Source organism: Plecotus auritus (assembly GCF_963455305.1).
Source record: "Plecotus auritus genome assembly, chromosome: X".
NCBI lineage: Eukaryota > Metazoa > Chordata > Mammalia > Chiroptera > Vespertilionidae > Plecotus > Plecotus auritus.
This window is the reverse complement of record NC_137784.1, coordinates 86,632,106-86,776,284: the sequence shown is the minus strand read 5'-3', so window position 1 is coordinate 86,776,284 and position 144,179 is coordinate 86,632,106. Positions and strand designations below refer to the sequence as shown.

Genomic DNA, 144,179 nt, shown 5'->3' with positions numbered 1-144,179 from the left:
TTTGTTTATGTCTTCCTCTATATCTTTTTTCAGAGTCCTGTAGTTTTCCACATATAGGTCTTTTACCTCCTTAGTTAAGTTTATTCCTAGGTTTCTTAATTTTTTTTGTGTGATGGTAAATGGGATTGCTTTTTTTGTCTCTCTTTCTGTAAGTTCATTATTTGAGTATAGAAATGCCATAGATTTCTTGGCATTAATTTTGTATTCAGCTACATTTCTGAATTCATTTATTAAGTTTAATGATTTTTTGATGGAGACTTTAGGGTTTTCTATGTACAGTATCATATCATCTACGAATAAGGACAGATTTACTTCTTCTTTTCCAATTTGGATGCCTTTTATTTCTTCTTCTTGTCTGATCACAATGGCTAGTACTTCCAGTACTATGTTGAACAGGAGTAGTGAGAGTGGGCCTCCCTGTCTTGTTCCTTTTCTTAGGGGAAATGGTTTTAGTTTTTGATCATTGAGTATGATGTTGGCTGTGGGTTTGCCAAGATTTGGAAACAGCCTAAGTGCCCATCAGCAGATGAGTGGATTTGAAAACTGTGGTACATCTACACAATGGAATACTATGATGGGGTAAAAAAGAAGGAGTTCTTACCTTTTGCAACAGCATGGATGGAACCAGAGAGCATTATGCTAAGTGAAATAAGCCAGTCAGAGAAAGATGAATATCACATGATCTCACTCATTTATGGAATATAATGAACAACATAAACTGATGAACAAAAACAGATCCAGATACAGAGAAACATCTATCAGACCAGCAAACCTCAACGGGAAGGTAGGGGAGGGTGGGGTAAGGGGGAGAGATCAACCAAAGGATTTGTATGCATGCATTTAAGCCTAACCAATGGTCAGAGACAACAAGGGGTGAGGGCATGAGTGGGGGGTAGAGGGGGGTGGGTAACGGGGGAATAAGAACCCATATGTAACACCTTAATCAATAAAGAAATTAAAAATAAATAAATAAATAAGTAATACCCTTTTGTTCACCTAAAAAAAAGAATAAAAATGGCGACAAACAAGTACCTATCAATAATAACTTTAAATGTAAATGGATTCAAAGCCCCAATCAAAAGACATAGGGTAGCTGAGTGAATAAGAAAACATGACCCATATATCTGCTGTCTACAGGAAACCCACCTCAGAACAAAGGATTCACACAGACTGATGGTGAAGGGATGGAAAAAGGTTTTTCAGGTAAATGGAAATTTGAAAAAAGCTGGGGTTGCAATATTTATATCTGACAAATATACCTCAAAGTGAAGGCTATAACAAGAGATAAGGAAGGCCACTTCATAATACTAAAGGAAGCAATTCAACAAGAAGATATAACTCTGGTAAACATATATGCACCCTATACAGGAGCACCCAAATACATAAAAAAAACTTCTGGAGGATATCAAGGGAGAGATTGAAAGCAATATAGTCATAGTAGGGGACTTCAATACCCCACTATCACCACTGGACAAATCCTCTAAACAAAAAATCAGCAAAGAAACATCAATCCTAAATGACTCACTAGATCAGATGGAATTAATTTATATCTTCAGAACATTTCACCCCAAAGCCACAGAATGTAATTTCTTCTCAAGTGCACATGGGTCATTTTCAAAGATAGACCACATATTGGGAAGTCTTTTAATATTTAAGAAGATATAAATCATGTCAAGCATCTTCTCAGATCTCAATGGCATAAAATTAGAAATCAACTACAATGAAAACAATAAAAAAATTAAACACCTGGAGGCTATGCAGCATGCTATTAAATAATGATTGGGTTACCAAAGAGATCAAAGACGAAATAAAAAGCATCATGGCAACAAATGACAATGAAAACAGAAAAATCCAAAATTTATGGGACATAGTGAAAGCAGTTCTGAGAGGGAAGTTCATAGCTCTACAGGTCTATTTCAAAATTAAAAAAAAAAATAAAATCAACAAGAAAAAAATGGTAATAAATTATCTAACCCTACAACTTAAAGAGTTAGAAAAAGAACGACAAGAAAAGCCCAGCGTAAGCAAAAGGGAGGAAATAATAAAGATAAGAGTGGTGATAAATGACATAGAGACCAAAACAGTACAAAAGATCAACAAAACCAAGAGCTGATTCTTTGAAGGATTAAACAAGATTGATGAACCTCCAGCCAGGCTCATAAAGAAACAAAGAGAGAGGACCCAAATAAACAAAATCAGAAATGAAAGAGATGAAATAAGAACCTATCACACAGAAATACAAATGATTATGAAAAAAAATACTATGAACAACTCTATTCCAACAAAATGGACAACCTAGACAAAATGGACATATTAGAAAAACAAAAGCTCCCAAAATTCAATCAAAAAGAATAAAAAACCTGACTAGGCCAATAACTACCAAAGAAATTGAAGCAGCAGAGAACCAAGATGGCGGCATAAGTAAACACCTATATTTGCTTCCTCTCACAACCACATCAAAATTACAACTAAAAGGCAGAACAACTACCACCCAGAACTGCAGGAAAGCTGGCTGAATGGAAGTTCCACAACTAGAGAGGTGAAGAAAGCTCATTGAGATTGGTAAGAGGTGCGGAGGCGCAGAAAATGCTGGCACCTGGATGTGCTGCTCTTTTAATCAGGAGGGAGATACAAGCTCCCACTTGCTCTGAACTCCAGTTCCAGGAGAAACTCTGGGGGACCCAGACACATATGGGGAGAAACTGGACTGTCTGGCATCAGGACAGGAACGGGAGGGTGGCTTTCTCACAGAGGTGCTCGCAGCTATCATTGTTCCTACAAGGGGGCACTGGATGCGGAGACCTGGGGGCCTCACAGGTGCAGGGCTGATTGGCAGCCACTGCTGTTTGCTCCACCCTGGTGATTCCCAGAGACCCCGCCCCACCCAATTTACAACCCCACCCAAGCTGTGCGCATTGTCTTTTGCATATGAACGGCCTGTCCTTTCTCTGCCTAAAACCTGTCAAACTGAAGCTGGGTCAGAGAGCCCCAGAGCTTCAAAAAGAAGGCCCAAGGCCCAGCAGCAGCAGCCGGCCTTGCTTCACAGCTGGGCCTCGTCTGGGCACTTCCAAACCCCATACAAAGAGGAGGAATCTGTAGATGTCTCCGTAGCTCCTGCTGGGCAGCCCCAGACAGTGGCTGACTTTGCACCTCCTTGGAGATCCAAGAGCCAGTGTACCCAGTGGTCAGTGTGAGAGCATACCGGATTACACCTCTTCATATCCATAGGAGACACACTCAAGGGGCAGACTCAGTGAGCACCAAAGCCCCACTGAAGCAGGTCCTGCCCCATCAGGGTGTCTACTGTGCAACAAATCTTCCAGTGTAGACACAGCTGGTCATCACAGCCAATTGGCCTGGAGGTCAATTCCTCCCAGTAATACCAACAGCAATCAAGGATTAACTACAACAAGACTGTGCAAACAGCCCACAAAGGGGTGCACTAAGAAAGTTCACCTCAGGTGACTGGGGAGACTGATCCACTGGGCCCTATAGGACACCTACCACACAAGGCCACTCTGTCAACTCAAGGAGACTTAGCAATTACCCAGTACATAGAAACAAACACAGGGAAGCAGCCAAAATGCAGAGATAATAAAACAAGTCTCAAATGAAAGAAATGGAGGAAAGCAAAATACTGGATATAGAGTTCAAAACCATGGTTATAAGGTTACTCAAGAATCTTCTAGAAACCTCCCAGGAATTTAGTGAGACCTTCAAGGATATGGAAAAGGACCAATCAGAAATTAAGCATACACTGACTGAAATAAAGAATAACATACAGAGATTTAACAGCAGACTAGAGGATCCCAAGAATCACGTCAAAGATTGGAAATACAAAGAAGCAAAAAACACCCAACTAGAAAAGCAAAAAGCAAAAAGAATCCAAAAATATGAAGATACTGTAAGGAGCCTCTGGGACAACTTCAAGCGTACCAACATCTGAAGTATGGTGGTGCCAGAAGAAGAGGGAAAGCAAGATATTGAAAACCTATTTGAAGGAATAATGACAGAAAACTACCCCTACCTGGTGAAAGATATAGACTTACAGGTTCAGGAAGTGCAGAGAACCCCAAACAAGAGGAATCCAAAGAGGACCACACCAAGGCACATCATAATTAAAATGCCAAGGGCAAAAGACAAAGAGAGTCTTAAAAGCAGCAAGAGAAAAACATTTAGTTACCTACAAGGGAGTACCCATATGACTGTCAGCTGATTTCTCAACAGAAACTATGCAGGCCAGACGGGAGTGGCAAGAAATATATAAAGTGATGAATAGCAAGAACCTACAACCAAGATTACTCTACCCAGCAAAGCTATCATTCAGAATTGAAGGTCAGATAAAGAGCTTCACAGACAAGAAAAAGCTAAAGGAGTTCATCACCACCAAACCAGTATTATATGAAATGTTGAAGGGTATTCTCTAAGAAGAGGAAGAAGAAAAAGGTAAAGATAAAAAAATTATGAACAACAAAGTGACAACAAATACATATCTATCAACAGTGAATCTAAAATCAAATTAGGGGGGGGAGAAAAATGGCGGCGGAATAGACAGACGTGTTCCGAGCCTTGTCCCGGAGCAGAAAGAAAGAACAGCTGAGGGTCGCACTAGGAGTGTTTGTTGGCAAGTTGGGGGACAGCTGAACTCCAGAAGAAGGTGGGAGACTGCTAGACGGGGTTCCCCTGACCTGGCAGCTCCCACTGCGGCTGGGTCCCCTCCCGGAGCTGCGGGCTTGGACGCGGAGTCGCCGCCATCTTGAACGGGAAAGTGGAGCTTATCGGAAGCCTGAGAATCCACAACTGCGGCACCCACGGAACAGCTGTGAGCCCCAGAACAACGCTCCCCAATTGGCGCAAATACACGGGTTCAGAGGAGCTCTACACTCCACCACGGAAAGGTCAGATTTCGCCTAGGATAAGGTGAGGTCTCTGGTCCCAGCGCGAGAGAGGAACGCGCGTTTTGCGGGAGCTGGAGGACCAGGGAAGTCTGTGCCTAGAAAAATCGGTGGCTGCTGGGGCTAGCGTGATCTGTGAATGTGGAAGGGGGTCCTCAGAGCTGCTAACAGAAGGGCTCTCTAAAAAGCAACCCATTTTGATCTGAAGTGCAGGGACACCCTAAGAATTTCAGGGGTGTGCTAGACTTACGCGCAGCCACGGAGTGCGCACACTTGGGCTTTTTCCTCTTGAAATTCTTGCTTCTGATTACTAAGCCCAATTCATAGGTTCACCCAGTTTGGGACACCCTGGGAGACTGCAGGGGAAAGTTGTTTTTCTGGAACCTGGGGATCGGAGCGGGGAGTGACCATCCGAGAGCCAGCTCTGAGGCAGCCCACTCCCACAAACCGGTAGTGAGTGCCACAGGGAAAGAAGGCTCTAACACTCCCTAGAGAGGCCATAGATAAACCCGGAAGTCAATCCAGAAACACTGCCACCCAGGGGCTGAATCACAAATTGACTCTTGTGTAACCAAAAATAAAGGAATACGAATTAAGACACACCACCTGCTTAAAATCAGGACTGGCTTACATCACTGAAGAGCAGTGAAACATAGGGAACTGCAATACTGTCCGGACTGAGAAACAGGCATGCCAAACAGAACAACAGAGGAAGTGAATGACCTTCACTACTCCACATTTTATTTTTATTTTTTAATTTTTAATTTTCATTTTTTGCATCTTTTACTCAAGAAACTAATTTTTTTCCTCACTTGATTTTACCTTTTTAATTATTATATTTTTATTTTCAATCCGTATTATTACTACTGCTATTTTATCTTTTTCCTTTTTTAAGTGTCATTTTATTTTCTCTTCATTTTGTTTTGGGATTAATGTTCTACATTCTATTTTTATCTTTCCTTTAGCATCATTTTACTCTATCTCAAATCTACCTTTATGCCATCTCTCTCTTCCTCACTTTTCCCTTTTCAGTGTCCTGTTTATCTTACCCCTTTCCTGCTTTAGATTTTCCCTATTCTTTCTGTTTACCCCCTTTTAAAATTTCACCCTACTTATATATCTAATCTCCAATCCCCTGCTCCAAGTCCATACACACCTCTCTCTTCGCTGTCTTAACTATCCAAAAAATTGTTCTTCTCTCTGTCCTTTTGTTGTTGTTCGTTCGAATGTAGATTATATCGAATTTTTATGCTTTTTTGTGAGATTGTTTTGCTTATTCTTCTTTTGTTTATTTTTTTGTTTGTTCTGTTTTCCCTTGCCTCACTCAATATTAGTTGGTGTTGTAGTTTGTATTAATCCCCAGGTACTTGTTGCTGGAATTTGCTGGGATAAGTGATTGTTCTATTGGAGTTTTATCCCCAATATATATAGTCTGTTTCCCTTTCTCTCTTAGTCTCTTTCTTGTCTCTCTTACTTTTTTTTCTTCTTTTTTCCCTTTTCCCAATTTCATTTTGCCCCCCCCTTTTTTCTTCTTCTTCTTTCTTTCTTTTTCCTCTTCTTCTTTCTCTACTATCCCCTGATTTGCCTTTCTCTGGTGGTCACCTTTATTGGAGGTTGTTAATATCGTGAATACATTTCTGTTCAGTGCCTTGTGTGTTGTACCTGGTAGTGCTGTATTTTGTGCCTTTAAATCAACGCAGGAGAGAGAGAACTACATAACCAGACACCCAGAGAAGAGAGACCATGGGGAGACAAAGACACAGCCCACATATGAAAGAAAAGCAGGCATCACCAGAAAAGGAAGAAAACGAAATGGAGGCAAGCAACCTTCCAGAAAAAGAATTCAGAGAAATGGTCATAAGGTGGCTGAAAAGAATGGAAGACAAATTTGACAATATGAGCAAGAACCAAGAGGAAATGAAGAAGAACCAAGAAGAAATGAAAAATGACATCGCTGCTGTAAAGAACTCAATAGAAAGCATCAAGAGTAGACTAGAAGAAGCAGAGGACCGCATCAGTGAGCTAGAAGACAAGATGGGAAAAAATACCCAAGTAGAGCAACTTTTAGAAAAAAAATTAAAAGGCAGGAGGAGAGCCTAAGGGAACTTTGGGACAACACGAAACAAAACAACATCTGCATAATAGGGGTCCCAGAAGGAAAGGAAGCTGAGCAAGGAATAGAAAACCTATTTGAAGAAATAATGACAGAAAATTTTCCTGATATAGAGAAGAAAAAACCCACACAAATCCAAGAAGCTCACAGAGTCCCAAGCAAAATGAAACCCAAAAGACCGACGCCAAGGCACATTATAATTAAATTGGCAAACACCAACGACAAAGTAAGAATCTTAAAAGCGGCCAGAGAGAGACAGAAAGTTACATACAAAGGAACCCCCATCAGACTAGCAACTGATTTCTCAACAGAAACTCATCAGGCCAGAAGGGAATGGAATGAAATATACAAAGTCATGCAAAGGAAGGGTCTGAATACAAGAATACTGTACCCAGCAAGGCTGTCAATCAAAATTGAAGGTGAAATCAGGAGCTTCACAGACAAAAAAGGACTAAGGGAATTTATTACCACCAAACCAGCAATGCAAGAAATGCTAAAGGGTATGCTGTAAAAAAAAAAAAAAAAAAAAAAAAAAGAAATAGGAAGCGAAGAAGGAACACAGGTGTAAAGAATAGGAATGGCGACAAATAAGTACCTATCAATAATAACTTTAAATGTAAACGGATTAAATGCCCCAATCAAAAGACATAGGGTAATGGATTGGATAAGAAAACATGACCCATATATCTGCTGTCTACAGGAAACCCACCTCAGAAAAAAAGACGCACACAGACTGAGGGTGAAGGGATGGAAAAAGGTTTTCCAGGCAAATGGAACTGAAAAAAAAGCTGGGGTAGCAATACTTATATCTGACAAATTAGATCTCAAACTGAAGGACATAACAAGAGATAAGGAAGGCCACTTCATAATACTAAAGGAAGCAATCCAACAAGAAGAAATAACTCTGGTAAACATATATGCACCCAATACAGGAGCACCCAAATACATAAAAAAACTCCTAGAGGATATCAAGGGAGAGATTGACAGCAATACAATCATAGTAGGAGACTTTAATACCCCACTATCACCATTGGACAAATCCTCTAAACAAAAAATCAGCAAAGAAACATCAATCCTAAATGACTCACTAGACCAGATGGAATTAATTGACATCTTCAGAACATTTCACCCCAAAGCCACAGAATATACATTCTTCTAAAGTGCACATGGGTCATTTTCAAAGATAGACCATATGTTGGGACATAGTCAAAGTCTCTTCAAATTCAAGAAGATAGAAATCATATCAGGCATCTTCTCAGACCACAGTGGCATAAAACTGGAAATCAACTACAATAAAAACAACCCAAAGAAATCAAACACATGGAGACTAAACAGCATGCTATTAAACCATGACTGGATTACCAGAGAGATCAAAGAAGAAATAAGAAACATCATGACAACAAATGACAATGAAAACACTACAATCCAAAATCTATGGGACACAGCGAAAGCAGTCTTGAGAGGGAAGTTCATAGCTCTACAAGCCTACTGCAAAAAACAAGAAACAGGGGTAATAAATTACCTAACCCAACAACTCAAAGAGTTAGAAAAAGAGCAACAAGAAAAGCCCAGTGTAAGCAGAAGGAAGGAAATAATAAAGATCAGAGCACAGATAAACGACATAGAGACCAAAGAAACAATACAAAAGATCAACAAAACCAAGAGCTGGTTCTTTGAAAGGATAAACAAGATTGATGAACCTCTAGCCAGGCTCACCAAGAAGCAAAGAGAGAGGACCCAAATAAACAAAATCAGAAATGAAAGAGGTGAAATAACAACAGATCCCGCCGAAATACAAAGGATTGTTTAAAAATACTACGAACAACTCTATTCCAACAAACTGGACAACCTGGAGGAAATGGACATATTCCTAGAAAAATATAACCTTCCAAAACTCAATCAGGAAGAATCTAAACAGCTCAATATGCCAGTAACTATGGAAGAAATTGAAGCAGTCATCAAAGAGCTTCCGGCAAACAAAAGCCCGGGGCCAGACGGCTTCACAGGAGAGTTTTACCAAACATTCAAGGAAGAACTAAAACCTATCCTCCTCAGACTATTCCAAAAAATTCAAGAGGAAGGAACACTTCCAAGCTCCTTCTATGAAGCCAGCATCACCCTAATACCAAAACCAGATAAAGACAACACAATGAAAGAGAATTACAGGCCAATATCCCTCATGAATGTAGATGCCAAAATCCTCAACAAAATTCTAGCAAATCGGATCCAGCAGTACATCAGAAAGATCATACACCATGACCAAGTAGGGTTTATCCCAGGAATGCAAGGATGGTTCAATATCCGAAAATCAATAAATGTGATACATCACATAAACAAATTGAAAGATAAAAATCACATAGTCATATCAATTGATGCAGAAAAAGCATTTGACAAAATCCAACACCCTTTCTTGATAAAAACTTTCAACAAGGTGGGAATAGAAGGATCATACCTCAACATAATAAAAGCTATATATGATAAACCCACAGCTAACATCATACTCAATGGGCAAAAACTAAAACCATTTTCCCTAAGAACAGGAACAAGACAAGGATGCCCACTCTCACCACTCCTGTTTGACATAGTACTGGAAGTATTAGCCATTGCAATTAGACAAGAAGAAGAAATAAAAGGCATCCAAATTGGAAAAGAAGAAGTAAAGCTGTCCTTATTTGCAGATGACATGATATTGTACATAAAAAACCCGAAAGACTCTATCAAAAAACTAACAGACTTAATAAATGAATTCGGCAATGTAGCAGGATACAAAATTAACGCCAAGAAATCTATGGCATTTCTATACACCAACAGTGAACTTACAGAAAGAGAGACTAAAAAAGCAATCCCATTTTCCATCGCACCAAAAAAATTAAGATACTTAGGAATAAACCTAACCAAGGAGGTAAAAGACCTATATGCAGAAAACTACAGGACACTGACAAAAGAGATAGAGGAAGATGTAAACAGATGGAAGAACATACCATGTTCATGGATTGGTAGAATCAACATCATCAAAATGTCCATACTACCCAAAGCAATCTATAGATTCAATGCACTCCCCATTAAAATACCAACAGCATATTTCACAGACCTAGAAAGAACTCTCCAAAAATTCATCTGGAATAAAAAAAGACCCCGAATAGCCACAGCAATCCTGAGAAAGAAGAATAAAGTAGGAGGGATCTCAATACCAGATTTCAAGCTGTATTACAAAGCCACTGTCCTCAAAACAGCCTGGTACTGGCACAAGAACAGACATATAGATCAATGGAATAGAATAGAGAATCCAGATATCGACCCAAACCAATATGCGCAATTAATATTTGACAAAGGAGGCATGAGCATACAATGGAGTCAAGACAGTCTCTTCAATAAATGGTGTTGGGAAAATTGGACAGATACATGCAAAAAAATGAAACTAGATCACCAACTTACACCATACACAAAAATAAACTCAAAATGGATACAGGACTTAAATATAAGACGGGAAACCATAAAAATACTAGAGGAATCCTCAGGCAGCAAAATCTCAGACATATGCCAAAAGAACTTTTTCAGTGATACTGCCCCTAGGGCAATGGAAGCCAAAGAGAAAATAAACAAATGGGACTACATCAAAATAAAAAGCTTTTGCACAGCAAAAGAAACCATCAACAAAACAACAAAAAACCCCACTGTATGGGAGAACATATTTGCAAATGGTATCACTGATAAAGGTTTAATTTCCAACATCTACAGGCAGCTTATACAACTCAATAAAAGGAAGATAAATGATCCAATAAAAAAATGGGCAACGGACCTAAATAGAATCTTTTCGAAAGGAGACAGAAGGAAGGCCAAGAGACACATGAAAACATGCTCAAAGTCACTTATTATCCGAGAGATGCAAATCAAAACGACAATGCGATACCATCTCACACCTGTCAGAATGGCTATCATCAACAAATCAACAAACGACAAGTGTTGGCGAGGATGCGGAGAAAAAGGAACCCTCGTGCACTGCTGGTGGGAATGCAGACTGGTGCAGCCACTGTGGAGAACAGTATGGAGTTTCCTCAAAAAACTTAAAATGGAACTCCCATTTGACCCAGTAATCCCACTCCTAGGAATATATCCTAGGAAACCAGAAACACCAATCAGAAAGGATATATGCACCCCTATGTTCATAGCAGCACAATTTACAATAGCTAAGATTTGGAAACAGCCTAGGTACCCGTCAGCAGATGACTGGATCAGAAAACTGTGGTACATCTACACAATGGAATAGTATGCTGCCATAAAAAAGAAGGAATTACTACCATTTGTAGACACCTGGATGGAATTAGAGAACATTATGCTAAGTGAAATAAGCCAGTCAATGAAAGAAAAATACCACATGATCTCACTCATTTAGGGATAATGAAAAACATTATAAACTGATGAACCAAAAGATAGTTACAGAGGCAGTAAAGCATCAAACAGAGTGTCTAATTACAGCGGTAAGGTTAGGGAGAGGTGGGGGAAATAAGAGATCAACTGAAGGACTTGTATGCATGCATATAAGAGTAACCAACGGATGCAAAACTTTGGGGGGTGAGGGCAGGTATGGGAGTGGGGTGGGGGGGGCAATGGTAAGATATGTACACATATAATACCTTAATAAAAAATTTGAAAAAAAAAATAAAATAAAAAATAAATAAAAATCAAATTAATAAAAAACCTGATGAACAGAACAAACTGGTGAATGTAGTAGAATCAGGGGCATGGAAAGGGAGCAGACTGACAATTCTCAGGGGGAAGGGGTTGTGAGGGGGCGGAAAGAGATTGGACAAAGAGCTTACACCTATGGACGAGGACAGTGTGGGGGGGAGAGGCCTGGAGTAGGGTGGGAACTGGGTGGAGGGGACCTATGGGGGAAAAAAAGAGGAACATCTGTAATAATCTGAACAATAAATATTTTTTTAAAAAGAAATTGAAGCAGCGATCAAAAATCTTCCAGCAAACAAAAGCACTGGTCTAGATGACTTTAAAGGGGAGTTCAACCAAGCATTCAAAGAACTAAAACCTATCCTATTCAGACTATTCCAAAAAATTCAAGAAGAAGGAACACTTCCAAGCTCTTTCTATGATGCCAGCATTACCCTAATCCCAAAACCAGATAAAGACAACACAAAAAACGAAAACTTGATGGCCAATATCCTTGATGAACATAGATGGCAAAATCCTCAACAAAATTCTAGCAAATCGGATTCAGCATTACATAAGATCATACACCATGACCAAGTGGGATTTATTCCGGGTTGCAAGAATTGTACAATATCCACAAATAAATAAGTGTGATACATCACATAAACAAACTGAGAGTCAAAAATCACATAATCATATCAATTGATGCAGAAAAAGCATTTGAGAAAATCCAACACCCTTTCTTGATAAAAACTCTCAGCAAAGTGGGAATGCAGGGATCATACCTCAACATAATAAAAGCCTTATATGACAAACCTACAGCCAACATCATACTCAATGGGCAAAAACTAAACTCATTTCCCCTGAGAACAGGAACAAGACAGGGATGCCCACTTTCACCACTCCTGTTCTATATAGTACTGGAAGTGATAGCCATAGTGATCATAAAAGAAGAATAAAAGGCATCCAAATTGGAAAAGAAGAAGTAAAACTGTCTTTATTTGCAAATGACTTGATACTATACATAGAAAACCCCAAAGACTCCATCAAAAAACTACTAGACCTAATAAACGAATTCAGCAATGTTGCAGGATACAAAATTAACACGGAGAAATCTATGGCCTTTTTATACACCAATAATTAACTCACAGAAAGAGAAATGAAAAAAAAAACCCACAATCCCATTTATCATCGCATCAAAAAAATTTAAAATACCTAGGAATAAACTTAACTAAGGACGTAAAAGACCTGTACTCTGAAAACTATAGGACATTGAAAAAAGACATAGAGGAAGACATAAACAAATGGAAGAACAAACCATGTTCGTGGATTGGTAGAATCCACATAATTAAAATGTCCATACTACCCAATGCAATCTACAGATTCAATGCAATCCCCATTAAAATACCAATGGCATATTTCAAAGATCTAGAACAAACTCTCCAAAAATTCATCTGGAATAAAAAAGGACCCTGAATAGCCACAGCAATCCTGAGAAAGAAGAACAAAGTTGGAGGGATCACAATACCAGATATCAAGCTATATTATCAAGCCACGGTTCTCAAAACTGCCTGGTACTGGCACAAGAACAGACATATAGACCAATGAAACAGAACAGGGAACCCAGAAATTGATCCAAGCCATTATGCTCAATTAATATTTGACAAAGGAGGCAGGAACATAAAATGGAGGCAAGACAGTCTTTTCAATAAATGGTGCTGGGAAATTTGGTCAGATACATGCAAAAAAAAATAAGAAAAGAAAAGAAAAAGAAACTAGATCACCAACTTACACCCTACACAAAAACAAACTCAAAATGGCTAAAGGACTTAAATGTAATATGGGAAACCATAAAAATCCTAAAAGACTCCATAGGCAGCAACATAGCAGACATATGTTGTAGCAATATCTTTACAGAAACAGCTCCTAGGGCAATGGAGACTAAGGAGAAAATAAACGAGTGGGACTACATCAAAATAAAAAACTTCTGCACAGCAAAAGAAACCATCAACAAAGCAACAAGGAAGCCCACTGCATGGGAGAACATATTTGCCAATGATATTTCCAATAAGGCTTTAATCTCCAAAATTTACAGAGGACTTATACAACTTAACAAAAGGAAGATAAAAGATCAAATTACAAAATGGGCAATGGATCTAAATAGACATTTTTTTGAAAGAAGAGATGCAGAAGGCCCAGAGACATATGAAAACATGCACAAAGTCACTAATCATCGGAGAGATGCAAATAAAAACAACAATGAGATACCATCTCACACCTGTCAGAATGGCTATCATCAACAAATTAACAACTGACAAGTGCTGGTGAGGATGTGGAGAAAAAGGAACCCTCCTGTGCTCCTAGTGGGAATGTAGACTGGTGCAGCCACTATAGAAGACTGTATGGAGTTTCCTCAAAAAGTGAAAAATGGAACTCCCATTTGACCCAGTAATCCCACTTCTAGGACTATATCCCAAGAAACCAGAAACACCAATCAGAAAAGATATATGCACCACTATGTTCCCTGCAGCACAATTTACAATAGCTAAGATTTGGAAACAGCCTAAATTCCCATCAGCAGATGAGTGGTTTAGAAAACTGTGGTACATCTACACAATGGAATACTATGCTGCTATAAAAAAGAAGGAATTCTTACCATTTGCAACAGCATGAATGGAACTGGAGAGCATTATGCTAAGTGAAATAAGGCAGTCGGAGAAAGGTAAATATCACATGATCTCACTCATATGTGGGATATAATGATCAACATAATTTTATGAACAAGAATAGATCCAGAGACAAATGGTAGGGGAGGGTTGGTTAGAGAGCAACCAAAGGACTTATATGCATGCATATTTATGTAACCAATGGACACAGACACTGGGGTGCTGGAGGCTTGCCCAGGATGGGAATGGCTGGGGGTGGGGGGTCAACTGGGGGAAAAGGAGACATATGTAAAACTTTAGACAATAAAAAAAGAATTGATATGTCCCCGTCTGACATTGGTTCCCATTTAAATTAATTCGAAGACAGTTTCCCGTGATGACAGCATTTTCAATGACTATTAGTAAATCACAAGGATAAACTCTAGACAGAGTAGCAATATTCCTACCTGAACCTGTTTTTGGACATTATCAGTTATATGTTGCTTTCTCTCGAGTTCAAAGAGTGTGTGATGTTAAATTTGTAAATACTTTATCACAAGGGAAATTAGTCAAGCACTCTGAAAGTGTTTTTACTCTTATTGTGGTATACAGGAAGACATTAGAATAAGTTTAATCAATTTATCAGTCATTTTTTTCAATGTTGTTTTTATATCATGTCTTTATTGTTGTTATATCATGTTGTTATTGTTTATTTATTAATCAATTTATATATTATTTTCATATACATTTTACTAATTTTCTTTCATCTCTGACATTTCTATTATAGAGAAAGGGCGAATAGTGATATTAAACTATTTCTTCTAATTAATTTCCTTTCAATGTGCACAAATGCATGCACCAGGCCACTAGTATTAGATAAGATATCTCCAAGGACTCAATGAAAACTGCAATAGAATTCCTTTACATTTGGGAGGGAAATGATGGCTTAGGCTTGGAGCAGTATTCTTCTACAATAGAGATTAGTTTAAGAAGTTCAAGTTCTTATTTGAACCGAGGTCTGGAAAACAAGAATTATGTAACAAATATTCCAGACTTTTCCAGATGGTGAAATACGATCACATGAACACTATTATCCAAATTTCATCTGCCACAAGGCTCCGCCTGCTCACAGAGGAAATTAATCCCTTTCCAAAGACTCTCCAGTTATTCCTCAGCAAGGAGAATGTGCTTGTAACAACATGTTACCTATGTGATTGTAACAAACTCACCCATGTCCTTATAATCCAGACTACTAGTCAAAGCACCTCATCACTGCCTCTACTGCTTATCCCCTTTGTGCAAATAGCACAGAGCTTCCATTCCTTGAGTTACTGAGAACTGAGTCATTCACTCAACTTTATATTAATTTTGTCACTTGGACCTTTAACAGCATTATTTGAGTCCAGAATCATAGAAGGTCCTTCATGAAAGTGGTTCCTTCAGCTTTTGGCTCTATTTTCCCCAATTGGCCTTGAATCCAAAGGACTAGCCAGAGCACCAACACTCTACTTTCCCCTCTATTCTTTGCAGCTCTCTTTTTTTTTTCTGTGCCACAGCAATAAACAACAGACAAAAACCTACTTTATCACTCCTTCTTCAACTCAAATCCCAAAGGCTCCACTCATATGGACTTATGCAAGTAGGTCAAGGAAGGGATAAGAGAAAGTATCACCTGATTTCTTTCAGACAGAGTTCTAGCACAAGCTTTAGCCCAGCCAAGATATTCTGTTACACATATAATAACAACATGGGCTATGTTTCTATTAGGGCCTGAGTGGGAACAAGAATAGCATGTCAGAGGAAGAAAACTGGTGTAAAAGGAATCACTAATTCAGTAAGAGAATTAAACCTTGAATGAATCAGTGGCTCCCTTTTTTTGTTCTTTTCTTACTGTTCTCCACTCTTTTTAGTTTTAATATTGAGTCAAACACCTTTTTCCTTCATCTTTATATCCAGAAGATGACATAAATTAATTAGTATTCATGGTTGAACAACCACAAGTTAAGATGATTTATGATGCTGAGTTTGGCAGGCCTCTTTGCCTTAATTCTATTTCATATCCAAAGCTAAAGCTTTCTGTTCCATAAATCAGTGGAATATTTTTCCTGGTAAAGTAGTCTTAATATGAAGACAATATCACTTTCACACTACAGTTACGGCAACAGTGAAGAAGTGCAGGAAGCCTGTTTTAATTAGTTCATTATGAAGATTTTCAAACTGTAAAATATAAACAAATAGTCAAACTATTACCCCATGTCTTAAAGGAGAAGAATTTAGACTTAAGTTTTTAGATATTGTTACCTATGAGGAAAATTATAATGAACCCCACCTCAACTGGTATGTTGTGAATTTCTAGACAAAAGTAGGAGGAAAGTTCTAGAAGCTGTGAGTGAGGACTCAGGAGATCTTAATGTCATAAGAAAAATTCTTAAATATCAAGAATTGCTGACAACATAGAGAAGAACCTGGAGTTGGTAAAATATTATAAGAGGTGGAAAGTGCAGGAAGGAAAAGCAAATGATTAGACTGAAGTAGAGCAGGGGTTCTCAATCAGGGGAGAAATTGCCCCCTAGGGGATGTTTGGCAATGTCTGCAGACATTTTAAAAACAATAAACTTTTAAATTTTAGTATAGTTTTAGAGTTACAAAAAAGTTGCAAACACGGTACAGAGACTTCTGAATATCTCTACTTAGTTTCCTCTATTGTTAACATTAGTATGATATATTATTACAACTAAAGAAACAATTTGACACCTTATTATTAACTAAAGTTTATACTTTATTCAGATTTCTTTAGTTGTTACCTAATGTCCTTTTTTGTTTGTTTCAGGATCCCATCAAGGAAACCATAATGCATTTAGTTGTCACATCTCCTTAGGCTTCTCTTGACTGTGACAGTTTCTCAGATTTTCTTTTTATGACCTTGACAGTTTTGAGGAATACAGGTCAGGTATTTTGTAGAATGTCCCTCAGTTGGAATTTATCTGATGTTATTCCCATAATTAAACTGGGGTTATGATTTTATTTAAGGGGAAGGATGATAGAGGTAAAGTGCCATTCTTATCACATCATATCTAAGGCTATCAACATGACTTATCACTGACGGTGTTAACGTTGACCACCTGTCCAAGATAGTGTTTGTGAAGATTTCTCCACTATGAAGTTATATCCCCAACCCTTTCAATACTCTACTCTTTGGAAGCAAGTCACTATGTGCAGCCCTCACTTACAATAGTTATGCTCCATCTCCTCAAGGGGGGAGAGTAACTACATAAAATATTTGGAATTCTGTATGGGATATTTGTCTTTTCTCCCATATTTATTCATTCATCATTTATTTACATTTTGTATAGACTCCAGCATACTTATTGCAGACATTTTAATTTTTGTAAGGGGACACTTATGGCACCTAGTGGTAGAGACCAGGGATGCTGGTACTATAATGCACATGACAGAGTCCCACAACAGAAGTTATCTGTTCCCAAATGTCAACAGCACCAAGGTTAAGAAACCCTGGTCTAGAGCCTTTGATGTTCTACTCTTTTAGGTGTTGCATATGGAAATGCAAATGTAATTTTATAATTGAAGTCAATTAATAAAGTTGAATTTTCAGAGACATTTGTTGGAATGCATAAAATGAATAATTCTTTTGGTGTTATCCTATATAATAAAGAGGTAATATGCAAATTGACCATCACTCCAACACACAAGATGGCCAACCCCAAGTGGTCAAAGATGGCCACCCCCATGTGGACACAAGATGGCCACCACAAGATGGCCGGCAGAGGAGGGCAGTTGGGAGGGATCAGGACTGCAGAAGAGGGCAGTTGGAGGGAATCAGCCCTGCAGGGGAGGGTAGTTGGGGGGCACCAGGCCAGAACGGGAGGGCAGTTGGGAGGGAGAAGGCCTGAAGGGGAGGGCAGTTGGGGGGGACCAGTCCTACAGGGGAGGGCAATTAGGGAGGACCAGTCCTACAGGAGAGGGCAGTTGTGGGGGACCAGGCTGGCAGGGGAGGGCAGTTTGGAGCAATTGGGTTGGCAGGGGAGCAGTTAAGCGTCAATCAGGCTGGCAGGGGAGTGATTAGGGGGTGATCAGGCTGGCAGGCAGAAGCAGTTAGGGGCAATCAGGCAGGTAGGCGAGCGGTTGGGAGCCAGCAGTCCTGGATTGTGCGAGGGATGTCTGACAGCCCGTTTAGGCCCTGTCCCACTGGGATCGGGCCTAAACGGGCAGTTGGACATCCCTTGAGGGATCCCAGATTGGAGAGGGTGCAGGCTGGGCTGAGGGACACACACACACACACACACACACACACACACACACACACACACACACCATGTACGAATTTCATGCACCGGGCCTCTAGTGTAAACATAATATAGGAGATTTAGATTCTCTAAGGCTGTGTATAAACAAAATGAGCTGGGAAGTTGAAGCAGCTACCAAGACTATTCAAATCCATTAGTATCCTCCACCTACCACCCTTTATTTAAAGAAAAAATTTGGCTCAATATGTACACATTGGTAGTCTGCATTGAATGAATTTAGTGAATATTTACTTAGCACCTGTGTATGAGTTTCAAGAATCAATAGAGGCTTTGAAATAAAACTGGAAGTGTGAAAGATGAGATTAAAAAGGAAATGCCATTTCCTTCATAGTCAGCCTCCTGTACATGCCACCTTTTCACTTCCTTGCCTTGAACTAGAACAGTGGTACTAAACCAAGTTCAATTTTGCACTCCCCCAAGACATTTGGCAACATCTGAGGATTTTTGGTGATATGTGCCACAACCTCAGGAGAGGAGTGTACTGGCATCTAGTGGGTAGAGACCAGGAATGCTGTTAAACATGCTACAGTACACAGTACAGCTCCCCAAATAAAGAAATGTCAAGCCCCAAATGCCAATAGTGACAAGTTTGAGAAACCCTGAACTAGAGGATAAGAAAATAATCTTTCAGGTTGATCAAATTAATTTCTCACAATCAGAGAGAGGTATAGTTGTCTTTGTATATCCCTTTTTAAATAGTGTGTGTGTGTGTGTGTGTGTGTGTGTGTGTGTGACTAAACCCTTTTTGGCCACATTACTGCTGGAGTTGAAAGACATTCCAGAGCATAGGTATACTTGAGTAAAATCAACCTCCTTATCCTAGCCTATAAAACCCTGAAAATCAGGCTCTCCATCCTTTCAGTCTTCTTTTCATGCCTCTCTGCCCTTGGCTCTCTTGATCTAACCAGCTGCACAAGACCCAAGCACAGACTTACTTTATGATCTTTGCACTTGATGATCTTTCCCCTAACTTGGGCATGACTGGCTCCCTTACATCATTCCCTTCTCAGCTCAATGTCACCTTCTCTGCACAGCATTTCCTAATCACCCTATCTAAAACACTTCTTCACACAAAACACACTCTTGATATCATAGTTTTCTGTTGTCTATAGCACTTCCCACTTTCTGAAGTTATCTTATTTGTCTTTCACATTAGCATACATGCTCCCTAGGAGCAAAGGCCATGTCTCTCTAGTCCAGCTTGTATCTGTGTGCCCTACACCCGGTCTGGCACAGAGTCACAGTTAAATAAATATTTGTTCAAAAAAAAAGAGAAGAAAATAAAAAAAAATGTATTTGTTGAATGATTGGACAAATGAATGAATTACTTTGGAATGAAGATTTAAATATTTTTGGAAATTCTGAATTTGCAGTAAATGTTTTGTGCTTCTTTAGCCTAAGGAAAAAATAAAATTGAGAAATAAAAATTTAAAACATGGAATGCTTAAAAAGAAACCATCAACAAAACAACAAGAAAGCCCACTGCATGGGAGAACATATTTGCCAATGGTATCATCGATAAGGGTTTAATCTCCAACATTTACAGGGAACTCATACAACTTAACAAAAGGAAGATAAACAAGCCAATCAAAAAATGGGCAAAGGACCTAAATAGACACTTTTCGAAAGAGGACATACAGAAGGCCAAGAGACACATGAAAACATGCTCAAAGTCACTAATCATTCGAGAGATGCAAATCAAAACGACAATGAGATACCATCTAACACCTGTCAGAATGGCAGTCATCAACAAATCAAGAAATGACAAGTGCTGGCGAGGATGCGGAGAAAAAGGAACCCTCGTACACTGCTGGTGGGAATGCAGACTGGTGCAGCCATTGTAGAGAACAGTATGGAGTTTCCTCAAAAAACTAAAAATGGAACTCCCATTTGACCCAGTGATCCCACTTTTAGGAATATATCCCAAGAAACTAGAAACACGAATCAGAAAGGATATATGCACCCCTATGTTCATTCAATTCACCATAGCTAATATTTGGAAACAGCCTAAGTGCCCATCAGCAGATGAGTAGATTAGAAAACTGTGGTACATCTACACAATGGAATACTACATTGCGGTAAAAAAGGAGTTCTTACCATTTGCAACAGCATGGATTGAACTGGAGAGCATTATACTAAGTGAAATATGCCAGTCAGAGAAAGATAAATATCACATGATCTCACTCATTTATGGAATATAATGAACAACATAAACTGATGAACAAAAACAGATCCAGAGACAGAGAAACATTGATCAGACCATCAAACCTCAACGGGAAGGTAGGGGAGGGTGGGGGTAAGGGGAAGAGGTCAACCAAAGGACTTGTATGCATGCATATAAGCCTAATCAATACACACAAACAACAGGGGGGTGAGGGCATGAGTGGCGGGGGTAAGGGGTGGGTAATGGGGGAATAAGGACACATATGTAACACCTTAATCAATAAAGAAATTAAAAATAAATAAATAAAATAAAGTTTGCTTTATCACTTAGGAACACACTACATACTATCTAAATTTTGTTAGATCATGAAATGGTTATATTTGTTATATTACATATAAATGAAGAATTTATTAAAGTAATTATGAATTTAGATTTAATATAAAATATTAAAATTTGCCTGGACGGTAGTGGCTCGGTGGTTGAGCATCCACCCATGAACTACGAGGTCATGGTTTGATTCCCAGTTTGGACACATCCCCAGGTTGCAGGCTCAATCCCCAGTGGGGAGCATGTGGGAGGCAGCCAATCAATGATTCTTTCTCATCATTGATGTTTCTATCTCTCTCCCTCTCCCCTCCTCTCTCTGAAATCAATAACAATATATTTTTTAAAAATATTAAAATTTTATTTCCAGATTTTCCCCATTTAATGTAAGCAGGAAACTCCCTGAGTACAGATGAAAACATCGATACCGAAGTTGAAGATTTTAGGATTTAAGGTCCTACACAGATGTAGAAAACATTCACTCTTACAAAATGAGCCACGGGTCTTCCTGGCTCCAACCCTTAAGAATATCACATTTTCTGAAATACTGTAAAGTTGCTTTCTGATATTGGTTGTTACAGGCCCTGAATATTTGCTGATACAGTTAAATGAAACAGCAGGAATGTCATAAAAGTGCAGACAGGAAATAAGGAAGGCAATGGTAGATGGGGTAGGTTGATTCTCAACTCCATGTATCCACTGGGTAAGAAGGAAGTTGCAACCTGGAGTGGACCTTTATATAGTAGTTTGAGCACATGAAGATAATTGACAAATGTATTGGAGAAGTTTGCTTTTTTTTTTCCTTAAAAAATTAGGTAAATGAGAAGAAATAATCTTTTCCTTCAAAATTTCTACTTGCTTTGTTAAACATGTTCCATATAAAATGTACAGATCATACTTTGCCTAGATATTCCCGATGTGTTTTTTATCCTAGAAATTCAGAGTATTTTAATAAATGTAGTTATATTAATTTTGCTTATGGTTAGATTGCTAAACTTCTGGGAAATTAATATGATGTAGGCAAGGTGGTAAAGTAGGATGAGCTTTTTGGCAAGAGTCAGGAGATCTGTGTTTCAGTCACCAGTTCTGAAATAAAAAGTTTCATAACCTTCGATAAATTACCCAACCTCTTGGGGAACCCCAATTTCCTCATTTGAAAATAAATGAATGATTGAATCCTAGATTAACTTTAAAGTTCTTTACAACTCCAAAATTCTATTTGAGAAGTTCATGTGTTATGCATTTTAAATTTAAAAAGCAAACTCTTTCTTTGTTTGCATGTATAGAAATTAAAATTGTTGCCTCAGCCCTAGCCAGTTTGGCTTAGTGGATAGAGCATTGGCCTGTGTAGTGAAGGGTCCAGGGTTTGATTCCAGTCAAGGCATGTGCCCGGGTTGCAGGCTCGATCCCCAGTAGGGGGCATGCAGGAATCAGCCGATCAATGATTCCCTCTCATCATCGATGTTTCTATCTCTCTCTCCCTCTCCCTTCCTCTCTGAAATCAATATATATATATTGATATCAATATATATATATATTAAAAAATGATAATAAAACTGTTGCCTCAGTTTAAACCTCTATCAACAGAATAAGTTAAAAGAGAAAAAATGGTTGAGGGACACAGACTTCCAAATTCTGAAGCCATGTTCCTCTTTGTGTACTGGCCAAGTGCCTAGGTACACTTGTGTAATGATCTGCCCTCTGCCCTGAGGTTTCTTAATCTACATTTTTCAATGTGTGTCCTATATGTTTGTTTATCAAAAAGAGCACAGCTGTCTCAGACAGGACAGAGTGTAATATCCTAGTCAATGGCTGAAACACTTTTCATCTCCTGAAATTTTCCAGTCTTAAATTTTATAACTTCTCTGACCTTAAATGAGGACACCTTGGCTTTCACTTAATCTGATAATGCATTTTATTATCTGAAGAAAGATACTGGATTTTGAAACTCCCCTCTCCCCCATCCTATATAATAAAGAGGTAATATGCAAATTGACCATTACTCCAATACACAAGATGGCTGCCCCCTTGTGGACACAGGATGGCCACCACAAGATGGCCAGCAGGGGAGGGCAGTTGTGGGTGATCAGGCCAGCAGGGGAGGGAAGTTGGGAGGAACCAAGCCTGCAGGGGAAGACAGGGACAACCAGGCCTGCAGAGGAAGGCAGTTGGGAGTGACCAGGCCTGCAGGGAAGGGTAGTTAGGGGTGACCAGGCCAGCAGGGGAGGGCATTTGGGGGCGACCAGGCCTGTAGGGGAAGACAGTGGTGACCAGGTCAGCAGGGGAGGGCAGTTAGGGGCAATCGGGCCAACAGGGGAGGACAGTTAGGGGCGACCAGGCCTGCAGGGGAGGGCAGTTAGGGGCGACAATGCTGGCAAGGGAGGGCAGTTGGGGGTGACCAGACCAGCAGGGGAGGGCAATTGAGGGCAACCAGGCCTGCAGGGGAGGACAGTTAGTCATGACCAGGCCAGCAGGGGAGGGCAGTTAGGGGCAATCGGGCTGGCAGGGGAGCAGTTGGGCATCGATCAGGCTGTCAGGGGAGTGGTTAGGGGTGATCAGGCAGGCAGGCAAGTGGTTGGGAGCCAGCAGTCCTGGATTGTGAGAGGGATGTCCCAGATTGGAGAGGGTGCAGGCTGGGCTCAGGGACACCCCCCATGCACGAATTTTGTGCACCAGGCCTCTAGTTCACTTATAAGGAAAAGTTATAATAAATTGTAAAGTGATTCTGCCCTGCCACCATAAGGGTTTCCCTGCAGTCTTCTAACACAGGACCCAGGGAGCTCTGGGTCATAATCATCACTAGGAGAGTACAATTGGAAAATTTAGACCCTGATGAGAGTAAGAGCATAAGATCTATCTGGGAAGGATTGTTACATTTAGGCACATCATAGCATGAACTTGTTGATAATCATGGTATTAAAATACAAAGCCAATAGAAAAGATGAAGCTGGTCATCTCAGATAAAAGTAGCTGACATGGTCTTTGTGTTAGTATTTATTTCCAATTTTGGAGGTTTGCTAATGTTTAAACACTGTACCAGATACAATAAAGGCCCTATCAAAATTTACTATTACAGAGCTTTATCATGTAGCTGATCTGATCTGCATTATCTAAAGATTCGTTTTTGACATTTTTTATAACCTAGGCTATTTCTTTTATGTTAATTTATAGGTGTACTTTGCATCATGCTTCCCTTGGGATTCTGTATTTAGTCTTTCTTTCAACCCCAGGTGAGCTTGTTTATTTCCCCAAAAGTGGCAGCTTTTGTAAACTGTTGGGAAAAGGGGTAAAGTATAGGGTGTGGGGAAGGGAGGTGTGATTGAAGTTGAAGGGACTTTTAAGGTAGTGTGCTCTGTTTAATTAAGCTGTCTTTCTCTGACATTTCCCCCAAGTAGAGTGTTAAAATAGTGTACTCATGCCAAAAAATCCCCAAACTCAAGTCCCAAACAAAAGAAACAACCTCTCTACCCTGAATTAAACAGTATTGTTTTTGTGTTGGTGACTTATTTGAAGAATCATTATATTTAATTTAAATATAACCTTTGTGATTCTATAGCAGATCAGTGAATGCACTTGTTTTCTTTTTGGGGCCTATTTATCAATGGGGCTATTACTACAAATTACTTGTTTTCTATTTCTTTTGAAAATCAGAGAAAAAAACTGTTTTGGTGATATGAGTCAATTATCTTGTATCATTTGATTCGGCAAGCCTACATGCAGGAGTTATTATAAGAAACTAATTTGAAAGAAATGCAAATGTATAATCAAGAATGTTCATAACAGCATCATTTGTAGTACTGGATAAATTTTGAAACTATCCTAAATGTCCCACAAACATTAGGGGGCTGGTTAAATAAATTATGTGACATCTATATACTAGAATATTATGCCTTCCTAAACATAGTTTTAAAATAATTTTTAATAACATTGGGGAGAGCTCATGTTACATGTCAAGGGGGAAAAAAGCACACAATACTATATATAGAGAACGGTTCCAATTTTGAGAAAAATATGCATAAGAAGAAACTACTAAAAAGTAGATCAAAATATTAATAGTGGTTCTCCAAGGGCAGCAGATCTGGATTAAAAAGTGCATTCTTTGGGTATTTTTTGTGTTTTCTATGTAATAGTTATTACTTTTAGAAAAATATGTTAAAAATTATCAAACATTTTATTTTATTTTAAAAAATTTATCTTTATTGTTGAAAGTATTACAGGTGATTACAGGTGTTCCCTCCCCCCCCCCACTAACCTCTCCACCCTGCTCCTGTTCTCTCCCCAGGCCTTCCCTGCACTGTTGTCTGTCCATGGGCTATGCATATAAATTCATTGGTTAATCTCTTCCCACTACCCCCTCTTCCTTCTGAAATACAGCAGGTCAGTCTGTTGTGTGATTCAATGTTTCTGGATCTTTTTTGTTCATCAGTTTATTTTGTTCATTAGATTCCACATATAAGTAAGATTAAACATTTTAATGAAAGCAAATTAAACAAGAACAAGACAGCATTGTTTGTCTATTGGATTGGCAAGATTTTTAAAGATTGATCATCTTCAGTGTTTTCAAGAATATGAGGAAAATAGCACTCAAGTAGGAGTGTAAATTGGATTGGCACTTTTTAAAGTATCTTTTAATTTTTTAAATGCTCATACTCTTCGACCCAGCATCATTTCCACTGATAGGGCTCCTCTATACAGCTGCTTGAACAAATTCACAAAGATATATGCATAGATGCCCAGCTGGTGTGGTTCAGTTGGTTGAATGTCTTCCCGTGCTTGCATCACAAAGTCCTTGGTTCATTCCCAGCCAGGGTATACATGCCCAGGTTGCCAGCTTGATCCCCATTAGAAGGTGTGCAGGATGCCCTAGGCTCTCAATTACAATAATTACATGCTGTTGTTCGTTGTGACCCAGCCGTTGTCAAACTACGGCCCGCGGGCCGGATCCGGCCCGTTCGGCTGTTCTATCTGGCCTGCGGAGCTGAAAGAGCGGAGGGTTCTCTTGCTCTCCCCTCCGCTCCTTTACTTTAAATTTATATTAGTTGACACAAACACTCCATCCATGCTTTTGTTCCGGCCCTCCGGTCCAGTTTAAGAACCCATTGTGGCCCTCGAGTCAAAAAGTTTGCCCACCCCTGGATTAAGCCCTAACCGGTTTGGCTCAGTGGATAGAGCGTTGGCCTGCAGACTGAAGGGTCCCACGTTTGATTCCGGTCAAGGGCATGTACCTTGGTTGTGGGCACATCCCCGGTAGAGGGTGTGCAGGAGGCAGCTGATTGATGTTTCTCTCTCATCGATGTTTCTAACTCTCTTTCCCTCTCCCTTCCTCTCTGTAAAAAATCAATAAAATATATTTTTTTAAAAAGAAGGTATGCAGGAGGCAGCCGATCAATGTTTCTCTCTTACTGATATTTCTATCTCTCTCTCCCTCTCCCTTCCTCTCTCTGAAATAAATAAAAACATATTGTACTTAAAAAGATATATGCATAGGGATATTAATTGAAGTATTGTGAAAAAATTAGGGAAAAATCCTGAATGTTCATCAATAAGGATATGACAAATATATTATGATATATCCATACTATGGAATACTGTATAACAGTAAAAAAATGAATTATAATTCTAAACATGGAATGATGTTTCTGATATCTTATTAAGTGGATAAAAACAATTTGTAGGGCAATATGTATATTCTTTTTTAAAAAAAATAAGTATATGTGACTGTATATGGGCACGGCAAACATTTGGGAAGATATATACCAGATTGTTCATAGTTGTTATCTCTGTAGAGTGGGATCAAAGATTCTCTTATTTATATACTTCCATTTCAACAAAGGAAATGAACATGCAGCTCTTTTGTAATAATAATAAAAAAATAATGAAGAACCCTGAACAGGTAGCTCAGTTGGTTAGAAAGTTGATCTGATATGCCAAGATTTCTGGTTCGATCCTGGGTCAGGGAACATACAACAATCAACCAATGAATGCATAAATAGGTGGAACAACAAACTGATGTTTCTCTAAAATAAATAAATAAATGTTTAAAAAATAATAAAGCACAGACAACAGGGGGTTGAGGGCATGAATGGGGGGTCGGGGGGGGGTAAGAGGGGTAATGGGGGGATAAGGACACATAGGTAACACCTTAATCAATAAAGAAATTAAAAATAATAATAATAATAAAGAGACAGTAGAAAAGTAGAGCTTACTGTGTGAAAGTTGCTTTGTAAATAATCTTTCAGGAATATATCAGTCCATGTATAGTGATTTACAGTTACAAAGAGTTTAGAGGCCTTTACATAGGACCTAATTTGCATCATGACTCACTGAAGAGACAGAATAGTCACAGGGAGGAAGTTATTAATAAGCTGATCCAGATTGCCATACCTAAATTTTGCCCAGTGGCAATAAAGTCAGAAATTTATAATTTCATAAATATTATTGAAAAGAGCTTATAGAAAGTTGAGGTTCGCCATAGATTCTGAAAGCTACCTGTATAGATTATATGGATTAGATACATCTCATAGCCAAAACTGACTTTCAATATCTATGAGTTTACCTTTAAGGTAGTATTTGCTTTAAATGTCTTGTCACAGGAGGGATTCCACCTGGGTCTAGTATAGATGCAAGATATTCCAAAATGAGACTTTGCTTCTCTTCTAGATGAGTTTATGTGATAATAAGATGTACATGTGAAACATTACTTATTCAGCCACATGCACATTTTTCTCTCAAATAATAGCATCTGCCTCATAGGCTTATTGTGAAGGTAAAATGAAATAATACATGTGAAGTGCTGGGGGTGGGGACAGTGTCTGACACATAGTAAGTACTCAACAACAACTGGTGTCCATTGTTATTCAAACACATTGCTAAAGATTTTCCATTTGGAAGACAATAACTTGGCCTGTACCAGGTGCCATATATGGTCCAAGTGAAGGAGATAGATTTATTACAGCATTTTAATTTGAAGAAGGATTATTTTGAATAAATGTTCATGGGTTGAGCAGAGTGAATATCTAGGTATAATGATGGGGTTTTTCCATTTCATAGAAGGCATTATCAAAGGGTATATTTAGAAGATTGAAGGGAATGGAGGTTAGCTTGGAGATTACAGAGTGATTTAATGAATGAAAGTGAAGGTGGTGGTGGTAGAACACTTCTTAAGGAATTTAGTCCTTGGCTTTAAAGAAAGTCAGTCAATAAACAGGAGAATCTGAAGAAAGACTGGTGTGGTGTAATGGAAGAATATGAATTTTGATTCTAGCTTATTTTTTTACCTATCTGTAAAATGAGGAGATTGGTAATTAGTAGCTACCATTTACTACACATTTGCCATAAACTGGGCATTTTATAAGCATGATTTCATTTAATCCTTTCTCAGAGAAGCCTTATGAATGAAATAATATTATCCCCAATATACAGATGAGGAAGCTGAGGCTCTGAAGAAGTTATGTAACATGGTTGAAGGTGGTCCAAGTTCAATGCCCAAATGGTTTCTAAAGATTTTCCATTTGCTACTCTGTCTCTATGTGGCTTCTGGATTTTAATAGCTAATGATTCTGAATAAGGGGCATTTGTAAATTTTGTTGTTATTTGACTTGTCTTTTAAGAATGAGAGATAAAATAGAATCTTCTTGTATGTGAAAGGGGAAGAAAACTAGAGATTTAAGGTGAGTTATGATATTGATTACCTTTTCCCCTAACCTAGGCTAGAAGCACTACAGAAAGTGGGTAAAAATATACCAAAGGTAAGTCCTTGCAGACTTGTTGACGACCACAGCCCATTTCATTTGCCTCATGGGTAATATGAATATTTTGTTGTTGTTTTCTCCTTTTTGGGAAGGTTGATAAAGCAATTTGCAAGGATACTGCAGATTTTATTTAGAGGGGATAGATAGGAGTTTGCTTTTTTTAAAATTGAATTTAGTGGGGTGCAATTTGTTAATAAAATCATACAGCTTTCAAGTGTACAACTCAATAAAACACTATCTTCATACTGCATTGTGTGCTCACCACCCAAAGTAAAGTCCTTTCACTTTTTAAAAGACAAAGAATGAGTTTGTGAGAAACACTGAAATCAAGTTCCATTAAAACCCTGCTGGGATTTTGACTTGGACTGCACTGACTTTATAGATTAACTAGAAGCCCAGCACGCGATTAAAATCGCACGAAGAGGTGCCCCGCCTCCTGCTGTGCGAGGAGGCACCCCGAGGGGGGCTGGGACCCGCACCTGACTCACGCAGCACCGGCCACCGTGGGAGTCAGGCCAGACTGGTGCCAGGGGAGGCCGGATTGGCACCTCGGGGGAGCCGGGACCCACGCCTGACTCACAGCTTCCCCCAGACCCTCTGCCTGTGTCCACCCTGGGGCCGCCCAAGCTGCCACACCAGCTCAGGCAGGCCCCCCTGCCTCTGTCTCCGTCTCTGCTCCAGGCCTCACCTGAACGCACAACTTCCTCCTATCTGGTCATGACCTGTTATGGAGTCCCGGTCTAATTTGCATATTACCTCTTTTTATATATAGATTTGGGAAGAAACTGATTCTTTATAATATTCGTGTTCCCATCCAGTCTTTCCATTTGTTTTGGTTTTTCAATTAATTAAAAAACTATAAAATGTACTTCAATCACAAGAAATGGTTGAAATGACAAAGAATCATTTCTCAAAAAAAAAAGAACATTTAGATATAACTACTATCCCTTTGACTATTTTTTAAAAGAGTAGCTTGGGTTATTACTTATGCTCACAGTGAGATCATCTTCTGTCTAGGTTTCTGATTTCACCAGTTGTTTCAGACACGCCATTGAAGACAATATTTGTCCTGGTTATTTGTCTGAAAAAAATAAAGTCTTATTAATGACAATACATAATTGGACTGTGAAAAAATTGTTATAAAATCGTGCTGCTTGTGATTTCCCCCACAAGAGGATATTATTACTTTACAAACCTGTGAAATATTTTTAACACACAAAGGCCTGTTCCCCAGTCAATGAAGAATTGTTGTTTTCTGACCTTCCATAAATAACTAATGCCAGCAGCCTGGCTATCTGTTTCAGTTTCTTATTACAGGAGAGTAAAATGTGCAAGACCTAAATATCAGTACCTGCTAGCAGAGCTGTCCTGCTCAATTCTGTTTGGCTTCAAACAGTTTAATTTTCATGCATTCATTGCTTTTTATGTTGTATTTTGAATTTGTCAATTTCGCTGTACAATTTTCTCTCTTCAATTTCCATGTTTTTCTTTTCTATTTCTAATTGCGTTGGTGATTCTGAGGAGGACTTATTACCGAGAAAGCCTGATATAGTGGCAAGCACCCTGGCTAGAAGTCATCAGATCTGTGGTAGGAAATCCAGGCTTTGCTACTAGTTAGTTGTGTGACTGGACAAGTCATTTGACCTGCATCTGGTTCTCCACCTGTAAAATAAGGATAATAATCCCCTGTCTTCCTAACTAGTAAACAATGGTGCAAATGTTCTCCCTAAAATGTCAGACAGCTGGCAGGGGAATGTTTTGCTCCTGGGTAGTAGTTCTGGAGGGTTTCTGGTGACAAGGAATTAAATAAGGTTTGTTTTGATCCTGAAAAATGAAAAAGGAAAAGCTATAAATACACTTGGTTTCCTTTTTGGCAATGTAGCTCTTCTTTCCTCTACATCCTGGGTGCAATTAACTGTAGAGGAAAAGGTGAGCTATGGTAGGTGATAAAAATAGCCAGAACTGTCAGCATTAATGAATAGCTTAAGTGATAAAGATATTGAAAATTCAAGTAAGTTTCTTGGTCTCAAAAATATACCTATATTATACACACATGCATATACATAGTGTGTTATGTGCCCATACATATAAACAAAAACACTGAGAGCTTCAGGCTCTTTCCTTGAAACCTTGTAGAATTAGAGGAACTGCAGTAAGCTGAGGACTCTGTGTTCAGAGGAAATTACCTAATTGAAAAGGTCTTGGCTAAGGGACTGGTGGTAAAGGAAATTGACAAAAGTATTCTTCAATTACAAGTTCTTTTTCATCTTGGTCCAACAGATTGATGTGTTACACCGGGTCTGTACTTTGTGTTTTAATTCCACAACTAGACACTAAGTTTGTTGAGGGCAGGGATCATTATTTCTTTGATTTCAATTGTGTAAACGGTTAACCTGACTATAGATGACAGTGCTCTCTGTATAGTAAGTTCTCCCTTAACTTCTAAGGAAAATGAGGTATAACAAAACCAATTTTACCCTAGGCTAATTGATACAAACAAGAGTTAAGTTCCTAAGGCACCTCATCAACTTTATAACGAAATGACGTTGAACAAACCACGTTATTCAAGAACATGCTCTACGCTATAGGTACCCAGCGAATTATATAGCTGACAAATGATTATTTCTGGTATTACAAGATCTTGTGAAATAAACATGACAATTAAACTTGTTTGAAGTCCTGAACTTTCTAGGTCAGTGGTTGGCAAACTGCGGCTCGCGAGCCACATGCGGTTCTTTGGCCCCTTAAGTGTGGCTCTTCCACAAAATATCAAGGCCTGGGTGAGTCTATTTTGAAGAAGTAGCGTTAGAAGAAGTTTAAGTTTAAAAAATTTGGCTCTCAAAAGAAATTTCAATCGTTGTACTGTTGATATTTGGCTCTGTTGACTAATGAGTTTGCCGACCACTGTTCTAGGTCAATCGTAAAAGGGAGTTACAGAACTGCCATAGCAATAATTATAGGCATGTTATATATAAGTGGGTGGGTCTGTTGGAAATTGGATGAGTGATCCCACTTCAGAGTAGTAATATACAAAAGCTATAACTCCATACTCTCTTAATTATAAACCTCCAACCACCTATAGCGTTACCTGGAATGCTTATTAAAAAATTCAAATTTTGCCCTGGCGGTGTGGCTCAGTGGTTGAGCATTCACCTATGAACCAAGAGGTCACTGGTTCGATTCCTGGTCAAAGCACATGCCCAGGTTGTGGGCTCAATCCCCAGTGTGGAGTGTGCAGGAGGCAGCTGATCAATGATTCTCTCTCATGATGTTTCTATCTTTCTCCCTTCCTCTCTAAAATCAATAAAACATATTAAAAATTCAAATTTCTCAGCCCCACTCATATCTGAATGCAACACATTGGGATTGCAGATACAGGCACCCATATTTTAACGAGCACCCCAGAGGATTCAGATGCAAATTAAAGTTTTAGAATGACTCTAGCTTGTAACCTGAGGCGGTGAGACACACATGAATGTTGTTACCTCTGGTAATTCTTTGGGAAAATGAAAATAGCAAGTGAAATGAAATGTCAATTACTAGCAGGAAGAGGAAGCTAGTCTTCTAGTCTGCATCAGGAAACTGGAAGAATAATGGCGCTTTCTTCTTCTTATTTTTATAATAAATTCTTGGCCGTTTGTCGTGGCTCATTTGCAATTATGATCTGTTCCTTTTGAAGTTCGGAGACAGTTTGCTGGAATTTTATTTTTAACAGCAATTTCTCAGATCTCTTAGGAACAGTATTTGTAGGACTGGCTCATAAGCAACGACCAGGTCCAGTGAGATATCAGAGCGCTAGTGACTTTTCCTTGCAGCACCGTGGATACGAAAGACATAAAGTGAAAACCCTACATCCTTGTGATATTTCATCAGCAGGAGGGAGGGGGCGGGGGTCTTAACGCAGTGAGAGGCGAGATAAATGGAAGATGCAGGCATTAGCTCAGGCTTGGAGGAGTAAGGTGTCTCTCTCTCTATAGGAAAGGTAGTGAATCCAAAGATTCATTCTTTTTAAAGGGCAGCTGGAAGATGACCTAAGAGGAACTTTGGGGCAGGTTCTGCACTTCGCTGAAACCAGACTGGCGCAGACCTTGAAAACACAAGGGGTAACGCGGCCAGCCAGCCCGGCAGAAGCGAGTCGGAAGCGGGAGCTAGAGACCCTGAGGCGAGCCTGCGGCGCGCCCTTAGCCTGTGCAGCATGTCGCAGCACCCCTCCCTCATGCTAGGTGCCCGCTCGGCCCCGCCTCTCCGGCTGACGTCCCGGGCGAGCAGAGGCAAAAGCGTGGGTGGGCCGAGCAGTGGGCTCCTGCCATTCGGCCGCCTCAGCCTCACCACCGCGCGCCCCGACTCCGCCCGCCCCTCCAGGCGCGTCTTTTTCCGGGCTCGCGCTGCGGCTCCTGGCTCCGCCTCCGCCGGTCGTTGGGGTGCGCGCGCGCCGCTGCGGCTTTTTCTCCGGCCTCCTCGGCGCGCCCCTCCTCGCCCCAGCGCCAGCGGACACGCCGCTCCTTTCCGCCAGCTCCCCGAGGGCCTGGCGCCTGCCGGCTGCGAGATCGCCGTGGGTAACTCCTTCGGTGAGTAACCCCTGCTGGTGAGGCTTAGGCCCGGCGCCACCTTCCGACACCTGAGCCCAGAGGCGGTTGAGCGAACGTTCCCGTTCCCGTTCCCGAAATCGGCTCCATTTCTTTTTGAGCCCCAGCGACTATCCACCCGCATCCCCCGGGGCCGGAGAGATCCCCGAGATTTCTACATCTTTCCCTTTACTGAAGTCTGGAGTCCTTGAGACCCTGGGCTGCCTCTTCTGCCGCTCACCATTCCCGGAGAGGGAGAGGCATCTTCCTGATCGGGGTACTATCTTTTGCCATGCCCTTTTCCAAAGGGGCACACCAAGAGCTTGCCAGGCTTTCCAACGACCTTTAGGGCGTCCCTAGACCTCAACTCCATTTTGTCCCCTCTGGCTCCCTCTATATATCCGAGGGTAAGCGGGTCTCTTACCTTAGAAGCATCTGCCCTTCTAATGTGAGGGATGCCCTGGCTTTCGCTATCCTCTTAGCTTCTGTATTGTTACATATGGTAGAAAACAGCTGGATTTTAGCAGAAGCATGCTCTTATTTTTTTCCCGTTCTTTCTATATTCTTGTCCTCAGTGGGTGCTATATATTTAGTATTAGCTTTATTCACTTCCTCTTCCTCTCATTCCAGTGCCCTACAGAAAGAACTGTGGCGGATGTCTATAGCACATAGAAAAATCGAGGAGAATATGATTCATTGCCTAACCCCCATCAAGGGGTTACATATTTTAAATAAGACGTCATTTCTCCTCTTCACTCCAGCATATCCTCCTTCAAAGGCATTTATTTTTCCTCCCTCTTGTAATGAATTTGCTCTATTCGCTCTTTGACCTTAAAAAATCAATCATCACTGCTGTGAGATGCAGAATAAGGGCAAAATGGCATTTAATGAATCCCTTTGAAAAAGTAAGCAGTCTGCTTTATGGTTTAATCAACTATTTCCCGGTAGTTACTTGTCACTATAGTTTTTCTTGTATTTTGCCTCTAAAATTAGTATTTTAAGTTTTTATTTACTGATTTTAGAAAGAGAAATAACGATTTGTTGTTTCACTTATACTAGTATATGCATTCATTTGTTGTTTCTTGTATGTGCCCTGACCAGGATGGAACCTTCAACCTTAGTGGATCAGACCACGCTCTAACCAACTGTGCTACTGGGCCAGGGCTTAACTGTTTTTGATACCTAAGGCTGCATGCAAATGGAGATTCAATTACAGTACCATCCATGAGCATATCAATCAAGATTTTAATAGTGAAAGCCTCTTCCTTTAATTGTAAAATAGTTCATATTTTCCATTGAAGCTGGTAAAGCAAGATATGTAAGAAGATTTCTGTAAGAATAAACCCCTTTCAGCCATTTAAGTGAAGGATGAAACATTAAACTGTTAGTATAGTACTTGCACCATGGAATAAAGTACGTTATTGTTCTGATGTCAGAGTAATTTGACAACTAAAAGTTCACAGACAGTGTATTGAAACACTAAAAAGCTTGAGTAAATTCAGTCCCCCCCACCCTTTTAAAAACCCTATTTAAAAAATAAGTAATTTAGCCCTGGCCTGGTAGCTCAGTTGGTTAGAGCATCGTCCTGATATACCAAGGTTTCGAGCTTGATCCCAAATTTATATATAAGTGGAACAACAAATAGATGTTTCTCTCTTCCTCTCCCTCTCCCCTCCCTCCCCTCACTTCCCATCTCTCTCTAAAAAAACAATGAAAAATGATTTACATTAAGATTTGTTTCTGTTTTTTTTTAATTGAATTTATTGGGGTGACATTGGTTAATTAAATTATTTAGGTTTCAGGTGTATAATTCTATAGCACATCATCTGTATATTGTATTGAGTGTTCACCACCCCAAGTCAAGTCTCCTTCCGTCACTATTTATCCTCCCATATCCTCTTCTACCTCTCCCACCCCCTTACCCTCTGCCAGTCACCATATTGTTGTCTATGCCCATGAGTCTTCCCTTTTTTTTCTTTAATTGTTTTGGGTAGGAGTGGAATGGGAGGAGAAAGGAGAGTCTTGCCATATTTAGTGAGAAATGAATTGAGATACTGGAGAGGCTCAGATTCAGTTCCAGTTCTAGCTAATTGTATAACCTTGAGCAAGCTACTTTACCTCTCCTAGTTTTTGTATTTGTAAAAGCGTCTTCATGGTTGACAGAGTGATCCATAAGTCCTCCAATTTGCATTCTTTGTTTATATACTATATATATGAACACATATATATGTCTGTCTGATGCCATTTGCATCAAGGTTGTGCCATATATAATTAGTTATACCAGTTGTTTAGAATGTTTTTCTCAAAGATCTGCATATACTAGTTCCAGTTTATATATACATAATTTTTAATCCATTCTTAGCAAATGATTATGCTATATTGGAAATCTCTAAACTGGGAAGCATTTTACAAAAAGTCAGGTATTGCTTATTTCTTTTTGTAAGTAAAATGTGCACAGTGTGCATAACACACTTATTTTCTATAATCCTCACCCAAGGATATGCTTATTGATGAGAGAGAGAGAGAGAGAGAGAGAGAGAGAGAGAGAGAGAGAGAGAGAGATCGGTTGCCTCCCATATGTGTCCTAACCAGGAATCAAGCCCAAAACCTAGGTATGTGCCCAGGAATCAGCCTTGAAACCTTTGAAACCTTTTTGGTGTACGGGACAACATTCCAAACAACTGAGCCACTGGGCCAGGTCCATACCACAGTTTTTTGTTTTTTTTTAATGTTCATGGCTTTTAGAAATTTGTAAGGAAATCTATAAATACTGCCTTGTAACTGTAATTGACTAAGAACTTTAAAAGAATATGCAGGCATCTCATTCATTCGTTCATTTAATTTACCTTGTTCCTTCATTTGTCACTTATTTTGTGCCAGTCACCAGGATATGGTTAAGACAAGCCCTACCCTATGAGTTTAATCTGGGATGATAGTGATAGAGGTGGGGGGTTGTGGAGAGATATATGTATAGACAGTTTATTTTTATGAACAACAATAACAGTCAAATCATGGACATAAAGTCCTGAGGATATTGAAGCTCTAGCAGGGGTCCTCAAACTTTTTAAACAGGGGGCCAGTTCACTGTCCCTCAGACGTTGGAGGGCCAGACTATAGTTTAAAAAAAAACTATGAACAAATTCCTATGCGCACTGCGGGCCCGGGACCAGTCGGCTGCTAAGCAGGACAGGCAGCGGCACCTGGCAGGCCGGATAAATGTCCTCGGCGGGCCGCATGTGGCCCGCGGGCCGTAGTTTGAGGACCCCTGCTCTACAGGGTAGGAAGAGGTGGGTGATTGTATTAATTGCAGCTTTTAGACTCTCTTCTTGGCATTCCTTTTTTTTTCTTTCTTCCTTAACTTTTAATTGCTGAGACTTTAGCAAAAATAAAAGCTCTTTCCCCCCACTCCTAGCACTCACTGGCTTGCCTTACTCTTTCTTTTTTAACTGTTTATTTTGAGATGTAGATACTTAAACACTTGTTAAGCAATGATACACTTTATCTAATGTACTCCAATGGTAACATCTTGCATCACTGTGGTACAATATTACAACAAAGGAAATTGAAATAGATGCATTCCATCCATCTGATTCAGAGCTCATCAGTTTTACATACATGCATTTTTGTGTGTGTATTTAGCTCTATGCAGTGTTATCACGTGGTTAAATTTGTGTAACTACCACCACAGTTAAGATACAGAACTGTTTCATCACCATTTTGTAGTCACAGCCATCTTTCTCCCTCCCTCCATGACTCCTGGCAACCACTAATTTGTTTTACATGCCTATACATTTGCCATTTCAAGAATGCTATATAAATGGCATCATACAGTATGTAACTTTTTGAGATTGGCTTTTTTTCCCCACTCAGCATAATGCCCTGGAGATTCCTGCAGGGAATGTGTCTTGTATTGATAGTTCCTTTTCATTTTTGAGTCGTAGTCCATGGTGTGGATGTACTAGTTTGTTTAAACATTCACCCTTTGAAGGACATCTGGCTATTTCCTGTGTTTTTTTTTTAACCTGTTATGAATAAAGCTCCTGTGAACAGTCATGTAGTACTTTTTATGTAAACATAAATTTTCATTTCTTTGGGATAGATGCCTAAGTGCACAATTGCTGGTTGTATGTTAGTTGCATGTTTAGTTAGAACTTCCAAACTGTTTGCCAGAATGGCTTACCATTTTACATTCCAACCAGCAACATATCAATACTCCTTATCCTTGCCAGCATTTGATGGTGTTACTATTTTATATTTTAGCCATTCTGATAAGTGTATAGTGATATCTTGTCATAGTTTTAATTTGCATTTCCCTTATGGCTAATGACGTTGAATATCTTTTCATGGGCTCTTTTGCCATCTCTGAATTCTCTTTAGTGAACTGTATGATCATGTCTTTTGTCAATTTTCCAGTTGGATATTCTTTTTATATTGTTGAGTCCTAAAAGTTCTTTATATATTCTAAATACTAGTCCTCTGTTGGATACCTGGTTTGCAAATAAATTCCCCCGGTCTATAGCCTGCCTTTTTATCATCTTCACAGGGATTTTCACAGTACAAAAGTATCTGATTTTGATGAGTCCCAGCTTACCAATTTTTCCTTTTATCTATCAGCCTTTGGGGTCAAGGGGTGCTATGTACTTCTGTTATTTAATTTATTCCTTGCTGTTCTCTCTAACACCCAATAATTTTCTAAGCAGTCTAAACATTTTTTTTTAATTTCACAATCCTGAAGTTCAAATATATCCTGTGAACAAGTGGTCTTGATTGTGTAGAGTGTGAATCCATACTCACACATGCTATATTAAAATGGCTGTATCCTTTTTAAGACTAACAATATAATTTCTGCCTTACAAGGCTGTCAAGTGAAATGTTAAAATTAATATTTTTAAATTAAATAGGCACAGGATGTGCCAAGGGAATTTTTGGTTTCGCTTTCTAAATTAAACATATTTTGGCAAAACTGTGTGGGTTTTTTTAAAATGAAGGTTTCTGGTAAATAACCCAAAGGGAAAAAAGTTGTGTTCTCACTTAAATGTACTTTGGATATTTATTCTGCATTTTGAGTAGTGAAGTTGCGAATCATGACCATGTACTTAGTAGATTTTTCTTTAATCGTTATCATAATAATGAATAAAAGACTATTGAATTTGTACGTCTCTAGACTGTATGTTTTCCTTTTGTAGTAGCTACTCAATGTTCATTTTAATTACCTTTTAAAATATTAGCTTGAAGGGGACTTGTAATTTTATATTTTGAAAATGTATGTGCTCATATGAGAAGTTACAGGAAAAGGTTAGTGATTAACTTTGAAAGTATTTGTTTCTGTAATGTGGTAATGAAATGATTACTTGTCCCTTCATGTCACCATATTTGCTCAAATAAGTGTACAGCTAGTGTAATGGATTGCTATTTCAAAAAGATCAACCATTGGTATAATGCAAGACTAGCCAAATGTTGCTCACCACCTGTTTTTGTAAAAACAAAAACAAACAAAACAACACACACACACACACACACACACACACACGAAACAAGAACAACAAAAAAGTCCAAAGTACAACTTCTGATATAACACACTCACATCATTTCACTTATGTATTGTCGCTGCATTTAAAATTTTAAAATAACAGTCTCAAAGTTGAAACAGAGAACTATGGCCCTAAAAGCCTTTTTAATACCTGGTCCTTACAGAAAAAGTTTGCCTAGGGACAAAACAACCTTGAAATTCATTGAGTCTTTATGTTATAAAGGAAATTTAACAAAATTTACCTATTATTTTTAGTACCTTTTAGTTATGTTTCCATGGGAAATTGTGGTTGGGAAGAGTGTATTCATTGTCTTTACTAAGTCCACAAGACACTGTTTGTTGTCCAAGAGCAACATTAAGGAATGGATGAAGAGGGTTGATTCTGTTGTCATGTGTGAGCTATTTTATTGTGAATGTAAATTCACAGGTATGGCAATTAGTGAGATTCAGAAAGAGGCCTATGTGGTCCTGATGTCCTTTGGTGATTTTGTTGTTGCCAGAGTGGTAATGAGAGAGTCAGGAATGGCACTGCTGTTATTTCTGCTCCCAGAACTGCTATGTGATTAAGGAATACATAGTAGTTTGAGCCTATCAAGCTGTTCTTAGACTGTTGGTTTATTGTTTAAAAAATAACATTCTTTTATAAATTAGAAGTTGAGACTTCTTATTTTTTTTAATCCTCACCTGAGGATGTTTTTATTGATTTTAGAGAGAGAGGAGGTGGGGGGGGGAAGAGAGAGAGAGAGAGAGAGAGAGAGAGAGAAAGAGAGAGAGAGAAAGAAACAGTGATAGATTGTACCCCAATCAGGGAGGGAACCTACAACCTTTTGATGTATGAGACAATGCTCCAACCAACTGAGCCACTTGGCCAGGGCAACACTTTAGTTCTTTTAAATGACCTATATATGTAATGCTGAAAATGGAAATCGAGTTAGGACATTTGATTATACATTTGGAAAGAAATTGATTCCTATCTCACATCATACACTAAAAATAAATTAAGAATGTATTTTAAAATATAAGCATATATTTGAAAAACGTCTGGAAAGCATAAGACAACCAAAACAAAGTTAAAAAGGCAGATGACAGACTGAGTTTCTACATATGCAGTAGAATATTTAATTGACTTTCACTTAACTGACTCACCACATTAAATGATGCTTTTCATTTTCTTTGTAAACTAAACTGTATAGTGATGGAGGGAGGGAAGGAGAAAGGGAGGGAGGGAGAGAGAGGGAGAGAGAGAGAGATGTGAGAGAGAGATACATTGATTGGTTGCCTCCCTTACGTGCCCCAACCTGGCCAGGATCAAACCTGCAACCCAGGTACTTGCCCTTGACTGGGAATTGAACCCATGACCCTTTGGTGCTCTGGTCGACATCCTAACCACTGAGCACCACCAGTCAGAGCAGGTTCATTTTTTAATACAAAACAAATTGTTTTTGAAAGAGTTGAAGAAAGCAAGTTATTACTGTCCAACTAGGGTAAGATGATAAAAGATTCATATAAAATAAATATAAAAATCTAAAAGTGTTCTTTACTCAGTGCTTTGCCAATGTGTTTTGGGTTCTTTGAAGTTATATGTTGTCTAAGAATCCTGTTTAAATTTCTTTAAACTCAGTGGGCCTGGAGTTAAATAAAAAGTTTTGTCTTCTTGGCCCTATATCAAAAGTTTGATGAATGAGTGTACATTTACTGCTGACAAAATGAAATCAAGATAAAATGAATTGTTTGTTGTATGCATTTTTATGATTATTCATCTTAATTGACCTTTTCAATTAACTAATCATCTGTTTCAAATAACATTATATTAAAAGGCTTCTACTTTATATCCATGATATGTAAAGAGCTCTAACAAATCAATAAGAAAAAAGACACCCATTTGAAAAAGTGGCAGAGGTTATGAATTGGCATTTCCCAGAAAAAAAAGATGAATAAAAAAGAAAGGATACTAAAATTCACTGTAGTAATTAGGGATATTGAAACCATTGTTAAAGACCAAAATTCAATACAGTAAATTTGAAGCTATGATCGACTTTATTAAGCAATTTATGAATCAAGCAACATCTCTTCTAGCAACTAGCCAGGTGTTCCGAGGGGTTGCACAAAATGGAAGATTTTTTATAGGAAGAATGATGTAGCAGGTATGTTATTAGTAAAATAAAATAAAAGATTATTTTTAGGCCAGGTCATTTCTTTTCTTTTCTTTTTTTTTTTTTTTGAAGGGAATGGCAAAGATTACTTTTTAAGATTTTTTATTGATTTTTTTAAGAGAGACAGGAAGGGAGAGGAAGAGAGAAACATCGATGTAAGAGCGAAGCATCAACTGTTTGCCTCCCACACAACCCTTACCGGTGATTGAGCTCACAATCCAGGCAGGTGCCCTGACCAGGAATGGAACTGGCAACCTTTCAGTACACAGGACAATGCCCAACCAGCCACACCACACTGACCAGGGTGGGGATGGCAAAGATTTTATCCTGGTATTGATCAGGAAATTTCAGACTAATTGGTTTGAGTTTCTACTCCTGGGAGAGACTGAAACTACAATTAGGTTAGTTATTAAGTTTTGGTTTGGTGATGGGGCTTAGCAACAGTGACTCCATTTTGGCTGCTGTTTCCTTTTCTTAAATACAATTTTCACCAAATCCATTGGCAAAAACTATAACATTCATTTTAGAAAGAACTGGACAGTGCTATACACTGTTAATGTATAGCACTGCCCAGCAAATTGTTAAACTTTTTGATAAAAAATACCAAAATCCTCTTATTTTTTTAAAATAAATCTTTATTGATCAGATTATTACAATTGTTCCTCTTTTTCCCCCCATAGCTCCCCTCCACCCAGTTCCCACCCCACCCTCTGCCCTTACCCCCCCCCACTGTCCTCATCCATAGGTGTATGATTTTTGTCCAGTCTCTTCCCACACCCCCCACACCCCCTTCCCCTCGAGAACTGTCAGTCCACTCCCTTTCTATGCCCCTGATTCTATTATATTCACCAGTTTATTCTGTTCATCAGGTTTTTTATTCACTTGATTTTTAGATTCACTTGTTGATAGATATGTATTTGTTGTTCATAATTTTTATCTTTACCTTTTTCTTCTTCTTCCTCTTCTTAAAGAATACCTTTCAGCATTTCATATAATACTGGTTTGGTGGTGATGAACTCCTTTAGCTTTTTCTTATCTGTGAAGCTCTTTATCTGACCTTCAATTCTGAATGATAGCTTTGCTGGGTAGAGTAATCTTGGTTGTAGGTTCTTGCTATTCATCACTTTGAATATTTCTTGCCACTCCCGTCTGGCCTGCATAGTTTCTGTTGAGAAATCAGCTGACAATCGTATGGGTGCTCCCTTGTAGGTAACTAACTGTTTTTCTCTTGCAGCTCTTAATATTCTCTCTGTCTTTTGCTCTTGGGATTTTAATTATGATGTGTCTTGGTGTGGTCCTCTTTGGATTCCTTTTGTTTGGGGTTCTGTGAGCTTCCTGGACTTGTAAGTCTATTTCTTTCACCAGGTGGGGGAAGTTTTCTGTCATTATTTTTTCTAAATGGTTTTCAATATTTTGCTCTCTCTCTTCTTCTGGCACCCCCATAATTCGGATGTTGGTACGCTTGAAGTTGTCCCAGAGGCTCATTACACTATCTTCATATTTTTGCTTTTCCAGTTGGGTGTTTACTTCTTTGTATTTCAAATCTTCGACTTGATTCTTGCAATCCTTTATTCTGCTGTTGGATCTCTGTATATTATTTTTTATTTCAGTCAGTGTATGCTTAATTTCTAGTTGGTCCTTTTTCATATCCTTGAGGGTCTCGCTAAATTTATCAGCCTTTTCTAGAAAATTCTTGAAAAACCTTATACTGTGGTTTTGAACTCTATATCCAGTCATTTGCTTTCCTCCATTTCTTTCATTTGTTACCTGTTTCTTTGTCTCCGCATTTTGGCTGCTTCCCTGAGTTGATAGAGTGGCTTTGTGTGCTAGGTGTCCTCTAGGGCCCAGTGGCTCAGCCTCCCCGGTTACGTGAGGTGGACACTCTTGGTGCACCCCTTTGTGGGCTGTGTGCAGTCTTGTTGTAGTTAAGCCTTGATTGTTGTTGGTATCACTGGGAGGAATTGACCTCCAGGCCATTTGGCTATGAGGATCAGCTGTATCTACGCTGGGAGAACTTCTGTGCTGGAGACACCCTTATGAGACAAGACTTGCAAAAGCCTGTGCGCTCAGCTTGGATGGGGCGGAATCTCAGGGCAGAGCAGAGAGCAGTGGCTTCCCGTCAGCCCTGCCCTAAGAGGCCCCTAGGTCTCAGTGTCCCACGGTAATCGCTACAACACCTCTGAAAGAAAGCTGCCCTCAAGTTTTGCCTGCTGCCAGACAGTCCAGTTTCTCCCTGTATGAGTCTGGGTCCCCAGAATCTTACCCTGAACTGGGGTTCAGAGCAGTCGGGAGCTTTTGTCTCCCTCCCGATTGAGAAAGCCAGCCGCGTACTCAGTTGCCAGCCCTCTGTGTGCACGCGCCTACATACCTCTGCCTTCTGCAGCTCCTCTGAGTCTGAGTGTGCTTTTCTCTTTCCTTCTAGTTGTAGAATTTCCACTCAGCCGATCTTCCTGTGGTTCTGGATGATGTCTGTTTTGTCTTTTAGTTGTAGTTTTGAAATTGTTGTGCGAGGCAGCAGTTTAGGTGTTTACCTATGCCGCCATCTTGGTTTCTCCAATCCTCTTATTTTTTAAATGTACATATATTTTTTTTTACCCAGCAATTCTGTTAGGAACCTATTCTAGGGAAATATTTACACATGTATATAAAGATATACATAAGATTTTACTGTAGTGAAACAGGTCATAACAGTGAAAACTTGGAAGTAACCTAAATATCCATTAATAGGGGAATGATTTAAATAATAATATGCTGTTATATGGAATACTCTAGAGCAGTGGTCGGCAAACCGCGGCTCGTGAGCCACATGTGGCTTGCAAGCCGTGGTTTGCTGCTCTGTTGACTAATGAGTTTGCCAACCACTGGACTAGACTAAATGTTACCGTGTAGTTGGAAGCTGTGAGGATTAGGCAATTATGGCATATTGTGTGCAAAGAGGTAAAGGGTAGTATATGACAGTGGTCGGCAAACTCATTAGTCAACAGAGCGGCAAACCGCGGCTCACGAGCTGCATGTGGGTCGCGAGCTGCGGTTTGCCGACCACTGCTTTAGAGCAGTGGTTCTCAACCTTTCTAATGCCACGACCCTTTAATACAGTTCCTCATGTTGTGGTGACCCCCAACCATAAAATTATTTTCGATGCTACTTCATAACTGTAATTTTGCTACTGTTAATGAATTGTAATGTAAATATCTGTGTTTTCTGATGGTCTTAGGCTCTACAGCAGCGGTTCTCAACCTGTGGGTCACGACCCACAGGTTGAGAACTGCTAGCAGGGTCGCCTAAGACCGTTGCTACTTCATAACTGTAATTTTGCTACTGTTATGAATTGTCATGTAAATATCTGTGTTTTCCGACGGTCTTAGGCTCTACAGCAGCAATTCTCAACCTGTGGGTCACGACCCACAGGTTGAGAACCGCTAGCAGGGTTGCCTAAATCCGTCGGAAAACACAGATATTTACATGACGATTCATAACAGTAGCAAAATTACAGTTATGAAGTAGCAACGAAAATAATTTTATGGTTGGGGGTCACCACAACATGAGGAACTGTATTAAAGGGTCGCGGCATTAGAAAGGTTGAGAACCACTGCTCTAGAGCTTTTAGAGGAAAGAAGCCCCTTGGACCTATCTAAACTGGCATAGGAGTTCCAAAGCATTGTTAAAAGGGTGTGGGGAAGGGAAAGAGTTATATAACAGTCTATATACTATTATTCCACTTATCTAAAAGAACACAAGACCTTACCATGTGTATGGGTAACACAAAGAGGTCTAGTTGATACGTAACACCAGTAATCTCTAGAGGAAAAGGGAGTAGTATTAGAGGAGCCATTTAGAGGTACTTTTATTTTTTATCCTGTACCATTCTACAGTGTATTTCTAAATTTATGAGTATGGTTTTTATAGTAACTATAGAGATTAATAATATCAAACTTTTACACACTGGAGGACACTTGCAATGTTGTTTCCTCATTGTATATTTCACAGTGACACTGTGCTAGAGGTGTAATACCTTGTACTTAATGAGCACTCAGGTATTTTTTAAAAATACTTTTCTCCCTTCAATAAAATACCATTTGTATTTTTAAAATTTTCTATGTTGAAAGTGTAAGTGTAAAGAAAAAGAAAAACACCTGATCCCAGTATATGCTTGTGCACACATGTTTGTGTACACACATGCATGGACACTTGCATGCCCATATATACACATATATATGGCATATACATGTGCAAACATGTATCATTCTACACAATGGGTTCTTGCTATACACCAGGAGTGGGGAACCTTTTTTCTCTTTTTTCTGCAAAGGGCCATTTGGATATTTATAACATCATTCGTAGGCCATACAGAATTATCAACTTAAAAATTAGCCTGTTATATTTAGTCAAACATTTAATTAACTCACTCCTAATTCCTTGGCAGGGCCAGACCAAATGATTTCACAGGCTTTATGCGGCCCATGGGCTGGACATTCCCCACCTTTATTGTACACAGTGATTTGTAACTTCTTTACTTTAACTTGACACTGTATAGTAAACATCTTTCATGATCGGTCACTCGGAATAAGTGAAAAAGACATCTTGGTGAGAAAAGAACAACATGGTGTCATGTAAATATAGTGTTCTATTCTAGTTAAAATAACTGGTCTCTAGAACAAACTATGTATATACACACACACGCACACACACACACACACACACACACACATACAGAGAGAGAGAGAGAGAAATATCTTACTTTACACTGAAAACTTTGATACTTTTAATACTTTTCCATGGATTCAATAGTCTTTTATAAAGAGTCTACCATGTAGACAGTGATGTTAATATGAAGGCTAGTTAGCAACTCATGCTTTTATTATGGCATTTGAAACAGTATCTCTGATCTCTAAGGCTATGCTTCTTGGCTTTTTGGAATTGATGTCACAGCATGAGGATTTTTCTCTCAGGCACTGTCAAATTAGCTGATTTTATGCGGAAGTCACTATAGAGGGTCCCTATTTCTGACTTGATTAATGAGGGGGCATGTGAGATGTAGTTTATTAGAGAGATGTGGTAAACATTAATGGTGGATTCTAGTGGTTATGAAGTTAATGCAGTGTAAGGTATGGTGAAATACCTGTTTCTCTTCCATGTTCTGTTTATTACCTATGTGCTTAAAGTATTTTTATACTATAAAAAAGTAATGATAAGGTTTTGAAGGACCACTGCCCTGGAGGTTCCTGAGTGATGAGTCATCAAAGAAAACCTGGAGAAATGGGCAGAGCTGCTACCACTGAAATAGTGATCAGTCATTATGTTCAGAATAAAGGTTTGTCTTGCTATATGAAAATAGAGCATTCTTATGAAACTATTCCTAAGCTCAAATGGTATAAAGTGAAGAAGCAGTTGCCTTAGGACACATCTTGCTAACAGATGCACAGAATAAATTGAGCTAAAGCACAGATGCTCACCCAGTTCAAAGTTTTGATGGCTTTAGGCTGAGATGCTGAGTATAGGTCTCAGGAAGGAGCTGGGTGGGGCTGTTCTTGCTGTTGGGGGTGCATGTTGCCTCTGTAAGAGCTCACTGCCAAACAAACACTGAACACTATTTTTGCACTTCACCTTTTTCATAAAAGCAAAAATATTCATATTTCATTCACTTAGCAAAATAGGTATTAATGTACCTCTTTTGTAAAAGCGAATTGGCATAAAGTGAACTTTCTAAAAGTGGGAGGCACTTGCATGTTAGTCATTTCTGCTTCTCAAATAATCCGTAAGCTGAAAACTTCCCTCAGGAAACAGGAACTTGGTGAATGAGCGTAAAATTCAGTTGTAGCTTTAAAAGGAGAAGAGAAGATAGAAGTAGCACTAATATTTCATGGGATGAATCCAAGTGAAAAGATGCTATGTTCCACATGAACACTGAAGATACTAAGTTGAGAAGTAGCTTAAAAGAGTAGTTGACAAATCATAACTTAATTGAGAGGTAAAATTGGGCAGAATTAACTATAAGCAAGTGTCAGATGAATATGCTTCAAACAAATAGAACAGATAAAAAATAGACCAGGGGTCATGGTATTCTTATACCTGCAATCACAGAACCTCCAGGATTTGGTCAAGTGCAAGGTTAGTCTAGGATGGTTTAAAGTAAAATATTTGGGATTCCCTCTGTGTTCAGGCAATTCCCTAAAAGAATAGGTTAGAATTTCTGTGAAGCAAGTAGTTTCCATGAGGTGGAAACTAGAAAAGGTAGGGTTCAGGCTCACTGTTGTGAATTATTGCAACCTGCTGATGGGACTCTATGTAGTGTTTATTTAATTTATTCACATGTTCACATTAATTTTAATATTGTCTTGACCACCAAGTGACTGTTGAGTATTAAAATGTTTGCAGGGGAGTAGCTTTGTTTAGGAAATATCCCCCTAAAATTTACTTCTTTACAGGTGGTTTCCTTTAAAGCAGTATTAGAAGAGACAACTGCAAAACAAAAACCTTCATGGTGAAACCCCCACCTCCTTTATTATTTCTGTTTCGAAATGGAGTTTCCCCACATCACTTTTACAGGATTTCTTTTGGGACTAAGCATTTCATTTGTGAATGAGGGATGATTCACAGCCCCAAGAGTACCAAGTATTCAGTGGGGATAAAAATACACTTGCATCAGCCCTGCTAACTGCCTTGAATCCTAGCTCCATGGGGGTCTACAAAGGTGCCATCTCTGGCCTTTGGGAGAACATTCCAGTGTAATACCCACCCCCCCCCAATCCCTGTCTTATGTCAGTGGTGTCTTGCACTTACGCAATTGTTCTTTGGTTACATTAAATGTTGGTGTGGTGTGATTGGCTTATGGTCACAATGCTAACTTTTGTAAAATGGGAGATTTGTTCCTAACAAAATTTTCAGACATGATCTGTTTTTCAAAAGGCCCCTAATCCTAAAGATTATAGTTTATTTTCAAACCTCTTTACAGAGAAAGTTTGTGCTTACAATCTTGTTTTTAATTCACCTCAACTAACGAAGACCATTCACCAGCTCCCTCCCTGCCCTTGTTTGAAGGTACATGTTGCTTAGGGTACTTCTGACAGGAAAGAAGAGGTGGGTGCTATACTAGGGCATTACCAAAGGAGGAGCAGGTGGCAGTGAATTTATGGTTTAAGCTAAAGTGGACCCTGAGTTTTGAAAACCAGTAATCTAAACTCTAGTTTGTACTTTAGACACATATTTTAAAAACAAGTTTTAGTGTGTGGTGTTCCTTAAGTGTACTAATATATATAGCAGGTCCTTAAATAGCGTCATTTAGTTCAATGTTGCTTCATTATAACTTTGTGAGTAACAGTGATTTTGCTCATATATGGTTTTGCTTAAAGTTGCAGAACCTTAAAATGATGTTAAGTGAGGATTTACTGTATACATAGTGAGAAGACCTACAGTGTTTAATGATATCAGTTTCCAGTGGAAATCTGCAATATTGAGTAAAAACTACTTGTAGTTCTCAAAGGTGGGATTACTGTTACAACACACACACACACACACACACACACACACACACACACACATACAACTTTAATGACTTTAATGAAATGCAAGCTACTTATTTTGAAGTATCTAATTTTGGTTGAAAGAATTGTTTTTCAACCTTGTTGATTTCTCTAATTTTCATCATTCCTAGCTAATGTAACACTGAGGTAATTTTATTTGTCCATTCGCTTCTAGAAATCATAACTTTTTCTCATGAATTTATTTCTTTTGCATTGGGAAGAGTAATTAGGAATGTTTAGGATGGAGTTTGCTACTTGGCCAGATCTGGGGCCATGTCCTTTTATTGCTGGACCCATTTTAAAAAAAGCACACAATTTTTTCTTGCTTTTAGTGGCACTGCCCCATTGCTGTTGAAAGATCAGGATGTTGGCCTGAGCTTGGCACCAGGCACTGAACCTCCTCACTCAATGCATTTCCCCTCTACTTTCAGGCATACCAGCACTGGAAACCATAAGATGGGGGTGTTGGAAAAATTTTGAGAATACCGTAAGACACTGTCACATAACCATCAGACCTTCAGATGTATGGAAAAAGAAGTTTTTTGCATTCAAAACTTCCTTTGTGTTGACCTTAGTTTTTGCTTTTGAAGAATAAGCAGCAGATTGCCCCATAGACATGAGACAGAAAACCACCATCTTACCATTTATTGCTGTTGGCATTGGTTATAGATACTTCAAGGAATTATAACCTAGTTTAAATATGATGTTTTAGATTAAATATTTTCAGAAATAACTGCCAAGAAATGTCTTAAAGGCAATTGCATTGCAGATGCAGCAGAAATTAAATGCTTTAGGGATAAGTGGGTGATATCTATTAGCAGGAAATAGTAACACGGTTGAAACTGTAGCAGGTCATTGGTTGACCTTTGTACCAGAATACAGAATACGTAACCCCTTCCTTAAACAGTATTTCATTGAGATGGGAAAATACTTCTGCTCTGCTTGGGAGGTTTTAGTATTCTGGTGCTTCTCTTAGAATCTGTTCTTGAAATTCTTCTTTTGGATCTCATCCTATGCAAAAGTGCCTCATATTGAGGCATTTTAAATACTTAAGTAATGAATCCTACATTGGGTGTGTTTCACAGTGGAATTAACCTATTCCAAATTTTACACTTGCTGGAGTAGTATTATAACCAGAAGGCAGTCTTATTTGTAACAGCCACGAATAGTCCCTAGATAAAGTTAATCAAGTAATTTTAGATTTCTGATTTTTTTAATCTATGTATACATTTCCTTTCCCCAATATTTGAAGGAAGTTTTTTTAAAAATCATGTTTAGGCAAGCCAACTGATACCTAAGCAGTAACAGGTGTAATTGGATAATCCCGGTGGGTAACTGTTATTATTAGCTTTTTTAAAATATATAATTGTCTGGTTGGGTGTGTTATTATTACAGGGTTGAGGGTTGCTTCAAGGGTGACCCTCTTTTCCTATTTTACCTATATGTCTGCTCTCTGTGTTAGTCTAATGTTCATTTAAAGTATTATCTATTGAATGGTAAGCTCCACAAGTACAAGACATATGTTCACTGAATATTTCTTGGACAAATACATTTGCCTGCACCCCTCAATGCCCAGGATTTGGGAAACTAGATTTTAAAAAATATTACCAAGGAAAAGAGTTGTTACTGGCTGTACTTATTTTTAATCCCCTTCCTCAAATAAAAATGTTATTATGGCATTTAATCTTCAGGAATGATGTTTACAAAATGAAAGAAAATAGAGACTTAACCATTTGTTTTCTGCTTCAATTTAGTCTATGCACAATAGGGTAACATCACTTTCATATTTTAGAGAGGCCATATTATGGAATAGTCTTTACAGCTTTCTATTGCCATGCTAGAAAGTCTAGTGACTTAGTACCAGAGAAGTTTTATTCCAATGTATTGTTCATATGTAGGGATCTCTTAACCAAATAGATTCTTTCTTCTAGTTTTAAAAATGTGTTTTATTGATTTTAGGAGAGAGAGAAAGGTAGAGGGAGAGAAAGAAATATCCATGAGAGAGAAACATAATTTGGCTGGGTATCGAGCCCACAAGACGGGTATGTGCCCTGACGGGGAATCAACAGGAGACCTCTCGGTTCATGGGACAATACTCAACCAAGACACACCAGACAGGGCTTTCTTCTAGATTTTTAAAATGTGATCTTATTACATGGCTTATTTTTAAAATGAATATTTCATTTTGGAATAATTTTAGATTTATAACACACTCATAAAGATAGTCCAGAGCTCCTATATATCTTTACCCAGCACTCCCTAATGTTTCTATTTTACATAACATTGGTGCAATACTTTTAATTAAACTGTAGAATTTATTTGGATTTCCCTAGTTTTTCTACCAAAGTATTTTTTCCTGTTCTAGGATCCAAAATTGTTACATATGTTTATTTTAGAAAATATGAATAGATAAAAAGACAAACCAACTACAATTCCCCTATCCAGAGACAACTACTGAAATTTTTAGTATATATCTTTCCATATTTTTTTCTATAGAGAATATAAATCCATCCCCCCAAAACGTTTGGATTTCCCTAAAAGACAGATTAGAAATGTGTTTCATATACTATTTTTTGTGGTTTACTTTTTTTACTCTTAATATGGCATTTACATTTTTGTGAATATCTTCCTATGTCTGCTGTTTTTTAATATAGTTGTACTTTATTATATATCCTTAGGTATTTTGTCTCAATTTCTTTGATTATTTAATTCTTCATTACTTAAGGCCAAACTGTGCAGGTATTCTCAATCTTCCTCCACCCCAACAAACCTGAAAAATGACATACTCTTATCAGTAAATGTAGCTCATTAAGTCAGTGATTCAAAATATGTGTGTATTAGGTTGAACCATTTGAAATTGCCTTTTTTTTTTTTTTTTTTTTTGGTATGTAACAGATTTGTGACTATTCGAAGTTTTATATGGTTCAACTTAATAGTTTGGAAAAATTTTTGAGGTTGCTCGGATCTCTTCCCCCCACCCCCGCCCCCCTATCCTTACCCCACTGAGAATTCCTGGCCTCTCACTCAACTGAGAATTTCTGCATGTTAGAATGGTAAGTCGACTTTGAAACATGTTGGCCTGGCAAAAATGTTAACAAACACCTCCCAGGTGGCTCTGAAATTTACAACACCCTTAAGACCTATGCCATGTCAAAGACATATGCAGAGAACTTGAACTCCAGTGAACTGCATCTGCCCATAGTATATTGAAAATAGACATCTGAGCATTCAACCTAAGCTCTGCAAGGTAGCCCAAAGGCTGTTTCCTGGTTCCATAACTGTATTGGATAATTAGGATACTGGTGCCACCCAGTGGTACCTTACAGATGATCTGCTGATGTTGCTGTACTGCTTTCCAACAATTCAAATACTTTTACCTCTTTTCCTTTCTTTTATGCTCTTCCATGTTCATGATCTAACCTTTCTTTTCTCCCCACCTATGCCAGTGGCACTTATGGGTTTCCTTTAGCCCAGATAATAATATTCAGGAAACTATACCTGCCATATACTTTTGTGGTGTTATCCTTATTTAAATAAAGGCTTTGGAATATGGGACATGGAATAGAGAAAACACACCGAATCAACTGCTATTTCGCTGCTATAAAGCCATGATTCCTACCCAGAATGGGTGTAAAGTTTTTACTTTGTTAAAATATGGCACTTCTCATGTTTAATTTCAAGTTTCTCAGTATATGGGAGGAAGCACTCCTATGTATCTCAGATGTGAAGAGGTATAAACTACTACCTACAGTGAAATCTTTAACTCAGAAGACATTCTTTGTTTTCCTTTCTCTTGAATATGACTTATTATTTAATTCCATGTTCATTCAAGAACTATATAGTAAGCACCTACTGTGCACCTGTACTCTGCTAGATTCTAAAGATTATAGTGGTGATCAGGACAGACTTGACTTCTGACTTTAATGGGCTTACAGCCCAATAGGGGAACAGAAACTTGAACAAGTTTAAGTGCTGTACTCTATGGGTGCTGGGAGAGCAAATAGAAGAGGCACCTGAAGGAAGGCCTTTTAGAAGTGTTATTTAAGCTCAGACCTAAAGGAAGCCAGAAAAAGGGAAGAGAATGTTCTTGGAAGAGGGAAAAGCATGTGCCAGATGTTGAGGTGAGAGATTAAACGTGGTGTTTTTGAGAAATTTATGGTGGCTGGAGCTCAGAGATCAATCTTTTAAATCTCCCAACAGTCCCCGTAGGTAGTGTATTATTATTCCCTCCATTTTAAAGTTGTGGTAAATGAGGCAAAGAGGTTAAATAATTTGCCTAAGGTCATAAAACTCTATGAAGTGGAACAGCCAGGAATTGGACCCAGGCCATCTGGCTCCAGGATATTGGCCCCTCACTACCACAATAGACTGCTTCTCAGCAGGGCATTGTGTCACGTTGAAGCATCATTGGTCAACTCTACAGACTTCCATGAAGCATAGCATCTTATCATGTTAATCTGTGGTCTTCTTTTCTGATGGGCAGTGTTAAATGAAATCTATACTGGTCACAGACGATTCCTAGAGCTGGCTTATAGTATCTGGGTTAGCCCAGAAACTTTCCGGTTAGCTTTAGTCTTTTATCACTGATTGGAAATCAAATACCTCATTTGCTATGCATCTCTTAAGTTTGTTAACTGGTATTTCCCAGAAAATCATAGATGGGAAGTTACAATTGGTTATATATTTTTTTTGGCAAAAAATAAGTATAAGATATGTATTGCCTGCAAGGCTAGAATTTTTGTTTTGAATGCTCAATTTAACTTAGCCATATCCTTTTCTATGACTTAAAGTTAGTTAAAGGGTTAACACAGCTTCTTAAATAGGTCTATAGCCTTTAAAATCATATAAATTAAAAATCTGTACATGGAGATATTTTCGTACATTGGACCTGATTTATTCTTTATGTACCTAAAATACAAGTATGTGTTTTTTTAAGATGAGGAATTGACTTCCATTTGAAGTTATTAGTTAAGGTCTTACCCTAGATTTTAGAAGTTGTGTGTTCAGTTGTACACAAACTATTTAAGCTTGCCATGACTTGATATTGGAAGTGGAAACGTAATAGAGAGTCGTGTGTGTGTGTGTGTGTGTGTGTGTGTGTGTGTGTGTGTGTGTGTATGTGTGTGTGTGTGTGTAAAATGGCCAAGAGCTGGTGCTTTTATTTACTTGCCCATTTGTATATTACTGTGGATTTAATCAGGAGCTAGTACTTGGAAATATCTTTTCCAGTAGTGAATGTTGGCTTCTGCTGATGTTGCCAGGCCATTCTTGCCTTGTTCTCTATGGGTCATCATTAAGGATATTTTGCAAAAAAAAGAGGTGACTCTGATAATAATTACAGTGAACAGTAAGTGTAAACCAGGGAACAGACCTTAACAAGGTGGGAAATGTGATCACCCTCATTTTAACCAATTCATACAGAGATCAAATTTGTGAACTTAGCTTCAGAAGCATTGGCTTAACCCAGTTGAGGTATCCAGCAGCTACAGGTAGATTTCCCTTTACTTTGGAGCAAAACCATTAAATTTCAAGTAAGTGTATTATTGTATATTGCAGTGAAATTGTATGTATAGCAGCTGTATTTTTACAAGTTTTTGCATTGTAAAGTCTGTGCTGTGAGGCCCTGTTGAGGTTATTGAAGGACACATTCAGAAGTGTGTGGGCCTTCCAGGAAGTGAGATTGCTGTTGCCCAAAATGTTTTGAAATGAAAACTTTGAGGGAAAGAAATGATTCAGCCTTTTCTGACTCCTAATTCTTTTAGACATTATCTTAGCTCGTACATATTTGTAACATGATGTTAAGTTTATTGTAATGTCTAAAGTCTAAAGCAAGACAGTCTTAGGTAAGATGATATCCTCTGAAGTTTGAGTTGTTGATCTTAGAGTTCAGGTTGTAAACAAGAGGGTAGTGATGGAGAACTAACTTCTGAAATCTTCTCCTTTCATAATCCCTGTTATCACCTGAGTGGAAAGCAAATATGTGATACCCATTTGGTGCCTTTTGTCTTGTGATACCTTGTGATACTTTTTCAGTGGCCGGCCTCACTTACCATAAGGGGGCTGGTTCTGGTCAGGTGAAAACCATTTTCCTTTTGGAGCAGAAAAAGTGCAAATATGTCATGGTACCTATTAAATCTTATGCAGATATCATCTAGCTCTGGCATTTGAGTTCCTGTTGGTTTAATAGGATAAGTAAGTAGAACTCTGAGCTTTAAAAAAATTATATTTCCATTTGTGCACAACCCCTCATGATTGTCTGGCTGTTTGATATTCTTTATTCACTTGCTAGTAATAGTCAAATTTTGTTAGTCACATTTTGACATAGGTGACTACAAAGGCACATTTAACATTTTATAGTAAGAGAAAAGAAACTTAATTTTATTTTATAGTACACAAGCAAAACAAATTTATTTTCCTTTGAGTTTAAAAACAGAAGTGTCTAATCTTTCTGTAGCAGTTGAGGTCAACTTGTGGCTCCTTTTAGTGTCACTTTGCCACTTGAGTAGGGCCACATAACCATATTTGTTGTTACTTATCAACATACAGAATTAATTAAAAGACTGGTGCTGTATTTTCTACTTATTAAATGATATAATAAAGAGCTAACATGCTAATTAGACCGAACAGCAGAACGACCGTCTGGACAACCTTCCAGACGATTGTCAGGACGACCTTCTGGATGAAGCCAGGGCTCCAAGGGCCGAGTCCCTTGCATGAATTCCATGCATCAAGTCTCTAGTTAAATGATAAAAGTAATATATTCACTGTAGCAGTTTTTGGAAATTTAAATAAAATATAAGAATAAAACAAAATCACCTATAATTTTACAACCCAGAACATTTGTCTTGGAGCCTACATATATTTGAAGAAGCTGATACTGTACTTTAAGTTCATGTTAAACCAATTTCATGTCATATATTTCCTATGTCCTTGAATATTCTTTGATAATGTTGCATTTGATGACTATAGTATTTAATCATATGGTTACATCATTATTTACCAATCTCCTTTTGGGCATTCCAAGTTATTTCTAGTTATTCTGTTATTTATATTACAATGATGACTATTGTCTACATTTTTGTGTATTTCTGATTATTTTCTTAGCATATTCCTAGAAGTAGGAAGTGAAATTACTAGGCAATTAAGTATGATTTAAGGCCTTGTGGTGCATATTGCCAAATTGCTTTCTGTAAAGCTTGTACCAATTTACACTTCTGTCAACAGTATATAAAGTGCCTTTTAAAAATACATTTGACAGCACGGAGAAGTTTCTTTGTTCTTAATTTGCACTACTTTTGATGAAACCCCAGTGCCTTGCTATCTGTTTTAGTAAATAAAATTATTGCTGGCAAAAATGAAAGTGGCAATGTAATATTATAAATGGCAGTGCTGTAAGGAACTGGTGGCCCTAGATAATTTGAGAATCATTGAAACAGGCCATATTTTAGCTCTGAGTCTGTGTTTCTAAAAATATATTTTTCCTTTCTCAAGCAGTTTATCAATCTTAGCTTTAATGTAATGGAAAGTGCTAATTTTTTCTCATAAAGTTATTGCTCCATGACTACTTATTGTTCATTATGTTAGTCCTTTCTGTGCATATATCTCTTGACTCATATTTTGTTGTCTGTAAAAACAAAATGTAACTTCTGCTAAAAATTGCACAAATTTTTGGAAAGTTTTGATCGTCACACAGGAGTACTTTCTGGTCAGGATCACTTAAAGTAATAAACACTTCTTTCAAGTATTGTTCAGGTCTTTTGTATTTTAATGAAAGCCTTGTAAATTCAGTACCATCCATGTTTCAACACATTTCTTGAATAAACTTGGGAGAGATTTGGTAAGTTCAATGTTTGATATTATGCAATCTATTTATAAAAATATTTTAAAAATCAGTATCATAAGATTGTTGGTCCTGATTCATGAGTTACCTGTGTGACAACAATTTTCCTCTATTAAAACATTTCACCCCCAGTGGTTGTTTCATAATAGTCAAGCTGTGTCTTAGACCTTACAAATAGTATTTATTGAGTTTTGTGACTTTAAAAATTATTATTTAAATGCATTTGATATACTGAATGTTTTTAAAGAGAATGTACTTTTCTCTTTTGGTACAGTTGTTAATTTAATCCTAGGTAGCTGAAAATATAGGAATAGTGCACATTTTTGTTGTTTTCTAATATTCAGACAATCGTCTTAAGATTAAAACTAATCACTAGTGATTAGAAAGAAATTCTTAATTTTACTGTATAGCTAATCACATAAGATTGTAATGTTCTAGAAAGTAGACCCTATTTTAGCTCCTATGGTGTTTTGGAGAGGAGAGAGAGAAGGGTTTCTGATTTTAAAGCCTATTTTGTCTCTGAAAGTCTACAACTTTGTAAGGTTGGAAATTTGCATGTGGTTTATCTTCTGTCCCAGTTGAAGTCTGATACTTACATTGTAGACTAGGTACTTTTATTTTTTATTTATTTGTTTTGTATTTTTAAAAAAATATCTTTTTATTGACTTCAGAGAGGAAGGGAGAGGGAGAGAGAGATAGAAACATCAATGATGAGAGAGAATCATTGATTGGCTGCCACCTGCACGCCCCACACTGGAGATCGAGCCCGCAACCCAGGCATGTGCCCCAACCAGGAATCGAACTGTGACCTCCTGGTTCACAGGTCAATGCTCAACCACTGAGCCAAGCCGGCCAGGCTATTTATTTAAAAAAAAATTTTTTTTATTGATTTCAGAGAGGAAGGGAGGGAAATATAGGAGCATCAATGATGAGAGAAAATCATTGATCAGCTGCCTCCTGCACTCCCCCTCCTGGGGATTGAGTCCACAACTGGGGCATGTGCCCTGACCTGGAATCGAACCGTGACCTCCTGGTTCATAGATCAATGCTCAACCACTGAACCACACTGGCTGGGCAGTACCTTTATTTTTATACACACAATTTGTGTGTGTGTGTGTGTGTGTATGTAATTTATCATATTCATGCTAAATTTATCATATTCACTGCCACCAATCTAATGCCAATAGGGGTCTTCAATCTGGGGTGGGGAAATCTGAGAAATTTTATTGAGGTGAACAGCTTACAAATTCAAGAAAGGCAGTCTCTGGTAGAAGCATAAAGTGTGCTCCATAAAGATAAATCAAAGGCTGTCTTTTATAGAGAAACTTGCTGCCCTGGTTATGGGTTACTCCATTTTTATGCAAATGAGGTATCAAAATTTGCACAGTCTGATTGGTCCAAATAGAACTGTCCTGATTGGTTGACTTTGCACATTCTGATTGGTTGTTATGGAACCACTCTGATTGGTCAGTATATATGCAAATTAGGGTATAACTGCCACTCTGGTTAGATGAAGCAGGTCTCTAAGGATGATGACAGAAGCTCCCTTACCAGCGTTGACTCAGGTAGGGACACAGTGCAGGAGTCTGGTAGCTCAATTCTGGCTTTCCCAGAGTACATGAGATGCTTCTGCTAGCAATTGCAGCTAGACTCTGGTTATGAATTTAGACCCAGTAAGCTACAAGGAGTCCTTTTTGGCAGATATATTCCTTTTTGAGGTTCACAAACTAAGTGAGAGTGTGTGTGTGTGTGTGAGTGTGTGTGTGTGTTTGTATTTACCATGTTAATTATAAAGGAAGAAGTTATCACAAATGGGTGATAACAGATTTCTTAGCTAGAGTTGGAGTATTTCTCTTGGTATTCAAACTAACTCTGTCTTTGATGTTGGATAAAGGCAATGGACGCAGTATTAATTACCCCAGAATACTGCAGATTTATCTATGTAAAGAAATATCCAGTGTTGTCATGCAATTTATATGTTCTTCTAGCACTGAAAATGAGCTTTGAGTTATGAGTAGAACCAAGAATTTTATGTTTAGCTACAATTGATTGTTATATTTCTAAAATACTATGGCACCTTTTTGTTAGACATACTTTCCCAAAATATCTGCTTAAAATGATAACAAAATTTTAAAAAATCCGGCAAGGTGGTTTGGTTGTTTGTTGGAGCAGTTTCTTTTGCTCAGCGACTGCAGCTCCTCCTTGGGCAACAGAAGTGGTGAGTCGGTTCAGGATGAGGCCAAAACTTCCGGCATTGGGTGAAAGAAAATGGTTCAAATTAAGCAGTCTGCTCACAAATCCACATGTGGGAAAGCTTCCTCCTAAAGCTGACCGCTAAAGCTGCCAGGGAAAGTGCCCCCTCTACTGGCGCAGTGTGAAAACGTCATCAAGAGCTGGCCACTAAAGCTGTCAGGGAAAGTGCCCCCTCTACTGGCGCGGTGTGAAAACATCATCACTACAGGCCCAAGACCATTGTTCCGTCATTACTAGAAACCAACCAACTTAGTTTCTGTTCTATAAGCTGCCTTTCCAGAGGTTGGTGAGGAAGATGAGCCAGGATTTCAAAACTGACTGAGGTTTCAGAGTCCGTCACCGGTGCACTACAGGAGGCTAGTGAAGCGCATACCTAATGGGTTTATTTGATGATGGGTTTATTTGTATTGTACTTAAGTCATTCCATCTTTCAGGATAAATGTGAAAAGTGATTGTTCACACACCTTAGTGATATGAGCACTCTTTCTCAGGAGTGAAAACTTAATGATATTAAGAAGTGATGGGTGATACTTCTTGCTTCTCATGTTTCTGTATATTAATGACTTGTTGGGTAGCTATTAAGGTACTAGAATTGATAAATGTGTACAGGGGCCTTTTGCAATAAAACTGGTTATGACTTGATCCAAGTGTTTAACAATTAGGGCTAAGTCTGACAATGCATCACTGTGATAAAATGTAGAATGTAGGATTTTTCAAGGGTGAAGATACAAATCTTACCACAGTGTGACAATTTCCTTAAAAAAAGAGATAAAAGTAACCTGGCAACTATAGAACACACTATTTGCATCTATGATAGCTATTTTATATATAGTAATGTCAACATTTTTAAATTAAATGTTTTACATTCACCTATGGGCTATCTTGTCATTAAGGTGTCTGTAATTTAGGGTCCAGTTGGTTTTCTCCTAACTAGACTGCACTTGTTTTCATAGTAGTAAAATACTTTGCAAATTATACCTTGCATAAGTCCTCATTCTAGCATATGTTAACTGACCCTCTAGCAGCTAGCTGATAAAGTAAATACTAATAGGGGGATTTTATAAAATCTAGAATATAATACAAGTTATTCACACCAGTATAATCTGTTTCTAATATTCTGAACTAGTGCAGCTTTTCTTTGTGCTGTGGTTGGTCTCATAACTAGGTTGACTTTTTTCTCTATCAACAGGAAATAATACCAAAGTTATTTTCTTTGTGGAATTTGTATTATAATAACCCTTAGAGTAAACTTGCTGTGTGTGTGAGGGGCGGGGGAGGGGGGGCACATAGCTCCTGCTTATTGAACCTCTGCTAGGTAAGATGGTGTCCAGTTAGGTTACATCTGGAATATGGTCCTGGGAAGATCACATTATAGAGATGGTCTTCAAAGTGGTTTTTACATTTATCTTTCAATTGAAGTTTTTAGGTACTTATGTATGTTGACTAAATTTAAAAATAAACTTGTTTATCTAAAAAAATTCTATCATAAAAATTATTGCAAACAGCCTAGCCCATGTTTCTCAGTGGTTGAGCATCGATCCATGAACCAGGAGGTCATAGTTCGATTCTCAGTCAGGGCTCATGCCCAGGTTGGAGGCTCGATCCCCAGTAGGGCACGTGCAGGAGGCAGCCAGTTGATGAATCTCATCATTGATATTTCTCTCTCTCTCTCTCTCTCTCTCTCCCTCTCCCTTCCTCTCTCTGAAATCAATAAAAACATATTTTAAAAATTATTGCAAACAAGTGAAATGAAGGAAAAAATAATGACTTAATCCAGCCATACTTTCTGACAATTGTTATTTCCTTTACCCATTCCAACAAATATTTGATGCTATTTCCAAGTTAAAATATTATCAATAGTCTACGTTGTAGCTTCTGGACCATTTTCCCACTTCAGGATTATAAGAAGTATTTCCTCATATTTCCAAGTCAAAGTGAGATACAGAGATAATAAGCCACAATATTTGGTGCTATTTCCAAGTTAAAGTGGGATACAGAGATAATAAGCCACAATCCTTGCCTTGAATGAGCTTACAGTTTAGATAAATGATTAAGATAAATTTATACCAGTAAATAATACAAGATAATAATTTTACAGCTATTAGGGAAGAGCTCTATAGAAGTTCAAAAGAAGACTAGACATTTTAGCTCGATATTGGTGAAGGTATCCCGGAAAAGGTGGCTTTTGAGCAGAATTCTGGGTAGCAAGAAGAACATGAATAGTTTGTAAAGCAAGAGAGTGGAATGACAGTTTTTAAGGTAATAAGTGGTTTATTTAAAGTGGAATACAGGTAAGGAGATACTTTTCCTATTAAATTAATACAATAATTTTATAGTAAAATACTTAATGGTGCTGATTGGAGTATAAATAAGTGTAGGCAGTCTGGAAAGTAATTTTGTAGTATATATTAAGAGCTTCCTTTCCCAGCCCCACCATACCACACACACCCAAAATCTACCTAGGACCTAGTAATCACACTTTTAGGAAATATAAGGAAATACTTTTTATAATCTTGAAGTGGGAAAATGATCTAAAAGCTACAAAGCAGACTATTGTAATATTTTACTGCTTAAAACTTAGAAACCAGTATTTGGCCCAAAGCACCCAAAATAAAGAAAAAAGCTATACTTGGAAAAATATTTGTAATATATCAGACGAGGGCTTCTCTCCTTAATAGACAAAGGACTGTTATGAATCAATAAGGAAAAATGAATAACCAAGTGAAGAATGGGCAAAGGACTTGAACAAGCCACTCATGTAAGAAATTCAGATATTTATAATCCTATCTAATAAAAAAGCAATATGCAAATTAACCATCACTCCATTACACCCACAAGCCACGCCCACCAGCCAATCAGGAGTGAGTATGCAAATTAACCCAACCAAAAGGGCTGCGGCCATGGAGAGAGCAGGAGGGAGGCTTGGGTTTCCCCAGCAATGGAGGAAGCCAAGCTTTCCGCACACCCTGGCCAGCCCAGGCCTCCACTCCAGGCTATAAAGTTTCAATTTTAGAAGATAAATAAATCCCAACAAAAATGGTGGCAGCCACGGAGCTGGAGAGAGCAGGAGGCTAGGGTTGCCCCCGGCGATGGAGGAAGCCAAGCTTCTGCAGCCCTGGCCTGCCTTGACCTCTGCTTAAGGCTACAAAGTTTCAATTATAGAAGATAAATAAATCCCAGATACCAGGGCCTCTGCTTGGATCGCCGGGAGGCCTGGCCGGCCTGCAAACCACCACAGGCCCCTCGCCCAGGCCGCCCCACGCCCCAAGGGAACCCCTACCCTGATCCGGGACACCCTTCAGGGCAAACCGCCTGGCCCCCTCCCATGCACCAGGCCTCTATCCTATCTAATAAAAGAGTAATATGCAGATTGACCATCACTCCAACACACAAAATGGCTGCCCCCATGTGGTCAAAGATCCTGCCCCCATGTGGACACAAGATGGCCAGCAGGGGAGGGCAGTTGGGAGGGACCAGGCCTGCAAGCGAGGGCAGTTGGGAGCAATCAAGCCTGCAGGGGAGGGCAGTTAGGGGTGACCAGGCCGGCAGAGGAGGGAAGTTGGGGGTGACCGGGCCTGCAGGGAAGGGCAGTTGGGGGGGACCCAGGTCTGCAGGGGAGAGCAGTTGGGGAGGACCAGGCCTGCAGGGGAGGGCAGTTAGGGGTGACCAGGCCTGCAGGGGAGGGCAGTTAGGGGCAAACAGGCTGACAGGGGAGCAGTTAGGCATCAATCAGGCTGGCAGGGGGGCGGTTAGAGGGTGATCAGGCTGGCAGGCAGAAGCAGTTAGGGGCAATCAGGAAGGCAGGCTGGCAAGCAGTTGGGAGCCAGCAGTCCTGGATTGTGAGAGGGATGTCCGACTGCCCGTTTAGGCCTGATCCCGGTGGGACATCCCTCGAGGGGTCCCAGATTGGAGAGGGTGCAGGCTGGGCTGAGGGACACCCCCCCCCCGTGCATGAATTTTGTGCACCGGGCCTCTAGTAATCTATAATAATAAAAGTGTAATATGCTAATTAGACTGGACAGCCAAACCACCTTCTGGATGTCCTTCCAAACGACATTCCGGATAAAGCTGCAGCAGCAGGGGCTGAGGCAGAGGCCGTTAGAGGCAATCAGGCAGGCAGGCAAGCAGTTAGGGGCAATGAGGCAGGCAGGCAGAGTGGTTAGGGGCTATCAGGCAGGCAGGTGAGCAGTTAGGGGTGATCAGGCAGGCAGGTGAGTGGTTGGGGTGATCAGGCAGGCAGGCAGAGTGGTTAGGGGTGATCAGGTAGGCAGGCAAGCAATTAGGGGTGATCAGGCAGGCAGGCAGAGTGTATAGGGGCAGGCAGGCAGGTGAGTGGTTAGGAGCCAGTGGTCCCGGATTGTGAGAGGGATATCCAACTACCAGTTTAGGCCTGATCCCGTCAATCAGACATCCCCTGAGGGGTCCCGGATTGTGATAGGGTGCAGGCTGGGCTGAGGGAACCCCCCGCCATGCATGAATTTCGTGCACCAGGCCTCTAGTAGTTAAATATTTTTATATGTTCATTGAAAATTAAAACTGTTTTTGGTATCTATCAGAGTTCAGTCTAGTGTTGGAGGGGATGTGGGGAAATGGTATATTCTTCTTAAGATGGCATTATATTTTTCTTTTGGAAATAAGTTTTAGACTTTTGCAAAAGAGTTGCAAAAACAGTACACTATTTCCATGGATCCTACACCTAGCTCCCCCTAATGTTAGGAACTTATAAACCAGCAGTTGCACATCCCTCTCGCAATCCAGGACCACTGGCTCCTAACCGCTCACCTGCCTGCCTGCCTGCCTGATTGCCCCTAACCACTCTGCCTGCCGGCATGCTCGCCCCCAACTCCCCCCCCACCGGCCTTCTTGCCCCCAACTGCCCCCCCTTGCCGGCCTGATCACCCCCAACTGCCCTCCCCTCCTGGCCTAATCGCCCCTAACCGCCTCTGCTTCAGCCCCGCCACCATGGCTTTGTCTGGAAGGACATCCAGAAGGTCTCCCGGAAGGTCTCCTGGTCTAATTAGCATATTATCATATTACCCTTTTATTAGTATAGATGGTACAATGACCAAAATTGTGGTCAGTTACATTGTAGAATGTCCCATGTCCCTAATTTGGATTTATCTAATGTTTTTTTCATGGATAGATTCAGATTGTGCAATTTGGTCAAGAATACCAAGGAAGCAAAGTTTTGTCATTTTCAGTGTCATGTACATCATGTCAGTGTGCCCTACCTATTTCTGGTGATGGTAATCTTGATGATGTGGTTAAAGTGATGTCAACTGTTTTACTACAGTGAAGTTACATTTTTTCTCTTTGCAATTAAATATTAATATGTATTTTGGGAAGATACTTTTTTTTTAATCCTCACCTAAGGATATTTTTCCATTGATTTTTAGAGAGAGTGGAAGAGAGAGGGAAAGACAGAGAGAAATTTAGGTGTGAGAGAAACACATTAATTGGTTGCTTCCTGCATGCACCCTGCCAGGGCCCAGGCCAGGGAGGAGTCTGCAACTGAGGTACATACCCTTGACCAGAATTGAACCCTGGGACCCTTTGGTCTGCAGGTCAATGCTCTATCCACTGAACCAAACCAGCTAGGGCTGGGGAAGATGCTTTGAGACCATGAATATATCCAGTTCAGCTTTAGACTTTTACTCACCACTGTTAGCATCCATTGATGGATTTTGCCTGTAGCAATTATTACTGTGGTGTACTAATGGAGATTTTCTATTTCCTTTATTCCTTCCACATGTATTAATTAGAATTCTTCTGTAAGGAACATTGGTTTCTTCTCCCTCATTTATTTATTCATTCAGTCAATTTATTTTTATTAGTGTAGGCCCCTGGATATTTATTTTATTCTTTGGGATATAATCTAGTTATATCATTTATTTTGTGCAAATTGTATCAGCTTTGACCACTGGGAGATCTTTTGGGTTGGCCCCTGTGTCCTGTTGACACAACCTCATTTTTTAAAAGCACATTCTTACATTCTGGCACCAGAAGATACTAGGCTCACCTTGCATTTTTCCTGCCCTGGCTCTGAAATCAACTAGTTCTCCACCGAACCTTGGTTTCTTTTATTGGAAAATAGCCATTGGAAACCCAATATCTGGGTGCTGGTATCATCAGCTAGGGCAGTGGTCGGCAAACTCATTAGTCAACAGAGCCAAATATCAACAGTACAACGATTGAAATTTCTTTTGAGAGCCAAATTTTTTAAACTTAAACTTCTTCTAACACCACTTCTTCAAAATAGACTCGCCCAGGCCATGGTATTTTGTGGAAGAGCCACACTCAAGGGGCCAAACTGTGGCTCGTGAGCCGCAGTTTGCCGACCACGGAGCTAGGGTATCTCTGCTTTTAGTACTGGAGGACAATTTTAATAGACTAAAATCTAAAATGGTTATACCCTTTTGACCTAGTGATGTTAGAAATGTATCCTATAGAAGCACTGCCATAAATATATTGCTATGGATGTACATTGCTGTATTTCTAATGAGAAATTAGAAAAATCCAATATGTCCATCAATAGGAAAGATTGGTTAGACTTAATTTTGATATGGTCATTTAATAGAATACCATAGAACTATTAAAAATTATTAGGTAGATCTATGTGTTTTGGCATGGAAAGACATCTAAGAGAGTCGTTTTTTAAAGAAACTTGCAAACCTATGTGTGTCTATTAAAATATGCTATTCTTTTTAAAAAATATATTTGTATTGATTTCAGAGAGGAAGAGGGAGGGGAAAGTGATAGAAACATCAATGATGAGAGAGAATCTTTGATTGGCTGCCTCCTTCATGCCCCCTACTGGGGATTGAGCCTGCAACCTAGGCATGTGCCCTTGACAGGAATTGAACTTGGGACCCTTCAGTCTGCAGGCTGATGATCTATCCCAGTGGTCGGCAAACTCATTAGTCAACAGAGTGGCAAACCGTGGCTCGCGAGCCGCAGTTTGCCGACCACTGCTCTATCCACTGAGCCAAACCAGCTAGGGCTAAAATATGCTTTTAAAAGTCCCCAAGAGTAACCATCAAACTCTTCAAAGCTATTATTTCTAGAGGATTGAATAAAAAAGATACTTTCATGCTGTATTTTATGTTTTGTAATGTTTCAGTTTTTTAAACAGCTCGTTGAGATATCACGAATGTTTTAAAAACAGTTTGTTTTAGGTCACCTAACTTTTCCATGAAGCAATAGTCTAGTCTGTGACAATCTGGAATTATCTTCATACTCTTTACACTAGATATTAGGTTGTTTGACTGAGGCTATAACATTTCTTTTTGTTTTAATTGAGGGAAGACAGGGAGGGAGGGAAGGAAGGAGGGAGGGAGGGGAGAGAGAGAGAAAGAGAGAGAGAGAATTTGTTCCACTTATTTATGAATCCATTGGTTGATTCTTATATGTTCCCTGACCCGGGATAGAACCAGAAACCTTGGTGTATCTGGATGACACTCTTAATGAAGTAAGCTACCCAGCCAGGGAAGGTTATAACATTTCTTTAGTAAATTTTAATGTTTATGAGTCAAGTGACTCACAATATTATGACCATTTAAGGCTTCTAAACACTTATATAGAGTCTTAAGAGGGAAAATAAAGGATTCTGCTCTAGTTTAAATTCTGAGCAGTAATCTCCAGTAGAGTCTTTGACTGGTTTATGATGGTCCTGTTGGCCTGTTTTAAATTTGTCCTTTTCTTGTTTCTTTGTGATTTTTAAATCAAATTTTAAGTAAACAATTCTTATTTATAGAAATTTTTTATTGATACTAGCTCAGCACAAAGAATACAAAATATAAAAACATACAATTCACCTATAATTCTATCACACAGCAATAGCTAGCATTAATATTTGGTGTACATCTTGCTAATATTTTTATCAATATGTACCTACTCAAATATATGTGTATATAATGGTGTCACACAAACTGTTTTGTACCTGTGTTATTTCTTGATTTCAACTTTTCTAATCTTTGAACTATGTTATCTAGTATGGTAGTTTTCATCTACTATTACTTATCAATATATGACATATATGTTTATCTAACACAAGACCTATAAAAGACCATTGCTTAGGGGAAATGTTTTGTAAGGGACTCACCAGAATTTAATTTTAGATTTGAACATTAGGTGCTTAGGGCTTTGTTAATATTTTTTACTCATTCCTGAAACATTTGTTTTTAAATTTATTAAGATTGGTCCTTGATATTAAGTAAAGGAGGAAGATTCATCATGCTTGAAATATTTCCAACAGATGCTATCACAAGTTTAGTATTTACTTGTGAAGAATGTTTTAAAAATATTGGTTAACAGACTAACTTATTTACAGAGAGGGCAAAAACTAAGCACATTAATGGTTTGTTTTTTGTCTCAAAATATGAGGGTTAGCTGACATTGTTTGGATTTGTATCTCTTTTTCCTTAATCACTCTGTTAACTGCATGGATGCTGTTTTTCTCCCTGGTATTCATTGAGTGAATAAGGCTTTCTCAGTGCTGCCTCATTCCCTAATTAAAAGATGATAAACTCTAGATCCTGTATTATCTCTTTTTTTTCATACCACCAGGTGATAATTAATATGTAATATGTTGTGTTATGCCGGCAGCAGCTTCGTATCATTTTCTCTTGTGCTTGATTTAATCTCACGGTATTTTGTAGAGTAACATGCTGTACTTTCAATCATCAAGTATTATGCACTGTATGTAATTGTATGTGCTAAACATTTATATGCCTGGCAGTGCAGTAGGTTTGTGTACACGAGTATCACCACAAACAGGTGAATATTACATTGTGCTACTAAGTCATGATGTTACAACATCACTGGGCAATAGGAATTTTTCAGCTCCATAATAATCTTATAGGATCACCATCGTATATGTATGTGGTCCACTGTTGGCTGAAATGTTGTTAAATGCAGCACATGACTGTATATGAAGTTACCCTCCTTTTGTGTTAATATCAAATGTTAGCCCTCAGGGAGAAAGATAAGAAAATGTTAAATAGAATGCTTTATATTTATAAGTAATCTTAACCACTTACAGTCACACATGTACTGATACTGTTGCCAGCACCCTCTCCCCAAAAGTAGATTATGGATAGTAACTTGATGTTGGAAAGTAGTTCTATTAAACAAGAACAAAAGGAATACTCTGTTAGTAATAGGCCTGGTTATAAATCATTCTTTCCTTCATTCTTCTAATCTTCTACTGGTAACAAAGGAGAAAATTAACTGTCCTAATAGCAGATAGTGTCAATGTTAATTTTAGGATTTGCATTGGGGTATCCAGATTAAAAAATTGAAGGTTTATTCTCATAATCATATGCAACTAGTACTGAGTGCTACTGAAAGGAAATAAAAGTTTAGTTCTTCAGAATCATAATACCATGCCCAGGAAACCCCAGGGGTGTTGGAATGTAAGTAAGCAATATCAGATTACTGAAGGGCCTTATTATACGGTTCTGAGTATTCATATGATACGTAGTTTTCTCTTGCAAATGCCAATATAGGTTAATCCTCAACTGCAAACATACCCCTAAACCTTCATAGTGTATATATTTTGAAGAACATCACAAAACTGATGTGTTTATTCCTTGAAGGGGGATAAAAAATATCTTTAGGTTTCTACCTAGACCAGTGCTAATTTGGAAAAAGAGCTTTGTACTATTTAAAGGAAATTATTCATTTTTCATTTTGATGGGAAAATAGGTCCCTGCAAGTATTTGGGGGTGAGAATGTCTGACTATTTTTCTGTGGTCAGCCTTTGTCTGTGTCTCTGAACTTAGCTCCTATCCTGACTGTGGAGGAATAAGAGGTACAAATAAAACCATTAAGGACATGACTACAACTTCTTGCATTTTATTTTTTATTGAGATATGATTGACATATAACATTGTGTAAGTATAACGTATACATTGTGTTACTTTGATACATTTATATATTGTAATATGATTACTACCATAACTTTAGGTAATACTTCCATCATGTCACTAACTATCACTTCTTTTTTGTGGTGAGGGCATTTAAGATCTAATCTCTTAACAATTTTGAAGCTGTTACACAGTATTGTTGCCTATAATCACTATGCTATATATTAGATCTTCATAACTTATTCATCTTCTAGTTGCAAATTTGTACCCTTTAACAAAATGTCCATGTTTTTCCCCTAACCCCCAGCTCCTTGTCACAACCATTCTACTCTGTTTCTATGCCTTCAGCTTTTTTAGATTCTACATATAAGTACTATCCAACTAATAAAAGCCTAGGCCCTAACTGGTTTGGCTCAGTGGATAGAGCGTTGGCCTGCGGACTGAAGGGTCCCAGGTTTGATTCTGGTCAAGGGCATGTACCTTGGTTGCAGGCACATCCCCATTAGGGGGTATGCAGGAGGCAGCTGATTGATGTTTCTCTCTCATCGATGTTTCTAACTCTCTATCCCTCTCACTTCCTCTCTGTAAAAAAATCAATAAAATATATATATATTTTTTAAAAAGCCTAGGTGGTCCTCACGCCATGATGCCCTCATGCCATCACAAGATGGCTGCACGCACAGCGGAGGAGGGGCCTGGCAGCCACTCCACACAGCCTCCGCCGGGGTTCCCGTGGCCCTGCTGAGGCAGGACCCCGGCTCTGGCCTACCTCTTTGGGGCAATCCTTCAAGGAACCCCCGATGGGTCGGCGGGGCCTACCTCTTTGGGCGATCGACTGCAGGGCTCCCGCACTGTGAGAGGACACAAGCCAGGCTGGAGACACCCCCCTCCTCCCCCAGTGCACGAATTTTGTGCACTGGGCTTCTAGTCATACAATATTTGTCTTTCTCTCTCTCTGGCAAATCTCAATAAGTATAATGCTCTCAAGTTCCATACATATTGTTGTAAATGGCAGGATTTCCCTCTTATTTCTGAATCATATTCCATTGTATATGTATGACATATCTTCTTTATCCATTCTTCTATTGGCAGACACTTAGGCTGCTTTCATATCCTGGCTATTGTGAGTGAATGCTGCAATGAGCAAGGGGGATGCAGATAACTTTGATATCCTGTTTTCATTTCCTTTGGATATATACCCAGAAGTTGCATTGCTGAATCATATGATAGATCTATTTTTAGTATTTTGAGAACCTCCATGCTATTTTTCATAGTGGCTGCATCAATTTACATTCCCACCAAAAGTGCATAGGGTTCCCATTTCTCCACATCCTTGCCAGCACTTATTATCACTTGTCTTTTTTTTTTTTATAATGGTTATTATAACAGGTGTGACGTGCTACCTCATTGTGGTTTTGATTTGCATTTTCCTGGTGGTTAGTGAGGCTGAGCATCTTTTCATGTCTGTTGGCCATCTGCATATATTTGAAAAAATGTCTATCAGTTCCTCTGCTTATTTTTTAAATATATTTTATTGATTTTTTATAGAGGGGAAGGGAAAGGGATAGAGAGTTAGAAACATCGATGAGAGAGAAACATTGATCAGCTGCCTCCTGCACACTCCCCACTGGGTATGTGCCCGCAACCAAGGTACATGCCCTTGACCAGAATCGAACCTGGGACCCTTCAGTCCGCAGGCCAACACTCTATCCACTGAGCCAAACCGGTTAGGGCCCTCTGCTTATTTTTTTAAAAATTTATTTATTGTCTAAAGTTTTACATATGTCTCCTTTTTCCCCAATTGACCCCCCCAGCCATTCCCACCCTGGGCAAGCCCCTACTGCTCCAGTGTCTGTGTCCACTGGTTATGCTAATATGCATGCATACAAGTCCTTTGGTTGCTCTCTAAACACCCCCTCCCCTGCCATTTGTCTCTAGATCTATTCTTGTTCATCAGTTTATGTTGATCATTATATTCCACATATGAGTGAGATCATGTGATATTTATCTTTCTCTGACTGGCTTATTTCACTTAGCATAATGCTCTCCAGTACCATCCATGCTGTTGCAAATGGTAAAAGTTCCTTCTTTTTTATATCGGCATAGTATTCCACTGTGTAGATGTACCACAGCTTTTTTACCCACTCATCTGCTGATGGGCACTTAGGTTGTTACCAAATCTTAGCTATTGTAAATTGTGCTGCTATGAACATAAGGGTGCATATATCCTTTCTGATTGGTGTTTCTGGTTTCTTGGGATATAATCCTAGAAGTGGGATTACTGGGTCAAATGGGAGTTCCATTTTTTAGTTTTTTGAGGAAACTCCATACTGTTCTCCACAGTGGCTGCACCAGTCTGCATTCCTACCAGCAGTGCACGAGGGTTCCTTTTTCTCCACATCCTCTCCAGCACTTATTATTGCTTGTCTTTTTTTTATATAATGGTTATTATAACAGTATGGCGTGCTTTCTCATTGTGGTTTTGATTTGCATTTTCCTGGTGGTTAGTGAGGCTGAGCATCTTTTCGTGTCTGTTGGCCATCTGTATATACTAGGTATATGAAAAAAATGACTATCAGTTCCTCTGCTTATTTTTTAATCTTGCTATTTGCCCATAGATTTTGAACTGCTGTTTCTTAGAGTCAGGCTTAGTTACTTTTCTGAATTCCTAATAGCACTACTTCCAGTTTAGACACTCATCTCTAGTCATTTCTTGTTTTTCTTTTGGTACATAGCTAATCATGATCTAAGGTGCACAGGTAATGTGTAACATCACTTGAGGGTTTTTTTAAGGGGATTCTTTTTTCATGTCATTGTACCCATGAATGTTGTCTCTTATTGCAGATTGAAATTGCGAAAAATACACGTGTTCTTCTTAAGAGAAAAAGAGGTAATCTGTAAGTATTTGTTCTTTAAAAATTCTAAACTTGCTATTATATCAGCTTTTGGAGAAAATTAACTGCCCATAATAACAGATATCTTGACTATTTTTATAGTGGAAAAACCCTGCCAATATTTTTGTTTGTGTTAAAAGAAAGGCAGCATTTGGAAAAGTAATAGGAAAAAACTTTACCCAGTGCAACTCCTAAGATTTAAACCACCTGTCACTAATTTATAAAAGGAGAAGTGATAATTAATATCTAAATAAAATCTTTTTCTTTGAATAATACTAAAAAAATGGAGTAGCAGATTGCACTTCCAATCTACTTAGGCTTATAGGCTGTGTGTGCCTTTGGCAAACTATTTAGCTTCGCTTTGTCTCAATTTCCTCATCTGTAAAATGGGCTTAATGGTAAGTGTCCAGTGAATGGTTCATTATTATTGATGAGGTTACATCTATGGTAGTGTACACTTTCCTCCATTAAATTGAAGCTTACTCTAGTTACTATTTCTTAAACTAATTATATTTCTGATCTTCAAAAATTTAATTACTAGCACTGTGCTTCACAGAGGCACCTATTCTAGACAATAATATAGAATAAAAGAAATACAACAAATTACCTAAATTTAGAATCATAGTGTTTGAGCCTTGGACCTTGAAAATTACCTAGTCTAGGAGTTCTCAAACATTGATTTTTAGACCAGTGCTGGTCAGTGAAGAATATTTACTGATCCTTGGTGAAGCGTGGAAAATAAGGACAATAGGCCATGAGTTTTTTAAAGCTATTTTTTTTCCATTTGAAGGATTGCTTCTTATTATAAGATATAATCTTCTAATTTTGGAGAGTTAAACATGTCTGTATTTTATGAAATCATGATGGTAAGTGGTAGGTATTTTGTTTATAATGTTCATACCTGGCAAAAAGTTGACAGATATGTTATTCCCTTCACCATCCTTCTTTCTTAATAATTTTTTTACTGGTCTGTGATCTTAAAATCTGAATCCAACTTTCTCATTTTGTAGATGATGAAACAGACGAGCAATTATTTAATTTGTTTCAGGTATTATAGCTCAGCAAGCTGCTGAACCAGGATCAAAACCCTGTATACAATGCTGCCTCTCTTGTATTTCTGGTCTTCTTAGAATTGCTTTCATTATAATAGATTATGAAGTTGAAACAGAAAATCTACTAGTTTGTATGTGCTAGTAACTAATTTTGAATTTCAAGTGTAAAGAAATTAGGAAGACTTAATATTTTTCTACCACTAAAGTGTACTTATTAGCCTGCATTAGAAAAATCTTAAATATGGCCAAAGATTTTCATCAGCAGGCCAGAATTAGCTGTCTCTGAATTCAGCTACTTAGGCAGCATGCTACTCCGTCATTGACAAAGGAGGCACAATATCAATAAGGTTAGCATTTCCTTTGGGAAAGAGACAATGGTGTCTTTATGAGGGTAGTAGTTTTCAAGCTTCTAAAGTTAACTTATTTACCCACAGAGAGTCTGCTTGCTTCCTCGTGTGCGCGCTCGCTCGCGCTCTCTCTCTCTCTCTCTCTCTCTCTCTTCCTCTCTCTCTCTCTCATAGATAGATAGATAGGTAGATAGATAGATAGATAGATAGATAGATAGATAGATAAACATACATCTATAGCAGTTGACCTGCAGCCCACCTAGATGTATAAGAAAAAACTACCAAGGTGAAAAGTAAGAGTTAGCAAAAGCATTAGCAGGAACATCTGCCCGGTGTTTTCAGGAGTTTATAGCCACTTTGGAGTGTCTGTGATAATTTAGAGACTCCATTGTCATACCTTTGCCTTGGCTATCCCAAAATACACTTCAAAACAGAAATACCTAATTATCTCCCTTGCCTCACTCACCTTAGTGAAGCATGCCTAGGCCAGGAAAAGAAATGAATGTGAAGGGAGAGAAGATAGTGGAAAATATCTACCCACTCCTAATGTGGAGACATTAACTCTAGGAGTCCTCACCAATGGCTCCTTATAATGGGCTTGCTGTAGCTTCCTTTTTTAGTTAAGAATTATCTCACCCCAATAATTTTAATTTAAAAAAGAATTCTTTAATATCTGAAACATCAGACACACCCATAATGAAATGTTAAGAATATAAATACATTTTGAGTTACCTGCTGCCTTTGGAATATCTGTGTTCTCGTCTTTACTAGTGCTAATATTTGAGGGTTGATTGAATGGACCTTAAGATTTCCATCTTCAATAGATTTATCCATTTTTTGAGTTCTTTTATTAGTCTCATTTATAAGGTGTATTTAACACTGAAGAGCAGAGTGAGCTTTTTAAAAATTTTATTTTTAAACCATGATACAGTTTTACATTATGCTGGCCAGGTAGCCGACTTAATCATTTCAGTGGTTTATTGGGTCATTTTGTAAGAAATGGTTTAAGACTACATGGTTGTATGATTTTTAACAGTATGAAGGACGGGGAAACAATATTAACAAAGAGCTAACCTATTAAACTGCCACCTCCTCTAGCAAATACAGAGGGTAGGTCATGTGGCAAAAAGGTATAGTTGCATAAATTCTCCCTGTAATACAAAGATATTCCTGTGGGCACTATTACTGCTAGTGACAGGTTTATTTTTTTGAACTTGCACTTATGGTTGGTAGCCCACAGTTGTATTATTGCACTACGATAAATAGGTAAGATGACAATATATAGATATACTCTGTACAGTAGTCCTACCTTATCCACAGAGGAAATGTTCCAAGACCCCTGGTGGATATCAGAAACTGCAGTTAGTACCGAACCCTTATATATACTATGTTTTTTCTGTACATACGCACCAATGATAAAGTTTAATTTATCCATTAGACACAATAAGAGATTAACAACAATAACTAATAATAAAATAGAACAATTATAACAATAAAATAAATGTTACTCGAAGAAAAGCATTGTGCTATCTGCTTCCTGTTATAGCACTGAAACCTTTATATTTCTCTCCAAACATGTGACTCCCAAAACTTAGTTTTCTCCCTTTTCATGATGTCTAATAAAGTTGGGTTGTAACATCATGTTTGTCTAGCATAATTTATCTTCAAAATTCCTTAAATATAAGCTTTGGATTAAATTATACACTTAACTCCCAACTTTAGAAAGTTGCATATTAAAAACTTATGTTGTGATTACTGAAATAAGGAAATAGATGCACACAGTGTGTGGGATGTTTATAGGCAGCAACACTATCTCCTAGATCGCCTAATTTCAACACATATAGATAGGATTCCAATTATACCATCCTGTGACCTAGAAAAAGCATTATCTGATGCCAATTGGGAAAGTTCTTAAAGGCATTATGGGAGGGAACTTGTACTTAAGAGTATGAAAGATCATCTTCAATATGGCAGCTAAGGTGCTTTCTTTTCTGGGAAAAGCTGGGAAGAGACTGGCAGGATGGCAGCTTCAGCAATTACGATCTCTCCAGGTGATGAAATAAACAATAATCTTCTTAGAGATGCACCCAGATATCAGTCATAGTTGTTAGATACTTCTAGTCAAAATAGCTAGGCACAGGTGCAATGTGTTGATACAGGGCATCTATATTATTCACCCTAAGTTTTTATTTTGTTTTGTCTTTCAGTTTTCAAGTGTATTATTATAACATTATAATAATAAATGAATGTATTTATTATAATTTTCAAATTCATTATAATTATTGGGTTTAAAGTTTGATTGTACAAGCTATTTCATAGTGATTATATTGGTCTACCAATTTGAGTCAGATAAGATTTACAAGGAGCAGACAGAAGTATATTTCACATTATTCAATCTTGTAGACTGACAGCAAAAGATCTTGCTAGCTACTCTCAATGACTTTTATTTTCTTAAAATATTAAGTTTTTTATTAATATAAAATTAATTATATTGTAATATAGCGTCGGAAAAGTTTGATTTTATTAACCAAATGCAGTCATTCTTTTTTTTAACATAGTATTTGAACCTTATCCTGTATATTTTTAAATGATTTGGAACTTTTTAATAATGTGTGAAAGAAAATAGGATTTTGAAAAAAGTACTCCACCCTTTACAAAAGTCTTGGTGGTGCAACATCTGTGGAGAAATATGCTATTTTAAAGTGCAAGTGCAATACGTATGTTATCTGTTTAATCTCTTGAAACTTTTATAATAGTTTTCTGATTCAACCCTAATCTTTTCAGAAGGCGAATTACCTCTTTATTGGGTAAATTACCCTTTAATGATATGTGACTTGAAAAATGTGATTTCTTAAAGTAGCACTTATGTAGTTAATCATTGATTTTCAAATAGATATTTTTTACACTTTTATAAAGTCTTATGTTAAGGACAGATTAATTTGTCCATACTGCGTGTTATAGCTTGGCAGGTGCATGGGTCCTTGCTTGGTTTAGTCCATTTCCTAAAACTTCTGAAATTGTCTTGGCTTTATACGATTTCGGTTTATTAATTTCTATCATTCTTAAATTGATGATGTATCTGTCATATGCTTCTGGAGATGATGATTTCTTCTTTTAAATTTGGACTTTAATCAGTATGTAGTATTTGTTTCCTTTGTATACTAGAGCTTAATGTATCACTAATGCTTTTTGCATTTAGCCTAACTATCTCAGAACTTTTGAAGTAACTGGAATGGAATGAAATAGTTACTATTAAGTTTGGCCTCAAAACAAAATATAAAATAAAATTGCATCTGATTTTCCACTAAGACTTCTAGAACTTACTAGACATCTAAAAGGACTCCCTCCACCCCCCCCCCCAATTTGAGTCAAATAAAACTTAGAAGGAGCAGACAGATGTATAAAAAAAAACTGCATTGATTTGTAGGGCAGATCAGTGCTCAAAATTTTTGCCAAGATTTCTTTATATACAAAGTTTGTCACTCTTATCAACTTAGATTACACCAGTATGACTAGGGTCACAGATAATGTAGCTGAAAACATGGACTTTAAAATCAGATAGACTGGAATCAAAAATCCCTACTTAGTTATGTTATCTTGGACAAATTATTTAATCTGTCTGAGACTGTTACATCAGCAGTAAAATGAGGATACTACCTTAAAGGGGTTTTCTGAAGGATTAAGTAAAATAATGTATGTATAGGATTGAGCATAGTGCCTAGCCCATAGTAAATGCTCAATAAGTGGTTATTAAAATTCTTTCCATATAGAATGTTAAACATCATGAACAGTCAACTATTCTATGACAAAAGATGATGTCCTGCCCTTTTCTGGCTAATCTATAATAATAAAAGCGTAATATTCTAATTAGACCAGATGACCTTCTAGAAGAGGCAGCCACCGTGGTGGCAGGGGCTGAGGCTTATTGGCCTGCTTCTTCCCAGTTTGGCCTTCATCAGCTCTCAAGGAATGGTGGAATGGTTTTTAAATGAAAGAAATAATAGCCCATTATAATGCTGATAGGAACAATTCAATAGATCAGGAAAAATTAATGAGGCAAGAGTGAGGGGAGAATCCAGGGAAGAATCCATAGAGCAGAACCTCCAGGTTTTTATTCTATGACAAGGTGCCATGCATGAGTGAAGGGGGTTGGCCTTACCTGGGAACATCACCAGTTCATCTATAGTCACAGGAGTGAAAAGAGCATGTGGCCACATATGCTAGTAGGTGGGCAGATGCAGTGGTGGGCAGTGGGAGTCTGTGGAAGTTCTTTACAGACTTTTTTTAGTTTTTTCAGCAAAATAGTGAGCCAGGTTGGCAGCTTAGAATGAGGATGGAGGGAGAATATTGGTGTTCTGTAGAGAGAAGAAGGCATAAAACCTTGGAGAGTGGGCCAGTGCATAGACTAGTGCAGTGCAGTATGGCCCACTTGAGGGAGCAATCACAGATTTAAAGGGGGACATTCAGCACAGTCAAGTTTTTCTCCAGTCAAATTCAGCTGTGTTGGATATAGGTGCTGATTCGGTAGAGAACTGGACTTAACCAAGTCATGGTTTATCCACGTAAGTACAGCAAAAAGAGAGGCAAGAGTGTTAAGTATATTCCAGGGACTGATTATTATTGCCCATTAAATTTAAGCTGGATAAAATGAAGGATTCCATCAACAATACCATGCAGTAGCTACTACAAGTAGTATTCCTGTTTTATTTTTTTTAAATATATTTTATTGATTTTTTTACAGAGAGGAAGGGAAAGGGATAGAGAGTTAGAAACATTGATGAGAGAGAAACATCGATCAGCTGCCTCCTGCACACCCCCTACTGGGGATGTGCTCACAACCAAGGTACATGCCCTTGACCTGAATCAAACCTGGGACCCTTCAGTCCACAGGCCGAACCGGTAAGGGCAGTTTCCTATTTTACATATGGTGCCAATGATTCAGAGCTTTTCAGTGAGAGGTCATATAACTTTTTCAAACTCACACTTCATAGCAGACACTGGGTTTAGAACCCAGATCTCCTAACTGTTCAGCCCATTTACTACCTACATATGCATGTGCCTCTCAGAGTATAGTTGTAATCTAGTAAAGTTGACTCTGGAACAATTCAATTTACCCCTTGCTCTGTATCATAAAAGTGGAGTAGCACTTTACACGGAGAGCATTACAGCATCTGCTACACTTCTTGCTGCATTTCCAATACAGACTGCACTGTTTTGCTGCATTAATTTGCTCATCCATTTTTTCTGTCTAATAGGACTGTCCTCATTTACTAATCATCACCCTCTCCTTTTGAAAACATAGGCATCCTTCACACCCACCTCTAATGCTATGTTTTTTGTGAAACCTTTCTGGATGGTTCTACTTTCTCCCTCATCTCTTTTTCCCCAAAACTGGGTACAATTCCCCCCCCCCCCTTTGAATATATTTAGCATTCTGTTCTTGTTTCTCTTATGGGATTTATCACATTCTATCTTATATATTTGTGAACTGATGTCCCTGCCCCCTCCATGACACATATATGAACACATGTACATGCATACATAGAATGCAGGCCATGTTTTACTCATCTTTGTATTAAGTGCTCTAAACTTACACATAGTAGGTGTTCAAATCTTACTTTTAAATGAATTGATTAGTAGATGTGAGTATATCCCTGGAAAACTTTTTTTTTTAATATATATTTTATTGATATTTTTACAGAGAGGAAGGGAGAGGGATAGAGAGCTAGAAACATCGATGAGAGAGAAACATCGATCAGCTGCCTCCTGCACACCTCCTACTGGGGATGTGCCTGCAACCAAGGTACATGCCCTTGACCGGAATCGAACCCGGGACCCTTCAGTCCGCAGGCCGACGCTCTATCCACTGAGCCAAACCGGTTTCGGCTCCCTGGAAAACTCTTGATAAGGAAGGATTTTAAGATAATAGGCAAAACTGAACAGAGGCTAGCTGGTGGGCTTGAAACAGCACCAGACTTGGAGATGGGCCTCTGTTACAATTTGCACTATTCCTGGTTTGCTTCTCTGTGAAATAAGGGATCAGATAATATCAGTGGTTAAAATATTCAGCTGAACTGGAGGTTCCAAGTAATCCCTTCAGGGGCTTTCACAGCCTCCCCCACCAAAGCAGCTCTGCTTTTTACTTTTATCTGTATTTGTATTTTCATATCCATATAAAATTTTTTTCAAATGAACAAACATCACTACACTAGAAATACTTTGAAAATCTTTGGACTAAATGATCTCTGATGGCTCCTCACTTGAATGTTCTTTGAGCCCTACCTACTGTGTGTGTGTGTGTGTGTGTGTGTGTGTATACATAAATGTGACTCTATACTATGAGAATTTAAGTAGAGAAAACATTTCCCTACCACCAAGGCTTTAGGTAAACATGTATAAAATATTAAGCATATTTAACAACATAAATGACTAAGAAACATACAGTACAGTTTAAATCCAACTAGATTATAAAGCCTTTCAAAAGCTGCCTTCTACTTCTTTTTATGTCTTCAGCTCCAAGTCTGACAATTTCTAAAATGAGAATGAGGTGGTACTCACCTCTTAGGGGCACTTCCTCAATTGGAAACTTTTTTTCTAGTATTGTCCCTGAGAATTTATATGTTGAAACAAGTATTTTTTAGTTTAACTTCATTTGTATAGTCCTTTATAATAACAGTAAGGAATTTTTAAAATTGTGTGTGTAGGTAGATTATCTGTATCTTTTAACGTTTATTAGGGGGTATTATAAAATATTTGGTATAAGAAAGGTGTTGTGTTTGATAGACTTGAGAACTATTGGTCTGTGCTCTATGCTTGGGTGCTTAGATGTCTGGAAATGATGGTACAATCAAGGATCAGAATGAGTGGTTGACATTTCAAGTGATGTAGGAAATTAGAGAATGGAAAGATTTGTTGATCTGGGTAGTCATGAAATGTCTGATGAAGGAGAGGATTGTTAGAGGGGATTGAGGACCAGGCTCTGTGATAGACACTTGACATACCTTTTCTTAAAGAAATGCATGACCACACTTATGAGAGAGACTGAGAGAGCTATTTTTAGGTAGGGGAAAAATCACAAAATTTGAAGTTGGAAGGGCACCAGGAAATCATCTAGGCCAGAAATCCTTAGTTCAGAGTTGGTGTCACCCTTTGAGGTTCATGGATGTGTTTCAGGGAACACATGATTCCCCTGAAATTTTGTGTAATGTTTTGCATATTTTTCTTAGGGGAATTGGGTTCATAGTTCTCACTGGATTCTCAAAGGGACCCATAACCTAATGGCTACTGATCTAGTCTTACCTTAAGCTCAAGCAGCTGGCTTTGCTCAAGGTTATACAGCCAGTTAGTGAACAAGATGGGGACTGAAACCCAGATCTTTTCACTTGTAGTTTCTTGTTCATTTCACCACACTCAATTAATAAACAAAAGCAGAGGCAGAATTAAGCTACCATTTTATAGTAATTGGTGTAAAAATCAAACAACTATCCTGGGGTCAGTAGTCTGCCTGTCTGTTTCCACAACATTTGCAGAAGGATGAGCTTCAGTTTGTCTCCAAGTGAAGTAATATTTTAATTTTTGTGGTTAAAATACACGTTCACTCGCCAAAATAGCTTTCTCAGCTGAAGACACACTCCTTGAAAGATAGTATCCTGGAGGCTGTTTCTGCAGTTCCTTTCCAATTGGCACTGTTTTTCTGACCTGCAGTGACCTCCCGTTTTCTGCCTAATCAAATCAAAACAGCTTTGCCTGATTTGTCAGATTCTGTACCATTGTAGCCTACTTAGCCAACGAATACTCTGTGCCTCAGTCAGGCTAGTATCCGTATTATTGGCACTCTCCACTCTCCCAAAATCTTTTCATTCCTACGTCTGTATCTTCATGTTGTTCTCCTACCTGGAATGCCCTACATTTTTCTCCTTTAGTTCTAGATCCCCAACATAAGGTCCAGCTTAAGTCTAATTTCCACAGATCCTCCACTAGTTACTCTTGGCCATTTGTACTTCCTCTGAACTCCAATTACATTTATTGTTTTTCCTGCACAACATAGCACTTGTGTATTTCTGTAGGGCTTTACATTGGAAATGCTTCAGTGGTCATCTTGGGAGTGGGGTTCTAGGAAGTTCAGGGTGAGACTCTGGATACTCCCAATCCTTGCTTCAGCCAGAGCAATTCCACTTTAGTTTTATATCAGGGCAGTCTGCAAGTGTTTTTATTTGAAGAAGTGGTTTAGCTGCACCCCCCTCCTCTCAAAAGAGTTTGAAAAATGCTCGCTCTATCTGGTGTGCTGATTGCCTCATAAATGTTAATTTACCAGGTCTTACACTACCTCAGACTTAATACTACCATTCCTGCCTCTGGAATGCAACTGATTCATCTGTACTCACAAAAATATGCAACTGGTGCAATTTTGAGCACAAAATGGACACTTAGGAAATGGTTTTATGATTGTATTGCTCTAATTTTTGGGATAGGAGACAGTGAATAGCATTATCTGAGAAATTTACCTTAATGAAGAACTAAGAAAAAGAGTTCTGGTTGATCTTTGAGAAATAAGCCTAAAATGATGGATTATTTTCCCTTATGGATATAAAACCAAATCTGACTTAAATCTGATTTACATATACATATTTAAGAGGAACTCATTATTGGCATCCCTACCCACCCAAAGTTTAGCCAAACTTAAATATCATATTCATGCATTCGTGTAAGTATTAAATAGTGTTACTCAACTCACAGAATGATGCACAGAGTATCAGTTATACCTAAAAACTCAGGAAGGAGTAAATTCAGAAGTTTATGGCAATAATGATTAACATAGGAAATGCCAGTTTTCAGACCAGTTATTTCAGATTTCTGTATCAAATCAGTTATATATAAATTAAAGACCTGAGTATTTAAATCAGTGTGCTATCAACTTGTTAATACTCTTGTTTTTGTTTTTGTCTTTTTTCCTACTGTCTGCCTGGCTTATTGTCTTCACCTACAGGTGTACTTTTTTGTCGGCTTCCAAAGATTACTAACTTTTATCTGTATCATTAAAGTTGAACTGCCTTGGCTATACTGCTACTCTTACTGCTGCTTCCATTAATGCCTTCTTCAGCAAAATAAGGCTTTTTGATGCCAAAGAATAACAAGAAATAAACACCATTTTAGAAGCCTTGCAACTATGAATCTTAAGCTAAATGTGCCCACCATTATTTTGCTGCCTGTCCACTTGTTAATAACAATATACAGTGCCCTTATATTTATTCCATGGTATTTTCTTACCAATGCCAAGAAGAAAAACGCCATGGCAAAGAGAATAAAAGCTAAGCCCACTTCAGACAAACCTGGAAGTCCATATCGCTCTGTCACGCACTTCGACTCACTAGCTGTCATAGACATCCCTGGAGCAGACACTCTTGATAAACTATTTGATCATGCCATATCCAAGTTTGGGAAGAAGGACAGCCTTGGGACCAGGGAAATCCTAAGTGAAGAAAACGAAATGCAGCCAAATGGAAAGGTTTTTAAGAAGGTAAAACATTTTTGGGCTTTTTATTTTTTTTAAGGGGAGGGTACATTTTACTTGATCATAAATCAAGTGCATTTTAAATATCCCTGCCCTAGCTGGTTTGGCTCAGTGGATAGAGTGTCAGCCTGCGGACTGAGGGGTCCCGGGTTTGATTCCGGCCAGGGGCACATGCCTGGGTTATGGGCTCAATCCCCTATAGGGGGTGTGCAGGAGGCAGCCAATCAATGATTCCCTCTCATCATTGATGTTTCTATCTCTCCCTCTCCCTTCTTCTCTGAAATGAATAAAAATACATTAAAAAAAAAAGCTTTAAAAAATAAAAAAAAATATCATTGCATTCCATTCTGGTGCTGTGTAACTAATTCTCTGAAGGTCCCCATAGTTTCTGAATATTCACTTCAGGGCAACTTTAAAGTTTCATACTTTGAATAGTTTTTTAATTGCTTGCTTGGATAAATGTACTAATATTAGAGAATGTCTCATTTTAACAGTTAATTCTTGGGAATTATAAATGGATGAACTACCTTGAAGTGAACCTCCGAGTGAATAACTTTGGTAGTGGACTCACTGCATTGGGATTAAAACCAAAGAGCACTATTGCCATTTTCTGTGAGACCAGGGCCGAATGGATGATTGCGGCACAGACCTGCTTTAAGTACAACTTTCCTCGTAAGTGCCTTGTATTTTTTGAGGGGGGGGAGAGAGGGCTTTGTTTACATGTGAAACTGTCTTGAGATATTTGATTTTTCGAAGTAGGTGTCTTTTAGTCATTTATCTGCCTAAATTATGTTTTTAAAACAGCATGTAACATAGTTAAATATATATCTGACAATTCCTGTTAAAGTTAATAACTTCTAAGAGCTAGTATGAGATTTGGCTGCTCAATGAATAGAATTTTACTTTTTAATTGGAAGTGAATTGTACTTGAAAGGTTTGGGGTTTGGGTCATTTTTTAGGAAGTGACCCACAAATAATCACACAAAAATCATTGCTTCAGATAATTCTAGTTCATTGTTTCACTTCAAGGTCTCTTATTGTACTTTTTCCATTTTACTTGTGAAAAAAGCATGTGACAGCTTGAACTGGCATTAGATTATGTTGTCAAGAAAGTAAAATTGAATATATTTTTTAGCCATTGTTCAAGAAATTATATTTAATTATTAATAGCCCAGAACAGTGCCAGCACTCAGTTATTTGTTGAATGAAATAGAACACTATAGGTGTGGTGTAGGAATCAAGGGTTTGCATTTCAAACAAACAAAAATAGATAATATGAAAATGATCCCCTATATATGCATCACCCAACTTTAACAATCAACAGCTTGTGAAAAGTAGCCGTTCTTAACCATCTTGCTGTTTTGGTTACCAGCCTTGAGTTGAATTTCCAAGCCTATCTAAGTTTAGCAGATGTCCTGTGATTCTAACTATTCTGGGTTTCAGTTTGTGTTTTCTTTGTCTGTTATATCCTAAAGTGTAGATCTCCCTGTCCACTCCAATTTAGGCTTAGAGGTCTCCAATCATTGTGGACATGAGACCCACAGAGAAAGCTTCTTAGAAGGAGTGAGAATATGATTTATGGCAGGGGTGGGCAAACTTTTTGACTTTAGGGCCACAATGGGTTCTTAAACTGGACCGGAGGGCCGGAACAAAAGCATGGATGGAGTGTTTGTGTGAACTAACATAAATTCAAAGTAAAGGAGCGGAGGGGAGAGCAAGAGAACCGGATAGAACAGCCGGATCCGGCCCGCGGGCCGTAGTTTGCCCGAGGCTGATTTATGGCCTATCTTCTCACTTGAGATCCTCAAAATGTGAGGATTCTCAAGGACTTATCCTTTCTTTGGCACTATGACCAATGAAAGTGTGTGTCACAGGGGAGCCCTTGCTGGAATAGCTCTGACCTTCACTGAGAGGTCAGCCAGATCATATTAAAGAATGAAATCTTACCATTTTCAATAGCATGGATGGAACTAGAGGGTATTTTGCTAACCAAAGTAAGTCAGTCAGAGAAAGAAAAAAATTCACTTATATGTGGAATCTAAAGAACAAAATAAATCAAGAAACAAAATAAAAACAGACTCATCGATACAGAGAACAGACTGATGGTTGCCAGAGGGGAGTGGATTGGGGAACTGTAGGAAAAAGTGAAGAGACTGAGAAGTACAAATTGGTAGTTAAAAAATAGTCATGAAAATGTAAAATACTTCATAGGAAAGGAAATACAGTCAATAATATGATATGTAATAACTATGTATGTGCCAGTAAGTTACTGGAAATATCAGGGGGAACACTTTGTAAAGTATATGATTGTTTAACCACTATGCTGTACACCTGAAATGAATATAAAATATTATTGAATGTAAAATGTATCTGAGAAAAATTTTGTTAAATATATTTTATTGATTTTTTACAGAGAGGAAGGGAAAAGGATAGACAGTTAGAAACATCAATGAGAGAGAAACATCAATCAGCTGCCTCTTGCACACCTCCTACTGGGGATGTGCCCTCAACCAAGGTACATGCTCTTGACCGGAATCAAACCTGGGACCTTTCAGTCCACAGGCCGACGCTCTGTCCACTGAGCCAAACCGGTTAGAGCAATCTGAGAAATTTTTTAAAAGTTCAGCCAGAACCTATTGGCCTTGACCCTCTTAAATGACCTATTTTTGACCAGTTGTGGCACTTCCTGTATGTCTGGGTTTCTTCAGGTTTAGAAAGTTAGAATTCTGCGAATTTGTGAGGAAAATTTTGGAATACTGTATCAGGAAATTTGAGGCAAGGTTGAAGCATAATATAGCAAAGACTGTGAAGTCAAGTTAAATTATAAAATATCTTTCCATCTGTGAGTATGCCTATCATTAAAGGCTGATTTAAATAATATACTGAATTATCATTTAACTTTTGTGGTTTTTTTTTTTTTTATTATGTAGTTGTGACTTTATATGCCACACTTGGCAGTGAAGCTGTAGTTCATGGGTTAAATGAATCCGAGGCTGCCTATCTGATTACTAGTGTTGAACTTCTGGAAAGTAAACTTAAGGTATGTATTACATTTTCTTTTAATTCATGGTAGCGTTATATGACAGGACAGGAAAATGTTTAGTAATTGAGTTTACTGCAGGCCCATATTTAATAACTGAATTTTCTTTCTGCTCAACAGACTGCATTGTTAGAAATCAATTGTGTTAAACATATCATTTATGTGGACAATAAGACTGTCAATAAAACAGAATACCCTGAAGGATTTGAGATTCACAGCATGCAATCAGTAGAAGAGTTGGGATCCAAGTCAGAAAACTGTAAGTAAAGCAGTTAAAACAAATTTATTAATCTATTCATAGTTATTTCAGTAGGTTAGGAAAAGAAATGATGTAAGTGGAAAGCATAAACTTCTTTGATTAAAAATGTTTTAAAATGCTTGAAAATTATCAAAACCATATAGTATTCAGGATTTCCCTCCCTTTTTCCTCTAAAGCTAACCACTGTTTTAAAATTTACTAAGTAGTAGAGATGTACACAATGGTTCAGACTTGATGGTGGTTGCTGCCTAACTTTTATTTTTTTCAAATAACCTTCTAATTTAGACTTCACATAAGAAAAAGGTATCAGGCCTTCCATTCAATACATTTTTAAAATGCTTAATTCTAGTGATCTTAATGATGTATTAGGGATTGCAAAGCTGTTTAGTTGGTATTTCATTAGACACAAGTCAGTCCACCTTGTAGCAAAATACCAGTTGTGGAAATTAAATAATATACTGAATAAATGTTTATCATTTAACTTTTGTTTTTATTTTTTATTATGTAGTTGTGACTTTATATTCCACACTTTGCAGAGAAGCCAAGAGGGTTGAAGAAATTAAACATTCCATTTAAATATTTTTTCTGTCATGTTTAATGTTTCCTCTACTAGATGAGGAAAGGATTCATTTTGGCAGAAGAAAATGTTGGTTGAACCTCTGTTTAGCTTATGAATATTTGATCATTAGTGACTTAACATATGTTTGCAATAAATGGTATCAAGTATAGGACTCTACCACTTGTGGAGCATGACATAGGGCTGACATTTTACCAACTTGCAAACAAGCAAGTGAGCTTGCCACCACTTCTTGGAGATACAAGACTCCTGAATCAGATATGAAGGACAGTTTTTTAATCACAGCAATAGCAGTACCCAGAGTTTCAGCATTTGTGTTGCTTCCTTGCACTCCAGTTTCCACAGGGCAATGTGAAGAAGGTTAGATGACACCTGCACTTGCAGTGGGTTGTGTTATAGGAAAGGAACCCTGATCTTAGGAAACCTGAATCTTAACAATGAGCAGTAAGCATACCTGTCCTCTGCCCTGGAGAAAGAGATTATGTATATTTTACTGGACAGTAAGCAAGCCTGCTCTTTGCCTTGGAGGGAGACTCTATCTCTGTCTTCCAAGGCTGTTAACTGTGCAAACTTTCTTGAAAGGATATTCTAGAATAAAGTCAATGCCTGCACTCACAAGATGTATGGCAATTCTAAAGACCATGGAGAATTGTCTCTCAGCACCAGGTTGACCCTGCAAGATTGGGATAAACTTAAATGTGAAGTCCTAATCAATAGGGATCTGTTGCCAATTCTGCCGATTCATCAAAGGATGTTGGCGATAAACTATGGGGATATTGGGTCCTTGTATCAATAATATAATAGACCACTAGTTCCACTCATTTCTACACTAGATAAGACATCTTTTTGTGATAATTTATCTGAGTAGATAGTTGTTATTATGATAATAAGAAGTGTAATATTGTGTGCTTAGAGGAGAGAGCTTAACATACAGGGTGGGCAAAATAGGTTTACAGTTATGAATACATGAAACAGTTTATTCTTACATTATTAATTATTGAATTATTTTCCATATGAACAACTGTAAACCTACTTTTGCCCCACCCTGTATTTACTACTGCTGCATCCATTACTCATCAAATGAAGGATTTAGTTCAAATTTTCTTGGTTTATAAACTTTGACAGTAGATATCTTTAAAGAGCATTAGCATTAGTCAATTTATGTATAACTTTATCTTTGGTTATTTCAGCGGTAAAATTACACTGTTAAACTTGGGCATAAAATGTAATTCAGTTTCATAAACTAATTCTTTTTAAAAAGTTTATTTTGTAGAGCAGTTATAGATTCACAGCAAAATTGACAGGAAGATACAGAGAGTTCACATACCATATACCCCCTGCCTCTACAAACACGCTGCCTCTCCCACTATCAACTTTTCCAAATAGAGTGGTACATTTGTTACAATTGATGAGCCTAGAGTGACACAGCATAGTCACCCGAAGTCCATACTTTACATTAGGGATCATTCTTGATGTTATGCATTCTGTGGGTTTTGTCAAATGTATAATGACATGTATCCATGATTTTAGTATCATACAGAATATACACAAATTTTTAAAAATCCAAGAATTTTGTTAAACTTTTATTTAATTCTGATAATATATCTTTGTCTTCTTAGACATTTTGGTGTATTCTGGGATAGCAAAGAGGTTACACAGAAACCCCAATGTGCTGTTTAAAACTTAGCATGTTAGAATATTAGAATATTAGAGTTGAAGTCATCTTAAAGATAAGTTAACAACAAAAACAGAACCCAAGAAAACTCAGGGAGGTGATGGGTATATCTATTACCTTGATTGTAGTGATGGTATCATGGGTGTTTGTGTATGTTCCAGTCATTAATGTGGTGCTTTCTCATTCATTTAGCATGCGTTCCTCCAAATAGACCAACTCCTTCAGACATGGCTATTGTCATGTATACCAGTGGTTCTACTGGCCGACCTAAGGGAGTGATGATGCATCATAGCAATTTGATAGCTGGGATGGCAGGCCAGTGTGAGAGAATTCCTGGCCTGGGGTAAGAGAGAATCATTCAACTTTCTTTTTAGATATCAGAGTTCACGTTGGCATTCTCTGAACTTAATCTATATTAAAATGATAAGGTTGTTGACATTTCTGATTTACAATGCCTTTTGAAAATAAGCTAAAATGTTTCTCTTATTTTGTTTTAGACCAAAGGACACATATATTGGCTACCTGCCTTTGGCTCATGTCCTAGAATTGACAGCAGAGATATCTTGCTTTACATATGGCTGTAGAATTGGATATTCTTCTCCACTTACACTCTCTGACCAGGTGACAAGCTTTTAAGTATATTAGCATGATCATATCAAGTTTCATTGTTTGGCTGAGAACATATTACTAAAGCATGAGATAGTTTAGTTCAGCTAAAACTTATTCCTTGACTTCAAAAACAGCTCCCATGAGCAATGAGTAGCTGTAGTAAATAAACTTGTTTTTTACATTGTTTTACCTATATATTTTTAAATTATTTTGAAACTAATAATTTTTTTATCTTACTTTTCTCTATTAGATTTTTATTTCAGTAAGCTATGATAGAGAATATAAACACAACCTTTTCTGACATATTACTCATGAACATTAGAGGGTTTTTGGAGAGATTTGGTGGTAGGATTTTGGCCCTGTTTTGCTCTGAGTTTTCTCTAGAGTTATGCTGTCCAATACAGTAGCCATTAGCTACATATTGAAATACAGATTAATTAAAATTAAATCAGAAAAATTCAGTTTTTTAATTTTTCTATCCACATTTCAAGTTTTCTGTGGCTTCCATATGGATAGCACAGATAGTGAACATGTCATCATTGTGGAAAGTTATATTGGATAGCATTGCAGTATATCAAAGGCAGCCCCCATATTTCTACCCTGTCAGTCTTCTCCCTTCTCCCAGTTGTTCATAGCAGGAAGTCATATAATGGGTAGGGCTAATTCATGTTTGTAAGCCCATTTGAATTCACAGATCTAATACCTACTGTCCGGAGCTCTGATTAATTTCTTCTTTGGCTGTAGAAAAGCTTCAGCCAGACACTGTGGGGGTGGGGAGAAGAGCTTCTAAGGGAGTCGTGGAGCTCAGAATGCTGAAAGACAAACTGACTATAGGTAGGAATGACTTGGTTCTCTCCCATCATTGGAGGTCCCATCACTGGAGGCCCAGCTGTCATTTTTCAGAACCCCTGGCAATGCTGCCTTTTATTTGGGAGTCTTGATGGAACATGCATTTAGTAGGAAGATGTCCTCTTGGTGTTCACAGTTAGAAATTGTAATACTTTTTTTTTGTAGACATACCATTTTAGGTGGAGGTTAGGTAGGTTTTATAATATTAAGACAAAAATTACATATATATATATATATATATATATATATATATATATATTTGATATTTTTTTGAGATTGCAACCATCTTTTTTGGGTGGGATTGTTTTGGGATATAAACTTAAAGTGCACAAACCTTAAGAGTACTGCTTGATTAAATTTAATATATGCATATATATGTAGATTTCTGTGGCGATTGGCACCTAGATCAATGGGGAAAAAAGAACCCCAGAATGTCCCTTGTGTCCCCTCATAGTCATTACCACTACTCTACATCCAAGGATAATCCAAATGTCTTTTAAGTGGCTTAACCATGAGAAAATGTTCTATGTTCCAAATAATTACCTATTTTGTACTTTAAGGACCACAAACCTCTTTGTAAGATGGAGAACATGCTGTATTTCACTAAGCCACTCAGCTAAAAATTTACATTTAAAATCTGCTAGAATAGTAATGGATAAAATAAGTAAACTACCAAGTAAACTGCTAAACAGAACTTGATCTAGTGAAGTCATAATAGATCTATGAATGAAACTGGGGCTTAAATTATTTTAAAAATTTAAAGAAAAAGTTATGCTGATTACATTTGATGCATTGTAGTGAGTTCTTCTTATGTTCAGGGATGTTTTCAAAACAGCTTATGAAGTTTCAGTAAGCTTTGAGTGTGATTTCCACCCCAGCAGAGAAGTACACAAAGCCCATGCTTTCACTGATTTTATGAAAACAATAGCCTCAGTGTAGGGATCGGGGGCAGTTGGAGTCTGTTGCTGGTCTGACTTCATTCTTACTGTCTCTCTGGCCAAGTAGTACATTAGAATCCTGTTATAATACTGTCAGGGGCATTCATACCTACATTTTTTAAAATCCTCACCGGAGGATATTTTTTCCAATGATTTTCAGACAGAGTGAAAGGGAGCAGGGCCAGGGTGGCAGTGGGGGAGAAACATTGAAACATCAATGTGAGAGAGATACACTGATCCGTTGCCTCCTGCACGAGCCCTGACCGAGGCTGGGGATAGAATCTGCAACCAAGGTACGTGCCCTTGGCCAGGAATAGAGCCTGTGACCCTTTGGTCCATGGGCTGATGCTCTAACCACTTAGCAACCAGCCAGGGCCTACCTACCTTTTTAATAAACTTTATTATAAAGAGCCTCAATCTGACTAGGAATCAAAAACCCAAGAGTATCCCTTACATAAGAAATCAGAAAAAGGTGGAAGACCAGAGAAACCATATTGGAAGCCAGCAGATGATAGCAATATGGTCAAAACTAGGGTTAGTGTGATCATAATAAAGACAAGAACTGGAATATTACTAAGAATAATAAAGAAAGCCAGGAAGGACTCCTTGTAGCCACTGCTATCCTGGAACCACTCTCTAAAGCAGCCTTGGGCAAACGACGGCCCACGGGCCGGATCTGGCTGTTCTATGCTGTTCTATCCGGTTCTCTTGCTCTCCCCTCTGCTCCTTTACTTTGAATTTATGTTAGTTCACACAAACACTCCATCCATGCTTTTGTTCCGGCCCTCCGGTCCAGTTTAAGAACCCATTGTGGCCCTCGAGTCAAAAAGTTTGCCCACCACTGCTCTAAAGCAAAAACTGGTCAGCAGCACGTGGATATCAGCTTGGACTTGAAGGACATAAAAACCCATCTTTCTCTCTACAGAGCAGCCCTCTGTGTATGGTGTGGATTTGCAGGTTTCCACTTGCACATGTGCACACACTTGCACATACGTGAAACCCAAGAAGTTATTTTATTTCCTCTATTTGTCATAAAGAAAAGTAGGATGAAAGCTATCAAATTCTACCAGCAGAACTTTCTATGTGGCAGAGCTGGTAGTACCAGACGACCCCTTAAGAACCGGTTTTCTTCTCGCCTGTGTTGGCCATGGCTAACATGTGACACAGCTAAACTTACAGACTAACAGCATTATAGCAGATTCTTATTTTTATCTACCTCTTCAATGAATAATTATCAGTTTTTCTACCTACTGTTCTAACATTTGAAATCCCCAATAGTACTTATGTATATAAGTAAGAAAAGAAATGATTGGAAAAAATATACACACATTTACAAATATATGTGCATATCCCCACATGGTCACTGGCAGTGTCGTCAGTATTCTATCAACCACAATGATACCAAGTTAGTATTTCTGTATATAAATTTATGTTCATAGTGGTGACTGAGATGGAGGCTTTGCCTTTTAGCTAATCAAAGAAGGTTAAAATTATCTTCAACTATCTTTTAGTGTTTGATCTACCTCAGGTGTGGGGTTTTGTTTTATTGAAAAATGCCTGGTCAGTGCTGTGTTTCATGGTAATGTTATTAATAAGTATGTTTGATTTACCAAAATATCCCATTCTTCTGCATCATAGTTTCTCCTATAAGGAAGGCTGAAATGTGCTAGAGGAAATAATCTATGGGATAAAGTACTAAAGCACTTATACTTCAGACTTATAGGTTATGACAGTTCTAACCAATAACTCACAGAGCAGTAGAAGATCATATTCCATGTATAAATTTCTGCCTTTGTTATTGCTAACACTTGAATTATAACATTTTTTACTAAGGTTAGTTGCCCTAATCCTATTTACTTATTCTTTAATGTAGTCCAGCAAAATTAAAAAAGGAAGTAAAGGAGACTGTACTGTACTGAAGCCTACACTCATGGCAGCTGTTCCGGTAAGTGCAGAGTATAAATGGCATTTGTTGCTTGCAACTTGGATTTTTAAAAATAACATTCTTAGGTATTTGTGTGCATTTTGAGATAATTTTTCTTGTGTATATTATGGCAAATATGTTCCTTCAAACCTTAGCTAAGTATTGGGAAAGATGAATTGGCAAACTTCTGAAATGTATAGATGGTAGTGTTCGCTAATACTTGAAAATTAGGTACTGAAAATGACCAAGGTCAAATTACTTAGACTGAGGATTGGTCATAATACTTTAAAGGTAGAATATGCTCTAAAGATCATTTTGTTTAATCACTTAATTTAAAAAATGGAGAAAACTAGGCCATCCCAGAGAATGGAGGCAGCATATCCAAAGTTACGGAGCTGGTTAGTGACAGAGCCTAGTCTAGAATCAAGGCCTCTTGACCCTGTGATGACCTAGAAAGCTGTCATTTGAGAGCTCTCAAAGAAAAAAGTTTAATTCTCCTTATTCAAAATCCTATGTGAAATATCACCTATTATACAAATAAGAGCCTTATAATGACAAATTCTGAAATATTTAATGCAATGTTGGTATAATCGAACACATTCTACTGCTTTTAGGCTTTAGAAACTCCAGTGGGGATGGATGGGTATTACTACTGCTTGTATTATGATCAGACTTTAAATCTTATTTCAATATCTTTCACAGAATTGCCTTTGCACATGGAAAGTCTAAGATTAGATAATGAAATAAGTTTTTCTAAGAATTAGAGATGGAAGATACTTTGGGTTTTTTTAGCTTCTAATTATGAAATTACCAAATAACCAAAGAATTAGGATAAATCAGAGTAGCGTTTGCCTTTTTATCTAGAGGTGCTGTAGAATTTAGTTTGTAGAATACAAACTAAAATGTTCCTGATAATAGGTAGGGTAGTACTTAACTATGTTCAAGGTACTGTGGTAAGTGCTTTATCTACATAGACTAGAGGCCTGGTGCATGAAATTTGTGCATGGGGGGGGGTGTGTCCCTCAGCCCAGCCTGCACCCTCTCCAATCTGAGACCCCTCGAGGGATGTCTGACTGCCCGTTTAGGCCTGATCCCTAAACGGGCAGTCGGACATCCCTCTCACAATCCAGGACTGCTGGTTCCCAATTGCTTGCCTGCCTGCCTTCCTGATTGCCCCTAACTGCTTCTGCCTGCCAGCCTGATCACCACCTAACCACTCCCCTGCCAGCCTGATTGATGCCTAACTGCTCCCCTGCCAGCACGATTGCCCCTAATTGCCCTCCCCTGCAGGCCTGGTCACCCCTAACTGCTCTCCCCTGCAGGCCTGGTCCTCCCAACTACCCTCCCCTGCAGGCCTGGTCCCCCCCAACTGCTCTCCCCTGCAGGCCTAGGTCCCCCACAACTACCCTTCCCTGCAGGCCCAGTCGCCCCCAACTTCCCTCCTCTACTGGCCTGGTCACCCCTAACTGCCCTCCCCTGCAGGCTTGATCTCCCCCAACTGCCCTCGCTTGCAGGCCTGGTCCCTCCCAACTGCCCTCGCCTGCAGGCTTGATTGCCCACAACTGCCCTCCCTTGCAGACCTGGTCCCTCCCCTGCTGGCCATCTTGTGGCAGCCATTTTGTGTCCACATGGGGGCAGGATCTTTGACCACATGGGGGCAGCCATCTTGTGTGTTGGAGTGATGGTCAATTTGCATATTACTCTTTTATTAGATAGGATAGAGGCCTGGTGCACGGGTGGGGGCCAGCTGGTTTGCCCTGAAGGGTGTCCCAGATGAGGGTGGAGGTTCCCTTGGGGCATGGGTGACCTGGACAAGGGGCCTGTGGTGGTTTGCAGGCTGGCCATGCCCCCCGGTGACCCAAGCGGAGGCCCTGGTATCTGGGATTTATTTATCTTCTACAATTGAAACTTTTTAGCCTTGAGCCGAGGCTAGGGCAGGCCAGGGCAGGCGGAAAGCTTGGCTTCCTCCATCGCCAGGAAAACCCAAGCCTCCTGCTCGCTCAGTGGCAACAGACATTTTTGTTGGGATTTATTTTCTATAATTGAAACTTTGTAGCCTTGAGTAGAGTCCACGGCCGGCCAGGGTGTGCGGGAAGCTTGGCTTCCTCCATTGCCAGGGAAACCCAAGCCTCCTGCTTGCTCTGTGGCCGCAGCCATCTTGGTTGGGTTAATTTGCATACACCCTCCTGATTGGCTGGTGGGCATGGCTTATGGGTGTAGTGGAGGTATAGTCAATTTGCATATTACTCTCTTATTAGATAGGATTATCTCACTTAATTCTCCCTAAGACTCTGCTAGGTAGATCTCGCTATCCACATTTTGTAAAGAAAAATACTTGCCTAAGGTTATATACCACATAGTGGTTGAGTTGAAGTTTGAACTCTACCAGTCTGATCCCAGAGTCTTCTTAACCACTATGGCTGTGCATTCAGGATTGTTTTTGTTGTTTTGTTTTGGGAAATAGTAAGTTAGTTTTATTTTCCAAAGTATACGAGTCCCTAGTAAACCCTATCAGAGAACATAGGGAATGGGAATGGCTGGGAAATCTAGGAAGTAATGTCGGAATTTAAGCTTGAAGAATAGACAAGAGTTAACTGATATCCTGTGTATTTTCCATTTGTCCATTGTCCATTCTTCTTTACTTCGTGTCTTCGGAGGCTAAATTCTGTGAATGAATTACCAGGGCTTGCCTGCCTTCTGATTTCTTTTTGGGTTCAGCCAATTGTTGGCACTCATGAGAGATCAGAGGGTAGGAAGTGTAAGACAGGGAAAGGCATGTTTACTATCTTTTCTCCTTCCCTGTTGGGCTGCAATTTTGGGAGTCCAAGGCATGCATTGACCACTCTCTTTCCCATTGGCTATAACCAGGTCTTTTCCCTGGCTGCAGTCCTCATTCAGGTTTCAGTAATATTTCTTTCCTTATACTTCTTCAGGCCTAGGGATAATAACTGTTGCTAGTCCATTGATGCTTCCCCAAACCTTGTTGGTTCCCTTAGCTCCTCACACTCATCTATAAATAGGCTTTTAAAAATACTTTTATTGAGAATTGTTTTTGGTAGGTTTTACTAGTATTTTCTGCTCTTTTCCTGAGTCAATTTAAAAGATCCACTTAATGTTGTAATATTCACATTGTGAGAATTCAGAGGAAACCACTACTTCTTATAAGCAGTGACTCAATTGAACATCATGTAATTAGGTTGAGGTAAAAAGGTGACTGAATGTGCTAATAATAAATCCTGACTATTTGTTGTAGTTGTGTGTGTTCCTTACTCATTGAGGTCTTTCTGTGCCTGTGGTTGGTATCTAGTATTGAAAGCAGCAGTACAAGTGGTTCTCACACATCTGTCTCCTCCTACATGGTATTTTAACCTCAACATCCCATACACTTTTTTAAAACCCTCACACAAGGATAGGTGTTACTTTTTTGTTTTGTTTTTTAATGATTTTTAGACAGAGAGGAAGGGAGAGAGAGAGAAAGAGAGAGAGGAGGGGAGAGGGGAGAGAAGAGAGAAACATCAATCTGTTGCCTCCCATACATGCCCTCGATCAGGGATCATACACACAACCTTTTGGTGTACCAGACAACTCTCCAACCAACTGAGCCACCCAGCCAGGCCATCCCATAAACTTTTATAGGATGATACAGCCCTTTTAGAGAACTTTTGGGATTTCTCAATCACAGATCTAGACAAATATTTTAGTTATACAATAGTGATTCCTTTTGTGGAAGTGGAGAAAATAACATTGTACCATGTTTGAATGCCACAGGAGACTCCCCACCCTCCAGTTTCACTGAGTTATAATCAACATATAATATTACTAGATGCCTGGTGCACGAATTCATGCACCAGTGGGGTCCCTTGGCCTGGCCTGTGGAATTGGGCCAAAATCAGCTCTCTGACATCCCCTGAGGGGTCCTGGATTGTGAGAGGGCGCAGGCCAGGCTGAGGGACCCCACCGGTGCCCGATCGGGGCCGGGGAGGGACACAGGAGATTGGCCAGCTGGGGAGGGAATGTGGGAGGGCTCCAGGTCGTATCTGGCCCATCTCAGTCTCGATCAGCCAGACCCCAGCAGCAAGCTAACCTACCAGTCGGAGCGTCTTCTCCCAGGTGGTCAGTGTGCGTCATAGTGACTGGTCAACCATTCAACTGTCTTCCCCCTGGTGATCAGTGCACGTCATAGCGAGCAGTTGAGCAGCCTTAGTATATCATTAGCATACTAGAGGCCCGGTGCACGAAATCATGCACCAGTGGGGTCCTTCTGCCTGGCCTGCGGGATCGGGCCAAAACCAGCTCTGTGTCTTGGGAGGCTAAACTTGGGAGGTCCCGGATTGCGAGAGGGCTCCAGTCAGGCTGAAGGACCCCACCGATGCACAATTGGGGCCAGGAAGGGATGCGGGAGGTTGGCCAGCTGGCGAGGGACTGTAGGAGGGCTCCAGGGTGTGTCTGGCCCGTCTCACTCAGTCCTGATTGGCCGGACCCCAGCAGCAAGCTAACCTACTGGTCAAAGCTCTGCCCCCTGGTGGCCAGTGCACATCATAGCGACTGGTTGACCGGTCGACTGTCTGCCCCCTGGTGGCCAGTGCATGTCATAGCGAGCGGTTGAGTGGCCTTAGCATATCATTAGCATATTATGCTTTGATTGGTTGAACGGCTGACTAGCTTATTAGGCTTTTATTATATAGGATGTGAGTTTAACATGCACAACACGATGATTTGATATATGTATATATTTTGAGGTGATTACCACAATAAGATTAGTTAACACATTCATCACCTCACACCGTTAACCATTTGTGTGTGTGTGTGTTGTGAGAACATTTAAGATTTACCCTCAGGCAACTGTCAAGTATACAATACAGTCTTGTTAACTATAGTCAGAGTGCTATACATTAGATTCCCAGAACTTACTCATCTTCTATCTGGAAGTTTGCACCCTTTTATCAGCATCTCCCCATTTACACCAACCCCCAGCTCCTGGCAACCACCCATCTATGCTCTGTTGCTATATGTTTTGCTTTGTTAGATTCCACATGTAAGTGATATTATGCAGTATTTGTCTTTGTCTGTCTTATTTCACTCAGAGTAATAACAAGGGATGGTTCTACTGTCCTCATTTGTGAACAGCTTTTTATCTTTGACCCCTCTTTTATTAAGAGCCATTCATAAAGTTATATAGCACAACTGAATTTACACTAATTGCTACTTACACTATTTAAAACTAGGTATTTATAAATAGGTGTGCTTTATATAATAATTATGTTAATTTGTGCTAAGTAATTTCCAGAAAACATCATTTAGTAATAGTCTGGGCTTTTTTTTTTATTTTTTATTTTGTATGTATTAGCGTGGGAGTTATATTATCTGAAACCTAGTCCTATTTTTAATTTTCCAAGGCATTGTGAGCATGAGTTCTGTTCCTTTTTGTTTGGGCTTCTATTAAAATGAAATAGTAATGCCTAAATTACAGGGACACAATTTTAAGAAACTGTAAAGCTCTATGACATACTGTAAGATTTATAAGGTAGTAGTAATAAAGAAAAAAAACATTAGGATTACAGTCAATATAGTTCGGTGTTTGGGCACTATTTGAAAATAAGTGAATATATTTGAAAGAACAGAATTTTGAAAAATTACCTTTATGTGAGAGATGAATATTTTAATCTAATTATCATTTTTTAAAAATTTAGTGTATAGAACTGAAGAGATCCCTATACTTGTCCTTAGTTTTTTTGAAATAGTAGACAAGTCAGTGAAATTAATTATGTAATAAAGTAAATATATTTATCATACTAAAGACATTTACATAAGATATTATAAATAAGGTATCTTCAACTAAAGACTATCTCAGTGTTCATGTAATTTTTTCAGATTATTGAATATTTTGCTTACCTTATAGGAAATCATGGATCGAATTTATAAGAATGTTATGAGCAAAGTCCAAGAGATGAATTATATTCAGAAAACCCTGTTCAAGATAGGGTATGATTACAAATTGGAACAGATAAAAAAGGGATATGATGCACCACTTTGTAATCTGTAAGTACATTTTAAAGACTCTGTATTTTGAGTCTTTAGATCTTTTTGTGTTTTTACATCTAGAAGATAAATAAGTGGCAAATTAATTTAATTTGAGCATCTCCACCATGATAATATGGTTGAATTTTTAAAATTTACTTTTAAGTCACATTGCTGATACAGCAAGCAGAGGACCCTGAACAGTGATCTTGGCAACTTAACAATTTTTAATAATTGAGTAAATATTTGAGATATAATAATAAAACTTGGTCTTATGAAGAAAAACTAGAATAAACTTTTGAATCAAGACATTTGAGTTTAAAACACTGACTTTTCTAACTTAAAAAAATGATTTTCAAGATTTATTCTGCATGAAGGTTTCTGATTTATTGTTTTCATAAAATAGTGTAGTAAGTCTATGAATATAACTATTTTAAATGCAATGCTGGGGCATGGAGATGGGAAAATATTTTTCATTGGAAGGGAGATAAGATAGATGACTAAATGTTCCAAAGATAACTTAAAATATTTTTCCTTTGACATCATTATTTTCTTTCATTTACTGTGCATCAAAGCAATTTCCCAGCACTGCACTTAAAAAAATTTTAAGAGTCTATGTGGCATTTTTTCCTTTTTCTTTTTTCTTTGTTAATCCTCAGCTGAAGATATTTTTCCATTGATTTTTAGAGAGAGTGGAAGGGAAGGGGAGAGACAGAGAAACATTGATGGTAAGAGAGACGCATTGATTGGTTGCCTCTTGCACACACCCTGACCAGGCTGGAGCCTGCAACCAAGGTACATGCCCTTAACCAAAATCGAACCTAGGACCCTTCAGTTAGTGGGCTGATGCTCTATTCTCTGAGCCAAACCGGCTAGGGCAATGTGGCATTTTTTCAAGGTGTTACTCTTTATTGCTTTGTTATCCTCTCATTATCACCATGGTTTTGAAATTTAGATGTCTCAACCAAAGTTGAGAAATCTTCCCCAGAGCTTATTAATTAGCATGTCTCCAACAATAATGTATACATGCACTGTGATAATTCATTCCTCCTTTTATTAAGGATACTATTTAAAAAGGTGAAGGCTCTGCTAGGAGGAAATGTCCGTATGATGCTATCTGGTGGAGCACCATTGTCACCTCAGACACACCGATTCATGAATGTCTGCTTCTGTTGCCCAGTTGGTCAGGGTTATGGATTGACAGAATCGTGTGGTGCTGGCACAGTTACTGAAGGTAAGCATTTTTAACGTGGCAATTCTGTTAGTCACTGCTCATAAAGCCCATTTGCGCTACCTTTGTAAACCATGATCATATTATACCTTGTTAATAATATCAGGATTCAGTGCAAATTTACATGGTTTTAGTTTTAGAAACTTTTAGTTCAGTATCATATGTACCCTTATTTTTAAGCCTTGTAAATATGTATTTTATGCCACATTGTCAGTCCTCAAAATTCTGTCATCATCGTCCTATGACCTTTTCTTTCTCTTCTTTAGAGAACTGCACTCTTGGAATAAAGTATCACTTTTTTTTTTGCTCCCTCTCAAATCTATATTCCTGCCCTGACTTCTTGTTTGTTTTTTCTTCTGTTATTTTCAACAGCCTATAGCAGTTTTCTCAACTTAGACACTATTGAAATTTTGAACCAGATAATTATTTATTGTTGGTGGTTCTCCCATGAATTGTAGGATGTTTAATGGCTAGATCATCCGTGGGCAAACTACGGCCCGCGGGCCGGATCCGGCCCGTTCGGCTGTTCTATCCGGCCCGCGGAGCTGAAAGAGCGGAGGGTTCTCTTGCTCTCCCCTCCACTCCTTCACCAGCAACAGTGTTAACATGGCAACGTTGGGAAACATGGCTGCAGCTCCTTCTGAGTGGGCGGATTTATATCCGCCCATTCAGCAGAAGGAACAACCTCTCAATCTTCCAGAGGCTCCTTGTAATGCCCGCAGACGCGTCCCCCGACATCACCCTGGGAATGAGTAGACAGGTTATTGTGGTGATGTAGGGAGACACGCCCCTGGAGAGCACAGTATCAGAGCATTAGCTAAAAAGGAGACCAACAACACTGTTCCCACTGAAGTTGATGTTTTAAAGACCAAAAACCTTTCAACCCAGTCTACATTGCCATCTACATCTACGTCCTGGGCATAATTTGGAAGTTGCACTAAAGAAAATGTTTAATTTACTGTTTACACATTTTGTTCTTTTCTATTTGTTTTAGTTTTAAATTATTTAATTATATTTAAGTTTAATTTCAAAGGCTTTTGTACCTTTCCTTTGTTAGGCAATTTTATTTTGCCTTTGCCATCTTCAATATAAGGTATGTTATTGTGCTATGATTCCTCCATTTTTTGAAGTTTCAAATTATAATAATTAGTGTTTACATTCTTCTTGTTAAAATGTTTGAAATGAATAAAACTATTGAAATTAAAAAAAAAAGACCGTACCCTTTTATGTAATGATGTTTACTTTGAATTTATATTAGTTCACACAAACACTCCATCCATGCTTTTGTTGCGGCCCTCCGGTCCAGTTTAAGAACCCATTGTGGCCCTCGAGTCAAAAAGTTTGCCCACCCCTGGGCTAGATAGTAGTAGTAATTTACTCCCTCCTGTTGTGACAATGAAATATCTTCAAACATTGCCAAATATCCTCTGAGGAGCAGAATCACCCCAGGTTGTGAAACAATGGAGATAGTATTGTTTGTGGATTATCCCATTTTAGCTTTCAACTTACTGTGTCCAAAAATGGTTACAATGTCCAAATGCCATTATCCCAAACTCTGTGACAGTCATGTTACCATCCTTAAAACCATTCAAGCTTTGAAATCATCTGATTATTTTTAATATATTTACATTTGATCATTTCTTCCCATTTATTCACTGGATCACTCCCTCCCCTACATGCCACCTTTAGCATCCAATCTTTTATTACTTTATACTGCTCTTAGGTAACATCCTTTCAATGGCTGTGTCTGACTGTAATATACGTATAACTTCTGATTCATCCTGTATACTTCAGTCAGAATCATCCACCTCAAACACTGCTTCACACCTAGTGAGCCTAGCTTTCAAGACCTCTTTAATCTGACACCATTGTACCTACCCATTATTATTTTGCATTTTCCCCCACATGTATACATACCTGGCTCTTCTCTCCAGACAAGCCAATCTTTTCACCATTTCTCATGCATGCTTTATTGGTCCCACTTCTCTGTATTTTCTGTTCCCTTTTCTTGGACTACCCTTTTTTAAAATGCTGGCCACAGCCAACTTCTAGTATGCAACTCTTCAATTAAGTCTTCCCCAACTATTTCATTTTACATAGACCTTTCCAGTCTCTAAGACACTGTTGTGATCTACATCAATACCATGTAGTTTAGTATTTCAATGTGCACTAAATTGTTTCACATGCATTTTTCCCAGGCAGTTTGTTGGTAAGCTCATTGAGGCCAGGGTTGTCTTATCCTTATGTTGTCCTCACAATATTTAATATATTGCTAGGTATATAATAGGCTATCAATAAATATTTGATATTGCTAGTAATAATCACAAATTACAAAAGGATAATAGCATCATCATCATCTTTGATAATAGCAGCTAACATTTATTGAACAATTTATTTTTGCCCACATATAATCTCATTTAATCCTCACACATGTTTCTATCTGAAATAGATGAGGAAATGGGGACTTAGAGAGGTTAAATAACTTGTCTAATTTCACAGCCAGTCAATGAATGGTAGAAAAGAAATTCCAATCAAAATCTGTCTTATCAGAATCCACATAGATAATGGTGGAGCCAGCTTTCCTCCTTTATCAGATTTTTGTACTTAGATATCTGAAATGTAGTCATGAGAATAAAAAATGATGTAACAACATTGGAATCGATTGCACTATTGAAATGAAGTTGACATATTGAAAAATGATTACAGTTGGTACTCCTCTCACTATGTTCTCTTCTTTTGTCATCTTTCAGAATCTGGCTCTAGCTCTAATATTCCTGTTATCACATTGGTGTGAGTCTGGACTGTGGTATACTAATATCTTTGTTGCTTTCCCCTCATAGTTACTGACTATACTACTGGCAGAGTTGGAGCCCCTCTTATTTGCTGTGAAATTAAGCTAAAAGACTGGCAGGAAGGTAAGAATTTTATAAGTGCTAGTGATTCTAATTATGCTGCAAACCACTGTGAGCCTAATGACTTCGATTTCTTTAAAGTGTTAGGCAGTCTGTTGTTGCTTATTCCCTATGCTTTCTTTTTTCTCAGTAACATCTGTAGGTTGCCAAGAGGAAAAGAAAATCTCTCAAATCTAGCCATGATGATTTTGGAAATACTTGATGGTAAAGGGGAAGAATTCTTAGTGGGGCAGTCCTGAGTTAGGGGAAGATGTGTATCATTTTCAGAAGATTGAGTGACTAATCACACACAAACACGCACACGCACCCACATGCGCGCGCGCGCGCACGCACGCAACTTCTTAGGTCCTCATCTCAGCAAACATTTTCATAGTTGAGACTCAATAGTCCAGCTATTTGTATAGTTGAATTTCTGTACGTAACTGCAAAGGCAAGCACACTTAGAGGAAACCTGCACTTACAGACATTGGTGATAATCCTTTTTTACAAATCACTTGACAACAAAAGGAAAACATGTTGTGTCTTCTATGATGAAATTGTAAAAAAAAAAATACTAAGTATATACCTAAACTCCAAAATTAACAAATAATGAACAACCTAGCCTTGCCAGATAAAGGAAGAATAATAAAAAAGCTTAAGATTTTAAAAGAGAATATACAGTTTGGGATGGAGCCACAAACTGAGAATGTAAAGGATCAGTTACTTTAGAGGACATCCCTTAGGTTGTTCAAACCCAAGAAAATAAATAGGCTTTATCTGCCATAAATTTAAAGTTTCTAACAGTGTTTCTCCTATGCGGCTTTCTTATTATGTGCATTGTTTTTGGTGCTTTACAAGCAAATAACCATTTTTTAAAAAATACCATATTGAAGAGCCAATTTCATTCCCAAGCATTTTACATCATGGGAATAAGTCCCTTCTCCCATGATAATGTCCGTCCAATTTTTTAATAAAAATCTGAAGAAAATACAGATAGTATAGGGTGGGCAAAAGTAGGTTTACAATTATAATACAAATCATCTACCTAATAAAAGAGTAACATGCTAATTGACCGTACCTTTGAGATGCCCACCAGCCAATCAGGAGTATGCAAATTAACCCAACAAAGATGGTGGGTTAATTTGCATATGCAGGCGCTGAGTGGCCGGGGACAGGGCCAGGGACAGGGCGGGACGCTTGCATCGTCGCCATGGCAATGACGCAGGCGTTCTGCACCACCCCAGCCACTCGGGGCCTCTGGGCAGCGTGGGAAGGCAGAAAGGCTGCTCCGGGCTGAAGCGGAAAGGCTGCTCCAGCGAGAGCGAAGGAGGTGCCAGCAGCCAGGGGAATGAAGGCCCATTCTTGCACGAATCTTCATTCATGGATTGGGCCACTAGTACAATAATAAACTCTGTTTCGCATACTCACAACTATAAACCTATTGTATGTATTGAGCACCAGCTTCAAAATCATTTTATGAGATGGGTTATTCATTAGACAGTGTAATCAGAGAAACAAGGTATATAGTAAAACTCAATAAGGAGAATTTTGCCTTTAATTTTTATTTTCTGATTTCCTGGTATTGTGCTGCAATGTCAGTTTTGGAGAGTGGGTCCATTTTTGGATATGTATTTGGAGTTTTCCTTGCTATGAAGGAAACTTTGCTTTATATAATAGGCATGATCTTAATGCCTATTAAGATTATACATACAATGGATTTCGTCTTCTTGAAATATTGAATAGTTTTCTATTTAAAGAGCATCAAACAGCTGAAGGGAATACTGCTTTTAATCTTCTTATGACATAAAATCTAATTAGCATGTCAGTTTATAAATTCAGATTTTTGTATATTTTCCTTAAAGTAAGCCTTATTCAGTCATAAAAAGGTAATGAATAATGATTAACTATTTTAATGGTTATTGGTCAATTAATTTGGTGTTTTAATTTTTAAAGTCATGACTGGTCATGGGCAAAATTAAGAAAATAAAATTTCGCCCTAGCTGGTTTGGCTCAGTGGCTAGAGCGTCAGCCTATGGCCTGAAGGGTCCCGGGTTAGATTCCAGTCAAGGGTGCATGCCCGGGTTGCGGGCTTGATCCTCAGTGGGGGGCATGCAGGAGGCAGCCAATCAATGATTCTCTCTCATCGTTAATGTTTCTATCTCTTTCTCCCTCTCCTTTCCTCTCTGAAATCAATTACAATATATTTTAAAGAAGAAAATAAAATTTTATCTCCTGTTTCCCATAGCCTCCTTTTCTCACTTAGCGCTGTTGCCTTTGTAGGCATTTACTACCTGCTCCCTTTGATTAAAATCTCCTTAGGAAAAATTTGAAATGCATTGCTATCAACAGATTATTAATTTACTTATAACAGCTTCCAGTGTTACCCTTCTTGGGAACAATTTTATCTTAACAAATAGAGCTCTATGAACCCTAAACTTTAATGATATTCTAAGTGTGAAATTTTATGGTCATTGGAAGGTTTAGGGTGGGTGGTGGCTGGTGATTATCATTGACTCCTGAAATCACAGTCACCCATTGTGGTCACATAAATCTGCATAAATACAAACTGATATTCTCCAATAAAGTGATGTACAGTTTGATCAGCAGGAAAATATTTTCAAAGGAGCTTTAGGAATTAATGCTAGATCAACCAAAGGACTTGTATGCATACATGTAAGCCTAACCAATGGACACAGACCCCAGGGGGATGAGGCATGAGTGGGGGGTTGGGGGCGCAATGGAGGGATAAGGACACACATGTAATACCTTAATCAATAAAGAAAAAATAAAGAAAGAAAAGAAAAAAAAGAATTAATGCTAGAAGAAGTCAATGGGGGGAAAGGGAGACATATGTAATACTTTGAACAATAAAGATTTAAAAAGGTAATGCAAGTACATTTTGTTTTAGAACAATAACTAATTTGCTTTAATGACTTCCAGGCGGCTATACAATTCATGACAAGCCAAACCCCAGAGGTGAAATCGTAATTGGTGGACAGAATATCTCTATGGGATATTTTAAAAATGAAGAGAAGACGGCAGAGGATTATTCTGTGGATGAAAATGGCCAAAGGTGGTTTTGTACTGGTGATATTGGAGAATTCCATCCTGATGGATGTTTGCAGATTATCGGTCAGTGTATTTCCTTGTTTGTGGTTTTCTTTAGGTTTTGCAACTTCAGCATATATGAAAGATAATATTGATTAAGTCATTGATAAGGTTGATGGTTCCATTGTTTTAAACTTTGGGAAAGTTATTTAATTTATGTCTGTGCTTCTCCATCTGTAAAATAGGGACATTTTACAGATACAGTATACTGACCTGGTATGGCTTTTGTTAGTATTAAACGAGTTTGTATATGTCAAATATCTAGAACAGGGCAGTGCCTGCATCTAAGTAAGTGGTAGCAACAGCAGCAGCAGCATTTGAGATGGGGAGGATGGGCAGGAAAATAGCAGATGGGTAATAAGAAAACAAAAGTTGCTCAGAAGAGGTTTTTTGTTTCTCTTTTGTTTTTTTTTGTGTGTGTGTTTTTTTTTTTTTTTTTGTTTTTTTTGTCAATGGCAAGTGGTTCTCTATAACCATCTACTGTAACATACCCTATTCTATTCATTCCTCACCCAAGAGGCATTCTGGACACAGTTTCCCTAGTTGCCATTTATATGGCTCTAACTAGCCCTGAACCTTTGGAAATTATAATGTCAATCCTCAACATTTATCTGTTCTTTTGAGAATGTCAGTTGGTTTCGCATTGTTCTTTTTGAGCCTGCTAAAATAGACTTGTAAGTTCAGAAATCTATGCCAAATGACCCTTATGCTATTCACTTAATTTATTTTTTAAATATATTTTTATTGATTTTAGAGAGAAGAAGGGAGAGGGAGAGAAACATCGATGAGAGAGAAACATTGATAGGCTGCCTCCTGCATGTCCCCTACGGGGTATTGACCAGCAACCGGGGTATGTGCTCTGACCAGGAATCAAATCAGTGACCTCTTGGTTCATGTGTTGATGCTCAACTACTGAGTCACACTGGCCGGACGCTATTCACTTTAATTAGGCAAAAGTTAAATAAAAATTTGACTAGCTGATAAGGGTTCTTGTCAGGTCCTTTTAAAGCCATAAAATTTCCTCAATCATATTTCTAGTAATCCATTTAAATCTGTCTCTGGAACCTTATCTGACATGAGTATAGTTAAAAAATTTTAGGGAAATTTGACTTTTTATCTAAAAGTTTGATCTGTTGGGGAAATTTCTAAGAAATATGGCTCAATCTAGAATCAGTATACCCCCACCTTTTTCTTGATCCTTAATTACACTGGAATCAAATGTTTCTTTTGGCATGTAGACTGGGTTCCCAGGCTATGGGTAGGCAAGTCAACACTCACACGAAGGTCATAAGGCAAGCTGATGTTTATTCATGCTGTGTCATCCTGTACCAGACATCCTACCATTTTAAAACAAGATAATGTCACATAGGGAAAATGGGTAATTAATATATATTGACCATGTTCTGTATGCCATATATTGTACTGCATGCCTGTATGAGGTAGGCGTCATTATCCCTGATAAAACTGAGGATTGGGAAGGTCTACTGACATGCCCAGGATCATATAACTAGTAACTGGCAGAGTTACCATTCAAGTGTAATGATCCAAAGTCCTGTTCCTTCTATTAACTTTGTTATAATGTTTAAGATTATAAGATATTAAAGCTTTCAATATAGTGTATAACATTTTAGCTAGTACTTTTTTATTTTACGTAGGCAATTTCTTTTTTTTAATATATTTTTATTGATTTCAGAGAGGAATGGAGAGGGAGAGAGAGAGAGATAGAAACATCAATGATGAGAGAGAATCATTGGTCAGCTGCCTCCGTATGCCCCCAGTGGGGATCAAGGCCACAACCCGGGCATGTGCCCTTGACTGGAATCGAACCCAGGACCCTTCAGTCCATAGGCTGATGCTCTAGCCACTGAGCCAAACAGGCTAGGGCAACGTAGGCATTTTCTTAACTGACATGTATAATAAGATTTAGAAGTACCTTTGTAAATAAAGATTAAGCAATGAGATTAAAAGAAAAATCATAATTGTACAGACCTTAATAAAATGGACTATGGATAACTTAACATTCTTCATGACTTACAGATCGTAAGAAAGATCTGGTGAAGTTACAAGCAGGAGAATATGTATCTCTTGGGAAAGTGGAAGCTGCATTAAAAAACTGTCCACTTATTGACAACATCTGTGCTTTTGCCAAAAGGTAATTGTAAAAGTTATGTTTGTTGCATATACTTACAGTAAAAGGATAATTGGAAAAAGTTTGATTATGTATAATAATAATGAGGGACACATGAAACTTTCATCAGAGTTGGGGAATGTTATATATTTCTGAACGTTCTTGAATTCAAGATTATTTGGGATAATCCAGACATTTTAACTATTTATTAAACCCCTACTATGTCTTGCAAAATACTATGCCACAAAACTCATTTAAGTTTCATAATAAATGAAACTTAGCATAAGTAATTTTTCCAAGAAGATAACACAGCTAGTAAAAATTTTCTAAATAAGAAACCTGAGAGATTAAACCATTTTCTTTATATTTTAATGTTTTATTTTTATGGGCTTTATTCATTCCTTTAAAATTTCTGAAAAACACGAGCAAAATTTAGTATCTTAACCATTTACTAAGTGTATAGTTCACCAATGTTAAGTATATTTTGTAGAACTTTTCATCTTGGAAATCTAAAACTTTATATCAATTAAACAATCCCCATTTTCCTCTCCCCCTCAGTTCCTGGCCACTACCAATCTACTTTCTGGTTGTTGTTTTTTTAATTTGACTATTCTAGATACCACATATAAATAGAATCATACAGTATTGGCCTCTTTCACTTAGCATAGTGTCTGCAAGATTCATCTATATTGTAGTATGTGTCAGAATTTCCTTCCCTTTTAAGGTTAAATTATATAACATTGTATATAGAGAGACCACATTTTGTTTAGCCATTCATCCATCAATGGACCTCTTGGTTTGCTTTTACCTCTTGACTATTGTGAATATACTGCCATGAACATGGATATGCAAATATCTCTTCAAGTTCCTGCTTTCATTACTTTCCAATATATACTCAGATGTGGGATTACCGAATCATGTGGTAGTTCTACTTCTATGTTTTGAGGCACTCCCATACTGTTTTTCATAGCAGCAGCACCATTTTTACTTTTCCACCTGTAATACACAAGGGTTCCCATTTCTTCATACCTTCACCAACACTGGTATCTATTTTTTTTATAGTACTCATAGTAACGGGTGAGAGGGAATATTTCTCCCTTAAGGATTGGTGATGTTGAGCATCTTTTCATATGCTTGTTGGCCCATTTGTATATTACCTCTAGAGAAACGTCGAGTCAAGTCCTTTGTCCATTAAAATTTTGTTCTCTTATTTTCAATTATACAGTACAGTGTTACCAAAAATAGTCACCATGATTTACATTAGATCCTCAGGCTTATTCATCTTATAGTTGAAAGTATGTATCCGTTTACCAACCTCTCCCTATTTCTTCCAAACCTGGCCCTTGGCAACCACTTTTCTACTCTCTGTTTCTATGAATTTGACTTTATATATATATAAAAAGATTCCACATAGCTGAATAATATTTTATTGTTTGTGTATGTATGTACATACATATGTATGTATGTGTGTATATATATATATGTGTGTGTGTGTATATATATATAAAATCACATCTTTATCCATTATTCCGTTGATAGATACCTTGATTGTTTCTATATTTTGGCTATTGTGACTAATGCTGCAATGCACATGGGAACATGGGAATACAGATATATCTTCGATACACTGTTTTCATTTCCTTTGGATTTATACTGAGAAGTCAAATTGCTGGCTCATATGGTAGTTCTGTTTTAAAATTTTTGAGGCACCTTCATACTTTTTTCCATAGTAGCTGAACCAATTTACATTCCAACCAACAGTCTATGAGGGTTCCCTTTTCTCCACATCCTAGTTAGCACTTATCTCTTGTCTTATGGTTTGTTTGTTTTTTAATTACTCTCGTCTTTTTGATAATAGCCATTTTAACAGTTATGAAGTAATATCTCATTGTGGTTTTGATTTGCATTTCTTTCTCTGATGATTAGTGATATTGAGTAACTTTTCATTTGTCTGTTGCCCATTTGTATGTCTTCTTTGGGAAAATATTTATTCAGTACCTCTGCCCTTTTAAAAATCAGATTGTGCTTTATTTATTAATTTTTATTTTTTTGCTATTGAGGTGTTTTTTTCCTAAGATTAATATATGCTAAAGCGTTTATCTCAAGAAACTAGAGAATTTGAAGAATTATGTGGACCAGCTTAAGAAAAATGACATTAATCTTGAAAATTAATTAAATATTTAGCTGACTCAATTTAAATTCATTATTGGTTTTTATCCTAGAAATTACAAATTTAATGAAAAAATTAACTATTGATGATAGTAACAATTTCACTGTGGCTTAGAAGCAACTTATTTAAAGAAAAAAATAATTTAGCTAGTTTTACATCGGCAGATGTAAATACTTTGAGATTTTTTTCATGCTCAGGAGCATTGAAAATTTTAAGACTAATCATTTTCTAACACAATTCTCTCAAACACTTTGACAATGTTTTAGCAATATTTTGAAAACAACAATGAAAACTTAAGTTGCAGAATTTCTTTTTTTATTAATTTTTTTAATTGTTTGAAGTATTACAAATAGTAGTACATATGTCTCCTTTTTTCCCCCCCCATTGATCTCCCCCCGGCCTCCCCTTCCCCCCAGTACATGCCTTTACCTGCCCCCCCCCCAGTGTCTTGTATCCATTGGTTATGCTTATATGCATGCGTACAAGTCCTTCGGTTGATCTCTTACAGCCACCCCCCCAACCTCCCCTGCCTTCCCGCTGTAGTTTGACAGTCTGTTCAATGCTTCTTTGCCTCTGTATCTATTTTTTCCCCCATTTCTTTTCTTTAAAAAATCTTGACTCTGCAGACTAGAAATAAACATATAATAACAAAAAATGTTTGAGTCCCCGTTTCAATGTCAAACAGTTCCTTATGTGTACATGTCAGCAATGATATCTGGATGGTGGGCACATGGTGGCAATGCAGGTCCGGCCCTCTCTGGTTTGGTCCTAGGCAACCTGCTGCGACGCACAGCTGCTGACTGCTAGCGTGGCAAGGCATCGTCAGCATCTTCCATCTCTGGACTGTTTCTCCTCTTGTCTTCATGGTTGGAGCAGACCTGTCAATTCCTCTCTGTTGCAGGAATCCATATGGTCTTGGAGTTGTTTTCTGAAAATATACAAACATATTCTTGACCAAAAGTTAAAGTAATCTTTTCTATATAGTTGATTTGGGATCCTTTTTATTGTTGCCTAAACGATTTTCCTTTGTCTTATTTAGACACCATATGTGTTTTTCATGGGTGTCTTGCTGTTAGCTTTACAAATGAAAATTAATTTTGTAAAGTAAAAATTTTCTAGATGTAATTTACTTATAGGATATTTTTCCTTATATGAAATTACCCTACTATCCCCCCTTTTTTCATTAATGGAGGCTTTTATAAATTTTATAATGCAGTCTTGATAACTTTAAATTTTAATTTTTTGCACAAAAATATGACTGCTTTAGTTTCATTGCATGTTCAGGAATTTTACCATGAGATGAACTACCAATAGAAATTTTAGTTACCACTTTAGGAACAGCTTTTTGTCCAGTACAATTAAATTTTCTTGAATATTCACTTATTTCAATTAGCCTATTTAAATTAACCTGAAAACTTGATTATTATTTTACTGTCAAATTTAATACTCTACCAACAATCTTAGTTTACCCTGTAAATATTAGTGGAAAGGATTATTTGCATTCTTGAGTAGGCTCTGAGCATTCCTGGTGCTAGGCTGGATTTAGATATAGGGCAGCTGCTGTCGGCCAAGTCTCTGTCTGTTACCTGGGTCCCAATCTGAGCTGGGCCAAGTCACTGTCTGTCACCTGTGTCCCGATCTGAGCTGGGCGTGGGAAGCAAAGCAGAGTTGCAGAATTTCTTAATCTTTAAACAGGCTGCCTATCTCCATGGTTTTCTTTATCCAGATTAAGGTAAAATCCTGGAGACATATTTGAGTTAAAAGGATTTTGAGTGTACTGTAGCTTTCTAAAACCTTCCTTGCTTATTAAAGTCTGTGAAAGTGAGTTGTAAACTAATGAAAGGCCAGTCGGTGCCCACCCTAAAAAGTACAAGTCCTTCTAAAACTAATTAGAATTAGTTTCTTCTAGTGGTTTTATTTTTATTTATTTATTATTTTTTTAAATAAATCTTTATTGTTCAGATTATTACAGTTGTTCCTCTTTTTTTTTCCCCCATAGCTCCCCTCCACCTGTTTCCCCACCCCCCGCCACCGACTTCATCCATAGGTGTAAGATTTTTGTCCAATCTCTTCCCGCACCCCTCACACCTCCTTCTCCCTGAGAATTGTCAGTCCACACCCTTTCTATGTCCCTGATTCTATTATATTCACCAGTCCATTCTGTTCTTCAGATTTTTTATTCACTTGATTTTTAGATTCACTTGTTGGTAGGTATGTATTTGATGTCATTTTTTTGTTCATAATTTTTATCTTTACCTTTTTCTTCTTCTTCCTCTTCTTAAAGAATACCCTTCAGCATTTAATGTAATCCTGGTTTGGTGGTGATGAACTCCTTTTGCTTTTTCTTTTCTGTGAAGCTCTTTATCTGACCTTCAACTCTGAATGATAGCTTTGCTGGGTAGAGTAATCTTGGTTGTAGGTTCTTGCTGTTCCTCACTTTGAATATTTCTTGCCACTCCCGTCTGGCCTGCATAGTTTCTGCCAAGAAATCAGCTGACAGTCCTATGGGTGCTCCCTTGTAGGTAACTAACCGTTTTTCTCTTGCTGCTTTCAAGATTCTCTCTTTGTCTTTTGCCCTTGGCATTTTAATTATGATGTGTCTTGGTGTGGTCCTCTTTGGATTCCTCTTGTACGGCGTTCTGTGCACTTCCTGAACTTGTAAGTCTATTTCTTTCACCAGGTAGGGAAAGTTTTCTGTCATTATTTCTTCTAATAGGTTTTCAATATTTTGCTCGCTCTCTTCTTCTGGCACCCCAAAAATTCGTATGTTGGTACGCTTAAAGTTGTCCCAGAGGCTCCTTGCACTATCTTCATATTTTTGGATTTTTTTTTTCTGGTTGGGTGTTTTTTGTTTTCTCATATTTCAGATCTTTGGTTTGATTCTTGGGGTACATTGATCTACAGTTGAGTTTCTGTATATTCTTTGTTTTAGACAGTGTATGCTTAATTTCTGACTGGTCCTTTTCCATTTTTTTGTCATTCTCATTAAGGTCCTTGAAGGTCTCACTAAGCTCCTCTGAGGTCTCATCAAGTTTCTCAGCAGTTTTTAGAAGATTCTTGACTAACCTTATAAATGTGGTTCTGAACTCTATGTCGTCCAGTAGTTTGCTTTCCTCCATTTCTTTCATTCGTGACATGTTTCTTTATCTCCGCATTTTGCTGCTTCCCTGTGTTGATGGAGTGGCTTTGTGTGGTAGGTGACCTATAGGGGCCAGTAGCTCAGCCTCCCCAATCACCTGAGGTGGATGCTCTTGGTACACCCCTTTGTGGGCTGAGTGCAAAGTCTTGGTGTAGTTAAGCCTTGATGGCTGTTGGTACACTGGGAGGAATTGACCTCCAGGCCAGTTGGCTGTGAGGACCCGCTGTGTCTATAATAGAAGAACTGCAGCGCTGGAGACACGCTTATGGTGCAGGACTTGCTTCAGTGGGGCTTTGGTGCTCACTGAGTCTGCCTCTTGAATGTGTCACTTATGGATGTGAGGAGTTGAAATCTGGTGTTTCACACTGACCACTAGGTACACTGGCTTCTGGATCTCTGGGGTGCAGGTCAGCTACTGTCTGAGGCCACCCAGCAGGAGCTACAGTAAGAACTACAGTTTTCTCCTCTTTGCTTGGGGTTTGGAGGTTTTGGAGCTGTCTGACCCGGGCTGCAAGTTTGCTAGGTTAAGCTGAGATAGGGCAGGTCATTCATATGCTAAAGCCGCTGCTTGGAGCTTGGGTGGGTTTGTAGATTGTGCGGGGCAGGGTCTCAGGGCGTCACTAGGCTAGGGCGTGGCAAACAGCGATGGCTGCCAGTTAGCCAGCTCTGCTCTGGGTCTCCAACTGTGTCCCCGCGTCCCGCACCCCAGCACAATAAACAATTATTCCTGCGCACAGCCCTGCAAGCAAGCCTCCCTCACTTTCCAACCCAATGGCAGATAGTCCAGCTTCTCCCCATAGGAGTTTGGGTCCCCCGCGTCTCCCCAGAAACTGGAGTTTGGAGTAATCAGGAGCTTGTCTCCCTTCGTGTTGAAAAAAGCAGCACTCCCAGTCGCCCGTTGCCAGCCTGATTCGCGCACCTCCATACCTCAGCTTTTCAGCGCTTGTGCACCTCTCAATGCTGTTTTCTCTTTCCTTCTAGTTGTAGAACTTCCACTCAGCCAGCTTTCCTGTGATTCTGGGTGATAGACCTTTTGTCTTTTAGTTGTAGTTTTGAAATTGTTGTGCAAGGCAGCAGTTTAGGTGTTTACCTACGCCGCTATCTTGGATCCTCTCCTTTGCCCGCTTTTTAATTGGGTTATTTTTTATTGTTATTGTTGAGTTATAGGTGGTTTTTATATATTCTAGATATTAACTGCTTATCAAATACATGATTTACAAATATTTTCTTCAATGCCATAGATGGCCTTTTCATACTATATTGACTATTTTTTGACACACAGAATTTTAAAGAAATTTTGTTGAATTCTCATTTATCTATTTTTTTATTGTTATTGCATGTGCTTTTGGTGTCATAGCCAAGAAAGCATTGTGAAATCCATTATCATGAAGCTTCCCCCCCTATGTTTTCTACTAGGTGTTTATAATTTTAGCTCTTACATATTTAGGTCTTCAGTTAATCTTTGTATATGGTATAAGGTAAAGGTCCAATTTCATTCATTTCCATGTATATGTCTAGTTCTCTCAACACCATTTGATGAAGAGACTGTCCTTTACCCATTGAGTGATCATGGGACCCTTGTTGAAGATCGTTCTACCATATATACAAGGGTTTATCCCTGGGCTCTCCATTCTGTTTCATCGGTTTATATTGTCTGTCTTTATGCCAGTACTATGGGCTTTATTCATAATGAAACTGTAACAAAAAGAAATATGCATTTGAAATTATATTGTAATCTATTATTTCATTGAAAACGTTACTTGTTCTCAGTGTTTTAATTTCTATTTTGTTTTATATTATGTATTTTTAGTGACCAGTCCTATGTGATTAGTTTTGTGGTTCCTAATCAGAAAAGGTTGACACTTTTGGCACAACAGAAGGGAGTGGAAGGCACTTGGGTTGATATCTGCAATAACCCTGCCATGGAAGCTGAAATACTGAAAGAAATTAGAGAAGCTGCAAATGCCAGTAAGTAAGAACTTGCTTGACTTTAAGTCCCTTAAAGTCATTTAATGGTGTATTGAATAGGTTCTTCAAGGTGCCTGTTTGTTTTGTTTTTATAATAAAATACATGGGTTTAGAAAACTGCTCCTTAAATATGTGTAATGAATTTCCATGTTGGAAGGATTCTTAAACATTATATAGTAGAATGACCTATCTAGATATTTATTTCATGTTGCAACCTCTTTGCTAAGTGGTCATCTACTCTGTGTTTGGAATGGTCCATCTGTGTTCTGATAGTTCATAATGATGTGACCTTATGTGGATCTTTTATTATTTATCATTGTGTATCCTACCTGTTGTGGACACTTTGAATCTACAGGTCTCTGCCCTTTAGTTCTGGGAAATATCTGTGTATCATGTTTTGTTTGTTTGTTCTTCTTTCAGTTTTTCCTTCCAAATTCTGTGTTTGTGTTTTTACCTGGGACTATTTTTATATGGAGATTGGACCCCCTGTTTTAATCCTCTAATTTTCTTCTTTTTTCTTTTGTTTACTATATCAATTTTGTTTATATTCTGGCAGTGTCCTTAACTTTATCATCTTCTGTCTTTTGAATTTCCAGTATCAGAATTTTATTTTCCAGAGCTTTTTCCTGCTTTATCAGTGTTCTTTCAATAGCATCCTGTTGTTCTTTCATATATGCAGTTAATGTGTCCTCTCGTATTCTTCTGAGGATATTAAAGGGATTCCTTTTATGAAGTTATCTTCTGTTATTGTCTGTTTCCTCCAGGTTCCACTGTCTGTTTACTTCGGTCATGGCCTCTCATATATCTGCTGACTCTTGTCTGTCCGTTCACATTTGAAAATGTAGTATTGAAAACTTATCTGTAAATTTTACTGGGCTCGCTGAAAAGTTATTCAAATGTTAGTGTCTTGAGTCACTGATCCATTTCTCCAAAGATTACTTCTTCAATCTCTTGCCTGGGGGTTGTTAGCCTGACTATCAGTACTCTGGTAGCCAAATAGAGAAATTGGAAGAAAGCTGGGAGTGGAGTGAGTGAGTCTTAACCTCATTGAAATCCTCTGTTTCCAGCTTTATTCCCTCTCCCTATTGTCCTTGAGTTCAGAGTCTCTAGTTCAGTTTTTCCAAAAAGTAAACCTGTCTCCAGCTTGGTTGGGAAATAGCAGGATGAAGGAGAACTGTCCTGTGAACAGTGTACTGCTCATCTCTGTCTTCAGAGACACCATCTCAGGAGATCGGTTTGCTTCTTACGGGCTTCTTGTTGGCAGTTCTCTTGGCTCCCAAACAGTGACTGCTAGCACATTGCTTTTGGTCTTCTAAAATGTCATTGAACTCTCTCTCCAAGTGTTCACTTTATTTCATTTCAGATTATTTTTTCCTGTGGTTAATGCCTTTTTAGTTTTAAAAATTATTTTAAACTGTTTAAATTATTTCATAGGGGGAGCAGAGATAAAATATGTCACCTTCATTTTTAATTGGATGCTGTTAACATAGTTTTAACCTGTTGCTTTTCCTCTTAAAAAAATAAAAGTATCATTTTTCTGATTGTAGGTTATCTGTATTCATTATATATATTGGACAATATAGAAAAATATAAAGGAGGAAGTAAAAATCACTTGATAGTAGTTATCTTTGGATGGTGACATTGCATTCTGGTATATAATCACCTATGAATATTATCAGTATTTTTATGTCAGTAGATATAGAATTATATTATAATTTTTAATAACTAAATAGTATTCTAATATAAGTGTATCCACTTAAGTTCCTGTTATTGGACTTTTAGGATGAGTTCTTTTTTCCTCAGACTATGTACAAATATAACACATATCCTGTATACTCAGTTATTTTCTTATGTAATGATTTTCTTAGTATGAATCTTTAAAAATGGATTTTTTGAGTCAAAGAAAATGTATATTTTAAAGGCTTTTTCTATGTTGCCAAATAACTCTTCTTTCCCCAGAAAAACTGAACTAGTTTATACTCTTGTCATAGATGCACGAGCACACATATTTTCCTAACCACACTACTATTATTTATTTTTAAATTAACTACTTAGGTTCCATATTGCTTTCAAAATATAGGTAGTAATGTTAGCTAGAAAGTTGAAGTTGAAAAACTGTATTTCCTTAAGAAAAACGTTCTTATAGTTAACTCTGGGCACTGTAAAGTTATTTAAGTAACAGTTGCCTATTATAACCATAAAGACAGTGACTTAATGTTTCTTTTTCTTAATGATCATTTTGTTAATTATGGCATTATTGATATAGCACACTTTTAATATCACCATGCTACCAGAGTTTTTATTGATATAAATCCTGGTTTTCCCCCTTTAAATGTAGTATTTCAAAAAGTATTTCAGCCTGTAAGCTGTTATCACTCTCTGTACTCATGGAGTAGAATGTGATTTGAATAATTTGTCATTGCACATGTAACTGTGAAAAGCAATAATGGGGAAAATCAAGCTGTATCACAATCAGGTGGAAAATGGAATAAAATTCTAGGACCTGCTAGGCCCCCATAACATTTCTATGCTGGAATGAGGAATGAAATTGAACAACTCATGATTTGGATAATAAACTTAACATTAGCTGAACGCATAAGCTTTTCTGTGCCACAAAGATTTCTCATCAACCTTTTGCTTGAAATTATAATTTCAAGACTTATACCAAAATGTATAAAATAATCTTGATTGAATCCATCTATATCTGTCTGAACTTATACATATTTCATAGCAGTCCTTTTCATGTTTTAAATATACTTGTGAGGTATATGTAGTATCATAAAAACACAAAGTATGGAATTGTTTTGAGGTGATTTTTCAACTGCCAAAGGGTAGAAAAAGTGCTCTTTACTCCCACCTGCTGGTCACATTTTATAGTGTTCTAGGTCCGTGGTCTGCAAACTGCGGCTCGTGAGCCACATGCGGCTCTTTGGCCCCTTGAGTGTGGCTCTTCCACAAAATACCACGGCCTAGCCCTAACTGGTTTGGCTCAGTGGGTAGAGAGCGTCGGCCTGTGGACTCAAGGGTCCCAGGTTCGTTTCCGGTCAAGGGCACGTACGTTGGTTGTGGGCACATCCCCAGTGGGGGGTGTGCAGGAGGCAGCTGATCGATGTTTCTCTCCCATCGATGTTTCTAACTCTCTCTCCCTCTCCCTTCCTCTCTGTAAGAAAATCAATAAAATATATATTTAAAAAAATACCACGGCCTGGGCGAGTCTATTTTAAAGAAGTGGCGTTAGAAGTTTAAGTTAAAAAAATTTGGCTCTCAAAAGAAATTTCAATCGTACTGTTGATATTTGGCTCTGTTGACTAATGAGTTTGCCGACTACTGTTAAGGTAATTCAGAGAAAAATGCCACATTGTAAGATCATTTTTGTTTTTTCTTTCCACTAATCTTGCCTACTTATTGGCATTTTATTCTGTTTATAGGAAACTGTGATTGATCTTTGCTCCCTATAGTCTGTGGTACTAGATAATGTACCCTAATGCAGCCTTTTTTTTTTAAAAGCTTTGAACAGGATTTTAGTTAATAAAGATTAAATATAAGGAACTTTTTTTTTTAAATATTTTATTGATACTTCACAGAGAGGAAGGGAGAGGAACAGAGAGTTAGAAACATCGATGAGAGAGAAGCATCGATCAGCTGCCTCCTGCACACCCCCCACCGGGGATGTGCCCACAACCAAGGTACATGCCCTTGCCGGAATCGAACCCTGGACCCTTCAGTCCGCAGGCTGACGCTCTATCCACTGAGCCAAACCGGTTTCGGCAAATATAAGGAACTTTTATATAAATGTGTTAAATTTGCTTTTGTGCAACTGAACTAATGTGCCTGCCTTGTCCCATTTTGTCAGTGTTTCTGGTTTAGAACCTGTGTGAGTAGGGACAGTAATATGAAAGAAAAGGTTTTGGAGGCAAATCTCTAGTTGAGAATTTGTTTCCTTGAGATCCAAATGTGAACTTGGGAACAGAGGGGCTTATTTCAGGCACTGCTATGTAACTGGGCTATAATATATCAACAGGGTAGACATGGTTGATTTGAGCAAGTTTTTGTTCCTTTTCTACCTGTTCAGTCTTTACTTTTAAAGTTGGTTCTAAGTAATTTGAACGTTTATTTTTCACACTCAGTTTTATAATTTTCTCTCATTTTTAATGAGAAACTAATTTAACCAATCTTTCATAAAACTCAGACTAGTATTAGAACAAAAATTTACATGAATTTGAATTCTTTTGTATTTGTCACTGAAACCAAGTTGTTTCTAAAGTCACCTAGGCCGGTGGTCAGCAAACTGCCACTCGCGAGCCACATGCGACTCGCGAGCTGCCGTTTGCCGCTCTGTTGACTAATGAGTTTGCCGACCACTGACCTAGACTCTTGATTCTAATAATTATAGGCTGTTGTTGTTCCTTGTGATTAAGCCCCTACCCAGTGGTCGGCAAACTCATTAGTCAACAGAGCAGCAAACCGCGGCTCGCGAGCCGCATGTGGCTCGCAAGCCGCAGTTTGCCGACCTCTGACCTAGGCTATTAGCAGTAGTTTTTAAACATGCAGATGTTTGCTTTTTAAAAATTGGTATTTTAAATAATTGCATATAAAATAAAGCTCATCTGTAGATTCATATTACTGTCAATGGGCCTTCAGAATTTTAAGGATGAGCTTGTATTAATAAGTAATGATGAAATGTAATTTATTGAATTTAAAATTATTAAATACTGTATTTATTGCTTCTGTGTCCTTATTTTCTTACATTTCTTTCAAGATGTTGAGTTGTCTCTCTCAAATAATAAATATGCTGCATTTTATACCAATGAAAAGTATGAAATTCACCATCCCCTTTTTGAATCTGATTTAAACGTTTAATAAAGCTTATGAAGAACAGTTGTCTAGAGACTTAATTTTCTGTAGAATGAATTAATAAATGTGGATATATTTATTGAGGGCTGTCATGTAGCCTTGTGGATGGCATTGAACAAAACAAATACCCTGTTTTTATAATAGGTGAGACAAATATTTAATACATCAGGTGGTCAGTTTTTTTTTAAAGAAAACATTGTAAGAAGCATAGAGAGACAGAGACAAAGGGACTTCTGTTTTGTTATGAGTGGCCAGGGAAGTCCTCTCTGAGGAGGTGGCATTTGAGTGGACAACGGGATGAAGTAAGGAAGTGAGCTGTGCATCTGCAATGGGGAATACCATCCCAGACAGAGGGGATAGCAAGTAGAAAGACTCTGAAGAGGGAGGTTGTCTACATATATATTAGAATAAAAATTTCATGCACCAAAACTATCTAACTGAAACAATTTATATATACTTTGAGGAACATAAAAATGAAATTGTAAACTAGTGGTATCATTAACTAACATACAATTAAATAAGTTTGCCTCATCACCTGCATCATCCAGGTAAATCCTGCAAAATTCATGTTTTATTAATTGTTTCTCTCCCACTTCCCCACCCCTCTCCCCCTGTACCTGCCCCCTTCTCATTTCAGTGAAGTTGGAGCGTTTTGAAATTCCAATCAAGGTTTGCTTGAGCCCAGAACCATGGACCCCTGAAACTGGTTTGGTCACTGATGCTTTCAAACTGAAAAGGAAAGAACTGAAGAACCATTACCTCAAAGACATTGAGAGAATGTATGGGGGCAAATAAAATGCTGTTCTCTTTACAATTGTGCAGTAGGTGGCCTGGTGGTTTTTCAGACTTTTAAGCCTTGTTGAACTGTCTGTTAGAATGTGAAGTACATAATTGTAAAGACATGATAATAAAAAAAACACGATTAAAATAATTGTTGAGTCAACTTTAACTTAGTTTTGCATAGTTGTAGTGAAGCTGAAATTGAAAAATTGCTTCCTTTTAGCTGTGTTATTAATTTTACAGTAAAAATTCTGTTTTTAAAAATTAGCCTAAGATACTTGTTTTTATGAGAAAATTATTTAATGTTGAACAAAATTAATTGGAGTTGTAGTAGAATGTAGTTTGATGAAATTTGCAGCTTCCAATGTCTGTTATCTTCCTAGTTTAGAGGAAGCTTAAAAATATTAAGCACGACAAAAAATATGTATTAACACTACTCAAAACAGAAGTGCTACAGGCCTTTTAAATTCTCTTCCAACCATTTGTCCTGAAGGGGAAATTAAATCATAATATAACATAGAGAATCAACACCGGGCTAAACATTTTAGGATTCATAATTGTTGTATAGGTTAGAATATAATTATTATATATTGTGAATAATTACAGTACCTGAATTAAGAATAAAACAACATAAACTCATCAAAAATATCTAGTAATATGTTTAAAGGGAAATTGAACTGCTTTTTTGAAACTTGGAGGTCTAAAATCAGTAACTATAATTATTTGAATGACTAAAGATTACTTAAGTACATTAAAAAAATGGTGAAAATTATCTTTCTCTGTTCAAAATAGAAGACTGAGACCAAGAGTAAAATGATAGGAAGTTATTCAAATTTTAATAGGAAGCATTTTCTCTGTCAGAAAAGATGAAATCGTAAGTGTTTATAGAGTTATCACCCTTGCACAGCACTAAACCTGGGAAAGGATTTAGACTCTGAATTTATCTTTGATAACAGGGACTGATTTTAAAATGTGCTCATTAAATTACACATGTAATTTAAGGTGTGTTTGCAGTTCTGATTGTATTCTTGAGCAATAGTTTGTATTTCGAAAGTCTTTCATTTTGCTTTAATTTTAGCAAAGCGGGTTATGACTTCCCCAATATCTTGTTTGAATGTATGAATGATTAATTAACTTGGATGAGTTTGGGGAAGTTAAAGGGAAGAACACACTGTTACTACTTTTTTCCTGTTTGTGAGAAGAGTTTAGAAACTGGAAAATGCTGGATTCGGGAGAAGGGAAGTTACTCAATAAGGAGCTGATATTTGTACAGTAACTTGGCATGTGGGCTTCTTTTTGAATCTTTAATTAAAATCAGGGATTATATGTCCCTGATAGATATTCACACTTGAACCCTTGAACCATAGTTACTGTAAACAGCAAAAATTCTTAATACTGTTACTCTTTGCACTTTTTTCTTAATCATTTCATATATTGCTTTGTACAGATGTGGGCCACCACTGCAACAAAATACATTCTTTTTGCTCTAAAATATTTATAAGGAGACTATTTAAATGTTATGTATATGGTGGTAAAAAGGAAAAAAATCATCTGGTGTTATTATTAGCAAGAAGGTTTTTGTAAAGATTTCTGTTCAGTGTTCTGCAGTGTAAAATTCAAGGCAAGTTCTCCCTGCAGTTATGTATATGTGAGTATTCTCATTCTTCCAAACTTGCCTTTGAGGAGTGATGAACCATTATTATCAAGTAGACTACTATTCAGCTTCTACTGTTCCTGGCCCACTATTGATCCTTTAAAGATGATTTCCTTAGACATTTTCAATATGTGACTTTCCCTCACAGTCGGAATGGTGATTTTAAATGTGCAAGTGCATGCATATTCAGATATTTGCACCCCCACCCACTTCCATCTCCCGAAAGCTAGACCACTGCCAACTAATCTGTTGTGTAGGTCCTTTAGAAATACGTAATTAACACTTAAGGTTGGGTGCTGCTAATTCTTTGCGAAAATCCAAATATTGTTAAGGGACCAGGGAAATGCCATTACCCCCTGATTTTTCATTAGGAAATATTCATATTTATGTAAACAGATCTTTCCATATTCATAGTGACTTTTTAAGTAGTTAAGCCTAAAGATTTTGATCCTACATTTCTATACGTGTATAAATCATTCGCTGTACTTACATGTCAGCCATTCAAATAAAGTGTACTTTAAAAATTTACTACAGTTAATGTACATTTCTAAGTAGAACACTTGTGACCTTTGCTTTAATTTAATGAAAGTGTCTTGCCTCCTTGATATTTGTATTGATTCTTTTTTTTTCTAGAGTGGAGATATAATTGTATGGCTTTTCACAGATGGATGATTTAAAAAGTCAGAAGTTAAGGAAAGTAATGTTTCTTTGGTCATAAAGACTGATTAAAAATCCTCATCTGTATTTTCTTGATAGCAATGTTTTGAGGTAAGATGAAAACAGATTAAGACTGTGTGGTATTTGGGATTTGGAGAGAAATATTTTAATTTTCAAATGTAGTTACAAATTAGAATGTATTCATATTTGTACTTTCTGTTTAAATGCACGATTGCAGAATTGTTACTTGGATTTTTGTGTTTATTCTTGATGAAAAGCTGTTCTTGTTTTTAAGTTTGTACTCGAATCTCAAGAAATAAATTCACCCATGTTATCAAGTTAATTTGTGCTTAATTATGCACCAAAGTAAAATCTGCAAGTTTGAAGAATATTAGCTAAACTTTTAAATACATATATTTAAAGTACTCATCTTTAAGTTTATGGAATTGTATTAAGCAGATCCACCCATACTCCAGTTTGTAGTATTTGAACCCAAAGCTGTTACTTTGAAGCAGTTAATAGAGTAGAACCCTTTAACACTGATATTGTGAGACAAAACATAGTCATGTTGTGTGAATTATTAGTAGGTGCTAATAAATGATAACTGTTGCATTTAGTCTAATTAAAATTTATGGAGAAATTAATTGATCTGATTATATTATGGGTTTTTTATAAAAAAGTGTTAGAGCTCCGGAACCAGACTTCCTCAGTCTATTTCCTGGCTTTGCCATTCACTAGCTTTGTGACTTTGGTTGGGCAAGTGACTTACATCCCTCAGCTGCATTTCTTCATCTGGAAAAGTGGGGTTGACTGATTAATAGGATCTAGCTTATAAGGTGGTTGTTAGGTAACATGAGTTAATTCATATAAAGTGTTTAAAACATAGTAAACTTATGTTGACTATCACCATTATCATCATTATTGTATTTAGACAGTATTCATCAGTCAGGTTGTTTAATGTATTGCTAGCACACTCAGGGCCTTAAGGGATTAATTGCCTCCTGCTGAAGACTTTGTAGAAAGAGTTCTGCTTTCAGAGGTGAGGAGACCTGGGCTCATTCTTCCACTAGCTTTGCAACCATGGACAAATCTCTTAACACCCTCTCACCCCCTTAACCTTAGTTTCTTCTCTTTTATTAAAAAAAAAAGACTGGACTTCAAAAAATATTTTTTTGCAAAAAGGGAAAGTTGAATGACAGAAGATGTAAGGAATGTAATAGTCTATGAGGTCCATCACAACTAGCTTTTTTTGTGTTTTTTTAAATTCTTTATTGTTTAAAGTATTACATATAGTATTACATATATCTCCTTTCCCCCCTTGACCTCTCCCCGGCCACCCCCACCCCCCAACACATGCCCTCACCCCCCTAGTGTCTGTGTCCATTGGTTATGCTTATATGCATGCATACAAGTCCTTTGGTTGATCTCTTATCTGCCCCCCTCCCCTGCCTTCCCGCTGAAGTTCCATGGTCTGTTCGATGCTTCTCTGTCTCTGGATCTATTTTTGTTCATCAGTTTATATTGTTCATTATATTACACAAATGAGTGAGATCATGTGGTATTTATCTTTCTCCGACTGGCTTATTTCGCTTAGCATGGTGCTCTCTAGGTCCATCCATGCTGATGCTAATGTTAAGAGTTCTTTCTTTTTTTACAGTAGAGTAGTATTCCATTGTGTAGATGTGCCACCGTTTTTTAATCCATTCATCTGCTAGTGGACATTTAGGCTATTTCCAAATCTTAGCTATTGGAAATTGTGCTGCTATGAACATAGGGGTGTGTATATCCTTTCTGATTGGTGTTTCTGATTTCTTGGGATATATTCCCCACAACTAGCTTTTGTGTAATTTTGCTGTCCCTAGGTTTTGTTTGTTCTCTTTTGTTTTTGTTTTTTTAAATGATGCTCTAGATCCCAAGTTTCCTGTAGGGATATGAGGCTGTGGATAATGCCATCACAAGAAGGGAGGAATCTACTAAATACAAGGAGTCTCTAATTCTTATGTTCTCTCTCTTTTAAAAAAAATCAGGGTTCTGTACAGATCATTGAAAGCAGTTCTCTCATACTTTTTTACTGTGATTCACATTGCTGTGCGCAAATGCTTATGTGTATATCAAATGATATTTTATAACAATGTTTATGTGAAAAAAACAATATGAATGTGATGCTCACTGACTTGCTTTTTTTATTTAAATGCTGATCGTGATCCAAATTGGTTCAAGGCCCCACAAAATAATGCTATCCAATAGAACTTTCTGTGAAGTTGGAACTCTTCTATGTCTGTGCTATCCATCACAGTAACTACTAGCCACATGTAGCTATTGAGCATTTGAAATGTTAATGTGACTGAGGAACTGAATTTTAAATTTCATTCCATGTTGAATAGCACAGCTCTACAGACTTTGCAAGACATGGTTTGGAAAGAATAGGATAAAATAAGCTACTCTACAAAGTTTATTAAAGAAAGCTATCCCCTGGTCTCATCTTTTTTAATTCCTCTATCTCAGAGGCAACCACTTTCAACTTTTAGTGGATTATTTGGATATTTACTGTCTTGTATCTAAATAATGTGCTTGTTATGTTGCTGCTTCTCAACTTTGTCATGTTTTATTGACCTCTTACTATACTGAAGAACACTTCCTATGCTCCCATTATATATGTGTACTTAGGTAAATAAGTGTTTAAATGATAATAACTATGCTATGCAGAGCTGAAACGTATAGTAGGAAAACTGATTAATTTTCTTTTTCTGCACTTATTTAATACTCTCTTGCATTTGCTTGGCTTTCTATGTACTTGTCACTGATAATTCAACCTCAGACTCTCCACCAATTGTCTTCTCTCAAGATCTACAGATAATAAGAATTCTAACAATTTCATTTTATGGAAGAAATCTGTCCTAGAACTATCTGACCTACATCAATCTAGATCATTCATCCTCCTTTATATGGTACAGGGCCATTTCTTAGGATCTACCTTCACCATCATCCTAAGAGTTCCCTTCACCTTTATCATGTGTTGGATCTCTTATTTCGGGTATCCCATGTCTTTTTCTTACTTGGATTATTTCCTCTTTGATGCAATACATCTTGTAGTAGCTTACTGAGAATGGATATATGGAAGTTGCATTTCAGACCTTAATTGATAATTTGGTTGGATGTACAATTCTAGATTGAAAGTGTTCCCTCCATTGACATTAAACTCCCAGTGTTAATTTTGGCAATTCGAAGCCTTTCCAATTTCTCCCATCCCTTCTATGCGACTTGTTTTCCCTTGTAGAAGCTCATAAAATTTCTGTGCTCTAAAATCTCATGTTCAAGTGTTTTGGTTTGGGTATGTTTCCATTCATTGTACTAGGCCATTTCAATCCAGAAACTCACATGTACACCTGTTCTGAGAAATTTTCTTAAATTTAGTTGATTTCCCCCCTCCATTTTCTTCTCTCTCTTTTGGACTTCTGATGTTCAAATGATGAGGCACCTGGGTCAATCCTTAATTGTTTTTATGTTTTTGTTCCTACTTTTCATCTTTAAAAAATTATTTCTGGGAGATTTCCTCTACTGGCTATTTTGGCTCTTCTTTTGAATTTTTCATTTCTGCTATCATGTTTATAATTTCTAAGAGCTGTGATTTGTTGTTGTTCTAAATATTCTTTTCTCAGTTCTTGCTTCATGGTATTTTAAAAAAGTTTTTCTTTTTAGCTTTCTTTACCATGCAGAGCAAATTTACTCCAATTTAGCTTTTTTCTTTATTACTTTTTTCTCTGTTCTATGAAAATAATTGATAATCCTTGCCTGCTTGTTTATTAGAAGAAAGTACTAGAAAGCTGACTGGAAGGTCTAAGTGTGTGTGGAGCTGTTAAGAGCTTTGCTGTAAGGTGATTTTATCTGAGCCATTTTGCAAAGTCCACATCAGTATCTTTAGAATTTTCCTCTAGGGCTGATTGGATTCTCCTGTGAGAAGTTTCTTCCAATCTCTTGTATGGATGTTGAATTTTGAACTACCAGTATTCTGGGGAATCATATGCCAAAAAAAAAGGCTGGGGAGAGGGTTGCTTCTGTATTCATCATGCATACAATTGCTTCATTGCCATGTTTTCTGTCCTGTTCCCAATGTCCCCTCAATTTTCCTTCTTCAGTTTTCTGCTGAAGTGAGAAATGGGCAGTATGGTTGAAGGAAGTGGTTGATGGATGTGTATTTTTTTTAAACAGCTGCTTCAGTCTTTGCTCCGCTATAACAGAATACCATACATGGTATGGCTTAAACATCATTTATCTCTCACAGTTCTGGAGGCACCAAGTCTGAAATAAGGGTGCCAATATTGTCAGGTTCTTGGTGGGAGCCCCTTCCTGGTTTACAGATAGACAATCTCTTGCAGTATCTCACATGGCAAAGAGCAGAGAGGGCAAAGTCTTGTGTCTCTTATAAGGGCACTAAGCTCATCACCTCCCAAAGACCCCATTTCCTAATCACATTGGGGATTAAAACTTCAACCTAGGGCCGGCATGTCTCATTGGTTGAGCATCAATCTATGAACCAGGAGGTCACAGTTTGATTCCTGGTCAGGGCACATGCCCAGGTTGCATGCTCAATCCCAAGTATGGGGTGTGCAGGAGGCAGCTGTTCAATGATTCTCCCTCATCATGTTTCTCTCTCTCCTTTTCCCTTCCTTTCTGAAATCAATAAAAACATATTTTAAAATAAACTTCAACATACTAATATCGGGGTGATGCAAACAGCCCAAAACATAAGCTTTCAATCAGTCCTTTCTTTCGCCTTAGCCCCTTTACTTCCACTTGTAGAAGTACCTGGTCCTGCCATTTTCAGAGCCCTTTGGACATTATACACAATATAAATAGTTTGTTTCTCTTTTTTCTCACTGCCCATTTAGAATTATATAAAGATTTGACTTTACACCAGTATCTGGCTTCCAAAAATTATTACTGTTTTCATTTCTATTTCTTCTGTCCTTGCGGGTTTACACTTTTAAAAAAATTACTTAGTATAGTTTTAGTGAGTTTTCTTTCTGTCTGGAACTCTTTTATTTTTTTATCCAGGAGGTTTCTTTTTTAAAAATATTTTTATTGATTTCAGAGCAGGAGAGAGAGAGAGAGAGAGAGAGAGAGAAACATCAATGATGTGAGAGAATTATTGATCGGCTGCCTCCTGCATATCCCTCACTCAGGATCGAGTCCACAACCGGGGCATGTGTCCTGATCAGGAATAGAACTGTGACCTCCTGGTTCATAGGTTGATGCTCAACCACTGAGCCATGCTGGTCGGGCCCCCAAGGTTTCTTTATTAAATATTATGAAGTGTGTATCTAAATTATTAAGAGGTGCTTAGCTACTCACCAAAATAGCTGAACTTTAAAAAAAACAAAAAAACACCTGACAATATTAAGTGATGGTGACAATGTGGAATAAAGCATGTAAATTCTCATACATTACTGGAGGGAGTGGAAATTGGTGCAGCCGTTTTTTGAAGTCTGTTTCACTATTAATAAAGCTAAATATACATTTTACCAGTGACCTAGCCATCCCACTTCCAGGTATATACCCAGGAGAAATAAGTATAGCTGTTTCTCAATGTTGTCAATAGGTTCTGCAACTTTAAGTAAAATGATGTACAACAAAACCAATTTTTACCATAGGCTAATTGATGTAAACAAGAGTTAACTTCTTATGGCATCTCATCTGCGTTCTAATGAAATATTAAATGAAACTATGCTATTCGAGGACCTGCTGTACTTCTGTCCACATATAAGAATTATAGCAGCACTACTAATACTGATCCCAAATTGAAAACAACTAAAACAGCCATCAACAGAATAGATGAAGTTGTGTTATACCCATAAGAAGAAATACTACTACATAGCAAAAAAAAAAAAAATTAACTCTAGCTACATGCAAAAACATGGATAAATTTCACAGATAATTATGTCATATAAAATAAGCTAGTCACAAGAGTATATTATGATTCCATGTATATGAAGTTCAATAACAAACAAGATATCTATGGTGATAGAATGCAGAAAGTAGTTTTCTTTGAAGAGAGTGGTATTATTGCCTGGAATGGGGTATGCAGGAACCTTCTGGCATGCTGGAAATGTCCTATATCTTGTTTATAGGAGCATCCTGGGTAGGGTCAGACATGTCTGGCCTGGACAGGTAAGATGGGTACTATAGAGGAGAAACTGAAAGATGGTGGTATTTGGGTGTGTTGGAGGAGAAGAAGATGAAACAATTAGGTTCATCATATTCTGTCCAGCATATGCTAATCCCCAAACTGACCAGTCTTTGGAACAAGTGTGTTTAAGTGTTCAGAAGAGCCTGAAAGATCATCTAATGGGGAGCATCTTTGTGGGTCTGATTGTGGGAAGCACATGTAGGTGGCTATGAAATAAGAGGTCCAGAAAACTTGGGTGAACTTAAAATACCTGAATGTAGGTCAGTATATTTCAATGTTTACACACACTTGTAGTCTCATTTGGCCTTAATTTTTGAGACATGACATCTCGATGTACCAGAAAAGTAATCTCTTACTCTCTTCCCTCTATTACCACCCTAGATCAGACCCTAACTCCTTTTTACCAAGAACTATACCAATCTCCTAACTAGTTTCTTGGCAAGTATTTTTTTCCATTCCCACCAGTATATTCCATCTTGTATATAAACCTGCCAAACTTACCTTCCTAAAATACCACCTTGTTGATACTATTTGTATTCTAATCAATATGTTAGTTTAGTATTCAAGTTCCAGAATCAAAAGAGCTCTCTACCTACCTTACCTTATCTCTCTATCAGGAACCTTCCATTCTATTTCACTTCTGCATTCTCCAGTATGCCAAGTTCATTCTCCCAAGTGGTTCTTCACCCTGGCTGAACTTCGGAATCGTGTGGGAAGGTTAGCATCAACAACAAAAACCAAAATAAATGAAAACCAGTACTCATGTCTCATTCTCTCTCACTGGCCAACAGTGGCTTCCCTGCTTGATCTGTAAATTCCTTTATAAGCACCTCTCTAGGATTAAATCACAAAGTACTTCCAGAAGAAAGGACAGTCTTCACAGATTACCAAGGAAGGCTTCTAGTTAACTGTTGGCTCCCTCAAATTATTGTTTGCATGGGATCAAATATTCTTTTGCTTTGGTAGATTAGCTATTTCCTTCAACACTTGAAAACCTCAGAGAATCTGAAAGAAAATACAGATCCAGGACATTTCTTGGAAGACACTCCTAAGAGTATCAAGAATCAGAAATGGGTTCTGCTTCCTATGGTGGGCCACTTGGAAGTGCTAAATATCAACTTTACCCAATTTGTATTTTTGCCTTGGGGCTGTAAGAAATCAATCAAAGGAAAAGGGAAAAGAAGACAGAATGTATTGATCCACTTACTTGTCTCTCCAGAGTGACTTTTGCAGCAGAAATCTGAAAACGATTCTTTTGAAGTCAGATATTTATTCTTGTGCCTAGCTCTTTTCTAGCCCATGTGTTATAAGAAGCTCGGAATCAGATATATGTATACATGCATATATATTACAGGCATGTCCACATATATTTTCTTTTTTAAATCCTCATCAGAGGATATTTTTCCATTGATTTTTAGTGAGAGTGAAAGAGAGAGGGAAAGACAGAAATATCGACATGAGAGAAACACATCAATTGGTTGCCTCCTGCATGAACCCTGACCAAGGGCCCGGGGAGAAGCCTGTAACGGAGGTATGTACCCTTGACCAGAATCAAACCTGGGACCCTTTAGTCCCCCGGCTGACACTTTATCCACTGAGCCAAAGCGGCTAGGGCTCTTTTCTTCTTTATGGCCATTAGATCTACCTTAGCTGCATTTTCAACATTCCTTAGAATAGGGCACTCCAATGGCCATGTTCAATTTGGGATGGTGAATAGCACACATTCAAATAGGAAAGTAGCAATATAGCTCCCCAAGACTGGGTGAAAGACAGGGCCAGAGAGGAACTCGGGACATCTTCCTACCCAGATGGTGACTAAAGTATGAACTATCTCAGGGAGAAATGCAGAGAGATGAGTTAAAATCTGTCAGATTTGATCCCCAGCCTTCTCCAAGTCACATCATTTTTAATCCAAATCTGCATTTCATTGGCCATCAAGATTCATGATGGTGAGAGAATTAACCTTTCTAAGTGAATTCAAGTGAAGGAAAGGATACGGAGTCTTCTGTTTCGTTTCATTTCATCAGGAGTCTTTGTTATCTCTGCAAGAGGCCCCTTGGGTTCTCTTTGCTAGTGAATTCTTCCCTTTTGCTTACGTTATAAGCAATAGCTCTCTCTACCCCATCTCCTAGTGTTGTGGGGTATCTTGGTGGGCCTTTGGTTTTGCTCAGAGAAGAAAAACTCCAAACTGATCTGGAGCTGTGAGGATTCAGCATCCTGTCTCCAGGAGGAAGGCTGTATGACTTCATTCTCTTATAATGTGGGGACTTACTTTTTTTTAAAGTTATTAAAGGTGGATTTGGCACTGGGCTTTTCTTCTATAGTAAATCCATTTCTGTTTTAAGGTCTTCACATGTTCCAATAGGTTTCTTTTGTTTTACAACATGTTAAGTACTTCTGGACTTTTTCTTGTTTAGTATTGCTAGGTGCAATAGGGGAGAAGAAAAAAAGGTACTGCTATCAGCACACAATATAGTGAGTCTTCAATGTCATTGATAGGTTCTGCAACTTTAGACAAAATGATGGATAAGGAAACCAATTTTATCATAGGCTCATTTATATAAATGAGTTCTTATGGCATCTCATCAATGTTATAATGAAAGGGCATGAAATGAAACAAAATTGAACCAAATGACATTATTTGAATATCTGCTGTATCAGAATAAGGGGGTGAATTAGAAGCTTAACTGTGAGCTGAAGACTCTTAAGTATGTACGAATTTGGCAAAGACAGAGAGCTTTTCAGACTTCAGTTATTTAGGAAGGCTTCCTTGGAGCCTCTAGTCTGAGCCTAATGCTGAAGAGGCAAGACAGACTCTTACCAACTTCCAGCGAATAACAGAATGTGTATGCACCTGCAACAGTATTCCTTCTGTGACCATCAGCCTGCAGACAAAATGGGGTGATGGCAACAGCAATATCATGGGCCATAGCTTGAAATTCTAGATCAGAGATCTCTGGAGATCTCTGAAGGTGTGCCTGAGTTATTGATGTCCTCTGCCCTTGGGGTGGCCATAACTCCCTAGAAGGCTACTTTCTTATTAATTTATTCCAGGAGGTCATATATGTTATCTATGTTTGTTATGTGGTAAAAACTTCTTGGAAAGTGCTATTCTAGATATACCCCTCTTCTTGGAAAGCATTGCTAACATGTGGACACAATGCTTTGTTTCCATGCCTGTAGTTCTAGACAGACTGTTAGTTTTCTGAAAGTAGACAGAGTGTGTCTGACTGATTCAGTACTAAATCTTCAACACTTGCCTCTGTGCCTGGCACATAGTACATTCACAGAAATTATTTCATGCAAATCACAACCTCAATGAAATATCACCCCACGCATGTAGAATGACTATTATAAAAAAGACAACAGCCCTAGCCAGTTTTGCTCAGTGGATAGAGCATTGGCCCTTAGACTGATGGGTCTCGGGTTCAATTCCAGTCAAGGACACATGCCTCGGTTGCAGGTCAAGGGCATGTACCTTGATTTGCAGGCTCAATCTCTGGCCCTGGTGGGGGCACGTGAGGGAGGCAACTAATCAATGTGTCTCTTTCACATCAATGTTTTTCTCTCTGTGTTTCTCCCTCTCCCTTCCTCTCTATCTAAAATTCAATGGAAAATTATCCTCAGGTGAGGATTAACAAAACAAAACAAAAAAAGACAAGAAACAAAAAATGGAGAAAAAGAAACCCTTGTGCACTATTGGTGGGAATGTAAATTGGTGCAACCACAATAGAAAACAGTATGGAGGTACTTCAAAAATTCAAAATAGAACTACCACATCACCCAGTAAATTTCACTTCTGAGTATACATCCAAAAAAAGTGAAAACATAAATTTGAAAAGATATATACACCTCAATGCCCATTGCAGCATTATTTACAACTAGAGGCCCGGTGCATGAAATTCGTGCATGGGGGGGGTGTGTCCCTTAGCCCAGCCTGCACCCTCTCCAATCTTGGACCCCTCAAGGGATGTCTGACTACCCATTTAGGCCCGATCCCGGTGGGATTGGGCCTAAATGGGCAGTCGGACATCACTCTCACAATCCAGGACTGCTGGCTCCCAATTGCTTGCCTGCCTGCCTTCCTGATTGCCCCTAACCACTTCTGCCTGCCAGCCTGATCACCCTTAACCACTCCCCTGCCAGCCTGATTGATGCCTAACTGCTCCCCTGCCAGCCTGTTTGTCCCTAACTGACCTCCCCTGCAGGCCTGGTCACCCCTAACTGCTCTCCCCTGCAGGCCTGGTCCCCCCCCAACTGCCCTCCCCTGCAGGCCTGGTCCCCCGAACTGCCCTTCCCTGCAGGCCTGGTTGCCCCCAACTTCCCTCCTCTGCAGGCCTGGTCACCCCTAACTGCCATCCCCTGCAGGCTTGATTGCCCCCAACTGCCCTCCCTTGCAGGTCTGGTCCCACCCAACTGCCCTACCCTGCTGGCCTGATTGCCCACAACTGCCCTCCCTTGCAGGCTTGGTCCCTCCCAACTGCCCTCCTCTGCTGGCCATCTTGTGGTGGCCATCTTGTGTCCACATGGGGGGCAGCCATCTTTGACCACATGGGGGCATCCATCTTGTGTGTTGGAGTGATGGTCAATTTGCATATTACTCTTTTATTAGATAAGATAGAGGCCTGGTGCATGGGTGGGGGCCAGCTGGTTTGCCCTGAAGGGTGTCCCGGATCAGGGTGGGGGTTCCCTTGGGGCGTGGGGAAGCCTGGGCGAGGGGCCTGTGGTCGTTTGCAGGTCAGCCACGCTCCCCAGTGACCCAAGCAGTGGCCCTGGGATCTGGATTTATTTATCTTCTATAATTGAAACTTTGTAGTCTTGAGTGGAGCCAAGCCTCCTGCTTGCTCCATGGCCGCAACCATTTTTGTTGGTATTTATTTATCTTCTATAATTGAAACTTTGTAGCCTTGAGTGGAGGCCTAGGCCAGCCAGTGTGTGCGGAAAGCTTGGCTTCCTCCATTGCCGGGGAAACCCAAGCCTCCTGCTCGCTCCATGGCTACAGCTACCTTGGTTGGGTTAATTTGCATCCTTGCTCCTGATTGGCTGGTGGGCGTGGCTTGTGGGTGTAGCGGAGTGATGGTTAATTTGCATATTACTATTTTATTAGATAGGATGGTCAAGATGCACACACACACACACACACACACACACTGGAATATTATATTTTTCAACCATAAAAGGGGAAATCTTGCCATTTGAAACAAAGTGGGTGGACCTTGTAGGCAATATGCTAAGTTAAATATTAGTAAGTCATACACAGAAAGACAAATACAATATGAACTCACTTATATGTGAGATTTAAAAATAAAAATAAAAGCTCATAGATACAGAGAACAGATTGGTTGCAAGGATGAGGGGTGGTGAAATGGGTGAAGGGGGTCAAAAAGTACAACCTTCCTGAAACACTAATTTGAAAATGGTCATTGAAGCATTATTTACAACTAGAGGCCCGGTGCACGAAATTCGTGCACGGGGGTGTGTGTCCCTCAGCCCAGCCTGCACCCTCTCCAATCTGGGACCCCTCGAGGGATGTCTGACTGCCCTATCACAATCCAGGACTGCTGGCTCCCAACTGCTCATCTGCCTGCCTTCCTGATTGCCCCTAACCGCTTGTGCCTGCCAGCCTGATCACCCCCTAACCACTCCCCTGCCAGCTTGATTGATGCCTAACTGCTCCCCTGACAGCCTGTTTTCCCCTAACTGCGCTCCCCTGCAGGCCTGGTCACCCCTAACTGTGCTCCCCTGCAGGCCTGGGTCCCCCCCAACTGCCCTCCCCTGCAGGCCTGGTCACCCCTAATTGCCCTCCCCTGCAGGCCTGGTCACCCCCAACTGCCCTCCCCTGCAGGCCTGGTCCCCCCCCCAACTGCTCTCCCCTGCAGGCCTGGGTCCCCCCCGACTGCCCTCCCCTGCAGGCCTGGTCACCCCTAACTGCCCTCCCCTGCAGGCCTGGTCCCCCCAACTGCTCTCTCCTGCAGGCCTGGGTCCCTCCCAACTGCCTTTCCCTGCAGGCCTGGTCACCCCCAACTTCCCTCCTCTGCCGGCTTGGTCACCCCTAACTGCCCTCCCCTGCAGGCTTGATCGCCCCCAACTGCCCTCCCTTGCAGGCCTGGTCCTTCCTAACTGCCTTCCCTTGCTGGCCATCTTGTGTCCACATGGGGGCAGGATCTTTGACCACATGGGGCAGCCATCTTGTGTGTTGGAGTGATGGCCAATCTGCATATTACTCTTTTATTAGATAGGATAGAGGCCTGGTGCATGGGTGGAGGCCAGCTGGTTTGCCCTGAAGGGTGTCCCAGATCAGGGTGGGGGTTCCCTTGGGGCGTGGGGCAGCCTGGGCGAGGGGCCTGTGATGGTTTTCAGGCCAGCCACGCCCCCTGGTGACCCAAGTGGAGGCCCTGGTATCTGGGGTTTATTTATCTTCTACAATTGAAACTTTGTAGCCTGGAGCAGAGCCAAGCCTTCTGCTTGCTCCGTGGCAGCAGCCATTTCTGTTGGGGTTTATGTATCTTCTATAATTGAAACTTTGTAGCCTTAAGCGGAGGCCTGGGCTGGCCAGGGTGTGTGGAAAGCTTGGCTTCCTCCATCACCAGGGGCAACCCTAGCCTCCTGCTCTTTCCAGCTCCTGGCTGCCGCCATTTCAGTTTGGGTTTATGTATCTTCTATCATTGAAACTTTGTAGCCTTGAGTGGAGGCCTAGGCCAGCTAAGGGCAGGCGGAAAGCTTGGCTTCCTCCATTGCTGGGGAAACCCAAGCCTCCCTCCTGCTCTCTGTGGCCGTAGCCATCCTGGTTGGGTTTATTTGCATATTCGCTCCTGATTGGCTTGTGGGTGTATCAGAGTGATGGTTAATTTGCATATTACTCTTTTATTAGATAGGATAGTCAAGACTTGAAAGTAACCCAGTTGCCCATCAGTAGATGATGAGTGGAGAAAAAGGCTGGAATACTTACACAATGGAATACTACTCTGCCATAAAAAGGAAGAAAATATTACCCTTTATGACAGCATGGATGAACCTGGAGATTATTATGCTAAGTGAAATAAGCCAGTCAGAGAAAGACAAGTACCCTATGGTTTCACTCATATGTGGAATTTAATGAACAAACTGAAACTACCAAGCAAAATAGAGACAGACTCATAGATATAGAGCAGGCAGAAAGCTCTGGTGGTGATGGTGGGCATTGGGGGATGGAGTGGAAGGATTAAGCAAAAAAGAAAAAAAGAGAAAGAACTCATGGCCATGGACGTAAGTGTGGTGATTGTGGGGTAAGGGCTGGTGGAGGTGGAAGAGGGCATAGAAGGGATAAATGGTGATTGAAAAAATAAAACAAACAAAAAAGGAAAAGTACAACTTTCCAGTTATAAAATAAATAAGTCTTTGGAATGTAATGTAATGATGACTATGCTTAATAATACAATATTGCACATTTGCAAGTTGCTAAGAGAGTACATATTAGAAGGTCTCATCGCAAGAAAAACATTTGTGACTATATATGACAGTGTTAATATAGAGATCATTTCAGAATGTATACAAATACTGGTATCAAATCATAATGTTGTATACCTGAAACTAATATGATGTTATATGTCAATTACACCTGAATTTTTTTTAAAAAGAAAATATTTCATGAATAAATAAATGAGAAAGTTTAGACCTTGAAGGATGAGTAAAATTTGAATAACATGGAAGGGTTATAGGTTTGCAGGGAAGAATATATTAATAGAGTCAGATATGTGCCAGGCATAATTTGGAGAGCAATTGAGAGGCCCACAACTATTCACGGTGGTTTTTTCTATTTTTTCAGTTACAGTTGACATACAATATTATATTAGTTTCAAGTGTAAACCTTGGTGATTAGACATTATATAACTTTCTAAGTGATCATCCCAATAAATCTTGTACCCATCTGGCACCATACACAGTTAATAGAATATTATTGACTGTTTTCCCTATGCTATACTTTACATCCTCATGACTATTCTGTAACTACCAAATGTACTTTTTAATCCCTTCACCTTTTTCACCCATCCCCCCAAATCCCCTCCCCTCTGGCCTTCAAAATGTTCCCTGTATCTATGTCCATTATTTGTTTCTGTTCTGCCTGTTCATTCATCAGTGGGAAGTTAGCAGGTCCCATACTTCCTATCCTATATAATAAAAGAGAAACATGTAAATTGACTGTACCTCTGCTATGCTCACCAGCCAATCAGGAGTGAGTATGCAAATTAACCCAACAAAGATGGAAGTTAATTTGCATATGCAGGTGCCAAGTGGCCTGGGTCCCGGGAACATCCTTGGGACCCAGGCTGCTCCTAGCCTGTAGGCCCGCGCTTAGGCCCTGAGTTGCAGGGGTCCCAGAATGCTCCCCGGCCACTCCAGGCCTATGGGTGCAGGAGCCAAGAGGCTGGGATGTTCCTGCCCCACCCCCAGCTGCTTGCACATGCACCAGTGCCAAGTGGCGTTTCGGGTCCACACCCCCCAGCCTGGTGCCCAAGACGGGGGCTGGCTGCCGGCCTCGGCCTCGGGGTCATGTGGGGATCCCCCGGCGGCCACCGCCACATGCGGCCCAGGGGTCCCCGCATGGCCCCCAGCCTGGCGCCCAAGATGTGGGGCTGGCTGCCAGCCTCGGGAGCATGCCCCCGCCCCCCGGTGGCGGGTACACGCCCCTAGCCCAGTGGACACAATGCAGGGGGTCCTCTGCTACATGAGCTGCAGAGGAAACACCTTTTCTTTTTTTAAAAAAATATATATTTTATTGATTTTTTTACAGAGAAGAGGGGAGAGGGATAGACAGTCGGAAACATCAGTGAGAGAGAAACATTGATCAGCTGCCTCCTGCACACTCCCCACTGGGGATGTGCCCCCAACTAAGGTACATGCCCTTAACAGGAATCAAATTTGGGACCCTTCAGTCTGCAGGCCGACAGTCTATCCACTGAGCCAAACCAGTTCGAGTGTAAATACCTTTTCTGACCACTCATTGGCTAAGCTCCCTGAATGCCGCCATTTGCAGTGTTCTTGGTAACTTGGGTTATAAGAATCCAAGAAGGTAATCTAGGGTTTTTCCACCACACTCCTGGAGGAAAAAACGAAGGTCCGCTGATGGAGGGCTAAGAAATGTCATATCCTGCCCTAGTCGGTTTGGCTCAGTGGATAGAGCCTCGGCCTGCTGACCGCAGGGTCCGGGTTCGATTCTGATCAAGGGCATGTACCTAGGTTACAGGGTCCTCCCTGGCCGGGGCCCAGGTCACGGCTCATGCAGGAGGCAACCAATCCAAGTGTCCCTCTCACATTGATGTTTCTCTCTCTCCCTCTCTCTTCCACACTCTCTAAAAATCAATGGAAACATATCCTCAGGTGAGGATTAAAAAAAAAAGAAAGAAATGTCATATCCTATGAAAGACACATCTTGAAAATGCCTAAAGAAAGTTGTTATTTTTTCACAGTGAAGGGACTGGAGTCCGTGTTGATGAAAACACCTTGGCAGCTGCGGTGGCTGGCAGTGGCTGCAGCAGCGGGGTAATGGGGCTGGCGCTTTCCCTTGATCAGCCTGGTCGCCTCCCGCAGAGGGTGGCCAGACTGCGGCTTAGGCCCGCTCCCCATGGGGAGCGGGCCTAAGCTGTCAGTAGGACATCCCCTGAGGGCTCCCAGTCTGTGAGAGGGGGCAGGATGGGCTGAGGGAACCCCCCTCCATGCACGAATTTCATGCACCGGGTCACTAGTTTAACATAATGCTGGGTGAATAAAGAGCCACTGAAGCATTATTGCCCCCAAACAAATTCAGGATTAAAATGAACACATGATAGTTGACCCAACTGGTTTGATTTCTCTTTGCATCTAATTTCAAGTCAAGTTCTGCCTATCCACTATGGGAACCAATTTCTCACTTGGTCTGGGTCCCAATTCCAATAATTCCTAATGTTCCCATATCATCTTCTAGTTCAGAGGCTCTCACTGAAACCCCTGGCACCCCTGAGGCAAATGATGCTGGGCCATCCCTATTGATGTAGGAATGAGGGGAGGTAAACCCTCTTGTTTTCTTCACCCATATCTTGTCAATTTTGTTTTCCACGTGGAGAAAGGGTCCAAATGTCTATTTCCAAAATATCTCAAATGTCATATCCTCAGGACAGCTGCTCTGAGCTCTCTAAGGTTGAGTTATATACCCATCTTCTGGGTCAGTCTCATAGCACCATCTGCTTATTGTTAATGATGAAATAACCACAACTGACATTGTAGAGCACTTGATATGTTCAAGGAATTATGCTAAGTGGTTTATAAGTATTATCTTATTCAATCGTTGCCACAGAAACCCTATAATGAGCACTTTAATTATTATCTCCACTTTATAGAAGAAGTGTAGGAAATGGACCTCTGTGATCCATGTCCAGCATGGTTGGTTTTTGATGGAATTTGCTGAATTTCCCCAGGCCAAACAGAATGTAGGGAGGAGGGAAGAGGATATAGGAACAAAGAACTGTGCACGTGGGCCAGCATCATGGTGGAAACCCCTGAGGCACCTGCCTTGGCTAGATAGGGGCAGTTGGAGGCAACTAGAGAAGGCCTCAGCGCAATTTTTATTTATTTATTTATTTATTATTTTTTTAAAAATTTTTTTTATTAAGGTATTATATGTACATATCTTACCATTGCCCCCCCCCCGACTCAATTTTTTTTTTAAATGGCCCAATTGGAGACAGCAAGACCTAGGCGACATATAAGGAAACAGGTGACCCCATAGTGCTCAGCCAATGAGGAGCTGGAGGAGGGACTGAATAAATGGGCTGTGTTTGTTGCCCCAGGTGTGCCTGTACAATGGGATGGAAGCCTGCTCTCCAGAGTATATTAAAATTCCCGTTTTCACCATACTTCTGTCTCTGAGTCCATTATATGAATTCAGACAGGTGAGCATTTTTCACAGAAAGAACTGGAGCACAGAGAAGTTGAGTGACTTTGCTCAAGGTAGCACAGCTGGTATGTGGCCAAGGCAGAACTAAAAAAGCAGGTTTGTTTGAGGTTGGAGCTGCCCTTCCTAAACACCAGACTCTACTATGTGCCTCTAATAGGAGCTTTATCACATGATGTTGTAAAAGTCTGGGTAGGCCTAACCCCTAAAATGATTGCCCCATCATGGCAAGGAGAAAGACTCATGTGCATTCCCAACCTAGAAAAAACATTCTGAATGAAGAAAAATGAAAACCCAGACTTCCACCAGATGGCACTGTGGGAGTCCAAGAGAAAAGTGCCTTCAGGAATTTTTCTTTCCCATTCCTTTCCTACAGAATAACCCAAATATCCACATTGTTTTCTTTTCCTTCCCAGAGAAGGCTTAGTGTGTGGGAGAAACATTTTCAAGATAATTTTTTAGGCATGGATTGACACAAATTTGACAAATTAATTTATAAACTTATGTTTTGTCCCCTAAACCCTTTAGATTCATGTACTTCTTTCAAAGATCTCCAAGTTTTTCTCAAATTCTTGTCACCATTTAAAAGCTAGAAATAAAAATATGAATTGTCCAAAGTATTAAAGATGGCTGTGCAGTGGAGCAGAAAGGTTTCCTGATTAGAAGTCTGGAGATTTGTATTCTAATGGCTCTGCTATAAACTAATGAGGGACTTCAGGTGAGACCCTTCTCCTTTCTGGAAAATAAGGGGATCAGGTGAGCCTTACAACGCAGAAGTTGTTTGTTGTTTTTCTGCTAGCATCTGTACAACGGACATTATACAGAAGCATTATTGAGCAATGGTAATAAAGATTATAGACTCTTGTTTAAGTCTCAGTTTGGCCACCCACAAGCTACATGAGTTTGGGCAAGTCACTTAACCACTTGAGGCCTCAGTTTCCTCATCTATATATATAAAGAGCCAGGGTAGTAACATCCACAATGACCGGAGGCTTGACCGATGGCCAGGCTGCTTGCGCAGCAGGCAGGTGGGCTGTACTGCTGACCTCTCAGAGAGAGAGAGAGGTGGGGCTGATCAGCAGCGGCAGCCGGCTGCTGGCGAGGCCTGGATAGAGAAGCAGGGTGATCAGACCCTGCTTCTCTCTCCCAGCCTTGCCAGCAGCCAAGCCCCCCTCTCTCTCTCCCAGAGGTCAGTGGTTCAGCTGCTCGCCAGCAGCCTGGGGTGGCTGCTGATCAGCCCCACCTCTATGATCAGGCCCGGAGATAGTCCCGGAGATGCTGACTGGCATAGAAACCGACCAATCAGAACCAAATCTGGGTGAACTGTGAAGGCAGAACCTAAGGTGGGGGCTGAGGAGAGGTTTTAAGGGAAACAGCTGTTTGGTGTAAGGTGTAAGAAAGTGATTCAATTTTTTAATGAATGGTTTGGCAGTATAGTGCATATGGCTGGCTATCAGTCCAGATATAGGGATTATGTGTTTTTGTCTGCCAAGAGCATCTCCTCCTACTGAAAAAGGCTTTCCCCCCAATTTAAGCAATCTTATCCTATATAATCTATCTATACTAATAAAAGGGTAATATGCTAATTAGACCGGGTCAACTGGCCATCTTCCAGACATCCGACTTCCTTCCAGACAAAGCCATGGTGGTGGGGGCTGAGGTAGAGGCAGTTAGGGGTAATCAGGTCGGCAGGGGAGGGCAGTTGGGGGTGAGATCAGACCTGCAGAGGAGGGCAGTTGGGGGTGAGATCAGTGTGTATACACACACACACACACACACACACACTGAGTGGCCAGATTATTATGATCTCTGAACACATAATAATCTGACCACTCAGTGTATATCCTATATAATAAAAGGCTAATATGCAAATTGTCCCCTCAACCAGGAGTTCGACCAGTAGGCAGGCTGGCCAACTGCCCATGCACTGGACCTCTAATATATATATATATATATATATATATATATATATATATATATACATATATATATATATATATATACACACACACACATATATATACACACACACACACACACACACACACACACACACACACACTCATATATATATGAGTTCATACTATATGATTCCATTTATATGAAATTCTGTCACAGGTAAAATCAATCAATGATGAAAAAATCAGAACAGTGGTTGTAAATCAGAACAGTGGTTGTATCTAGGGGTGAAGGGAAGAGATTGCCTGGGAAGTGACATGAGGAGACTTTCTTGAGTACTGATAAGGTTTTATATTCTAGGTGTTTACATTACACAGCTACATTTGTCAAAACTCAGCACATGTGCAATTTATGTTTGTGTATTTCATTATACATATGTTTGATCTCAAAATGAAAAAAGAATTTAAGCAAATACTGAACTCTAGTTAAGGATAGGAGTGTGGAAAGTGCTTAGGAGCAAAGTATACCAATGTCTGCAACTTAAAAAAAAGACAATGCGTAGACAGATATATGGAGTGATGGGTAGGTGAGGGATGGATAAAAGCAGTATAGAAAAACATTAGTGATAGAATCTAGCTAGTAAGTAGTAAGGTGTCCACTGTAAAATTCTTTCAACTCTTTGTTTAAAATTTTTTATAATAAGCTTTTTGTTTTTTTAAAAAAATGTTTCCACAAAGTTCCACATCTTGCACAGAACAAATAATTTTCAAACTTGAAAGGCTTCCTTGGAGAAAGGCAGACCTCATAAATAGGTAAATATTTCCTGAGCACCTACTATATATGTCAGTCACTGTGCCAAGCTATGTGAAAGATATAAAGATGAAGAACACAGCACTTGCCCTCAAAGGGATTGTAAGGACCATCTGACAAGCACATCTATCACTATTATGTTGTAGAATTGCTAAGGAAAGTGAAATTTCATCTAGCTGAAAGCATCTTAATTATTCTCATTACAAAAAAGAAATGATAATTATGTGATGTGTTAGAGATGTTAGCTAATGCTATGGTGATAATCATATTGCTCAAATCAACACATATACCTCAAACTTACACAATGTTATACATCAATTATATTTCAATAAGAACAATAATTTGGAGAGAGAGAGAGAGAGAGAGAGAGAGAGAGAGAGAGAGAGAGAGAGAGAAATGTGGCATTGAAGACATGCTGTGTAGTTATTGCTGCAAATATGATCAGAAGACATATTCAAGTGAGAGCAGAGTGTCTTCAAGGCCACACTAAGGTGATAATTTGGCCCGCCTATTTAAGAATTTTGAGCCAAGTGACATCCTTAAGAAATTGCTGGGAGAAAGGGGCAGCTGCAATACACACCATTACTTTAGAGGGATTTCCAGGCAAAGGATCTTTTTACTTAACTGCAATGAGCTTAGGTAGCAGGTGAAACCATCCATAGGGAGGAGGGGGGGGTCTGAATGACCCAGGAAAGCTCAAAAGGAAAAGGTCTGGCAGCTTCTTATAAAACTAAACTACAGATAAGATCTTGGGTTCATCTTCTGGGAAACATATTTAGTCTGTGCCACTTTCCTACTTCTTCCCTCCAGTAATGTTGTGGCTCTGTAAAGCTATACTGGTTGTTTACAGCCAGCATCTATTCTGATTGTCAGTCCATTCTGACTGCTCCATGCCCAAGATATACTGCTGTTAAATATTTTTATATCAACTCTTCCCCCCTCATAGGGTTGTTGTAAAGTTAATTACTATAATGTATGTAATATGACTATCACATGGTAGGTATTTGATAAATGACATCAGGGACCATATTTGATGCTTCATTATATGGCCTGGATATAAGATGACCTCATCACAAGTCCACCAAGACCCACAAGAAGTGTCGAAGGTAGATACTTGAAGACCTTGAGGTCCATTCCAACCCACAAATACTGTGATCTTTATTAAACCCCAGTTCCCTCAAAATACTGCACGTGTTCCCATGGAATAATGGAAAAGCCCCAGTTGCACCCAGGAACTGTCCCATTTATTATTCCCCTCTTTTGAGAATGGATTTACTGTGGTGGATTGTGGCAGGCTACACCCTCAAGATGGTGCTGTTAGGAACAGGTAGGGTGAGTTGCAACACAGTGAGCTCAAAGTACTTGGGATCTTCCTCTTTTCAAACAAGGCTTTGGACTCTATTGCTTAAAGCTTAAGTTCAGGGTCAAAAGTCTCTCCACACCAGAATTCTGGTTTATGTTTATGCACACTGCTCTTCCCTCTCCAGTTTCTGGT

General features: G+C 38.7%; 1 protein-coding gene across 5 annotated transcripts; it reads left to right on the top strand.

Annotated features, from left to right (window-relative positions):
- The first annotated feature begins 33,136 nt into the window (after positions 1 to 33,136).
- On the top strand, positions 33,137 to 123,524 carry ACSL4 (acyl-CoA synthetase long chain family member 4). Of its 5 annotated transcripts, none has more exons than XM_080653819.1 (16): positions 33,137 to 33,450; positions 71,454 to 71,506; positions 82,180 to 82,419; positions 82,908 to 83,085; positions 85,344 to 85,453; positions 85,574 to 85,712; positions 88,157 to 88,307; positions 88,462 to 88,585; positions 92,234 to 92,305; positions 98,184 to 98,323; positions 99,364 to 99,536; positions 102,374 to 102,448; positions 105,365 to 105,556; positions 107,570 to 107,684; positions 114,780 to 114,937; positions 120,429 to 123,524. In XM_080653819.1, the coding sequence occupies exons 3-16, from the start codon at positions 82,192 to 82,194 to the stop codon at positions 120,584 to 120,586; spliced, it is 2,013 nt and encodes a 670-aa protein (XP_080509945.1). In that variant the 5' UTR covers positions 33,137 to 33,450; positions 71,454 to 71,506; positions 82,180 to 82,191; the 3' UTR covers positions 120,587 to 123,524. The 5 variants fall into 5 exon arrangements, with proteins under 5 accessions (XP_080509945.1, XP_080509946.1, XP_080509943.1 ...); XM_080653820.1 differs by having other exon boundaries at positions 33,142 to 33,450; positions 82,183 to 82,419; XM_080653817.1 differs by having other exon boundaries at positions 33,146 to 33,450; positions 81,889 to 82,419.
- Positions 123,525 to 144,179: the final 20,655 nt, after the last annotated feature.

Excerpts from the sequence above, each read along its gene's own strand:
- ACSL4 (XM_080653817.1), top strand. The coding sequence starts at position 82,069 with ATGAATCTTAAGCTAAATGTGCCCACCATTATTTTGCTGCCTGTCCAC. Across the intron at positions 85,454-85,573 it reads TTCTGGAAAGTAAACTTAAG|ACTGCATTGTTAGAAATCAA; the intron begins GTATGTATTACA and ends TCTGCTCAACAG. Across the intron at positions 102,449-105,364 it reads GCTAAAAGACTGGCAGGAAG|GCGGCTATACAATTCATGAC; the intron begins GTAAGAATTTTA and ends AATGACTTCCAG.